Source organism: Lytechinus variegatus, chromosome 15 (genome assembly GCF_018143015.1).
Source record: "Lytechinus variegatus isolate NC3 chromosome 15, Lvar_3.0, whole genome shotgun sequence".
Lineage (NCBI taxonomy): Eukaryota > Metazoa > Echinodermata > Echinoidea > Temnopleuroida > Toxopneustidae > Lytechinus > Lytechinus variegatus.
This window is the reverse complement of record NC_054754.1, coordinates 3697647-3830596: the sequence shown is the minus strand read 5'-3', so window position 1 is coordinate 3830596 and position 132950 is coordinate 3697647. Positions and strand designations below refer to the sequence as shown.

Here is a 132950-nt window from a genome sequence, read left to right as displayed (position 1 = left end):
ATCTTTAATAAACTAAACATTGCAACCACTTGTGTTCGTTTCATTTTTATTTGCATTTATCATGTCATTAGTGAGACCACCACATATCGACCACCTCTTTTGGAACCGACCACCTTGCGCGCATTAAAATCATTGCGAATTACAAACGATACGCGCGGGAGAGTTAGTAGGGACATACCGTGTTTACACGCTGCATCGGCTTTTGTTCTGAACCGCGAGCCGATATTGGATGCACCTTTAAAGGTAAAGTCCACCTCAGAAAAATGTTGATTTGAATCAATAAAGAAAAATCAAACAAGCACAATGCTGAAAATTTCATCAAAATCGGATGTAAAATAAGAAAGTTATGACATTTTAAAGTTTCGCTTATTTTCAACAAAATAGTTATATGAACGAGCCAGTTACATCCAAATGAGAGAGTCGATGATGTCACTCACTCACTATTTCTTTTGTTTTTTATTGTTTGAATTATACAATATTTCATTTTTTACGAATTTGACAATAGGGACCTCCTTGACTGAAGCACAAAATGTTAAAATAATGGAATTCCACGTGTTCAGGGAGGAGTGAAACTTCATTTCACATGACAATGACGAGAAAATCAAAATATTTCATATTTCATATAATAAAATACAAAAGAAATAGTGAGTGATGTCATCAACTCTCTCATTTGGATGTAACTGGCTCGTTCATATAACTATTTTGTTGAAAATAAGTGAAATTTTAAAATGCCATAACTTTCTTATTTTACATCCGTTTTTGATGAAATTTTCAGTGTTATGCTTGTTGAATTTTTCTCTTTTTATTCAAATTTTGTTGGGGTGGACTTGTCCTTTAAACACCCGTAATAGTGTCCATAGGAACGGTAAGAATCGATTTTACGATAGAAAAAGGAAGGGGAAAGGTAAAAATTTAGTACAATTTATCAAAATTGTTTTGACTAGCACCGAACCCAACCGAAAAACAATTGTTCATATAAATCGGATAGGAAACGGCTTTAGAAAAAATATTCGTCGTCAATCGTCGATTCATGTGCCGGAGCTCGCAGTGGAAGTAGTGAGGCGATCATTTAGCATGTTGACATCATAAAACTGATTTGGAAGAGTCAAAATATTTCGCAACCGCGACAAGAATCGTCCGTAAATTTAGTGTATCGCGGGTGGTCGGTTTCAAAAGAAGGGTGCAAATGAGCAAATGTACAGCGATCGTATTGATTGTTCGCCGATATATACGCGAATTGGATCGGAGTCGCCGATCGAAGCATGGGAATCTGATCTGCTCAATTTTTTGCGCAAATGAGACGAAAATGAAGTAAAACTGATAAATATTTTCACAATACGATGCTTTGAAATTAGGTGGTCGATATGGGGTAATTCCAACCATACTTCATTTATGCCCTTATAATACATGTGTTAAATCGACCATTTACAATGCTGTTTGGGGGATTCTTTTCTCGAGGGTCAAGCATAACTAAAAAAAAATCACTTTCTAAAATTTGAAACTTACTTTTGTACAGCATGCAGGTCAGTTTACACTGGGGCTAATGTTCAAGATCTAGGCACATGATTATACCTTAGAGCTATTACAAAATATTATTACGAAGAAATTCACGTCTTGTTTGATAGGTAAAAACGTTTCAAAATTATACAACGTTGTTTACTAAAATGAACCAGAGTTGTTTCACAGTCTAAACAACCATGCACATAGGCAGATCCAGGGGGGCGAGGGGCCCGCCCCCCCCCCCTATAATAGCGGAACAAAAAAAGAAAAAAAAGGGGAAAAGAAAGGAAAAAAAGAAGAGAGAAGAGAGGAGAAAAGAAGAAAGACAAACATAAGAGGAGGAAGATGAGTGAATAAAATAAGATTAGGGGAAGACTTGGAAAATATTTTTGTTTAATCTTTCATGTCGGAATATAAAATTTTCGCTCGCGCTTCGATTTCGCATTTCCTTTTAGGTGATATCTTGCTCGATATGGAGCTTCAAATATTATATTTTGAAGTTAATATACAAAACATATTTTAGCTGGGAAATTGAACTTTCATTATCTTGTTTGATTTACAAATTGATTTTCAAAAGGTGTAAAAAAATTCTGTTTTATGGTCTGAATATTAACAATTTCTGCTTGCGCTGCGCGGTCGCAAAATTAGATCTGCCAGGTAACTAATTATTTTCCTGTATTCCATAAAGTTCTCAAAATTTCCCTATTCAGGTCAGATTGTCAAAACGTATCAGCTAGCGCTGCACGCTCGCATTTTAATTAGTGAGTTATGTATATCTCAATATCAATTCTAAAACAAACTAATTAAAATCACCATTAAATTTCGGCTCGCGATTTCCGCTCGCATTGATAAATATTAACTCATGCATCTTATGCATAATTTCAAAGTGCTTTAAAAGTCCAGTTTTTAGGCCATAATATTAACAGATTTCGCGCTCTCATATGCTTAGGAAGAGAAATAGGAAGATAGTCATCATTTTCTTATGATGACATAATGTCCTTAAGGCTTATACATGTAGAATGTCCTGGTCCTATGTCAAAACTCAAAGTAATAATAATAAAAAATATCAGCTCTTTTTTAACTGTGATCCTTTTTCACCTCACAATTCTTCCACAAAGTGCTTGCAATACAGAGCTCAAATTGACATTTTTTTTTCAGATCGGAATATCATATATTTTTAGCTCGCGCTTTGCTTAGAATGTCCATTATTTAGGTAGAAATGTCTAATAATTTTCAGCTCGCGCTCGCAAATATTTGAATGTTGAAATATGTAACGTCTTCATGGCTAAGTGCAAGCAGTCCATAACAGGTACGTTTTCGATCAGTTCAAAATGTATATAAAAATGTTCTGCTCCTGCTCTGCGCTAGCATTGTTAATGTAAGGAAGATCCCCACTTACTCATCCTTTTCATGATTAACAAAACTTGAATAGAGTGTCTCGTTCAGTAGTTCTAAATCTCGAAATTTCCTGCTCAAGCTTCGCGCTCGCATCAATCGTTTAGTTATATACCTATTCTGTTAAGTTGCAAAAAGTACTTCGAATTTTCATTCCTTAGGTAAAAATGTCAAAAAAATCAGCTCGCGCTTCGCGCTTGCATTATTCGATTTCTTAAAAATATGTAACGTCTTCATGACTAACTGCAAGCAAGTCTCTAACAATACCTTTTCCATGAGTTCATTTTTGCTCGCGCTTCACGTTCGTAGTAATTATTTACTTGCATACATATCTTTTTTTCAGGATGACAAACATTGCCCCAAATGTTTAAAAATTTAGGAAAAAGTACATAAGACAGTGTTGTAGTCAAGGCTCAAACCTCCAAGGCCAATGCCAAGGCTTTAATACCCAAGGCCAAGGCTTCAATACCTAAAGGCCCTATCTCACCAACGGAGACGTCGCCGCGACAGTCTCCAACTTATCAGTCGCTGCAGTCGCGGAGACGTCTCGGAGACAAAAATGGCTTGCGCTCTCACCAAGGAGACGTCTCGATGGAACGTTTGAAAGATCATACACCTGACTTGGAGCAGGAGGAGGAATATCAGCACGCGTTCAGTCACGTGGTTTCTGAAGTTTGTCAAACAGTGTGAAGAAGTGTCGCGGAGACGTCTCCGCAATGTATTATAATTTTTTTTTGGTCTCCAGCAGGTCTTCGCGATGTCTCTAAGACGTCTCTGAGACATCGCGGAGACATCGCGGCGACTTCTCAGCAGTCGCGGATATCATTAGTCTCCGAGACGTCGCAGCAACTGATGGAGACTTCTCGGAGAAGTCGCGGAGACTAGAAACAGTCTCCAAAAATATTAAACATGTTTAATCTTCTTGCGACTCCTCGGAGACTGTAATTTTCATGAGACGTCTCAGAGATGTCGCGGAGCGTCTCTGCAACTAGCAAAATTTGTAGTCGCGAACTAGTTTCGAGCCCAGTGAGATACCCCCTTTAGGCCGAGGCCAAGGCCAAAGCCTGAAAACATCAAGGCCAAGGCATTTCAATCTTTCATTATATGGAACAATGAGACAACAATGCTTAGGCAGCAGACATGACACACTAGACAAAATGTATAAAAGGTGTGAGCGAGCAAAAATTTTGACCCTTGTACATGTAAAAGAAAAATATTTTATAATAGACAATAATATTGAAATAATGATATAGTTACTTTTATAGCTTTGTAGTTAGTACCTTCGTACATTAAATACATTATTTTTCTAGGCGATGCACATTGCCATGATTGCATTGGCAACTGATCCTGGCAACGATCTTCTCAACGTATGTCTTTCTTCACTGCCTGTGACAGGGGAGGCAGAATGTACTTTTGTGGGGGGGGGGGTCAAAGCCAAAAAATGCACTTATAAGTCAAAGTGAGCATTTTGGTGCAAACAGAAATTTTCAAAATGATTATCAACTGCGTGAAGAAGTTGTGTGTTTTGTAGAAATTCAGCTCAGCAAAGTCTTTTTTAAGTGATTTCTAATTGATAAGACAGAGAAAGCGTAGGGAGCAAGCGGTGTTGAAAGAAAAAAATCAATGCTGAAGTTGTAAAACTCGATTTTTGGCCAATTATGGTGCTAATCGCTGTTAATATGGCATCCTTGCGTGGTATTGCCAGCACGAATCACGAACTCAAACTTCTGAAGCTATTTTTGTAATCTTGAAAAAGATGTCCATCTTACTAAAGAATTAACGCGAAGCGCGAGCTGAAATTTTTACTGACCAGAAAAAGAAGCAGTTCTAGACTGCATTCGGTGACTCATTATAGGATACATAACTCACCAATCAAATAATGCGAGCGCAAAGCGCGAGCTCAAAATTTGTGATATTCCAACCTGAAAACTGGACATTCTAAGCACTTTTTTGTGTAAATGAATGAGAGCCTTAACAATAATTTATACGAGTACGATCGAAACTTTGGTGATTTTGGAACCTAAAATGTATTGTTTTAATACTATAAAAAGATATTTCTTTTTGAAAAAGGGCATTTTTAATTTGGAAAAAAGGGCATTTTCAAATTTTGGAAAACCGGCATTTTTTCCTACAGATAATTGTTCGGGGGGGGGGGCAAGAGAGCACAAAGTGCAAGTTGAAATTTACAAATGCTGACCTGAAAATTAGTCTTTTTTAGGACTCTTGTTAGTTTTCAAGTTTTATTCTGCTTACAACCACTTTTAACTTTCAATTCTCATTTCTTTTATCTTCTCCAATCATGTTACCTCAAAAACCGAAATAAAGAATACCAACAAAATAAAGGTATATTCAAACAGGGCGCACTCCATACCATTAGTTGGGGGAGGGTAAGTCCTAATTATTTCATGTAACAATTAAGTAGAATTCTCTATTAAACCACACTGACACAAAAACAGATATTTTGTTTGTTTTCTTGAAACTGTAGTCAAATGAAATTCACTGTCGAACCATAATGATTAAAAATAAGTAACCCTTTTTTAACTTAGTCAATCTGAGGCACTATAGACCCATAACAAAATATAAACAATTTAATTAGATGTACTGCCTAATTATTAACATATTAACCGATTTTGCAGTATATTTTGCCTAACCAGCCTCCCCCTTCTCCTTTTTATCTCTATTCCCATTTCTTTTTCTCGCCTGTTTAATAAATATCAGACCCCCCCCCCAAAAAAAAAAAGGGGGGAAAGGATTTAAATGTGATTTCTCATATAACATATCACAATATATCACAAAATTAGCTTTTCTAATAGTGAAGGGTGAAAAATTGTGCTCAATTGCTCGCTTCAATCACTAAACTTTTTGGGGCAGAAATTTTGCCCTGACATGCTTGGCCCCTCGAAATTTGTGGCTCATCATGCCATTGACATAGCCCATTTGGATATGACAAAATTAAAGATTGTGTTCAAGTTTACCAAATCTTTTCAGAATATCATTAACCCTTAATTGCTATGGTAATGTTGCAATTTTGCACATTCGTACAATTAAATTCGATAATCGTAATAATAATAGTTTTTCCCTTAACTTTATACTGGAGAAGTTTACTAATGGCTATAGTTCTTGATTAATTCCTACACAATAATTATCAGTACAAATGGTACAAATATGAACTCTAATTTCAAAGAAAATTTGATCAATACAATCGTCATTATTATACCCCAAGAATTAATTCAGCATGCAAAGAGTTAAGACTTAAAACATTCTTGTTGGTCAAAGAATATAATACAAGGAAAACCCTAATGGAATATAAATCAACCTTGTTATCATGGACCTATCCACGGAGGATTATCTATTGTTACTGGGGGTGCTGTGACAATGCTCAGCATCCCCAGTAACTAACAATAGAATAATCCTCCGTGGATAGGTTCATGCTTGTTATCATTCTTAGAGGAGCTATTTCTAAAGTATGAAAATTGTTGTCAAAATTGCAGTCAGATTTGTCAGAATTATTCCTTTCATAAAATCACTATAATCCTTATCATAATCATTAGTATCCTTATTATTGATATTGTCATTATCATCATTAGTCATGATTACAACATATTGCCAATAAATAATGTTAATTTTCATTACTTATCTTTGATACATGTGATGATAATTCTTGATAATGATGATAATTGCCACTGATGTCACTGCTATACACTTGCTCCTGCTGCTGCTACTGCTTACTGGTAGTATTTAGTGTCATTAGATATACAGAACAATTAAAACATTTATAATTACTTATATAAATACAAATGAAAATACAAAATACAATATGCCTTGAAAATGCCTTGAAATTTCAAGGCTCAAAATTCTCAAGGCCAAGGCTTTGGAAAAAGTAGGTCTTAAGGCCTTAAAAGCCGAGCATCAAGGCACTACAACACTGACATAAGATTTCCCCAAAAAATAGCTGGCGCTTTGCGCTCACATTAAATAAATAAGGATTATGGTATACATTAATGTTTATTCATAAGAATAAATCTAAGAAGTGACTATTAGGACTACCCCTTCAAAGAAACCAAAAATCCCGGCAAAAATCATATTCGAGAGGCCGATTGAGGAAAATACGGCTGAAAAAAAATTCTGCCCCCCCCCACCCCTATTGGCGAAAGCTGGATCCGCCCCTGCATGCATAATTTATTGGGAAATAAGTATGAAAAGTTCATCTCTGTTGTTTAAGATTCTACATACTAGTACTTCTTTAAACTGCTTAAAGGTCAAGTCCATCCGAGAAAAATGTTGATTCGAATAAATTGAGAAAATCAAACTAGCATAACACTGAAAATTTCATCAAATTCGGTTGTAGAAGAATAAAGTTAGGACATTTTAAAGTTTCGCTGATTTTTTTACAAAACAGTGATATCCACAACTCAGTGACATGCAACTGAGATAGTCAATGGGGTCTCTCACTCTTTCTATTGCTTTTTTATTGTTTGAATTATACAATATTTCATTTTTTACAGATTTGGCAATAAGGACCAACTTTAGTATTAAACAATACTAATCATGCTAATTCCACATGTTCAGGGAGGAAGCAATCGTTGTTTTTTTACAATGTGGAGAAAATTGAAATATTTCATAAAATATGTCATATTATAAAATACAAAAGAAATAGTGAGTGGATGACGTCATCAGTCTCCTTATTTGCATATCGAACATGATATGCATATAACTGTTTTGTGAAATTAAGAGAAACTTTCAAATGTCATAACTTTCTTATAATACACTCGATTTTGATGAAATTTTCAGTGTTATGCTTGTTCGATTACTTAAAATCTACCAAAATCCGCATACGGAAAAGTGGTCATTATTTTCAAGATGGCGTCCATTCACTAAAATGGATATAGCTCACTCATTATCTACACTGGAATCCTATTTTGGTTCATATTCCATGGTCCAATGGGTAACCGAATTTATTTATACAAGTTAGAGTGAATATTAGCACTACAGAGTACCAGAAAAATCCAAGATGGCGCCCGAAATGGCTAAAAAAATCCACAATTCATCTATTACTTACTTAAGTGGTTTTAATTCGGTTTCCATTCGATTGTTTTAATGGTGGAGTAGTACATCAAAGAAAGGTTACAAGGACAGCCAGTGATGTGTCCAAAAATCCAAGATGGCTTCCAAGAATCGAATTTGAAATGGCTGTTAATACTTCAATGGACATAGCTCATATCACATCCACCTGAGAGATATGATTTTGGTGTCTAGACCATGGTTTCAATGGTCAAATAATATATTGGGACAAGTTAAGAGGACAGTCAGTGGCCGGTATGTTAAAAAAATCCAAGATGGCTTGAAAAAATGGAGTAAAAAAATCTGTCGCAACTTAAAAAAAAAACATTGTTTGGTCAATACTCGGGAACATGATTTTTTTTGTGCCTATACCCTGGTTAAATGGGTCGAATAATAAATTGGGATAAGTTACAAGGACGATTGGTGGTCAAGTATGTCCAAAAGTCCACGGTGGCTTAAAAAATAGTATCAATTAGCCGCGATGGTATTCTAAAAATCGACATAGTTCATGTTATACAGTGCGTATCAATACAAAGTTTACACTTAGAAAAAATCCTGTAAAATTATACATTTGTAATATCCTGACGATTTTTCCATATTTTAACTTAAGTACAGATCCATTCAAGCAAATGACGATATAACTGTCGAAAAATATTTCCGCTTGAGTGAGCACCACTTACTTTTGAAAAGTTAGTGAAAAATGATTTGCGCAGAATTTTGAAATAGTTATGCGAATAAAAGTAGACCTTAATCATAAAGAACACGTGGAATTTAGCTAGTAAAATTGATTTAAAGATATTTTATACCTTTTTAAACTTGTTTCCTTGCCCCAAAACACTTAGAAGAGTGCATTGCGCTCCACCCCACTCTCCCACACACCAAGGCCATCATGACGATGTTTGCTTTACACTGAGCTGTGATTTACATCATGGCTTAGGCTTGATTTTCATTTTGTTAATCATTGTCAAGCTTGGCAAGTGTGGAGAAACAAGTATTAAATGAAAAAATGAAATGTAAGCCCACTTTAAATGATAAAAACTTAGTGAAAATTGCTCGAGATGTTTGATATAAACTTTTGTTCAGATTCAGTTATGTCCCCAGATCCAGTTGGCACAAAAAGGGTAAAGGTTGCGCTTACCAAGTATTGAAATTTTAATTTGGGTGGCAAACATTGTTACAAAATGCTTGAATGTATCTGTTTTATTTCGATTGACTAAAAGTGCAAGGAAAATGTATGAGAAATGTTTTCCAGGGTAATTTTTATTTCGCCCTTTCCCCTTGACAAACCGTGAAAACAGGCATTTCTGCGCAAACAGATTTCTGCGAGCTTTACAAAAAGGGACAGTGCCCATTCAAGTGTAAGCTTTTGTAAAAATTTTACTTCCATTTGATAGATGAGACCCAAACCCAAGATTATAATTATGTGAAAAAATTACCCACATGTTGTATATTTTTTAATTTCCATGGCTTTTTCAAAGTGTAACCTTTTTTTGATACGCACTGTATTCATCAAAGGCACATGATTTTGTTGCCTATAACATGGTTTTAAAAGGCTGAAATTAGTTACAAGGACAGACAGTGGTCCAGTATGTCGAAAATCTAAGAAAGTTCCAGAAATCGGAGTCTAAAATGACTGCTGTTACTATAAAAATGGACATAGTTCATTGAAAATCCACCAAAGAGATATGATTTCGGTGTACAAGCTAAATCCTCAGTAATAGCTCTGATCCATCCAAGCAGTCCTGAAAATATAGGTACACCCACAGATAAAAGTGAGTCATGTGACTCATTTATGTATAATATTTGTGAGTCAGGCGAAACTTGACTCACTAACAAAATTAAATGAGTCTTAGTTGACTCATCTGTAATTAACAAGTGAGTCAATAACGAAATGACTCACTTGCAGAATGCTCCGACTGACTCACATAGTTGTAAAAAATGAGTCAAGATCGGCGATTGACTCATTTACAAAAAAAATGAGTCAAGAATAAAGCCGTGCGCGCATGCGCTACTTGCACGCTATGACGTCAACCATCGCGCGAACATTCCATAGTTGCCAGAGTTGGCATAATTATGCTTTTTGGCATAATTTGGACCGCTTCAGCATCTGGCATTATGCTTGGCATAATTTGACAAAATTAAGCATAATTTTAGCATAATTTGGACTTTTTTGGTGAAACCATGTGGGGGCACGTGCCCCCCCCCCCCAATCGGCTGGCCAAAAAAAAAAAAAACGGGGAAAAGGAGAAAAAGAGGGAAAAAGGAAGAGAAACGTAGTGGGGGAAAGAAGAAATTGTTTATCATAGTATTATATTATGTTATGTAACATAAGAAGCATTTTTTCACAACTTTACTTTTTTGCTTCATTGTGTCTTCATTGTTCCTGGCGCTCACTTTTTAACGAGATATATAAAACTGCTGTACTAAAGCCTCCCGTTTTCAAATCAATGTACAACAAAATAATACATTTCCTCTCAATTAGAGTTATTATTGTTTTAAGTAGTAATATATTCTTTTTTATGACTACTGAAAGTTATTGCCCTATTTTAAGGTCTTAATATAAAACATTTCCTGTCCGTGCTAACGTTCGCATTAGTGGATTGGTGAGATTTCTGCTCTTCATGAACTCCTAAAATCAGTCCTTAAATGTCGATTTTTCTGATCTGAATATCAAAAAATTTTAGCTCGCGCTTCGCGCTCGCAGTATTTCATTAGTGAGATGCGTATGATAATCATGATTACAATGACTTCAAAAAGTGCTCCATGTGTTTAGATATAATTCTAACAAAATCAGCAAGCGCTTGGCACTTGCATTAGATTACTATGGTGAGATATGTATACTCTGACTAAATGGATTCGTAACTATAGTCCTTAAAATATCCATGTTTGGGGTCAATATATACAAAAATTATTTGGTTAGTCAAATACGTAGGGTCTTAGAGAATTCCTACAAACAACCCTTAGAATGCCCCTCTTCAGGTCTATATTTCCTAAATTTTCAGCTCGCACTTTCGCGCTTGCAGTATTTGATTAGTAAGATACGTATGATAATCATGATTACATGACTACAAAAGGTGCTTCATGACTGTGTTAAGTCCTACATGTAAATGTAATTCTAACAATTTAAATCAACAAAGGATGGCACTATAGCATTAGATGACTATGGTGAGATATACTCTTAATGGATTCTAAAATATAATCCTTAAAATTTCCTTGTTTAGGGTCAGTATATACAAAAATTTTAGCTCGCGCTTCGCGTTCGCATTGTTTGTTTAACGAGACAGTTAAGTATCATGATTACAAAACAATTCGCTTATAATGTCAATTTTTAGCCCTCAATATCAAAAATTTTCAGCTCACGCTCGCATTATTTAATCAGTGAGATACATATTCGTTTGATGGCACTGCATGTCCTTAAAATATCTCTATTAGGTCAGTATACCTGACAACTGAGCGCGCTTCGCGCGCTCCCTAAGTGACCCGAAATTTTTGCTGGTGCCCCCCCCCCAATGCCGTGACCCACGGTACGCCACTGGCAAGTCTAATTATCTGTTTTTAGAATTGATGTTCGAAATTTGTTTAAACTTTTTTTTCCAGATGTCTTGTTAAACCTTAAACTTGAATGTTGTAGGTGTTTTCAGATGCCTTGATATACCTTATAAACTTGAATGGTTTAGGTACATGTGTCATCAGATGCCTTGGACCTTTGACTTGACTTCTGTGTTTTCACTTTCCACATGCCTTTTTATACATTAAACTTGAAACTCGTGTGTTCAGATACCTTGATATACCGGGTACATACATGAAACTTGCTGCTGTCTTTCCACTTGTCTTTTTTATACATTACACTTGAATTTTACTATGAGATGCCTTGCCATACCTCAAACTTGATGACTTGTTATACCTCAAACTTTACTTTTGTAGTTATTTTCATATGCTTTGCAAACTTTGACAACTAACAAATATACATGCCTTGTTATACCTTATTAAGTAACTGCATAGCCTTACAACCAATTCTATTCAAAACCAAAAAGAGGTACTCCCTCCCGTTAGTGTGCGAATTGCAGAATCTAGCTTAAATGTCGGTCAATTCCCATGTAAAATGTATGCAGTTGGCACTCCTGTTTTCATGAAGTAAGACTGTTATCTGCTTCTGAATTTTGGTAGCTATGTAATTGTTATACATGTTGGTAGATGCATTGTTATGCTTGTATATAGATTTGATATTAAGTCATGAGTTTAAAGGTCAGAAGTCTGAGGTATTTCATTTTGTGCATGCACACATTATAGATTATATCAAAATACTTATGTTGACTCAGGGTCTCTGTGAAAATACCTCACAAACTCAAGCTGCAGATGCCAATAATTATACCAGACATCTATATGCGTCATTTTGTGTTGTTCTTTCTCTGGTTGTAATTCAGTTGTGCATAGCGCATGACAGATGTTGATTCATGATGTCATAATCGCAGTTAAAGAACAAATGGGTTGAGAAAAAAATATACCATTTTTAAATTTTATTTTAAGCAGTCACAAAATTTGAGACAGAAATATTCAATAATGTTGTTAATCGTCTTTTATAGATTTGAAGCAATTCCTGCAGCATCATACAGAAAAAAAGATATAACATGAATTTTACATGCTTACGACAAGAAAGTTTCCCCCTCGGTTACTATGTCAACCAAGTATTCCCATGCAGGATCTAAAAAACTTATTTTGAATATAGAACTATACCCCTTTTCAGCAAGCTTGACTATTTTGTTTATTAAAGATTAGAATAAAGACAGGCAGGGTGTGAGTGGCGATGCAAGGCTGGATGCATTTTGTGTGTGGGGGGGGGGGGGGGCTCAGGCCAATATTTTTTTTTTTTTAAGTCTTCACAATCTGGACAAGATACATACAGGTTTTCATACCCCCCGCCCCTTCTTTCAGGCTTCTCCCAGTGCATGAGAACCGTGCAAGTCATTGCATTTTTGCATCTACTTAGAAAATTGATAATTGTAATTAAATTGTCAATTTTTTTTATTATTTTTTTATATTTGATTTTATAATTTTCAAAAAAAAATCAAATTTTATTTTTCAATTTTTTGTTTTTCTAAGTTTTTATTTTATTTATATAGACATATTTATTTATTTCATTTGATTTCAAAAAATTGTTAAGTCATCTCACCCATTTTTGCATAAATTTTAGCGTAATTTAGTATTTTTTGCTGCTCCATGTTGTTATTTCATTTGGCATAATTTTAGCATAATTTTGCGGTCCTCCCTAGCATAATTTCATTTTGAGCGCTGGCCACACTGGAACATTCCCGTTTGACGTCGCCATTGCTGAATTGGATCAAGAGAATACTGTGAGTAAAATCGTTTTAATCCTGCAGTTTTGAGAATAATTTTGTTCATTTCACCTGTAGGCCGCTGAGAAATTAATTTGCTGAAGATCGCGAGAATGAGAGGAAATTTGGTGGACAAGAATAATTGATTCTCAATTTAGGTGATGATTTGTGGAACTTTGAGAGGATTACGTGCGGGATTTCGTGCACCAGACGGATGCGTGTATGTGTGTGTGCTATATGGCTGTACTTGTAGGGCTGTAGTGTAGCTCCGCTGCGCGTCTGTTTAATTGAGTGTAGATATGTATTGTTGTGTGTTCGGACAGGTTGTGTGTCCGGACTTTAGCAAGTCAAAGAAATTTACAGGCGAAGTTTCATCAATTTTTAGTACAAAATGTAGGAAATATTATAGAGAATTACAAAATAGAAGATGATTACAACTATTGAATTCATATTTTTAGGGTAAGCTAATCAAAAGACAAAAAAGAAGGCTTCAAAAATATAAAATGTCCGGACACCTGACCCCCCGGGACCCTACATCCTACGAAACAGATTACCACATCTATGATGGGGGGACCTAAAGCTACGCACTTTGTTTACAAACGATAGAAACTATGCCAATTTTAATATTTGAACAAATTATCTGTCGCTAACTTGTGGCAAATATTCTAAAGATCATTAAGCAAGAACAAAATATCACAAAACTCACTAATACGAAAATCCCGCCGTGTTTTCCGAACACCTCTTGAATTCGCCGCCCGATTTTAGAAGGGGTCCTAAAGCTACGCACTCGATTTATCATGCAGAAAAATAGAATTTCCTGTGCCTCAATTTCTAAAATATGTTCATACTATTATAGGATAATATGAAATTAAAGAGAATATAGCTCAAAAATTCAAAACAGTTGTGGGTGTTCTCTGCATTTAGAGATTTACTGCAGCCTCTGTAGAAAAAATTGAATAGGAATCGTTCGTCACTCTGCAGTCACAATTCCACACAAAGTGCGCATTTGCCATTAAAAACTGCATGCGCGATGAGTGGTGCGTAGCTTTAGGACCCGCGCAGCTTTAGGACCCCCTACCATACAGTTAGGCCTATAATCTGGATCTGGATGTGTACGATGCAGGGGCCTCCTGGGCATGAACGCATCGGATGAGCCTGAGATCGGGTGAGCTTGAGGGAGGGCGAAGGGATGATTAGAAGGTCTTTTCGATGGCATTGAATGAGTTTGTCGATGGCGAGTTTATTCAATGTAAATCAGGTGGTTCCATATGATTGATGATGGTACCGGTACTGAGAAGAACAAGTTCCTGTATTTTTCAATTCTTGCTCTTATTGGATGATAGGTCTGGCACTTACTATTATTTGTCACTTGCCTATCGATATAATCTGAGTTCAAAATGACTCTCACATATCGATCCCTATGTTTTTTTTGTCAGGTAGATCAAATCTAGACCACTCATTCTATGAACAAGGTTATGATATAACCTTGTTCTCTGTTAGTGTTACTGCCCCCTGTGTGGTGAAATAAGGTTGGCAATGTTTGGCCTATTTTCTCCTTTTCTTTGGGACTAATGTTTAATTTTTTGACAATGTTAGGTTCCATTACAGCTATTTATCATACATGTAACTTGTCTCTTAATTAAATTTGATTCTTTAAATTAATTTTTCTTAATTAAAAATAGAGATTGAAAAACTACAATTGTCTTGCCTTTATTTTTCCACTAATAGAGGGCGTACACAAAAATATGCCCAAAATTTAAGTTTTCAAGTGCTCTGGTGAATACGAAAATTACCCCCAAGCTACTAATGAAAAATGAATTGCAACTGTACAGAAATTAGTATTATGGTCACAAAAGTGATATTTTAATGATTTTTTAAATTGTGTGCTGTGTACAGCATTGGCATTCCATATAGTCCTAGATTCCCCACAGGCAGGCATAATGAACCCTTGGGTGAGTCTAGACTACATGCATTTCCTTCTCACAGAAAAATGTAGAGGTGTACTGTAGGACCTATTCCTGGTCTACTGAGGTGTTTTTAATTTGATAAGTGCCCCTTTCCCAACAATAATTAAGATGAATATTTTTATTAGATAATGTTGAGATGTGAGCCCCCATCTTGAATGGATGTGGTGTTTGTTTTTATTAACTTGGAAATGCAGTCACTATCTGAAGCATATGTCACATTTATCCCATCAAAATAACATTAAGAATATTTCCAATTCATTTTTTTTCTTTTTTGCACATTTTATTTGTTTTTTATAATTTTATTATTATTTTTTTACAGGGCTACTGGAAGAAGTCACTTCGCAACAGATTCAGGAATTGCAGGAAATGTCATGAACGTGATAATCCATTAGGACAAATGGAAGCAAAGAAAGGGGACTACACCCAAACCAGACAAAGCTGCAGGCAAACACATGTATGGCATAAAGAAAGTACCTTCCTGCATCCCCAGAAAGTGAGGATGAAGAAACGATCAATGCTCACATCAAGATGCTTCAGAATGAATCCAGAAAAACAAGACAGGACAGCTTGATGATAGACAATCTACTAACTTATGCCCATAGGCACAAGGGTATCATCAACAGCAACTGGACTGAATCCTACTTGAAGGATATGTACCCTTACCTTTTCCATGAAGATGAGGTAAGTTCAAATCAGCGTTAATACAGATCAAGAAACTTCAAGAATCTATCATTAGATTAACGTGTAACAAGGGTCTATTCTTGCAATAAGCAAGTCCATGCTTAACCCTAAACAGGCCGGGGGGGGGGGGGGTTGAATGAACCCCCCCCCCGGCCACAGAACAGCCAAAAAAAACCCGGCCTAGTTAGGGTTAACTAGAATTGGAGCTATAAGTTTTATAGAAATGGGTATGTTCACATTTCTAGGATCATGCAATCACATTCTGTATTTTAACCTAGTTTATTAGTATCCATCTTTGAAATAATCAATAAATTGTGTGAAAACATAATATTTAGAAAGTTTGAAATTTTAATCTTTATCTGATCTCAATCATATCATGTCTGTTGATCGAGAAGAATCTAAAGGTCCTACCATTTCACACTCAATGCAGTAAGTAGCGTGTACAGGCTTAAAATTATGATAGTTAAAGGAGATCAAAATTTGCAAAGTACTAAAATTTACAAGAGCAAAATATTTACTCTTCGTTCTTAATTAATAGAATTTTTGTTCTTGCTGACAAGTAAGGGACAATTTCACTGAGCATCTCATATGCAAAAACTTATCTTTGTGAATGGGTTAAGTGATAGGCCCATTTCAAGAACTGTATGTAATTGTTCACCAATAAATTTCCATATGAATTCAATACATTGATTATTGTATATATAGAATGAAAGTGATTCCAACTCGTGGAGACAAAGAAAGACTGGAGTCAGTTGGGTCATTTTATCAAGAGTGTAGAGATTTGCACATAGTCTTCAAAATTATTCTTGATTGAGCCATTTTTTACACACCTATTCTTTTTCTTTTTTTTTCACGCAGAGAAACATAAGACTGCCCTGTTTAAATTCCCTCTTTATTCTTTTCATTTGATGTTGAAAGAGTTTGAGAGACTGTCAGAGGACCCAACTAAGCAGAAGTTGGAAGCAGGACATTTGAATATGCTGATCCATTACTAGAGATATGCAAGACTCCCAAGCAAGGTTTGGAGCTCAAACACCTGATCTTGGCTGCAGCAGCAGAAAATGAAGACACCAGGAAAAGTATGTTATTGAGATGTTTGATAAGGAGTGGGTTTGCAATAATTTTATTCTTGGGAGGAAAACTTTGAAAATGGTTAAAGAGTTACTTTACTTGCCCCCCCCCCCCCCCCGAGTTTTACCAGCCCCAAATCCATATACCCCATTTTAATTTCAAGAGAGAGAAAGACAATAATTACATGGCTCCAAAGTGTACTCTTCTATTTATACCTGATGTGCAATTCAAATGGTTAAAGAAGGATGACCCAGGCCAGTTGGTCAAAATGTATATTGTATACTGTATATTTTTAATATTTCTGAATGGACAACCACAAAAATACTGATATTCTGGAGTTCGATTTACATTGCTTGAGTTTAGTCTTCATTTTTTTTTCTTTGCAGTGATCAAATCATGTGGAGCACTTCTGTTGATTCCTACTATTTTTGGAGAGAAGGCATTGCTTTGTCAGCATAGCCAGGTAAGTTTGATGCTTAAAATTCATTTAAGGTTTATACAAATATCAGCAGAATTTTGAGTGAGTGAGTGAAGCTGTCGCAGGCAACTGACAGGCCATATGAGACCTGGCACCACAAAACTCTTAAAAAGTCAGAAGAAATAGATATTGGATTTAATCTCTCTTTTAACACAGGAAATTCTAATAAGTTTTGAAATGATGTATTACTCACTATCACAGTGAGATCCTAACCTTCGAAAGATTAAGAAAAGAACATTGCCTACCATAGAATTCTACTTATGAGAATAAGGGATTAGATTTTGCCCATTTGATTAAGTATTTTGATTGCTAACTTTTGTTTAGCATCAATGTAAAGAAGATTACACATCAGTATAATTTTCATGATAATTGATTTATTGAATCTCAAATTATCTCCAGAGTTGATTCATAAATTGAGAACATCCTCCTGAAGCCTATAAACCAATATCACACCAGGGTTTAATTCATAGGGGTTTAAAGTGAAGAGTAGGTCCTATATCTTATTTTCACCCCCCCCCCCAAAAAAAAAAAATATTAATTCATTGCTAATATTATTCTAATTGAAAGTTGCAATAATAGTACTTCAGATTTAAAAGGCACTTAGAAATTTTTGAAGTGGCTTAAGAAAAGTATAGGTGAATTCGACTTCACCTCACTGTAACTTGTGGCGGCCATAACTGGGGGGCTTCCAAAAAACAACAAAAGCACTTTCAATGGAGTATGTCATGAGCCAGGTGTGTTGCCATGTCAGTGTTTTTGTTGGGGTGGACTTGTCCTTTAATGAACTTTGACCATCAAAGTCAGCACTGCTGCTATATTGAAATGAGTAATGCAGGCGAGACTGCCAGAGGCGTTCCACTTGTATATAAATGATTTGATGGCTATACAAACTGTTCAACTTGATGTTTTGGTGTTTCCAAGAAAGTAGTACATTTCTCAACTCTGAGTCCAATTTATTCATTTCCATCCATGTAATTTGATAGAGCTTGGATGATAATTCATAGTGAACACTTACTCAACCATGGCTAAGAAATTCTCTATTACAGTTACAATTTTGTAAGTCTTGCGGTTCTTTAGGCTACAATTTGTAAAGTATCAAAGTAAATACTATGGTGTTTCATTTAATATCATACTAGTACATCTTGGACTACAGTACAGTTAGCAGTATATGTATTAGCATAACCTTGAAATTATCATTTTCACTAGGATCAACCAATTTGCCTTGTGTACATTACCAGAAATAAACTAATCAGCATTTCTCACTTATGTTTCCCTTTTTTAGGATAAAAAACGGACCAATCGCCAAAATCATCTACAAAAGTAAGCCCGACAGTGCAGGTCTGACTCTGAGCAGTGATCATGAAAAATTCACGGAAATTCTGCAATCATCCTATATTACAGCAGAGAATGAAGTCATTTATGAGAAAACCACCTACCTCATGTCAGCAGTCTCTCTGCTTATGTCGGCCCATTATGTATTCAACTGATCATACACCCCCAAGATGGGTAACACCCTCACATTCATTCAGAAGATTCTGATGAACATAGATTCCACATCTCAACCCTCATCCAAGGTCGTAAGAAGCCTGTATGACTTAAATGCTGTCCGAAATGCTGATGCCAGTAGTTCTTCAGTTTAATAGAAATTAATTACTTGGGTGATGCTACTGCAACACAGCTGATCACACTTTCTCTACGTGCAATCACCTTAGGTGTTGTATCTGTCTTTTATGTGCAAAATAGATTGAAATAGATACGACAGGTTGACCGTGAATTTAGACATCAAGTATGTGCATTATTTCGCTTTGCTTCAGTACAATTTCAGTGGCCCTTGAATTGGAAATCTTTTCATATCCCAAGAATTACATATAAATGCTTAATGAAATTTTTGTCACAGATAAAATAGGATTTTGCACACACAAAAAAGAAAAGATATTTGGACCCAAAATTTTTACAGATCAGATGGTCAACAATTTTTTTTTTTTTTTGGGGGGGAATTGAAGACTAAGCTATTCATATTCTACTTTTTGATTTTTGTACACATTTTGTTACTGTACATGTAAATAAGTTTAACACCACAAATTTGAAGAATTACAACATTTTAAAGGTTCTCTATGGAATTTTAGTTAGTTTGTAAGTTTCAAGCAACTTAGTATTTAATTCCAAGAATTATACAAAGGCACTTTTCAAGATTATGGCTTCCAACATCAGTACATGATGGAAACAATTCTCAATGTTTACATTTATTGAGATGGTAAGCACATGCAACTGATTTGAAACTAATTTTATAAATTTGACAAAGCAATGCCATTAATTTTAAGCCAATCTGCACACTTCCAAGCATGTCAAAGGTATTGCTTAATAGCCCAATCACCACAATTATCATTGCCTTTAAAAAAAATTGCACAAATATATTTAAATAGAAAAGGTCAGTATCTGCTTGAAGATACAGCTGCTATAGGAGGCAGATTTTGCGGAAAATACCAGGGCTTCACAGTGAGAGAATGGGGGATTCTGCGAAGTGCTTTAAGAATTAATTGAGAATCCAAATTGCACATTTTGAAATTGTCTTTTGTACTATTAGTAGTAAAATATTTTTGTGGGTTTTCCTACAGCAAAAATTGACATTTGGGGAATTCCCGTGTCATGCATGGGGATTCTTAAATTTAAATTGTGTTTGTACGTATGCTTAAGTTTGAAAAATTGACGTTTTGTGACAGCTTTATCTTTGTTTAGTCGGTTAAACCATGTTGCCAATCAGTTATAAAATCTATCACTCTCTCTTGATAGTTTTATTTTTTATTTGATGAGAGGTAGCAGTGCACTTATTTACATGTTTGGTGACTGGATTCTATGCTTGAGAATAGATTTTATTATAGAAAGAAATGCACAGCAACCATAATTATTTTTCAAGTAAACTCTTAAACATTTATCCCATGAAACACATTTCTGTCTGTTGTGGTTACATCACGGATGCATAATGGTCACTTTTGTTTTGGTAATATTGATGGTGACTCCGGAGATTTATTGTTGAGAGGAAATAAATCAGATGGCATGTACAATGCATTTATACATTCTAGTTCTTTTGCTTTAACTGATTGTGATGTGTCTGTTAAGTTAGCATTAGGCTATTGATCTGTTGGTTGTAGGTCCATCATAATCGGCACATCTAAAGCATGCAATGAGACTTCCTGATCCATTCAATTTTGCTGATGATCATGTTTACTTGGAAAATGTTATTAATCGTTTTTGGGAAAGCCCCTATGATGACAACAGACCATTTATTTTATTTGGCATCATTTTACACCCTTTTCTTTTGGTTTAATTATCACATATGTATTTGACTCATTTTCAGTTAAGTCGCCTTGACTCACTTCTTCATACATGAAGTGAGTCAAGAGGCTTGATCTACGAACAGAAGTAATGACTCGTTTAAGTAAAACCATCTGAGTCATGTGACTCACCTAGGCAAAAAGTGAGTCACCCTGACTCATCATTGATGAGTCACTGGTTTGTCCGTATAACGACACACTAGAAGGATCACATGAGTCACCGTGACTCATTCCAAACGAGTCTGAGTCTTACTGACTCACTTCAAACGAGTCAATGTGACTCATTTAAAGTGAGTCTTGCGATTATATGAGTCACCACGACTCATTAAAAATGAGTCTGCGTCTTAATGACTCACTTTAAATGAGTCAGGTGACTCATTTGAAGTGAGTCTTTAGATTATGTGAGTCACCATGACTCATTACAAATGAGTCTGCAAGGCAAAGATGAGTCACTATGATACATTAAAAATGAGTCTTCTATGATCAGACTCATCTTTAATGAGTCATGGTGACTCACATATTCGTAAGTGTTTCGCTATACGGACAAACTGGTGACTCGCCAAAGTGAGTCAAGGTGACTCACTTTTTTTTGTGGGTGTACCCTCTATATTGGATCGCGCTTTAGCGTTGGCTACTGGCAAATTGAGTATAATTCTTAAATTACAAATGTACAAGATCAAGATTGTTTTTTTTTATGTTCATCTTGTATTAAGGGGTTGGAATATATTCCGGGGGAGGGGGGTACTTCCATTGACGAGTGGATATACACGCGCGACCATGAGGTCTCGAAAAACACCCTATAAACAAGTATTTTCCATATTCTGAAAATGCCCCTCTTAACACGTATCGGCGTGTGATATCATATCCTTAACAACTTTAGTATTGGAAACAAAACGATACTCTTGGCGAGAATTCCATGAATTGAACCCCTAAACAAGTATAGTGATATTTTAATTGTTATGTCGCGGACGTTGGTTGACGGTTTTACCTCTACCTATAAGGTTATACATCATTTGGTTTAGTACGGTAATATAATTATAAGGTCCACCTCCGCGGCATGGGGAGGGCGGCACCAGCAAAATTATAGTGAGCGCGCGAAGCGCGCTCAATTGCCAGGTATACCGACCTAAGTAATAGTGACATTTCATGGACAGTGTCATTAAATGGATGTGTATCACACTGATCACATAATGCGAGCGCAAAGCGCTAGCTGAAAATTTTCCTTATATTCAGAACTAAAAATGGACATTATAAGCAAATTTTTCTAATCATGATACGTACATGTCTTGCAAAACAAACAATGCGAGTGAGAAGCACGAGTTGAAATTTTTGTATATATTAACCTCAAACAGGGACATTTTAAGGACAATATTTTTGGAATCTTTTAAGAGTATACATGCCTCACCATAGTCATCTAATGCGAGTGCGAAGTGTATGCTTATTTTGTTAGAATTACATCTTAACACATTAAGCACCTTTTTTAGTCATTGTAAATCATGATTATCATACGCATCTCACTAATCAAATAATTATTGCGAGCGGGAAGCGCGAGCTGGAAATTTACTTAATTCAGATCTGAAGAGGGGAATTCTAAAGATTGTTCATTGGAATTCTCGAAGACCATGCATATTTTGCTAACCACATGATGCGAGCGCGAAGCGCAAGCTGAATATATTTGATATTCAGATCAGAAAAAGTTACATTATAAGTTACAATATTTACACTTACTGAATATCTTTTTTTTCAAAAATTCAGCGCATGTCTTCTGTGGGTGAGTGAGGGTGTGAGTGTGTGCACGTGCGCGTGTGGAGGTGCCGCTGCCGAGTGGTCTAAGGCGCCTGGTTGTACATGGAAAGTCCGGGATTCGATCCCCAGCCGCGGCACCTATGCCCGTGAGCAAAGCAATTATTGTACAATTCTCTTTTAAGCTGCTTTCAAATAAATGGAAATGCTATATGCATTATAGGTACCTTGGTGTGCACTTGTTTAAAAAAGTATGTGTGTGTGTGAGTGAGGGGTGGTGTGAGGGTGTGTGTGATCAAGCTTTTATACGAACTGAGATTTTTTTATTCAGAAATATAATGTTTACAGCAATAGGTGGCGCTATACAATTTATGTGTCGTTACGTTCCCTAATTAACTTTGTCCACAGGTACTGGAATGATCACAGCGACTTCACATGACGAATTAACAATACAACGATTTGCTAATATATTTATTCAGAGAAAGAAGTTCGAGTTGTATTACATTGACGATAAGGTATTTTTTTTTGTTTTAATCTCAGTCAAAAAGGCATGAAAGTACTTTTACAAAACACATGAGCAAGCAGAGCAACAATAGACTTTCTTTATTCAGATATTCAATACAAACTGAAAAGAAAAACATTAGGCCAGAAGCTAAGAGTAGAATCAAGAACAATATATTTTTTTTTTTATCATGATCATAACATTTTTTAATGATTTTATAATTTGGGCCTATATGTAATTTGAAATTAGAATGAATGTGAAGTTACGAAAATTATTACTATTCATTTTTATTATCATTAATATCAATATTATTACGTATGATGATTATTGTTACTATATTATTACCAAATCAACAATAATAATAATATATTATTGTAGACAATGTATTGTTATTATCATTTTCACCATCATTATAATTAGGCCTATAATTATCATCCTTATAGTAGTATTATCATCATTATTATTACTATTATTATTGTTGTTGTTGATGATGTTTTTGTTTTGTTGTTGTTTTCACGGCCGTACACCGCATCATTTTTTCGGTTGGGGGGCGGGGGCAAAAAAAAGAGAAGTCTCAATAAAGAAAAAACTTAAATTGAGTTCAAAACAACCGATAACGAGAAGATAATTTCTATTACCCTCAATTATTTAGCGTTATACACGTTTACATGACATATGAATAAGAGATACGACATATTTATTTTGTAAAGGACAATTGAAAGTGATTGGTGTAATATCTTTTTCAAGAACACCGGATGTTTTTGAGTAATTGTTTAATAATAATAAAAATATTGATAATAATGGTGATAATGATGATGATAATGATAATAATAATAATAATAATGTACTTCTTATATAGCGCATTTCAAGGAGTCTCAATGCACTTAATAGAAATAAAATCATAAATTAGAACAGTTTGAAATTACTGAACTCTTAAATAATATACATCAGCATTTATCAATTATATATATGTATGGAATAATCTAATTGAATGCTGCATTAATAATGATATAATATTCCGCATTTATATAGCGCTTAATACATCGGAACGACGTCTTTAAGCGCTTTACAGACATATCATTGCCCCGGGTCAAACAATAAAAAAAAAAGAAGAAATATAGTGAGTGAGGGACATCATCGATTCTCTCATTTGCCTGTGGCTAAATTATTGTGCATATAACTCTTGTAAAAAATAAGCGAAACTTAAAATGTCATAACTTTTTTATTTCACATTTGATTTTGATGAAATTTTCAGAAAGGTAAGGGGACCACAGGGGCGGATCCAGCCTTCGCCAATTGGGGGGATTTTTTTTTTCAGCCATATGTTAATCCCTGATCGGCCGCTCATCGATGCTTTTTATTTGTTTCATTGAACGGATAGCCCTCATGGTCACTTCTTAGCTTTATTCTTATAAATCAACATAAATATATATATCATAATCCTTATTTATGCGAGCGCGAAGCGCGAGCAAATCATTTTTTGGGGAGGGGAATTTTATGAATTTTTCCTAACATTTGAACATTCTGGGCAATGTTTTTTATCCTGAAAAAGATGTGTATGCAACTAAATAATTACTACGAACGCGAAGTGCGAGCAGAAATGAACTGATGAAAAATGTATTTGTTATATACTGCTTGCAGTTAGCCATGAAGACGTTACATATATCAACAATCAATTAATGCAAGCGCGAAACGCTAGCTGATTTTTTTTTTATTTCTACCTAAAGAATGGAAATTTTAAGCACTTTTTGTAACTTAAACATAATAGGTATATAACTTAACAATTGATGCGATGCGCGAGCGGTAAGTTTTGAGATTTAGACCTAAAAACGGGACACTATTCTTGTTTTGTATATTATGAAAAGGATGAGTAATTGGGGATCTTCCGTACATTAATAATGCGAGTGCAAAGTGCAGCCAAATATTATACGTCTAATTTGAACTGATCGAAAAGGAACTTCTTTAGGACTGCCTTGCACGTAGCCATGAAGACGTTATAAAAATTTGGCATTTCTAAAAGAATCGAAAATGTTAATCAATTTTCGTAATCGTGAACAGTGTAGCTATATAACTAAATAATTGATGCAAGCGAAGCGCGAGCAGAAAAATTCTAGACCTAAAAACGGGACCCTATTCATGTTTTGTAAATCATGAAAAGGATGAGTAATAGGGATCTTTCTACATTAATAATGTGAGCACAAAGTTTTTGATATTGTGATCTGAAACTGGATAATGATTTAAGTATAGAGAACGAGTTGAATATCTGAATAAACATGCGCGTGTTTCAGATTTAGACCAAGAATATAGGCATTTTACATATCTTTTATCATGAAAAATCAGAGCGAGCGCGAAGCGCGAGCTTAAATGATATTCCGATCAGAAAAAAAGAGTCCATTTCAGCTATACATTTCAAGCACATAGGAAAATTGTGAGGGGGATATGGATAGCACTTAATAAAAAGCTGATATTTTTCATTATTATTTGAGTTTTGACATAGGACCGGGACATCCTTAGGACATGTCATATGAAAATAATGACTATCTTCCTATTCCTCTTGCTATATAAGCGCGAGATGAAACAAAAGGGTAATTTTAATCATTAAATCAATATCTTATTTATTAATGCCTAATGAGGGTGAGAAATCTGATGATTTTATGGCCTAAAAACTGCAAATTTCAAGCACTTTTGTAATCATGAATAGATGATGCATCAGTTATAATATTTTTTAACCATTAATGCGAGCGCAAATCGAGAGCCAAAATCTTTGATAAACAGTCATGAAAATCAATATTGAGACATAATTTGCCAATCAAAATGCGAGCGAGTAGCGCTATCTGATACTTTTTGACAATCAGGCTTGAAAAGGGATATTTTTCAAACTAAATGGAATACACGAAGATGATAGATACTTAATCATGTTAATAAATCGAAATTTGCGAGCGCTCAGCGCGAGCAGAAAATTTTCAGCTCATGAAGCTGTCATTTTTACAGAGCACTTTTTAAAAATCAGTTTGTAAATCAAACAAAATAATGTAAGTTCGATTTCCGAGGTGAAATGTGTAATGTATATTGACTTCCAAATTTGATATTTAAGCTCCTTATTGAACAATTATCTAACAGACAATGAGCGCGAAGCGCAACCGAGAATTTTATATGGTGACATAAAATATTCTTTTTGTAATCCAAGTCTTCCCCTTATCTTATTTTCTTCACTCTGGCAAATTTGACGAGCAAAAAGGAGAAAAGAAAAGGTTTTCATCCAAATGTAGGGTCATTTAGTCCAAAATACATGTACTTCGAATGTGAATGATGCATTTATTTCCATCATAAAAGACCAAAACTAGTAGGGGGACATTTGATATTGGTAGGGGGGACACGTCCCCCTGGGATTTCCGCCCCAGTCAATTACCACAGGGTCAATTACAATCCCAGGAAACTTTTAACTTGTCAAGATTGATGTAACTCTTGAAATTTTGGACAATGTTGACGCCCTCAACGTTCATTACATTTTGTTGACATTGCGTGAGTTGGTGTTGCGGACAGACGCCACCGAAGCTAGTGAACGCTATCATCGGCTCAAAAACTGATATATTTGTGAGTTCTCAAGACTTAAACTGAAAGAAAACCCTGCCTAACAATAGCTTAGAAATCTTTGATAACTGGAAGTGGTCTAAATCATTCATGATCACCGTAGTATCACTTCAAAGCTGTATTATTCGCGTCGGGTTTTGCGTCAGAACAGCTCCTGCCGGCTGCCACGGACTACGGAACGGTACGGTACACCGTACATATGCCAGGAGCGCGCCCCGCCAGGTCAGACCAGCTGCACAGCCAGGAGCTCCGGGCCGAGCTAGCCGCTAGTAGTATTTACTCCCTCTCTCTCTCTTGGACTCTGAGACTGAGTCTAACTAATCTATAGTCGTCTAAGGCGTGGAGGAAAGAGGAGCTCTGCCGATTCCTACAAATTACGCACAGAAGCGTTGCCGTTGCCGTTGGTAAGTAAATTAGTCAACACTCATCATCAGATTCAGAGTTCAGACATCCGACAATATAATAAATGATTAAATCAAGACTCTACATCTTTTTTCTTGGTCAGTTAGCTTAGCCTGGCCCACTCACACAACATCATGTTGAACATGCGAGGTTAGTAATACTAACCTCGCACAACGTATGTGATTTCATAGTGGACTTTGACGCTTTCATTCATCTCACGAATGTGAGGGAATGAAACACGCCAAAGTCCTTTCAATATTTCTCCACTATCTGACTATGACTCTTGCAATTGAACATTCATATTTTAAGTTCATTCTAAAAAGGAATTATTTATAAAACTGTTTTTATCGCTTACCTCCAAATGTCAACCATTCAATCCGTCCTTAGTTATCCTTGATACTGCGGTGGAAAGTACGCAAACAATCGAAAATCAATGTTTCCTATCGAACATTCTCGATTCAAGTTGTCAGCGCATAATAGGAAATTGTACCAAAAATCAACAGGTTGCATCTCATGTATATACTTATTGGTAAAGTACGCCATCTTTTGACAAGATGATGATGAAAGTGGATTGAACGAGCAAGAAAATAATGCTGATCGCCTAGAATGCATCTAGCTTGCAAAACTGTAAACAAAGGTACGGTATACCGTAAACAAACAGTAGGCACTTAAGAACCAAGTTTGAAAGGACACTCGTAAAATTACGTCACTCTCGCGATGAACAGACATTAGATCGTGGTCATGCGTGTTCAATACAAACTCTCTGCATGCATGCACTCAGTGTGTATTGAACACGCATGACCACGATCTAATGAATATTCATCGGCGAGAGTGAATAATTTTACAAGTATCCTTTCAAACTTGGTTCTTAAGTGCCTACCGGCTAGTGCTTGTGAATAATATCACGCACCCTCTTTAGGCAAAAATTGATATCCACGCTGATCCAGAGGCATCTACGTGAAGATCAGGAGAAAAATGCTTTTATTTTATTAAAAAAACAGCAAAGAGAAGTCAACAAACGATCCATATGGTTTGGTAAGTGTCATAGCACAATTAGAATCCGTAGCTATGATGTAAAGTCATAGTTATTTGAGCTAAAAAGGTGTGAAAGATTCGCGTGTACCAGGTGCATATGAATCCTTCACACACGAGACGATTTGAAACCATGGGTGAGCCTGGCCCTTGGTGGTCCGAGTGGTCCACAACAATTGCCTTTGGTCATGTTGGGGCCCACTCACACATGCATACGAGATAAGCTATATACTAACCTTGCACAACACATACATCAGTAGAGGCGCACGGCCAATATTGTATTGGAGAATGGAGACTGTCTCCAATGTTGGAGATTATCTCCAATATCAGAGACTTTTGTGAAGAATTTGGGTATCCAATTTCAGAGACGGTCTCCAGTTTTGGAGACCAATTTCCTTTGCTTACATTTGCAGCAAAAGGGTTACCTTGGCAGCAAATAAAAATGAGATAAGCAGATTCCTCATGAAAAATTACCCCTTTTCACCATCTACTTTAAAAATTCACAGTCTACTTTTGTTTTGATAAGGATTTTTGTTGTCAATCACACACAAAACATATGGGCTTCTGACCTCAGTGAGACAAAATTTTGGGTGGAAAAAATCATGCTTTTGTTGGTGTTGTTTCTTTTGTCCTTTTGCAAAGCAAGTCTCCAATTAGACCAAAAGCTTCAGTCTCTGTATTTTGGTTGTTCTGCTGAACTACGTTGGCTCCACTCACCATACATGGACTGAAGAGTTAGGGGCCCGTGGGCTACAGACAACGTATAGTGAACTTTTATAGATCGCGATTTAAAACTGTTTTTTTGAGCGAAAATTCTAATTTCATGTTTTCTATCATCAGGGAAATATAAATAACTTTTTTTTTGACCTGACAGTTTTTCTTGCAAGTTGCCATCTTGAATGACGTCATTATCGTTAATGTCTCGATATATCGCGATTATTATTATTTTTTGTTTATTTTTTTTTTTATAATATTTATTAATCATTCAGTTCAATACAAATCATCGTACAAATACTCCTGGTGTTAACATTTTTACAGTGGATAAATTCATTAACAAAAATTCACCACTTATAACCAATATAAATTTACAAAATCATACAATATAGAAAATTTATTACTCAATACTGATTAAACTGAATGAAATAATAAAAAAAAATGGAAAAGGTTTATAACTAGTATATTAAAACTAGTATCGTTTGTCGTAGTGTATCGTATTATTGTATTCGTATATTGCCTTGTAGGTGTGCTGGTGGAATGCAATATCGATATCACATTCGTAAATTGTTGACGCCCTCTCCGTTCGTTTGTAAATATTTCATAGTTTGGCTGCCATTTGGATCGATTTCGCTGTGCTTTTCCCAACTTAATTTTCATGCATTTTCATCTGCAGTGTATATCGTTTAAACTACTCTTACATGTATGTTATTTTTAATTTGTAGTTTATATATCCTTAGAGTTTAACCTCGATGTGTTATGTAGTCCCAAACTTTGGACTCTGGATTGACAAAAGTGCTGGTGTTATAACAAATGGGGAGCCCTCACGGACACTTTACCGTTTGTGAATGGGGATTACAGTAAAATGTCAGAAATTGTTGAATAAATCCCCAGAAATGACGGTTATTCCTGTCTAGTCTCCAATGTGGGAGATTGTCTCCCCTATTGGAGAGAGTCTCCCATATTGGCCGTGCGCCTCTACTGTACATGTGATGTCAATTTTCATAGTGCATTTTGACGTTTTCAATTGATCACATGAATGTGAGGGAATAAAACACGCCAAAAACTTCTACATCTACCGTACCGGTAGATGTATTCAGTACGTAATTTTCATCAATCAACTTAATTTTAAAACTATATTTGAAATTATTTATAAAAATGATTATTTAACGCTTCCCTCCAAATTTCGGCCAAGATACTCAGTAGAGGCGCACGGCCAATATGGGAGACTCTCACCAATAGGGGAGAAAATCTCCCATATTGGAGAGTTGCTTTGCAAAAGAACAAAAGAAACTACGTTACAAACGCGTGCGTCGGGTAACGTTGGCGAAGAACAATAGGAAACAAGATGGCGGCGTAAACATCGGGCAAGTCTCTTCCGTCTTTTTACAATATTTTTTCTTTTTTTTTTATGAATTATTGTTCAAAAATAACGAGAGTGTAGAAATGTCGGAAATGAAGTTTTATCCCATGTACATGATTTAGGGCTAGATCTTTTAGAAGGAGAGTAGAAATCTTTCAAGTTTTGGCTTCCTTCTTGTGGGTCAATGAGAACGAAGACCTGGCTTCGTATGAGAGTAACCTTACGTTAGTAAATGATTTTTACTCTCTAGAAGCCACCTGGCTATTCAGAAGCCCATTTGTTTTGTGTGTGGATGACAATAAAAATCCTTATTAAAACAAAAGTAGGCAGTGAATTTTTGAAGTAGACGGTGAAAAGGGGTAATTTTACATGAGGGATCTGCCTACATGTATAATATTTTTATTTGCCGCCAAGGTAGTCATTTTGCACCAAATGTAAACAAAGGAAATTGGTCTCCCAAACTGGAGACTGTCTCTGAAATTGGATACCAAAATTATTTACAAAAGTCTCTGATATTGGAGATAATCTCTCTTTTGGGAGATACATGTAGTCTCCCATATTGGCTGTGCGCCTCTACTTATACTCCATCGGAATACTGCGATGGAAATCGTGCAAACAACAATCGAAATGCGAATTTTTCCTATTGTGTGTGTGTATTTGAGTTTTGTCAGACGTGTATTAATCAGATTATTCACATCTGGGACCGACCTTTTAACGTCACCATCTGAAAGACGTGACCAGGGCTTGAACCTCTGCATCAATTTGTAACTTCCCCACAGCTTGGATTACAGGCGCACGCCACAACGCCCAGTAACGTAACAGTCTCGATTCAAGTCGTCGGCGCATAATAGGAAATTACAAGTAAAAAACAATCAACAGGTTGCATCTCATGTAACATTGTATATGGTACTTATAGTTATAGGTACGCCAACTTTTGACAAGATGACGAAGAAAGTGGACTGAACGAGCGAGAAAATAATGTTTAGCGCCTAGAATGCAGCTAGCAGTTCAAGCTTTAGAACCGTAAACAAACCAGCTTATAAATAATATCGCGCGCCCTCTTTAGGCCAAAATTTATTTCCTCGCTGATTGAAGGGCATCCATGTGAAGAACAAAGAACAAAAGAAACAACACCAACAAAAGCGTAATTTTTCCCACCTAAAATTTTTTCTCACTGAGGTCAGGAGCCCATTTGTTTTGTGTGTGGATGACAACAAAAATCCAAGTTTATCAAAACCAATGTGCTTTTATAGGCGATTGTGATCCTATAATGATTGGATCAATATTATGTGAACAAATCAAGGAGAGAATAAAAAGGAGAGGAAGAAGGAAGAGGAAAAGGATATCAGGGTAGGAATTATTTTTTTTAGGGGCTACTATTTTTTACATTGGGGCTACCACTGAATATCTTGGGGCTATTTCCTAATTCATGGGGCTACTTTTTTTTCATCGCATATCAGTAAACCTTTTGACATTCAGAGACTCACTGTGACGCCCAAAACTTAAAAGAACTCAGAACATTATTTCTTGTTTTTCTTGATGTTTTTGGTGCCCTCTGTAAAAGGGTCCTGAAGAGAGACGAACTTCTTCCGCCTGCCTGGCAGCCCCCGGTGGTGGGGGAATGTCCTACAGGCCTTACAATAAACAACAGTGATCCCACCAGCGTCGCCTTCAGCTTCACCCACTTCAGATTCGAGCCAGTCGAGGTCCCAAGACTTTATTGTCGATTGTCTCTGTACAGTTTGTTTCTTTTTCTGTTACTTTTTTGGCTTATCCTTCTCAACAGTATCTCGATTTGGAGAGGCTTCTTGCGCTGGCTCTGGCGGTTTGGCAGAGCCAGGTTGAACTCGAATTAGAAACTTATCCATCTCGCACTCTGATTCAACGATGTCGATAATCAGCGCTGTCACAATCACCAGCTGATCGCATACAATTCTGTGCATGCTTAGTACACATAATATACCGTATGACGCATGTGGTCTTGTTACCAGCTGTGCAGTCTAATCGTGCATGCGTACATGTACATAAGCCATGCGGCAAGTGCGTCAACAATTCTAAAAACCCATTGCTAAAGACTATGCATGCTCCATATCCCATATTGCATTGCGCATTTAAAATCGCGAAGCTTCCGGTGGTACGGAAGGCTCAGATATTGCATCAACCATTCTGGCAAGGGCGATATAAAAGATGAGCTTGCTCCGCCACAGGAGAATGTACATGTAATTATGTGAAGTAATTATACACTGTCAATGGTATTTTATTGGGGCGATTCTAACATAAATAGTCGCCCCAAAGCATTGGGTTTTGAGAATTTTTAGGGGCAATTTGGACTGTCATCGGGGCAAAATCGCCAGTCGCCCCCTTGTAATTCCTACCTGTTTTTTATATCTGTTTTTTTAGTACACGATTTTAGGCTGTCTATAATGTGCGATTGTTGTCTGACCATCCCAAAAAATCCCATTAAATTTCATTAATCCTGTGGAATTTTACGCCCAAATGAAAATTAACTTCTGACCGAAGGTAAGCGTTACTATCGACATCAATACCATCATGAGGGTATTCAATCTAAATCAAAGTCAAACACTTTTTCAGGTCATTAAAGCCTCTGAAATGTCCCAAATACATGTACGTAACATGTGCGAATTCTTGGACTTGCCCTTCTTCATATTACACATGGTGAACCATAAAACTTCTCCACGTTAGTAACAAAATTGTCTTCACCCTTTTGTTTTGTGATTGTCCTTGGTGACAAAGTACCTTTTAACAATGGTTTTTGTCTCACTTGCATAGCAGAGTGAGACTATAGGCGCTGCTTTTCCGACGGCGGCGTCAACACCAAATCTTAACCGAAGCTTACGTTTTTGAAATGACAGCATACCGGTAACTTAGAAAATATATGGACCGAGTTCATGAAACTTGGACATAAGACTAATCAAGTATACATGTAACTGAACATCCTGTGTGCATTTCAGGTCTCATGATCAAGGTCAAAGGTCAATGAACTTTGGCCATAATGGGGGTATCTGTTGAATTACCATCATAACTTTGAAAGTTTATGAATCTGATTCATGAAACTTGGACATAGGAGTAATCAAGTATCACTTAACATCCTATGCGAGTTTCAGGTCAGATGATTAAGGTCAAAGGTCATGTAAGGTCAATGAACTTTGGCCAAATTAGGGGAATTTGTTGAATTACCATCATAACTTTGAAAGTTTATTGGTCTAGTTCATAAAACTTGGACATAAGAGTATTAATCAAGAATCACTGAACATCCTGTACGAATTTCAGGTCACATGACCAAGGTCAAAGGTCAATGAACTTTAGCCATAATGGGGGTATCTGTTGAATTACCATCATAACTCTGGTCTAGTTCATAAAACTTGGACATAAGAGTCATCGAGTATCACTGGACAGGTCACATGGCGAAAGTCAAAGGTCATTTAATTTCGCCATTTTAGAGGTAATTATTTTAGATTACTGTCATAACTTTCAAAATATACATTGTAAAATATGGATATAGGGGTAGTCAAGTATCACTGACAAGTTTTAGGTGACATGATCAAGAGAAATTTATGAGAAACAATACTTTACATTCATATAATATGAGACAATCAAATGACTATCACTTACTTAAAAGTAAAACAGTATTTTCTAGCAAAACTGTATTTTTCACAGGACCAAAACTCTGGAATTCTCTGGACAGAGAAATGAAAGAGGCAGCTAGTCTTATACGATTTAAATTACTTCATCAAAAAATTTCTCCTGAATTCTTATTGATTCAATCTAATATTTGTGAACTTCATACTTATCCACGGTAGTATTGATTATTTTTTAAAGTCAATATTTAATTTTGTATATAGTGTAAATACAATGTACATTGTGTTACAGTGTTTATATCTACAGTGTATATGATTTTATAAAATTTTGCTGATTATTTTACTCTATTTGTATCATATTACCCTTGTATAAAGTTTTGATAGGGGGTCTACATTTTACAAGCTCTGCTTTTTAGTAGGCCCCTCCACTTTTTTAATTTCATTGCTACGTTTCAATCCTGCATATGTTATGCATTTTTTTTTTTTATTGTAAACATGATTACGAAATGTACTTTGATGATTGTGGAATATGAATATATCAATAAATAAATAAATAAATAAGGTCAGATATCAATGAATGTACATATAGTGTTGTATCATATGAATGGTGTTTTTGTGAATAATTATGTTATAGTAGTTTTCAAAGTCAGCACTGCTGCTATATTGAATCGCGTGATGCAGGTGAGACCGCCAGAGGCATTCCACTTGTTTTAGAATGAAGCCTTGAAATATAAAAGTGGGCAGTATACACATACATGTATATTCTCAGATAAAATTACAAGAAAATAATAATCATAATAATTCTACTCAGACAATACATCATTAAAATCAAATACTGGTAATGGTTTGCCCTTTGAAAAAGAAAAGAAAAAATCTTTGCTCTATTAAAGTTTTTAGAGCAAAGATGTGTATTTATGGCATGCAAGGAGGTATGGTTTGACAACTTTGACAAAGTGAATACTGCCAGCTGCACTGCGTATAAAAGCTGTGAAATGACTTGAGTCTTAACATGTACTAGGTACTCTCACCTTTAGTGCATGCATTTATTAATTCCCGGAGTGCCTGCATGTATGGCAGTGGTTGCTATGGAGATGGCAAGCATTTCATTAGCAAGCTGTGGATTGAGACAAGTTTTGCATGTGTCCCATTCCCTATAGTGTATACTGTACAGCAGTAGCGTTGATGTTGGGATCCATTTTTAGTGCAGATTTGATATTTTGAGTTCGATGTGTAGATGGGCAGCAATGAATATAAAAGTACATACAAGCTTGATATAATTTATGGTTTTTCTGTTTTTCTTTTCATTCAAATAATTTTTTGTGGTTATTTATTTGTTTTCTTATTCGGTTTGCCTTTTTCCCCATTTACAATCCTTTACCTACGGTACCTGTACTTTCAATTTCTCTTGCAGTAAAAATATGGCAATGGCAACCAGAAATTTGAATAGCACTCTTGTAGATTTTTTTTGCAAAATTTGTGAAAATAGAGGTACATGTACATTTAGTGGTCAGCTTTTTCATGTATGTATGCATGTTCAAGTTGAATCCTGGAATGAGTGTCAAAAGAAAGTTGGCAACTTGGGAGGGGGGGGGGGTACTCGAATTATAACGTGATACCTTTGTACTAGTTACTTTGTACCATGCCGACTTGAAAATAGGGGGGGGGGGGCCTCTGGAACAAAACCTTGGTCCGGAATGGCTCTTGGATCAACAATTGCTATAAAAAATGCAGTGCTCTGGAAAGGACCACATAAAAAAAATGGGGGTCTCTGGAACTCATTAGATCGTACATATGTAGGCCAATCCCCATGGTTGGCAAAGAGACTGCTCAGGAGAAGAATGGACACTTGGACGATTTTTAGAAATGTTCATGCAGGGTACATGGGGACTGGCATTAAAAGATAAATTCCAATTCTGGTAACGATCTCAAAAATTACTTTTTTCAGAATCTAATATAATGACCACCCAAGTGTCTGTGCCAAAGGATTCTGGAAGAAATTGTGTAATTGCTGAGAAATAAGCAAAATAAGCGCTGATTCGGTCACTTCCGTTGGGTCTTTATTCCAGCAATAATAATACACTGTCCCACGTGTGCCTATCTGTGTTGTAGACCTTCAGCGTGAACATTTTTCAGCGTAGATTTCAAGATTTCACAAAGTTCAGTTTATGCAACTGTACCAGATGTAGATCCTCGATGATATACTGACAATTAAAGCCTGGTTTTTGTAGGTCCATGGTTTTACAGACTTTCTCATGAAATTAGTGTTTACTGCAACTACTATTTCTCTTTAATTTGTTGGCATGGGTTTACATTAAGTGCAAATCATAGGAGGAAAGTTGGAGCCTTTGATATTTCTGGGCCCTGTTGTACAAAGAGTACGATTGATCCAATCATTCGCAACTATGGACGGCCAGCAATGTCAACATCTATTATGCATGTTTGTTCAAAATATTTTCTATTATATAATTTATATTCATGCATTCATTTTTTTCTTGAAAATTCACTGCGCTTCTCTTTACAAAAAAGGACATTGTGCAAATTTTTAGGAGAAGAAATTATAACACTGAATACAGATCAATCGTAACTCTTTTTACAACAGGGCCCTGAGATACATTTGGGCAAGTCCAAGAATTCGCGCGCGTTACGTATGGGACATTTCAGAGGCTTTAATGACCTGAAAAATAGTGTTAAATGACTTTGATTAGATTGAATACCCTCATGATGGTAGACATCTAGGAGAAGAATAATCATGCAAAAAATTGTGACATATGATCTTGATCTTGACCTTTTAGAGCGAAAAGATGCGCCGTTACGTATGGGACGCAGAGAAAAGACAATTTTTAATACATTAGTTTCAAATTGAGAATTCTCTGAAAGTATTTCACTTGACAACTTGAAACTTAGTGTGATAGAAGTCTCAATACTATAGTATATTTATGGCAAGTTTCATGTCATAAGCCAAATCCCTCTAATTACAGACTCTAATTAAACAAATTAATGACATGTTACGTATGGGACAGTTACGTATGGGACAATTTGTCCCCATAGAGAACGTACACAATTTTCCCCATAATTCAAAAAATTGAAATAATTTAAAATATGGAAATAACAAAAGAGTTTCTTTCTTTTTAAATGTTCTACTGAGACATATTTGATATCACTGAAGGGGAAATTAGCCATTTCAACCTTTTTATTCCTTGTTTTTCATGGTTTTATGAATTTCTTATGTATTTCTATTGTTTTTATTTTTTCATATTTTTCCATTTTCACATTTTTTGGGCTTCATTTGTATTCATTAATCAGTATTCATAACAAATCAGTGTTTAAAAACTAAAGAAAAGGTAAATAATCATTTTTAGAGCACTCTTCAAATTTGTTTTTCTCCATTCACTTTGTACACAAATCTCCCCATTGACATTGTGTGTAAATGTCCCATACGTAACATGATGTCCCATACGTAACAATTTTTTAATTAACTTTTAATTAAAAAGTAAACTCCATTTTTGAAACTTTTTGTGGTATAACATTTTCATACTTAATAAATTAGAACTTCCCAGAGATGCAACAATACAAGTATTGTATTATGAGAAATAACTTAAAAAAACATCCTCAAAATGTTACGTATGGGACATTCCATCCTTGGACAAGACCTAATTTGCATAATTAATTAGATGACACCACTTTTTTCTGCCAAAAGTAATAAGATGTAAGGGGGTCCATGTCCCACCTATGACTGAATCTCAGAAGTTTTGTTTTCATTTTCTATGAATTTTTATAATTGTCCCATACGTAACGCCCATTTTACTGATTATGCAAATTAGGTGCCCCAAATTAGCATAAATATGCATATTATCAAATTTTTCTTTATGAAATTTTAAAATTCCACATTTGGGCTTTCTTACCCCACCAAAGATAACTTCTTAAATTAAAGATTAAATTTTGCCTTCCAGGGTGACCTTTTCTTGGACTTGCCCATTTGTTTCTATTTTACGTAAGCATTTTTTTATGAGGAAAAAATGGGTTTACATTAAGTGCAAATCATAGGAGGAAAGTTAGAGCCTTTGATATTTCTGGGCCCTGTTGTACAAAGAGTACGATTGATCCAATCATTCGCAACTATGGACGGCCAGCAATGTCAACATCTATTATGCATGTTTGTTCAAAATATTTTCTATTATATAATTTATATTCATGCATTCATTGTTTTCTTGAAAATTCACTGCACTTAATTCTCTTTACAAAAAAGGACATTGTGCAAATTTTTAGGAGAAGAAATTATAACACTGAATACCGATCAATCGTAACTTTTTTTACAACAGGGCCCTGAGATACATTTGTTTCTATTTTACGTAAGCATTTTTTTATGAGGAAAAAATGGGTTTACATTAAGTGCAAATCATAGGAGGAAAGTTAGAGCCTTTGATATTTCTGGGCCCTGTTGTACAAAGAGTACGATTGATCCAATCATTCGCAACTATGGACGGCCAGCAATGTCAACATCTATTATGCATGTTTGTTCAAAATATTTTCTATTATATAATTTATATTCATGCATTCATTGTTTTCTTGAAAATTCACTGCACTTAATTCTCTTTACAAAAAAGGACATTGTGCAAATTTTTTGTAGAAGAAATTATAACACTGAATACCGATCAATCGTAACTCTTTTTACAACAGGGCCCTGAGATACATTTGTTTCTATTTTTCGTAAGCATTTTTTTATGAGGAAAATGTCAAAATCGCTCCCATCAACCCTTTACCTTCCCCTCATATGTTTTATACACAACCCAAAGTGACTCATTAGGTGGTTTCAAACCGCCTCGATCATAAGAATCTCCATTAAATTACGAGAACCTTTTTAGGCTAAAAAATACCCATTAATTATTCCTGCATTCACACCGCCCCGAAACATACTCTTCGGGATAAATTCCTGAAGTTAGGAGCATGCGCAGTAGGGTCTGATAAGCAGGCAAGACGCGATATTAAAAACCACTAGCTCAGCAGCCACCCAAAGCACCCGCGCCCAACTACACGCTAGGCTAAAAGTTCCCATAAATTGCTTTCACATTGCCAAAATACATGTACCTGTGACCTTGGAAAAATCCCCGCGAAAGTTCTTGTAATTTTGCCAAGTACCTACTATTTAGCTGGTATTTTCTTTTGGGGATATTACGTGTAATTTGCTTTCACATTGCCAATATTACCTGGTATTTTCTGATTGGGTAAATTTCCTGATCAGAAAATACATGTACCTGGAACTAATGAACTTTGAGGCGGTCTGAAACCACCTACATGTATACTGTACATGGAGACATACCTAACACTGTTGGGCACCCTTCCCCAGCATTTCATTATGCACTCATTATTCCAGTCTAAGTAGTCTTCCACAGGTCTGTAATGTATTTGATGTACATGGGGGGGGGGGAGGAGTCACCTTTTGTAAAATCCCTGTCTACATTGTGGATGAAAAATATTTTTAATTAATTTTAATTCATTACTTACACTTCTTCAAAGGGTCATCAAATAATGGTACTCGGTTCTTTTCACGAAGTCAAGCATTTTGATATAAATTGCACAATGCAATATGTTTGGGGTCTGCTTTTTCAGCTACATGTATTGAAAGCAATAGGTTTTTTTTTCTCCTATACAGATATCTTCAGTGTGACACTTCACTTAGTTACAAGTGAGCGGTTGGCCATCGATGAGGGAGTTCTGAAAATTATCATCAGAAAAGTTTTGTAACCATGGCTGACTTTGAGCAACCTAGTGGTAAGTAAACTTTTCTATTTCTAGTTGATCCACATAAAAAAGCAGTAAACGGTATCAGGGCTTGAAATAACCAAAGGCCACTCAAGGTCATGGACTCGGATGCCTTCAGAATGGCCTTGATGGCCTTTCAAACATGTAAACTTATGGTGAAAATAAGTATCTTATTGGCTGAATTCTTTGTCCCCCTGTGATAATCCAGTGTATGTGTCCCATTAGGGCTGTCTGTACCAGCCCGAGTTTTAAAATTAGCGCTCTATTTCTGATCCGGAAAATTATCCTGATCTGAACAATCTCAAGGTTATTTGTAATGGAGACACAATTATCGTGCTAATTCGTAGGATTAATCTCAAGATTTTGCAAAATGGCACGCTATTTTACAATTTATCCCGCTAATTTGCAGGTGCAGACACACTCGGGATTATTTCTTCACAGCGTCAGACCATAATAATCGGTGCCTCACTCGAGTAGGAATCACTCTTCTTGCGATGGTGGAGACTGGGTTTCTTCAATCTCGAGATTAATCACAAAGAGGGCTGATCGGGCTAAATTCTCAAGATTGAGCAAACTCAGGCTGGTGCAGCACCGCCTATTGGAAAGTAAAGCGCGTCCCCCCAAAAATGTTCCTCTGACAGAGGGTCGAATTATTTCTAAATGTGGTAGTACATGTATTCACAATTAAATGTACAGGAGTATAAAGCTCATTTCATAATCTAACTTCTATGAAAATTTAATTGGTCTCGCTTCAGCGGTTTTAAATATACACTTTGCATAACAGTGGTGCATTTTAGCCCATTCCAAGTTTGCAACATACAGGATCTGAGCATTGACACTTCCCTAATCCTATCCAGACTCTTCAAATCATAAACTTGGGCATGTTCAGTGGGACAAGAAACTTCAAAAATGAAGTTTGATGATTAAAATGATTTTAAAGGGGAATCAGTGCACCAACTTGAAAGAAATTGTGAATGATGGATGAGTATTGGGGAATCCACAAGCTACACTTTGCGTAGGGGAACTTTACCTGTGATTTTTTTTTACATTTTCATTTAATAAAAGGGTACATTGAATTAACTTAACCTCAGTAATTAAGTAAAAAGAAGGTAATGAAAACAGGAATGCAATATTCTTTGAATTAAGCATGAAACAGACATGAGCTGTTGTCTCCATCATTGTTCATCTCTCATCATCAAACATTAAAGGACAATTAAACCCCCCAAAAAGTTGATTCCAACAAGCATAACACTGAAACTTTCATCAAAATCGGATGGAAAATAAGAAAGTTATGACATTTTAAAATTTCGCTTAATTTCACAAAACAGTTATATTCACATCCTTGTTGGTATGCAAATGAGGAGACTGATGACATGATTGACATCACTCACTCACTATTTCTTTTGTGTTCATCAATTTCAATTCTATATCCTCAATTTTATGTCACCAATATAATTCACTACAGTGTCAACTGGGCTGAAATTGAAATTGTGTTAAATTTCGTTGCGAGATGCCGGATGAGCTCCACATCATTAGGTGGTTTCAAACTGCCTCGATCATAAGAATCCCTGTTAAATTACGAGAACATTTTTTGTCTCACCTGCTAAGCAGAGTGAGACTATAGGCGCCGCTTTTCCGACGGCGGCGGCGGCGGCGTCAACATCAAATCTTAACCTGAGGTTAAGTTTTTGAAATGACATCATAACGTAGAAAGTATATGGACCTAGTTCATGAAACTTGGCCATAAGGTTAATCAAGTATTACTGAACATCCTATTAGAGTTTCATGTCACATGACCAAGGTCATTTAGGGTCAATGAACTTAGACCATGTTGGAGGAATCAACATCGAAATCTTAACCTGAGGTTAAGTTTTTGAAATGTCATCATAACTTAGAAAATATATGGACCTAGTTCATGAAACTTGGACATAAGGTTAATCAAGTATCACTGAACATCCTGCATGAGTTTCACGTCACATGACCAATGTCAAAGGTCATTTAGGGTCAATGAACTTTGGCCGAATTGGGGATATCTGTTGAATTCCCATCATAACTTTGAAAGTTTATGGATCTGATTCATGAAACTTGGACATAATAGTAACCAAGCATCACTGAATATTTTGTGCAAGTTTCAGATTTAAGGTCAAAGGTCATTTAGGGTCAATGAACTTTGGCCGAATTGTGGGTATCTGTTGAATTACCATCATAACTTTGAAAGTTTATTGATCTAGTTCATTAAACTTGGACATTAAAGTAATCAAGTATCACTGAACATCCTGTGCGCGTTTCAGGTCACATGACCAAGGTCAAAGGTCAATGAACTTTGGCCGAATTGGGTTATCTGTTGAATTACCATCATAACTTTGAAAGTTTATGGATCTGATTCATGAAACTTGTACATAAGAGTAATCAAGTATCACTGAACATCCTGTGCGAGTTTCAGGTCACATGATCAAGGTCAAAGGTCATGTAAGGTCAATGAACTTTGGCCATGTTGGGTTTTTTTGTTGAATAACCATCATATCTCTGTAAGTTTATTGGTCTAGTTCATAAAAAGTGGACATAAGAGTAACCATGTATCACTAAACATCTTGTGCGAGTTAGAGTAGTTTTCAAAGTCAGCACTGCTGCTATATTGAACTGCGTGATGCAGGTGAGACGGCCAGAGGCATTCCACTTGTTAGGCTAAAAAAATAACCATTAATTATTCCTGCATTTAGTTAAGTGATTACTTGAAAACCAACTTGCAAAACAAGGTCCCATTCCATACCTGTATGTTACTTGAAATTTCTTTGATCAGAATTGACACTGGTCATAGGCGGTGACAAATTATCTATAGCCCATAAAATGCTTTGACATTTTCTGTAATCACTAAATCAATCTCATCAGGGATGTAGTGAGGCTGGCCTCACCTCATTTTGCCGGCCTTGGCCTTGGTCCGAGTCATGTGTACAAACTCTTTGCTACATGTAGTACATGTAGGTCCATGCTCTATGGGAAAAGTTTTTCTCCAGCGGCCTTGTGTCATCCCTGATGTCATTATACTAGTACAATGTAGATTCTTACACTTTATACAGACATGTATTTGTATAGTTAAACTGTAATGTTATACATCTAGCATACAGAAAGTGAAAAGAAAGTGGAATTGGAGTACCGGTAGTCTGAAAATACATCATGTAAGCACAACAACTTGAACAATATGCGAAACTGGGAATGGGTTTTATACATTTGATTATCAGGGAATTTTTAAACTTCATCAGAGAAAGATCAGGGAATTCTGTTTACTTGAAAAGCTTGGAACCCTGAGATTGCTTCAGCTTGCAACAACCCCTCCTGTATTTTTTTTTTCTTTCCCTGTCTCCCTGTAGAGCTTGCTCACGAGGATCCTGCGATGTATTCCGAGCTGAGCAATTTCAATATTGAGAAGCGAATAGGAAAGGGACAGTTCAGCGAGGTATACCGGGCCAGATGCCTCGTCAACGACAAGGTCATGGCACTTAAAAAAGTCCAGGTAAGAATGGTGATTACATTTTCAGGTAAGGCCTCAGAACCCTGCTCTGTCTGAATGATATGATACTTGAAGGATATCTGTCAGGGATTAACAAAGAGTTGTGATTGCTCCGATCAATCGCATCTCTGGATGGCCAGCAATGTCAACATGTATTAATACCATATGCATGTTCAAAATATTTTCTAGCTATGATGACTATTCATGGATTAATTGTTTTCTTGAAATAAACACTGTGCTTCTCTTTGTTTACAATGGACATTGAGCAAATTTCCTAAATGATACTGATGGATTTCCATAGGGTTACGATTGATTGGATCAATTTTAAGTTCTCAGGGGCCCAGGTATTGAATTGCAATTTGCTCCATACGACTGCTACACAAAATTTCCTGGGGCAGCCTTTTTTTGTTTCATGACAGTTGCTCCTGCGACAATTGCTCCGCTCTAAATTCCACACACCGATCAAATGACCGACTTTAACCCTGGGTTTAACACTACACCCTACCCTAAACCTAGCACATAGCCTTATTGCAACCTTAACCTTAGCCTATCCGATATGCGTCGGGCTAGTGGGCAAACTACTAACGGGCAAGGGGGCAGCCCGAGCAAATTTGTCACCCACTTTTTTTACACAGGACTGTGCAGAACAGACTAGAAATCTTTTCTCTAAGTTTCAACTGGAAATGCTTAGAGATCTACCCTCTGTCTTTCAATTCACATGGACCTTTGTCCGGGCAGAATACTTTGGATGGTGGATAAGTGCACTATCCACACCAAATGTACACATTTGATTTTGAAACTTCTTGAGAACTTTTGTAATGTTGCTTTAACTTCAATCCTCTAAATGTATTTACAGAGTGCAGAAATTGTCCCCAAAATACCCTCACTTCTGCCAAGTTATTGAATAGGAATATTCCAATTTTAGGGTATTTAAAAGAAAATTGCCATTTTACGCCGTGTCTCCCTCTCTGTGGTGTTCATATATTCTGGAAATCGGTGTAATTTGTTCTTATCTTTTGGCTATGCTGTGTCTTGTTTTTTCTGCCCTTTTTTGATACAGCAGTGTTCTAGTTTAAAATAACTTGCAATTTATCTTTTATTCACAGATATTTGAAATGATGGATGCAAAAGCCAGGCATGACTGTATAAAGGAAATTGATTTATTGAAGGTAATTGAGAGTGCTCTCCTATAAAAAGCTTGCTTGAAAAATTGAAACGATAATAGCATTTAATTTTTTTATCAGAAGTCTCTATGCAGCATAGATACAGTGGCCCGTATTCTGAAGTCAAGTTTAACTTAGACCAAGGTCTAACTCTGTACTAAAATTATGGGGAGCCAAAATTAAGATATTTTTTATATTGTATATTTCATATGTTTTCTATTTTGTTTTCTTTTGTTTTCACAATGAAGAAAAATACTTCAGTTATCATTCTCACAATTATGAACAATTTCAGATGTCATATGAGTTAAAGAATGGAATGTGTGCTGTTAGGGATTCGTGCCCCAATTAGCTCTCCATAGTTAAACCAGGGTTTCAGTTAAACCCGACTTCAGAATACGGGCACCTGTCTTTAAACAGAGCGGCTGTTACGCGCACTCTGTTTCAAGGAATAAATTCCTACCACAAATAAATTCACCTCATATTTGTTGAGTGCAGTGTTAATAAAGTGGGTTAATTTCCATTTTTAGATCATGGATTTGATAAGATAGCGCATGTCCATACATATCAAGGACTTTGTAGCACTAGAAGATTTTCAACCAATTTACTATAAAATCACATTGGCCATTGAGAATAATTGTTGCATATGAGCGTTTTGTTCGCAGTACTGATCAGGAACCGATTAAAATGGTCCTTTCAAATTTGCATTCCATCTCAAAGCTTTGTGTTGACAATGTACCAGGCCCATGGTGAACGTGGGAACATGTCTGTTGCTAGTAAATTAAGTCTTAAAGGTCAAGTCCACCTCACAAAAGTGTTGATTTGATTCAATATAGAAAAGTCAGACCAGCACAATGCTGAAAATTTCATCAAAATCGGATGTAAAATAAGAAAATTATGACATTTAAAAGTTTCGCTTATTCTTAACAGAATTGTTACACGTATGTGAACGAGCCAGTTACATCCAAATGAGAGAGTCGATGATGTCACTCACTCACTATTTCTTTTGTTTTTTATTGTTTTAATTATACAATATTTAATTTTTTAAGAATTTGACAATTAGGACCTTCTTGCTTGAAGCACAAAATGTTAAAATAATTGAATTCCACGTGTTCAGGGAGGAATGAAACTTCATTTCACATGACAATAATGAGAAAATAAAAATATTTCTAGTTCATATAATAAAATACACAAAAAATAGTGAGTGAGTGATGTCATCAGTTCCTCATTTGCATACCGACAGAGATGTGCCTAACTGTTTTGTGTAATGAAGCCAAACTTTAAAATGCTATAACTTTCTTATTTTGCATCCGATTTTGATGAAATTTTATGCTTGTTGAATTTTTTTCTTTTTATTCAAATCAAGTTTTTGTTAGGGTGGACTTGTCCTTTAACCCTATCTAGGCTGGGGTATTTTGGGAGTTCATATGGCCGGGGGGGGGGGTCCTCCCAGGCCCCCCTTAAGATCTCAGCCGTGGACCGCGCGATCGCGCTGAAAATTGGCACGCGGGTTGCCTGGGACATAATCTACAAGATTGTATAGTGATTTATTTCATGCGAATTGCTATTAAGTGATTATGCTAATTTATGCGTAATTAGTATGCGAAATCATACTTTTTCCTCTAACTCCCTAAATAAAGCTCTAAATGTACTAATTTTTGGTATAGAAACTCTTTGTGGTGTTCTTAGCAAGTGTACGTAAAAAAAATTGCGATATCAAATCTTTTTCTTATGTATTATATTGTTTATGTATGTATGTTGTATGTTTATGTATTTCTATGTTTTTCATTGTTTTTTCAATGAAATTTGTTGGGGACTCTTCTGAGATCATAAAAAGCATAAAATAAATACTTTAGACCAGCAAAACTATAAATTCATGAATTTTGGTTGATAACACAATTTGCATTGACTTTGTACATGAAATCACGTTTTTGAGCAATTTTTGGTCTGACATGCGCTTACATAATGTTGCGTAATTTCGGAACCACGTACCCGGGTGACGCAAAATTGGTCTCAAAAGATGGCAAGACTTGAAAGTAAAAAGTCAGCAAGCGGCGTGGTTAAGAAATTTCGCGCTGCGAAAATATTGCGCGATTCGTTGAGGGGGGGGCCTCGGAGGCCCCCCCCCCCCCCCCGGCCTAGATAGGGTTAACAAAAACAATTTTGTTGTTTTTTAAACAAAGCGCAGCTTGTTTCATGCTAGACAGTGTTATTGATATGAGAATGAAACCGTTGCTGTTACAGATATATTTTTGTTTTTTTTTTTCATCTTTTATTCCTTTAGTCTTTAAACCACGATCATGTGATCAAATATTTGGCATCATTTATTGAAAACAACGAGCTGAACATTGTACTAGAGTTGGCAGATGCAGGGGACTTATCGAGGATGATCAAGGTAAAATGGATGATGAAAATTAGCGCTAAAATTTTGTTGTTGTTGTAGTTGTTTTTTTTACAAATCAGTGCTACATTGTATATTTCGTACTTGTGTAAAGTCAAACAAACTTTCAACTGACCGTTTTGGTTGGGACCAGGGGCCGGTTTCATAAAGAGTTGCAACTGTTGTAACTTTGCCATTATGGAAACTACATTTACCATGGCAACAGGGCTCAGCAGCCAATCAAAATCAAGGTTACCATCATGGTAGTTGCCATAATGGCAAAGTTACAACAGTTGTAACTCTTTATGAAACGGGGCCCAGGTTCGATTTTGTCATAGCTGGTGTACTGAAATTAAAGGAGAATGAAACCTTTGGAACAAGATCGCTTGTGTGAAAACAGAAAAATCAAAGATTCAGATCAACGAAAGTTTGAGAAAATTTCGGACAAATAATGAGAAAGTTATGAGCATTTGAATATTGCAATCAATAATGCTATGGAGATCCTCACATTGGCAATGCGACAAAGATGTGTGATGTCACTTGTGAACAACTCTCCCCATTACTTTAGTATATATTTCACTAGAATTGCCTCTTTTATCACATCTATCCATAAATCATGTGTTCTGTCTACATGAGGGCATGTAATACATATTTTTTAAGAATACATCATGGATAAAGAGTTTGTATCATCATAAGAAAAAGCAAAAAGAGACATTTTGAGGGTATTTTATAGTCAACCAAAGGGAAAGTTGTTCATCAGTGATATCTTGTTGCATTGCCAATGTGAGGATCTCCATAGCATTAGTGATTGCAATATTCAAATGCTCATAACTTTCTCATTATTTGTCCGATTTTTCTCAAACTTTCTTTATTCTTATTCTTTGATTTTTCAGTTTCTACACAAGCCTATTTGTTCCAAAGGTTTCATTCCCCTTTAATTTCGTGTAAATTCTAGGCTGTTGCTATTCATTATAAGATTTGAACATTGCAAACCCACCATAGATGCATTTTACATGTATATCTGCTTCAAATTACTTGGTTTTCTGCATCAAGTTCTAAATTTATCTGATGTTTCAAATTGGCTTTATGTTTTATATACCGGGTAATGAAACATGAATACTTACATGTATGTGTGATTTTATATTTTTTGGTGTCAACTGTTTCCATGCAAGTTTTCCATCAAAAAGCCATTTTGAAGTACATCAATACATGTGAAATTGAAGTTGTATTTCTTATCACCATTTTTCTCTCTTATTTTCTCCTATCCTCTTGGGTGAGTAAGAAATTGCAAAATGCCACTTTTCCAAAAGAACTAAATTGTCTTGACAAAACTGTCTTCATGTCCCACTTTTTTATTAAGAAATCAATATCCTGTTGTTGTTTTCTAAATTGAATTATTAGAATTTCCGAGAAGATCTTATTAAAAGCATAGTCATGCCTTGATCCCGGGTTACTAGCTATCCGGGGATTTCGGTCGATGTCACACTTGAATGCCAAAGTGCATGACATCACGCATTTGCAGTGGGGACTTCCCCTTTGTTTGAACTTTGCAAGGAAGGAATTCATTGGAAATACCCCATCCCAAGTGGCTCTCGCTCCCTCATCTGGGGAAACCTTTTGACAAGGCACTTCACGGTATTTTCCAAATCAATTAGAGGCTGAAATACATGTGGATTACGTGTAGCTGTCGACTATTAGGTCTAGAGAGCCGAATGATGTTTCACAAATAAACCAAGTAGTTCTAATAAGTTCACTTCATTTCAGATTTGCCATGTAATGTACATACATGCATGTATGCGTCCAATAAATGCCAAATATCTATTCTAAATTACCAATGGCTATTTTGAATAAGAATTAGAACATTACAGAAAGGGGCCCTAGATTCAAATTTAAATCATAATGGCTGGAAAAAATGCCATCTTCAAATTCTTAGGGGTAAAGCATGTATTCGATGAAAAGTATGCTTAAATATTTGATGATATTTGGGTATACACTGTAGTTCAGATTAGTGACCCATTATCAAATATTGAGATGGGTCTTATAAGTTGAGATTTTTTCATTGTGCACCTACCTAGTTTGAATGTTTCTATTGTCAAGCATCTTTCATATGAAGGGTTATAGAAAATGCTCAAGTTCCTAACTCGTAATGGTTTAAAAAACAGAATGGGGGAGGGGTGTCTTTATAGCACATCAGACCTCTCTCATGTCATGTGTACCAAAGAAATGTTGGTGATTTTTTACCTGATTGCTAAGAAAGCATGAAGCAACCAGATTGCTTAAGGTCCTCTCCAAAGGACCTGGTACTGAGGATTAATGCCTTTCACCAAAGGGCATTAGCGCACCAAGTGGGATTCGAACCGGGGTCACCGGAATACGAATCCCCCGCTCCACCGACTGAGCTATCGCGCCTCCTCTGAAAGTTGCGTGAGACTTCAAAGAAAAACGTCCTTAAATATTGTGAAGCTGTCTTTTGGAGTTTCAGAAATATCGCCCAAAGTTAATTTTAATTTAACAAATTAACTTTATGTTCGATAATTTGAAAAAAAATTGTGCATTTTATTTCTATTGTAATCCTTTATGTTTGGATTTGAAATCAATAAAAATAAACAAACTTGTGTAATCTACAAACGGGAGGGGGGGGGTCCATGATGGCCTCCTCAGTCCCTCAACGCTTTGCGCAATATTTCTGAAACGCAAAAAGACAGCTTCACAAAATTTAAGGACGTTTTTCTTTGAAGTCTCGCGCAACTTTTAAGACCAAATCTGCGACATATGGGTTTACATATAGCATCCACAATGCCACGTGACTTTTTACAAGACAATGTCGTACAGAAAATGACTCATTTTTATACTGTGTGTACAAAGTCTATTGGAGATGAAATTCATAAAAGGGTGATTATTTGTTCATTGGTATATTGTCTCACCTGCGAAGCAAAGTGAGACTATAGGCGCCACTTTTCCGACGGCGGCGGCGGCGGCGTCAACATCAAATCTTAACCTGAGGTTAAGTTTTTGAAATGACATCATAACTTAGAAAGTATATGGACCTAGTTCATGAAACTTGGCCATAAGGTTAATCAAGTATTACTGAACATCCTATTAGAGTTTCATGTCACATGACCAAGGTCAAAGGTCATTTAGGGTCAATGAACTTAGACCATGTTGGAGGAATCAACATCGAAATCTTAACCTGTGGTTAAGTTTTTGAAATGTCATCATAACTTAGAAAATATATGGACCTAGTTCATGAAACTTGGACATAAGGTTAATCAAGTATCACTGAACATCCTGCATGAGTTTCACGTCACATGACCAAGGTCAAAGGTCATTTAGGGTCAATGAACTTTGGCCGAATTGGGGATATCTGTTGAATTCCCATCATAACTTTGAAAGTTTATGGATCTGATTCATGAAACTTGGACATAATAGTAATCAAGCATCACTGAAAATTTTGTGCAAGTTTCAGGTCTCATGATTAAGGTCAAAGGTCATTTAGGGTCAATGAACTTTGGCCGAATCAGGGGTATCTGTTGAATTACCATCATAACTTTGATAGTTTATTGGTCTAGTTCATTAAACTTGGACATTAGAGTAATCAAGTATCACTGAACATCCTGTGCACGTTTCAGGTCACATGACCAAGGTCAAAGGTCAATGAACTTTGGCCGAATTGGGTGTATCTGTTGAATTACCATCATAACTTTGAAAGTTTATGGATCTGATTCATGAAACTTGTACATAAGAGTAATCAAGTATCACTGAATATCCTGTTTGAGTTTCAGGTCACATGATCAAGGTCAAAGGTCATGTAAGGTCAATGAACTTTGGCCATGTTGGGGTTTTTTGGTGAATCTCTGTAAGTTTATTGGTCTAGTTCATAAAAAGTGGACATAAGAGTAACCATGTATCACTGAACATCTTGTGCGAGTTAGAGTAGTATTCAAAGTCAGCACTGCTGCTATATTGAACCGCGTGATGCAGGTGAGACGGCCAGAGGCATTCCACTTGTTTGTATATTGGTCTGCTTTATTAATTTAGGGTGTAATTTAGTTGTTAAATGGTCTGTAATTATTTCCATTGGAAAAAAACAATGAAAACTAAAAGATGAAAAAAAAACACAGAAATATATAAGAAATTCTTAAAACAAAGAAATACACAAAGAAAAAATTGACTTTCACTATTTTTCTTTGTGGAAACTTTTAAATTAGATTACAAACATGACATCTGGAAAAAGAAAAGAAAATTCGAAATAAAATTGGGTGTTTAATTTTGAATAATGTTTTTCATGAATAAATTTGCATATTTTATTCATAATAATTCAAATAATTCTTTTCAGAATTTTTGTTTTTACTGGCTTGTAGATTATGTGGCAAAGAGCGTGCATGTCAAATTTCGGCACATTGGCGTGAATGGCAGCTGACATCAGAAGGGGGGAGGTCCTCAAGATATCTCAAATAGCCCAGTCCTTTTTATAGGGTTTAAACAGAACCCTTGTATTCAGGATTAGTTTTACAAGTCGCTGTTAAAAAGCATAGAGCTATAGCTCCATGTTAAAAAGCATCTTATAGAACTATTTCACATGCAGGGCCTTGCGTAACAGCTAGAGTGTACATGTATGTCTCAACAGGATATGTAAAGTCTTTCCTAATTTGATCGGACATGGAGATCAGTCAGAATCAAGTCTGTAATAGCTTACATGTGTATGGTGTGTTTATGCTTCCATTGCGAGGACAGAATCAGCGTTTTCAAACGTCGATTCAAAACGCCGATCGTAAACGTGGTTCTGGGAGTGCTGTTTATGCTTAACTTTTCAGAGGCGAAATCACGATCTCCAGCTGGCTTCGCAGGAAAGCGAGGTCAAATTGGGTGCCCGGGATTGGGCGCGCCTTTTTTTCGAGTTTTTTTTCCGAGTGTTGTTAAATAACGTAGAGATAACATGGAGCAATGCGACTGTATTTGCCCACGGATTTTCATCTCACCGGAAGCATGTACCAAATGACGTCATTTAGACACATTCACGATCGTGGTTCTGTTTAAACTTCCTCAGAATGCCTGATTCTGGTCAAACGACGTCTACAAACGCACCTTTTTGTGAGTTTACGATCGGCGTTTTGAAACAGCGTTTAAATGAAAGTAAGAATAGACGCAACCGTGTTTTGGACTAATCACGTTTGGAAACGCTGATTCTGGCCTGAAAAGTGGAAGCATAAACACGACCTTACATGTAGATGTGAAATTGCAATACGAGACAGGAGGAGATGGTGAGGGGGTCGTTAGGAGTTCAGTAGGATGAATGTTGTGACTCCAGAGTATTGTAGGAAATAAGAGGGATTAACTCTGGATGTGGGTCGTTCAGAGGCAACAAGTGTCGGTTCATGTAGAGGTCATGTATGTAGCAAAGAAGACTTCATCTGAAAGTGCTCTTCGATTGCTTTGGTTTGAATTACATTTGGTCAGAGCAGTGCAGGCCATGAACTTTATTTTTTCCTCAATGACCTGTTTCAGAGACACGGTATTAACACCTATTTTATCTGTCTAATTGATAAAGTCAACACTAAGTATGTCACAATAGGCGGTTTCAAACCGCCTCGATCACAAGAATCCTCGTTAAATTACGAGAACTTTTTAAGGCTAAAAAATACCCGTCCCGTTAATTATTCCTGCATTCACACCGCCCCGAAACACATCCTTCGGGATAAGTTCCCGAAGTTACGAGCATGCGCAGTATGGTCTGATAAGCAGGAAAGGCGCGAGATTCAAAATCACTAGCCCAGCAGCCACCCACGCCGCCGCGCCCAACGACACGCTGGGCTAAAAGTTCCCGTAATTTGCTTTCACATCGCCAAAATACCTGCGACCTTGGAAAAATCCCCACGAAAGTTCTCGTAATCTCGCCAAGTACCCACTATTTAGCGGGTATTTTCTTTCGGGGAAATTACGCGTAGTTTGCTTTCACATTACCAGAATACCTGGTATTTTCTGATCGGGGTAAATTTCCCGATCAGAGAATACCTGGAACTGGCGAACTTCGAGGCGGTCTGAAACCACCTAATGACTCTGCCTGGGTTAAGCTGTATGATGAGAAACCATTAATATTCATAAACCCATTTTCTGCAAAATTTGTATTTTTCCTAATGTGCCTCTGTAATTCCTCTGTAATGGAAAAAACCCCAAATAGTTCACCTTTTCCCTAGGGAACTATACAGTACATGATGTGGACAAGGAAATAAATCATTTCACGAGAAATGCATTTCCAAGTAAAACTATTTTTCTCTGTGCACATATATGTAGAATGCTTTCAATGCAACAATCTTTAATATTAAGACAAGGGATACAATGCAACATGGAGCATTTATGTTTTTTCCCCTCTATGATGCAGCATTTCAAGAAACAAAAGAGATTGATTCCAGAGAGGACCATATGGAAGTACTTTGTACAGCTTTGCAGTGCTCTAGAACACATGCATACGAGGAGAGTTATGCACAGAGGTACAGTATCCCACATGATCTACGTCCTTTGTAAATTCGTATGTGTACCTATTTTTAAAGAAAGAGTTTTAACAATGGTTAATCTGAAATTTAACAATTTTTAAACCTGTTTCAATAAAAAAAAATAAAGGGGAAGGTATAGACTGATATTAAAATGAAGTGGTAAGGGACTGTGGTATAATAATAATAATAATGATGATGATAACGGTATATTTAGCCAGGGTAGCCAGTTCAGTTCCGAAAACCTCTCCCAGCAGGCCCTGCTATTATTATTACCTGGCTAAGCTAGGCTACCTATTCGGTGCACACAGCTTTTTGAGGAATTGCTTCCTGCCAGGTTCCCATTTACCTCACCTGGGTCAAGTGCAGCACACTGTGGATGCATTCCTTGCTGAAGGAATCACGCCATGGCTGGGATTTGAACCCATGACCTTCTTTCAAAGTCCACTGTGCCATGAGGCTCCATGGAAGTGAAACAAATTGAAAATGATCCGAGAAATAGTTTAACATGAATGTGGCTTACTTTCTGTTTAGTGTTTCATAAAGCTGTTCTAAGTTATGAGCGACTTTAGAAACAACTGGTGACCCTTTCTTCAGAACAAAATCATTACCAAGGAAAATATTGGCCCATTGCATAAAAGTTGATAACTTTGCCATCCAATGGTAACGAATGATGGTAACGCTGATCAAGAGCCAATCAAAATCAAGGCTTCCATGCAAGTTACCATTGCATGGTAAAGTTACCTTAATGGTAACTTTGCCATGCAACAGGGCCCAGGGGACCGTTTCATAAAGCTTTTAAGTTAAGAGTGACTTTAAGAACGACTGGTGATCCATTCTTGTGGTAAATGGTATATTCATTGGCGATGGTTAAGCGCATAAGAAAAGATCCCCAGTCGTTCTTAAAGTCGCTCTTACGAACAGCTTTATGAAACACCCACCAGGTGTACTATTGTATGTACATGTATATCATTTTACCCCAAGAAAGGTTCACCAGTCGCTTGGTAGCTTACAGACAGCTTTATGAAATGCACACCTGGCTACTGTCAAGGCTTTGATTTCTTGGGATATTCCAAAATTTTGTTTTTCAGTAAATAACTTAGCCCCACCAGTCCTGAGGATCATTTCTTGGTGTTTTCCACTGACCAATTTGCTCAGAGCTAATGAAATGCAAGGATTTCACAAGCTTTAAAAGTCACCGACAACATTATGTACTTGTTTTTTGTGAAATAGGCTTAATCCCTTTGTTAGAATGGAAGAGGGACATGGACCATTCTAAAATGTTCAATATCATTTCATTTATTTTGTTTGTTACATGTACTTCTATTTTGATGCAAATAATTACCATAACATCCTTGCGATAGTGGCGATAAAAAATTTCAAAATGGAGGATATTCTTCATTTCTTCACTACACAGACATCAAGCCTGCTAACGTTTTCATCACCGCCGATGGCAAGGTTAAGTTAGGTGACCTTGGATTGGGGCGTTTCTTCAGCTCCAAAACCACCGCAGCACATTCCTTGGTGGGTACACCGTACTACATGTCACCAGAACGCATTCATGAGACCGGGTACAACTTCAAATCAGATATCTGGTCGCTTGGCTGCTTGTTATACGAGGTGAGATACTCTTGATTTTCTATTCTTTATTAGAGTATAAAATTGTCATCATCAGGGGAAGTGAAAGTTTTTTTTTTTTTTTAAGTGGGGGAAAGGGGGAGGGGTAAGTTAGAAAAACTCATTTTGTCTTGAAGGGGGAAAAAATGAATATTAGGGTTGTATAGCCAGAAAATTGAGAAATCCTGCTTGGAAAATTTCGTACAATCCCTCTTGGTTTATTAAAGCCTTAAAATTTTAGTATCATGTATTAAAAGTTTTGATTTGAATATGACATTTATTTCTTAACCCTTATTAAACTGAATTAAAACAATAAAATACATAGGCCCGTATTCTGAAGTCGGGTTTAACTTAAACTCAGGTTTAAAGTTGTGGTTTATGTATGGACAGCCAAGTGTTACATAATCACTAACAGTAGAGATATCATATTTCAGCTCATTCGGCTCTCAAATCATTCATAATTGTGTAGGAAGTATAAATAGATGATTGTCTTCACCATCGATGAATCAGGAAAGAACACAGTAAACATAAGAAACATACAACTTCATAAAATTTTGATACTTTTGCCCTCCCATACATAAACCACAACTTTAAACCTAAGTTTAAGTTAAACCCGACTTCAGAATACGGGCCTTAAGAAATTAATTACATTTTTGCAATTTTTGTCTCACCTGCGAAGCAGAGTGAGACTATAGGCGCCGCTTTTCCGACGGCGGCGGCGGCGTCAACATCAAATCTTAACCTGAGGTTAAGTTTTTGAAATGACGTCATAACTTAGAAAGTATATGGACCTAGTTAATAAAACTTGGCCATAAGGTTAATCAAGTATTACTGAACATCCTATTAGAGTTTCATGTCACATGACCAAGGTCAAAGGTCATTTAGGGTCAATGAACTTAGACCATGTTGGAGGGATCAACATCGAAATCTTAACCTGAGGTTAAGTTTTTGAAATGTCATCATAACTTAGAAAATATATGGACCTAGTTCATGAAACTTGGACATAAGGTTAATCAAGTATCACTGAACATCCTGCATGAGTTTCACGTCACATGTCCAAGGTCAAAGGTCATTTAGGGTCAATGAACTTTGGCCGAATTGCGGATATCTGTTGAATTCCCATCATAACTTTGAAAGTTTATGGATCTGATTCATGAAACTTGGACATAATAGTAATCAAGCATCACTGAACATTTTGTGCAAGTTTCAGGTCTCATGATTAAGGTCAAAGGTCATTTAGGGTCAATGAACTTTGGCCGAATTGGGGGTATCTGTTGAATTACCATCATAACTTTGAAAGTTTATTGGTCTAGTTCATTAAACTTGGATATTATAGTAATCAAGTATCTCTGAACATCCTGTGCGCATTTCAGGTCACATGACCAAGGTCAAAGGTCAATGAACTTTGGCCGAACTGGGTGTATCTGTTGAATTACCATCATAACTTTGAAAGTTTATGGATCTGATTCATGAAACTTGTACATAAGAGTAATCAAGTATCACTGAACATCCTGTGCGAGTTTCAGGTCACATGATCAAGGTCACAGGTCATGTAAGGTCAATGAACTTTGGCCATGTTGGGGTTTTTTGTTGAATAACCATCATATCTCTGTAAGTTTATTGGTCTAGTTCATAAAAAGTGGACATAAGAGTAACCATGTATCACTGAACATCTTGTGCGAGTTAGAGTAGTATTCAAAGTCAGCACTGCTGCTATATTGAACCGCGTGGTGCAGGTGAGACGGCCAGAGGCATTCCACTTGTTTGTAATAATTGTTACTCCAATGTAATAATTGATACTCCAACCAAAAATTAGCATTCTACTAGCTTTATAAATTGTGTTAAAGGCAAAAACATACACAAAAAACTAAATTTAGGGCAAATTTCATACGCTTACCTGCATAATTAATTAATTAAAAATATAAAGAATTAATTTTTGAAATGTTTTACCATACAGTCTTGTAGTTTGCATCCAGCTCTATGCGCCTGCAAATTTTTTGCAGCGATCGCGTGATCAGCGGTAGAGATCTGAGGGGGGTCAATTTTACCCCCCCCCCCCCCCAGTATATACTGGTCTGAAATAGCCCAGTAAAGATAGGGTTAAACTTGCTAGTTTTCTTACTTTGATGACAGTGAATATATCCGCTTGTCACTAGTAACCAAGATTGTCTTCTTGCACTCTTCCATGAATTGTGATGTACATGTATATGAAACTAATGAAGTATACATAGTTATGAAAGCCTTCTTGCACTCTTCCATGAATTGTGATACATGTACATGGAAACTAATGAAGTACATGTACGCAAAATTAATTAGATTGATATATGGAAGTTCAAGAGGACATTTCCTGTACTGATTGTTTATAGATATAAGCAGCATTCAATTTGATATGAGATTTTAGTTAAAATGCATACTGTGTTTCATATATGGATGTGTTTTATATTATATTGGAATTGCAATTTCTTTGATACAAAGCATGTACATATAGGCCATATTTTTGCCCTCTTGCCTCAAAATTCTTCCACTACATACAATGCATTCACATTATTCCCCAGGCAGTTGGGGAGTCATTTAGCAATTGCTTCTTTAAAGGACAAGCCCACCCCATCAAAAAGTTTTCATAGAACAATTATATGAACAACTCAGTGATATGCAAATGCGAGAGTCGATGATGTCCCTTACTCATTATTTCCTTGGTTTTTTTATATTTTAAAGATACAGTATTTCAATTTTTACAGATTTGACAATAAGGATCCCTTCTTTGAACCACAAAATGTTAAAACAATGATAATTACACGTATTTAGGGAGGAATAAAACTTTGTTTCATACATGTATGACAATGAGGAAAAAATTAGAATATTTCATGTAATGAAATAGAGAAGAAATACCGGTAGTCAGTAGATGTTGTCATCAGTCTCCTCATTTGCATACTGATCCGGATGTGAATATAACTATGTTGTGAAATTTAGCAAAACTTTAAAATGTCATAACTTTCTCAGGTTACATCCGATTTTGATGAATTTTTCACTGTCATGCATGGTGGAGTTTTCTCACTATATTCAAACTATCTCTTTGTCAGGGTGGACTTGTCCTTTAATTAGAAATAATACTGTACGCTTCCATCAACTGATCCCCCAGGCCTTCAGGGGAATCAGTTTAGAGATTGCTTTTTTAAGTATTATAATATGCCACACTTCAATCAACTGACCTCATTCCACTGGGGCAATCATTAGAAAGTTTGATAATGTGAATCTGCAATGGGTGCTCTTTCTCTACCTATTCAATTTATACAGCTGCGCTATCGATAGCGCACCAAGACCTGAATCCCCTCTGAATTTTGCCACCTAACTCCTTAATCTTGGATTAGATGGCAATCTCCTCAAGCGTTCAAATGATAAGATTGAGGGGAATCTTCCCAGCCTTTAAAACACCTCCACATGTGATCATACATACATGTAGGTCATGCACCCCCCCCCCCACCCTCCCCTTCCATTCTTACCCTCAATTCAGTTCAATGCAATTCAATAGTGATATTTATTTCACAAATGCACTGCATACATACATAGCCAGTTGGCTGAGATTTGGCATGCTCGCATGAATTCTCAAACATATTACATTTCAGATTAATAGGAGACGGGAGAACACTGCAGGGCATATACACGTACATGTGTATTCATGTACTTACAAAATTCTGAGGAAAATAGACATAATGGCCCGTATTCTGAAGTCGGGTTTAACTTAAACTCAGGTTTAAGTATGGAGAGTCAATTGTTACATAATCACTAACAGTAGAGATATCATATTTCAGCCCTGGGGGGGCCACTTCCATTCACGAGTGGATACCATGCGCGACCATGGGATCTCGAAAAGCACCCTAAACACGTAATTTCCATATTCTGAAAATGCATCCCTTAACAAGTATTGGCGTGTGAAACCCTACCCTTAACAAGTATTGGAAACAAAACGATACTCTTGGCAAATATTCCCTGAAATGAACCCCTAAACAAGTACAGGAATGTTTTATTGTTACGGGTCCTTTGGTTGTCGGCTTTACCTTATTTGGTTTAGTACGACCCCACCTTCTACACCTCGCGCAAATAGGACTCTAAACACGTAGTGTTGGGGCAAAAAGGACATCCTTTATAAAACATTTTAATTTTGTTTTATCATCCCCGCAAATTCGACCCTAAACACGTAATTTTCCTAGCGAAATAGATACCCTTTTTTCATTATTTTTGTGTTTTTGACACCCTTTTCACGTTACGTACGTAACGTGCCCTATCGTGAAAAGGACATCCTTTTTACGTGTTTTTTTGGTCGCGCATGGTATCCACTCGTCAATGTAAGTGGCCCCCCCGGGATTTCAGCTCATATGGCTCGCAAATCATTCATACATGTTATTGTCGAGTAAGTATGAATAGATGATTGTCTTCACCATCGATGAATCAGGAAAGAGCACAGCAAACATAAGAAACATAAAACTCAATAAAGATTTTGAACCTTTTGGCTTCCCATAATTTAGCACAGAGTTAGACCACGGCCTAAGTTAAACCTGACTTTAAAATACGGGCCAATGACTTTGAAAAATCCCAAACTAATTATTAATCAAAATTGCATAGAATATTACCAAGTGAACCCTAAAATTAATAAGACATTGAGCTAGAAATTCATACTTGGTGAAAGTGCGTGGATTACAATTTAAAGCAAAGTTTAGTGGAATATTTTTTTTATGTATTGCATGTAAAGGGCATATTGAGAATAATTTGTACTAAAAACTAATTATAAATCATTGCAAATTTTTAAAGATTTATCAGGTATTGTACTCTGTACTATTGAACGAAGAGGAAGTGGTCCAGGTGCGGTACTTCCTATTTTAATCCCAAATTTAGAAACTTAGCAAGCAAACAACAACAAGGGTCCCGTTTTACAAAGAATTGTGATTGATCCAACTAACCTCAACCATATGGAGATCCATCAATGTCATAATTATTCCTACTGGAAATTTGAATAATATCCTTGTATACGTGTAAACGATACATGTACATGTATTGTAGCACACTGAATTGTCAAGACAATGATGAATGTACTCCTACAAAATATGTAACAGTACCACATATACACTGTATATCTAGGAATTATTTTGAACAAACTTGCATTTTGGTGGTAGAAGTTGGCATTCGTGGCTTTCCATAAATGTAGTTGCAATCGACTGCATCGATCACAACTCTTAGTGTTGGGGTCCAGTTGTCCAGGCTTGGCAGAAACAGAAAACTAATAACAGGACACCTTTAGACATTTTCATGAAGTCATTATACAGGTTTACAAAAATTAGAATTCTTATTTATTCTTACAATAGCACTGTGAAACTTCATGTAATAAATTTTCTGGCATGCCGTGCTCGAAAATGCTCACTGATGCTCTTTAAAGAAAGCGATGTTTTATTGTACAAATTTGCATTGTAATGTTTGTGACTATCTACAATTTTTAGTACTGTGCCATATGTACACCCCAAACCTGGAATTCTTGCCTTTGAAATTCTTAAACACCCTTGACCATTTTGTTTTCTTCCCCTCACCTATTACACCCCCCACCCCCTCACTACCCCTTGGCTTGTCTGCACGTTGATTAGATGGCAGCCTTACAGTCCCCCTTCTATGGCGACAAGATGAACCTTTATGCACTTTGCAAGAAGATTGATAACTGCGATTACCCACCCCTTCCCGCTGATCATTACTCCGAGGAGGTAGGGTGGAGTGTTTTTTTTAGTTGCCACGGTTACTGGCATTCTGTCGTGAAGCAGTATCGGTTTGTTGTGTTGTACTATGTAGAATAACCAGAGTGTGACCATCTTGTGTAATATTAACATATCACTAATGAAATGTATTTATCTCTCCCTCTTTTCACATTCTCTCCTTTCATCATTTTGTGTGACCAAACACCCCTGTCTATATTTCATCTACTGTTACTATTTGTCTTTCTCTTTCTGTTTCTCTCTCTGTATTTTTCTGTTTCTCTCTCTTCTTATTTCGCTCCCCTCCCCTCTTTCTCTTTGTTTCTCTCTCTGTCTGTCTCTCTCTACCTCTGTTTCTCTGCCTTGCTTTCTCTACCTCTACTTCTGTCTTTGTGTGTCTTTCTCTCACATATTTGTGTGTGACCCCACCCCTGTTGCCGTCTTGTGTGCCGCACCATATTCACCTTATACCAACTCCCAAATTCACACGTGTGTGCAAAAATTTATTTACAACAAAAAAAAATAAAATGCCCTTCAAAATATTTGGATCTGGCATTTGAAAACTAACATTTGCAAACACACACTCAAAAAAATGTGATTGTATTCTCTCACGGTGCAATCGTGTAATGGTGGGATGTGTGTTGGGTGTACGGTGAACTGGTAGATGGCAGCATTACATTCACCGTTCTATGCGGAGGGTTTGGATTTGTACTCTCTTTGCCAGAAGATTGATAAATGCGAATACCCTGCCTTACCAGCCCACTACTCAAAACAGGTAAGTAATGGACATCCATATTCAATCCATGCTAGTAACAATGGTTCACTATACAGTGCGTCCCAGAATAAACGAAACCGAGATTTAGCGATCATTTATCATAACTTATTCATAAATAGAATAGACAAATGACCTACCAATTTAAAGCTTAGAATCTCCTCTTTCATTCGATATTACTTAGGTTATTTCTTATTCACGCATGAGTGAGCAAAAACAATTTGAAGAAAGGATACCAAAAACTCATTTGGCGGGGGGGTATCTGGGTTTCAAAAAGAAAACCACATTTCTGAAAAGTTCAATATCCGCTCTTTAATTTGGTACCTAAATTACAGAAAATTGTCAAGAAATAAAAAAGTTCTGGTCATTTGAAATAAGGCATGTATTTCCATAATTTCATGAGATGAACGTGTTTTCACCGGTTTCCCACAGAAGCTTTCGCATGGTGAACAAAAGATTTAATGCATGGCTGATCGTCAACAAAACAGAGTGTCGAGTGAGTTTGAAAGCCAGCCTGGAGAACCTCTTCATTTTATGAAATTATTGAAATTCAAGCCTTATTTCAAATGACCAGAACTTTGTTATTTCTTCACCATTTTCTGTAATTTAGCTATCAAATTAAAGAGGAGATATTGAACTTTTCGAAAATGTGGTTTTCTTTTTGAAACCCAGATACCCCCCGAAAAATGAATTTTTGATATCCTTTCTTCAAATTATATTTGCTCACTCATGCGTGAATGAAAAATAATCTAAGTAATATCAGATGGAAGAGGAGATTCTAAGCTTTAAATTGGTAGGTCATTTGTCTATTTTATGTATGATTAAGCAATGATAAATGATCGCTAAATCTCGGCTTCATTTTTTCTGGGACGCACTGTACATGTACCATCCTGAAGAAGAATAACAGTTTAGAAACATGTATCCAACTGACTAATTTTGGTTCTTGTTTATTATTTTTTTATTCAACAGAAGAAATACATAACACAAATCACAATTACGTACATGTCTGGCAATTGCTTTCTGTCAACTTTGCAAGGGAATCTAATAAAACATGAAAATAGTCGAGTATTGGATGACGGCTGAATACAGTTCAATACACACATAATTATTACTGCAAAGGTGTACAAGATAGCTACGTTCAAAATAGTGAAGGAAATTACGGAATCATTTTGAAATAAAAACTAAAATTTCACTAATATCCTTTACTACTGTACGTGTATATGAAACTTTAAATGTTGTTTTCAAACTAAATCTAAATCTAAATCGTCATCTCATTATGTCCGATTTGATAACAAATAATCTTTTCCTTTCATCCTGACCTTGTTTTGCATGTATGTAATTCTAATGTACACTTTATTTTATGAAGGCAGCTTGAAAAAAAGTCTGTGGTGCATCTTTTTTCAAGAATCCAACCCTAAAACCTATATTACGCATCTTCCACAGTACACTGTAGTTGTGAAGCAAGCCCCATTATTTGTTTGTGATATGACAAAATTTGGAAATTACATGTAGCCATGGAAGGATGCTTTCGAAATTCCTCTGAGAAAGACCCGGCTTTGAATTGAAATGTTGGAGACACGTACAGTTGAGGCCAAAAGTTTACATACACCCATATTTGTTCGCTTTCCAAACATTGCAAAATTTACTATATCTTCAGAAATATAAATAATACCATGACGAATTAGGTATCAAATCGAAGAGCATTTTAAGCTCTTTCACATTATTGGGATGCCATTTTGATTATACTATATTTCAGGTGGAATTTTCTTTAAATAAAAAAGTGATATTCGTGCAAAATGTATTCTATTGTTTGCTATTATATTTTCAAACATCGTTTCATAGAAATATGAAAATTTCAAATTTATGATACGTTTTATCATGATATATGTCACCACTGAACAAAAAGTGAAACAAAATATGTTTGTGTTGACAAGTAAGTAGCACAAATATGAAATGTTTTTGTCAAGTTTTTATTCTCAATTTGTATAAAATATGTAGATTTGGGGAAAAAAATTGAAACCTAAATATTTTTCAGCACCTGATGACAAAGCAATGTGATGAAAAGGCATGCCATACTCATTTGTTTGATATCAAATTCGTCATGATAGGACAACTATTTTATAAGATACAGTAAATTTTATGATGTTTGGCATGTGTCAACTTTTCTTTGAATTTCCTGGGTGTATGTAAACTTCTGGCCTCAACTGTATATGGTCATGCGTCATGAGCTCGCCCCCCAAAAAGGGTGGTGCTGTTACACATTTTCGCTTCGTGCTATAGTAATTCTTAATTATTTTCAAAACCATAGAGGCTATTCCAACAAATTTAGTATCATTTTAAAGCTGAATTAATAATGCAATAGCCTGGAAAGTTTCATTGCTGTAGACTTTATAGAACTTGAGTTATAGCTCTCAAAAGTCAGGACACCAGAGGTGATGAGGGGTGGTGCCGGAAGCGGCGCTCCCGGAAGCGGCGCCGCCTGTACAAAGTCAATGGGAAAACGCAATTTTTGGTGCAATTTTTGGGAAAGCATCAATATTTTTGTCAAAACTTGGCCTAAACCTACAAACTTGGTATCAAATTGAAGCTAACATACTCTACTTTACTGTCTAATGATTGAAAAGTATGTTTTTCCATGTCATAGACCTGTGTGATTAGGTTGAAACATAAAAATCTGATAAATTTGCAATGTCTTAATTTTGACATTTTTCCAGATTGACACATATTTGAATGACAGTTATTGTTAGCACTAAACTTGCATCAATTACAAAAAAAAACACTTCCTACAATTCAGAGGGGATGAAAATACTGCTCAGTATTAAGGCAAATCATCCAAATTATTAACTGACAAAGGTCAATGACCTTCAAACATCCAGAAAATGTGTTATGAATTTTAGAAAGTTTAGCATTATTGTCTTAAAAGCAGCAAGTTTATACATCTTCACTGATGTCTTATTACACATTTATGTATTCTTATTTCACTAAATACACACACTTACATTAAACAATTACATGTAGTGTCTGTGTGAAATGGTCAAATGGACATAACCTACCTCAAATGCTATCATACCAAAGGACTGCATACTATATTTTGGCTTTGAACTCATCAAAACCCGCCATGGCTTTAAACTATCAAACACAGAATATGTGGATATAATGCGTGCAATTGCACTTTAGAAACTTCATGAAGCTGCAGTAGTCTTACAAATTTATGTATGTTTTTACATACAGCATCTGCAAACTTGTTTCAGTCTTTACTCCTGAACCTATAGACATTGTCTCTTGCATGTCATCATCACTTGGCAGATCATTGTAATAAGAGCCTCGGTATTAAGCAAATTGTGTAACTTACATTTCAATTGTTACTTTTCCTTTGAATTGTTTATGTACCTACATGTACCTTCAATTCATTTTAAAATGTTAATAACTTATAAATTCTGATGTACAAGTCAAAGAAAACCCAACAAATGTTGGTATTGCAAGCATTATAACACCTGATATATAGTATATGATTCCTGAAACGCATGATTTTTTTGGGCTAAAGTCGGGGTCAATTTTCAGATCATTAATTGAACATGAACCCTACACAATTATATATTGTTAGAAAGGTCTGAATGTGTTCTGTCATAATATAGCATTATTTTTGTCATAGGGGTACTACACAAAATTTTATGACAAAAACCATGAGATTAAAAAAAATATCAGAATTTCCCTATTCAAGTCCATGTAAAACTGTTGCCTTACACCTAATGCTATTTTTGAGTGCAGATTTGGATTCCTTGTGCAATTTCCTTTCAGAAAATGTATACTTTTGCTATCATAGGGTGTATACTTTGTCAGATAAATGTTTTTAAAGTTGAAAGTGCGTCGCGAAAGCAAAAATCACCATGTAACGCAAAAGGGGGCGACCTCATGACGCATGACCATATGTATGTAAATCGTGGGTGCCTTCTTGCAAAGATTTGTGAGTGATCCAATCAACCTCGTCTATGTGGTTATCCATCAATATCTTAATTCTTCTTCCAGGAAATTTGCACAATATCCCTTTGTAAACAAAGAGGGACAGACTCAATCATCGAGAAAGAAATGAATATACATCATATGTACAAAACATTTTGAACAAAAAAAAAAGCATTTTATATGTTGATGATTCTGACTTTCCATAGTTGTGGTTCATCAGATCTATCACAATCATGAACCTTTCACATCCCATCTCCATCGTTGATTAAATACATTGTGAGAAAATTTAGAGATGCAAAGATGCTTGTGTGGATTCTTGCTGAAAGACCAGGCTCTGGGCCTCTGACTTTTGTCCTGGGAAGCGTTTCATGAAAGGACTTGTCGGACGTTTTATCCGACAAGTATCAGTTTATCCGACAGTTACCATAGGAACAGTGCCTCTCAGCCAATCAGAATCAAGGAAAGATGTCAGATCTGACAACTTGTTGGATGAAATTATTGATGAAACGCTCCCCTGGTGTCAAACAAACTTTTATTTCAACATTGAACAAATATCTGTTTAATTATTACACCGCAACTTATTTGAGTGTAATGTAAACTTCAATTAACTTTTATTTGTTTTTTTTTATTATAAAGTAGACAAAGTGGAAACTAGACCATATAGGCATAAGACTAAATAAGATTTTGACCAAGTGATAGGAATAGACCAAATGGTGATTAGATCAAAATGACAGTAAACTAAGTGGGTTTAGCCATGATTGGGTTAAATGAATTATAGCATTGGCTATTGGAAATAGTGGATGCAAGTTGGAAATCCTTCGATTTATTATCTAGATTTCAAATCTAACATGCTCAGTCCTGTCTCATACATGTACGCAATATGATGTAATTATTAATTTATATATTAATTATTATTTTGATGTAAACAATTTGTTGTAATTATATAGGTTTATTTCCAATTCAGCTAATGCCAATTCGTCCAATTGCCGTCTCGTCCAATATAATAACAACAATAATGATAATAATATAATAATAATATATAATAATAATAATATAGGGTATTTATATTGCGCACAATATATATTTGGTCTACCATCAGTTCATCCACTATCCAAATGGTCTAGCTGCCAATTTGTCCCCTCACCATTCGTCTAATACCCAGTTGGTCCAATAGCCATTTAGTCCATATACCATTTGATCTTTTGGACAAAGTGTTAGTGCAAATGAATAAAAATGAAATGGATATTTGTAAGACCAACTGGTTATGAGACGAAATGGTCATAGACAAAATGGTGATTAGACGAAGTGGTGATTGGACCAATCCGACCAAATGGTTGTGAGACGAAGTGTTGATGGATGATATGGCATTAGACTCAGTGAAAGTAGACCATGTGGTGAGTGGATGAGTTGGCAGTAGACAAATTGGATATTTACCATGTTATTTGCTTTTTTTTTACCTTTTCTCTATACCATATCAGCTCTGTAATTTGGTTGCAATGTGCATTCACCCCAACCCACACCAAAGGCCCGACATCTCTGCAATCCTGGAACTGGCTACCAAAATGCATCTGCAGAGTGTACAGTCAAGTTAGTTCTCCTGTGTAGTCCCATTCCTATCTTTCCATGTCCCTAAAAAATAGAACTCAACAAGGGTACACCGAGTTGAACTTAACATCCCTTTGTGTACTTTGTCGAGTATAGAGGTGAGTGTATATTTTGTGTACAGGGTGTAGTTGATGGATCACGGCCCCACACTCCACCCAGGCCCGGTAACATGAAACTGCTATAATTGATCGTAAGGCTGGTTTCTACAATGAACTGGATAAATCATGGTGTATGATCGATCATAAAATCAGCCTACAATCCTTCCCAAAGCTTTATGTTTGAGGGCCCTGAAAGACGGAGGGACGGCTCTCCTCTATGTAGCGGCAGGACTAGGCTGAGAAACTGAGTCATAAGATGCGATCAGACTGGCCACTAGCAGGAATGGTTCACGGCTCAGTCTTTAAACCATAAATCATCTTTAACATTGTTATAAAGGCATTCTGTCTCCTTCAGAAACGGTTTTGTAGAATTACTCTTCAAACTGACTGCTAGCGATCACTAAAGGAAAATAATACATGTAGGAAGAGAAAAAATGAAATAAAAATTAGGAAAAACTATTTTCAGTGCAGTTGATTGCTTTTCCTGAATAAAACTTCCTAAGCTGAGACTAATCCTTGAACGCTCTCTGAATTGGCAATGGAATGATAACAATCGCCATTTAAAAATGCATATTGGCAATAATGAGATATGCCCATTTTCATTTATATTGTGTTATATTATGGGCCTTCCATTTGGAGTAGTAGGTCTGTGGTTATATATATCCATACTTTATATGAAAAATTATGTAAAAGGGTTAATAAAATTATGATGATTGCCAATTTGGGGAGTCCAAACAGATAAAATTAAAGCGAAAAACAAAAGGTTTACCTGTAAACCAGCCACACAGAAATGTTGTTAGCGCTAAATCACTAACAATAGGCCACATGATCACATCTTGTGGACTGTGATGTCATAACGTTGGTCCAAGATGATGATAACACATTGTTGTGTCATTAGGCACTGACGTGGCATTACCGGTTGTACATGTAACAGGACCTCTGTTATGACATTTTTTATAACAAATTTTTGTGCAGGAGGTACTGATGGTTAAAGAGACTATAGCCTGGTCATTAGGATAGTACGCACTTTTGGGTGTAATGTTTTTTTGTTGGATTTGATGCCAGTCTACTACCATTCCCATTATTGCTCCACTAAACACAGAACATCTTTGTAAATGCATTGTACTACTGTAGCTCAAAGTATATGTAAATACACGAAGTAAAAACATTGTTATCACTTTGACTTTAAACTTAAAGGGGAATGACACATTGGAACAAGTGGGCTTGTGTGGAAAGAGAATAATCAAAGAATCAGATCAAAGAAATTTGAGAAAAATTGGTCAAATATTGAGAAAGTTGTGAGCATTTGAATATTGCGACCTCTTATGCTATGGAGATCCTTCCATTGGCAATGCGACAAATATGTGTGATGTCACATGTGAACAACTTTCCCTGTGAGGGACTATACAATACCCCTTAAATGTCCTTTATTTGCTCTCTCTTATAGTGATACAAACTCTTTATCCATATTCTTTAAAAATCTGTTTTACATGCCCTCTTACAGAAAGAATACATGATCTACTGATAGATGTGATAAAAGAGGCAGTTTAAGTGAAATATGTAGAAAAGTAATATGAAAGTTTTTCACAAGTGACTTTACACATCTTTGTCGCATTGCCAAAGTGAGGAACTCTCTCATTATTTGTCTGATTTTTCTCAAACTTTCCTTGATCTGTTTCTTTGATTTTTCTTTTTTTAACACAGGCTATCTTGTTTCAAAGGTTTCATTTTCCTTTATTGCTGTTATATACAGATTAGCGAGATGGCTCAGAGAGTAAAGTTCCTGATTATTTGTCTTTTTTCCTCATTGATAGCTATCAGCAAGAAAAGTTGATGTTTCCGTCCAGGTTGTGAGTGGTATTAGTAGGGGCAGTTTCTAGACAAGACTGGATGGATATTTATCTTTCTTTCAGCACTGATCCCAATGGTGATACTTGTATAACTTGATATTTTTATTTTTTTGTGAACACTACTACTAAAATGAATATTATATGATAGCATTATTTTCTTGACACTTGTGAAGCAACAAGAAATAAAGGTGGGTGTTTCAAAAGCTGTTTATGTGGAATGTTGTTAGAAAGACTGCCCAGTAACCAGTCAGCCTTGTTTCAATTTTCAAATATGCGATTGATCTCAAATGTTTGTGTTACTTGGTATTGATATTATAATCAGGACCTTGTCAGACAAAGAGTTGTGATTGATCGTATCAATCTCCATTGAAATCCATCAAAGTCATGATTCTTCCTCTAGGAATTGTACATAAATGAAGTGTTACTTTGGAAGCAGAGAGAAATTGTCCTGACTATGATGCATGCATTGCAATACCTTACATATATCCTCATGTTGGCGCAAGAAAGTCCTTAGCAAAACATTTTGATTTTCCACGCAACACATTGGTGCAAAAACATCTTTACTCGTGCTGCTAAGGGCATTTTTGCATGCATAGGATGTGCGGCGAAAGTGCGGTGTTAAGGGCATTCTTGCACCGACACAATGATATTGACATGCAGAAAACTCTTTAAACAAACACATGCATTGTACATTTTGGCGTTGATGGATGCCATACATGTAGTTATGACATTTATGATTGATCGGATCAATCGCAAGTCTTTGAGAGATGGAGCACAGGGGCCCGTCTTACAAAGAATTACGATTGAACCAATCAATCGTATCTCTATGGAAATCCATCAGTGTCATAATTTTTTCAAAAGGACATTTGGAAAATGTCCTTTGACAACAAAGGAGAACACACCAAATCTTCAAGAAATCGATTACGGTAATTTATGAATCTAGAAAAAAAAATTGAACAAACATGCAATTATATGTTGACTTTGTTGGCTTTCCATAGTTGCAATTGATTGGATCAATGGCAACTCTTTGTAAGATGGGGCCAAGGTTTATAATTTGCAGTTATACTGTGTGAATAAATTGTGTGCATAATGATTTCCTGAACTGTAATGAAATACTCAGAATATGTGATTTCCTTTCCACCTGTAAAAGCTGTGTGTGTGTTATTTTTTCCATAATAAGAAATATTTATGTTCTAATCTATTTCAATAAATTTGTCTGCTGCCATGAAGAAGTGCACGAATGCCTCAATTAAGCCGAGGACCAAAGGCTTAAGGTCTTTTCCGAGGGACCTGGTGTATGCCTTTTTAATAATAGAAGTGCATTAACGCACCAAGAATGGAATTGAACTCGGGGTCACTGAAATCCAGAACCCGGCTCTACCGAGTCAACGATCATGTCTGTTTCGCGAAACACTCGCTAGTTCCCCTTTTATTGTCTTTGGCCAACTGCATTCCATGATATGTATATTTAGTGGATGTTTTATGTACTTTTTAAAGTGCTTTGACTCAGAAGTGACCTTCAAGAAAAATATTTAGTCACTGTGTGTCTTTTCTTTTTTGATTGACAGAAATTGCTTCTACTTGTGTGTAATTTCATGAAAGCCTTTGTGATATCGATTTTGATATACATGTAGCTGTACAAAACAGGACGATAACTAGAAAGTGTCTATGATTCAATATGCCAGTTAATGAATGTGCATTTTGTGATATCCTAGATGGGTCTTTTGTGCCTAAAGGTGATATTTCATTTCAAATACTTTATTGTTTACATCAAGGGTGTTGTGATCTGTTTTATTCACAAAAATATGAAGATTTATTGAAGCCATTTATAATTATATTGAATATATTGGAAACTTCTTTGTAATATCCAATGTGTACAAGTATGTTCTGGAACTTCAGTTTACATGCATTTCAGTTCAAGAACATATACATGTATACGGTGACAAGATAAATGTAACTTTTACATAATTGACAAGTGGAACAACTTTTGTTTTTGGTCATACTGTATTTTCGTTTTGGTCTTATAACTGTCCATATGTTAGTGTCCTAAATATGCTAAATTGTGATGAATTTTTGTATGGTGTAAGAGTATTTTCTATTTTGTCAGATTCCATTGTAGCTGTCGAGATTATATATTGAAAAGATATATTGTGAATAATACAGACAGAGAAAGGAAAAGATATTTTTGTAAATACACGCAAGATACATGTTTGACAGTGTCTAGCAAATATTGACAGATGTGTTTGAGGTACGGAGAGAGAGATTAGTATTAAAATGAACTACATTTATTGATGTTTTGACTGCACTGAAAATGATTCTATAATTGTCTTGTATTGCTAAACTTTAACCTTATATGACCAATCAATTCCTGGTGGATTTTTTCTGTAGAATTATTTTTCATCGATTTGTATTGGTCTGTTTGAGTGTATTTATTAGCGAGTTTAATTTCTGTTCACAATAACACAAATTACATCTAAGGGTGTGTTTATGCTTCCATTGCGAGGGCAGAATCAGCTATTTCAAACGTTGATTCAAAACGCCAATCGTAAACGTAGTTCTGGGAGTGCTGTTTATGATTAACTTTTCAGAGCAAATCATGATCTCCAGCTGGCTTCGCATCGTAAAGCGAGGTCAAATTGGGCGCGCCTTTTTTCGAAAGCTTTTTTCCGATTGTTGTTATGTGGAGATAAGCATGGAGCAATACGACTGTATTGCCCGCGGATTTTCATCTCATCGGAAGCATGTACCAAATGACGTCATTTAAACACGTTTAAGATCGTGGTTCTGTTTATACTTCCCCAGAAAGCCTGATTCTGGTCAAACGACGTTTACAAACGCACCTTTTTGTGAGTTTACGATCGGCGTTTTGAAACAGCGTTTAAATGAAAGTAAGCATGGACGCAACCGTATTTTGGACTAACCACGTTTGGAAACGCGGATTCTGGCCTGAAAAGTGGAAGCATAAACACGGCCTAATGATACACAATTTTACACATTATCCTTTCATAAAGTTTCTTTCTGCATATAATGTATTTCCTATTTTTGTATAAATAGATGTATACATGTACTAGTATGAATTTAATAATTATTCCATGTAAATTGCATTGCCTGGCATGGACACAACCTTTCCCTTTTCTGTAAGTAATACATGGGCATTACATGTAAGTAGAGTACTGTGGATTACCTACTCTTAGATATTTTGTATCCGATCAATAACAGTGCTTGTTTATTTTTTTTTCCTTATTTTCTCTTTTTTTAGGGGAGGGGAACCCCAAAAAGTCCTTGGTGGGTCACAGACTTTGGATTCCTTTTCAATAAATCTAAGATGCTTGGTGACCTTTTGAGATAAGATATTATTTCTGTTTGTAAATAATGTAAGATTCATGTTTAAAATGTTATTCAGGGTCCTTTTTTTCATAAGACTTGTTGTAATGCTCAATTTTATACCCAGTTCACTCTTAGCCAATCAAATCAAATGATTCAAAGCTAATAATTGCAAATTTGGTTTTATAAATGTGAAAGGGCCCAGTTTTCATTTCTTCGAGTGATAAGAGTGGCATGGTTCCTCCCCCCCCCCTCCTCTGCATAATAAGAGGACCACGTTTACAATCTATGGCCATGTCTTACAAAGAGATACGATTGATCCGATCAATCTCAAGTATCTGGAAATCCATCCATGTCATAATCTTTTCTTCAGGAAATTTGCTCAATGTCCTTGGTAAACAAAGAGAAGCACACTGAATTTTCAAGAAAAGGATGAGTGCATGAAAGTGTAGCAAGTCGAGAAAATGTTTTGAACAAACATGCTCTTTAATAGATGTTGATGTTCCTAGCTTTCCATAGTTGCGATTGATCAGATCAATCGCAACTCTTTGTAAGATCGTGGCCAGATCTGTCATAGAATTGAAAATCTTGAAGAAAGCTGTTCTGAATTGTTCAAATCGTGAAGATCGAGGGCGGACAAAATAAGGGGAAAAAACTACTTTCACTTGGACAAATCAAAGCATTAATAAATTCTATGATTATTTAAAGGGGAAGTTTACCCTGAAGAGAAGCTTTTTTGTAAAAATAGCAGAAAAAAATATTGGTGAAGTTTTGAGGAAAATCCATTAAAGATTAAGAAAGTTATTAGAATTTCAAGTTTTGGATCTGTGACATCATAAACGAGCAGCTGCCCCATACATGTATGTTATGTAATATGAATGTAGAATGCATGAATTTCAACTTATTTATGGTTCATGATGACTTATTTTTGTTTTCTTTTTAGATACGGGCGTGAAATGGCTTGAAGGCACAGTAAAAACCGCTCTCAGGTTTCTGAGAAAATGACATTTCATTGATTTATTACCATATAATATGTAAAAAACTGCTCGCGTATGACGTCACAAATCAAATAATTCAAATTCTAATAACTATTGTTATTCTTTGATGGATTTTTATCAAACCTTCGGCAATAAGTTTTCATTATTTTTTCTGCTATTTTTACAATAAACATTTTGCCAGGGGGAACTTCCCCTTTAAACACCTTACTGCATTTGGTGTTGGCCAGATACAATGTTCATGCTCAGTACACTTGTGCTATTATGTAGTCATTAATGAATTCACGCATTCAATATGTGTGTGTTTGCAGTTGTTAATTACTTAAAAGTCACACATACATGTAACTGTTTGTTAAGCATCCTTCTGATCATCTGATGTTCAGTTAATTGGTTGTTAAGCATTTATAAGTTAGGCTTTTTGTGTCCATGAAAGCCATACTATTACAAAGTAGATATAGGCATGTTTTTGTTGATGTTCCTGACATTCCTACTTTGTGAATACTGTTTGGGAATTAAATAAATGTACACTGCAAATACTCCGGTGTTGATTTAACACCAGCCCGGAATCTATATATGTCCACACCAGAGAAGTGTTAAACAACACCAGTTTCGTTTTGGTCGAAAACCAGATAGGTGTTTATACAACACCAATTAGTAGTAAAACAGCATCGGTTTGATTCCAAACTGGTGTTGTTTCAATACATCTCTGGTGTGGACATATATAGATTCCGGGCAGATGTTAAATCAACACTGAAGTTTTTGCAGTGTATAAGCAAGCAATAGGTGTTAAGTGCTCCATCACTGTCACCGTCACATTAGCAATTCCCAAACAGTTTAAATTGTCCTCATTTTATAGCCATATTAACCAAAATGTCTGCAGAAGTTTCGGATGATTGCTGCAAATTTTAAGACCCTTGAAAGACCTCTTAAACTTTCTAATGGCATATCCAGTAACCAGTTGCCCATTCAATGGTACACGTCAGTAGGACCATACCCTGGCTTCATATCCAGTTGTTTTTAGGCGCTTAGTGCATTAAAGGAAATAATTCTTCCTGGTACCATTTCACCTCACCCAGGTGGATCAATTATTGCCGAGGGAAAGTGTGTCATGGCTGGGGTTTGAACCCATGACCCTTTGTTTCAAAGGCTAAAGTTGGCTTCGTGTAGGACCACCCAACCAAAAGACCAGTATTCACCTCCTGAAGCCTCCCCCTTCCCCCGCCTTTGACCTTTACTAAAGGTCATTCTATACCACCCCCACCCCGATCAAACACTTTTTCCATAGCTGGATATGTCATTAAATGTTCAACCTAAACATTGACAGAAATCATAAAATATTCACATTTTATATTGGGTGTATTTTGCTTTAATAAGGGTGTATAAGTTATCAAAGATTACAAATTATTCGTTGGATCATCCATGTGAACATATACCTTGTGTGAAGTGTTTTTCCTCTAATTTTTCATTTGTTTGGTAGTGATGTGATACATGATTTATCGTGACATGTCGACTGATCATTCTTCGTTTGGTGTGCATTAAAACTTTGTTTATATTATATTAATAAAAGTGTATCTTTGGGACTTCTTTATGTATGTTTTTTAAGTCGATCCTGATGAAGATGGTTTTGTTCTCTAATATTAATATGCATTCATCAATTTGTAATGTTATGTTTTGTAAGAGCTTCCCATTTACATTCCAATATCACAAACTATTTTTCTGTAGCCCTAACAAGGGTCTGAGGAACGGTTTTGAAATGGGGGGGGGGGCTGACCATGAAAAAGTCACAATCCTATGGCTTTTATTTTTGTCTCGCCCACCAGAGGTGAAGGCGGGACTTAGGGATCCAAATGTCGTCCGTCGTCCGTCCGTCACAAATCTAATGACACATAACTCCACAACCGTAAGGGGCTTTTCAACCAAACTTGGATGGTAGATGGACTTGGGGGACCTGCATGTTATGCTGCAGTTTTAGGTCACATGGTAAGCTCAAAGGTCATTTTCAGGTCAACGTTAAAGTTTACATGCAAGACTCTCTTATGACACCTAACTCCGCAACTGTAGGTCACTTTTCAACCAAACTTGGATGGTAGATGGACTTAGGGGACCTGCATGATATGCTGAAGTCGGAGTCTTATGGTAAGGTCAAAGGTCATTTTCAGGTCAACGTTAAAGTTTACATTCAAGACTCTCTTATGCCACCTAACTCCGCAACCGTAAGTCGCTTTTCAACCAAACTTGGGTGGTGGATGGACTTGGGGGACCTGCATGTTATGCTGCAGTTGGAGGTCACATGGTAAGGTCAAAGGTCATTTTCAGGTCAACCATACCTAACTCTGCAACCATAAGGTGCTTTTCAACCAAACTTGGATGGTAGATGGACTTGGGGGACCTGCATGTTATGCTGCAGTCGGAGGTCACATGATAAGGTCAAAGGTCATTTTCAGGTCAACATTAAAGTTTACGTGCAAGGCTCTTAAGGCAAGTGTTATTCCATCCCAGTCATATTACAATGAAGTTCTGATACAATTCTGTTGCATGCCCTCGCGAATCACGATATTTCTGGTTATTTTATACGTGGGCGAGACACAAAATTGCTTTTGCCTTGTTTGTAATGGTTGTGGAAAAAATGAGGGTTAAAGCCTAACCCCGTCTTGTTCTACGGCCCCTGCTATTTTTTTTTTTTTTTTTGAAACATGTGTTATTTTGGTTATCTATAATGACAAGGGGATAGTCCACACAATTTGAGCCCATCATTGACATTCTGTTTCATGTTTCAAAGCGATACATGACTTGCCATATAGCTAACTGTTCTAGAAACAATCGGGGTCTTCTTACAGTTCTGAATAGGCTATAGCTCCTTGCTGTTTTTTCCAAGCGTGTATCGACAGTTTCGGGCAATCCTGACCAAGTTGGCAAACGCCCTCTTCGGCAACGAAAGTATAACAGGAGCAACGTTGATCAGCAAAGCAGAACTGGCTGCATTCGATGAGGGATGAATCCAGGTGCGATGACAGAACATAGCCATCGGTTAGGGCAACGTTCCGGGCAAGTAGTTGGAATTTTTTGTAGCCCTTGTGACCCCCATTGTGACCTGGGTAATTTCAACATAAATGAGACAAAACAATTCTTAGTGAGACATGTGTATGGATGAATTTGCCTAAGTCAACTGTGGGACTGGAGAAATCTTTTGAATAGGGAGAAGATGTAAACTCGAGCGATTATTAAACATAAAGAAGGACGCCTTCAGATTTCTTGTGAGATTTAGTCCTGGAGACAGATAAAGCATAAGTAATAGTGCACTGCCCTGAATGTTATATTTATTTTTTATTCAAGCATTGTCCTATCAACCCCTAACTGAGGAATAGATTACAAGAAGACATACCACCTGTAATCTCATCAAGTCAACTTAGTGAGGAAAGAAGGGCAGGAATACGCTTCCCTGGATCTAGTGAAGCCCACCTATTGAGGAATAGATTACAAGAAGACATACCACCCGGAATCTCGTCGATTCAGCTAGTAAAGAAGCAAGGACAGGAGCATGCCTCTCTGGATCTAGTCAAGTCCACCTACTGACTGAGGAATAGATCGGCGCTTCTCAACAGGTGGACCGCGAGAAGCTCCAGAGAAGTAAAGGAAATAGGGGCGAAATAGTATATTTAACATGTTCTATTTAATGTCCGAAAATGCTGTTTGATCGGTCTCGGTGAGTCAAACAAAGCTAAAGGCACGCCTACATGCAGGCAGCATGTTGTGATATACATACACATTGTAAGTTGATTTCGATCTAACTCTGATGTGATCATCAGGCCTCATGTGCATGCATAGTTAATTATCGCCCATACGCCGGACCTTTGCAAATGCATTTATTTCTCAAACTGATTGCTTCGAATGTGCTTAGAGCTTTATGTTCAAATATCCGAAACAAACTTTCATCAAAATGGACCGTGTTTTGAAGCGAAAGGGTGAGGGAGGAAACAAATGTACCAATGAAAAGTCTCAGAAGGTAACTAAGAAAATATGACCCTGAATATATAAAAATCAAACTGATATCATAACTGATAACTAATATTTAGTGACTAAGAAAAAAAAAGAGAAAAGAAAAGGATGAAATATGATATTTTTTAACATTGTGTCAAAATCTATCACAAACTTGAATTTTTGTAAGTAAAATGTCGAAATTTGAGCTTGCTCGCCATGCTCGCTCGCAACATTTCATTGATTGCACAAGATACACCATAATCAAGCTCCATCAAAATTTTGGCTCATTGCTCCACTGCAGCAGAAGATCATAAAGTTACGCATTAATATGCTCTTTATAATCATTGTCGAGACAATCTCCGAGTCGAGACAAGTATTGTCATATCGTTTAAAAAAACGTTTGGTAGGTGGGCCTCGGAAAAAAAATCTGAGAGTCAAAGAGGTCCTCGAGTAAAAAAAGGGTTGAGAAGCACTGTGACAAGAAGACATACCAACCGGAATCTCATCAAGTTAACTGAGTGAGAAAAGAAGGACAGGAATATGCCTCGGCCCCTCGATCTGGTCAAGTCCACCTATTGAGGAATAGATTCCATTACATGAAGACATACCAACCGGAATCTCATCAAGTAAACTAAGTGAGAAAAGAAGGACAGGAATATGCCTCGGTCCCTGGATCTGGTCAAGTCCACCTATTGAGGAATAGATTCCATTACATGAAGACATACCAACCGGAATCTCATCAAGTAAACTAAGTGAGAAAAGAAGGACAGGAATATGCCTCGGTCCCTGGATCTGGTCAAGTCCACCTATTGAGGAATAGATTCCATTACATGAAGGCATACCAACCGGGATCTCATCAAGTCAACTTAGTGAGGAAGGAAGGACAGGAATGTGCCTCCCTGGATCTAGTGAAGCCCACCTATTTAGGAATAGATTACAAGAAGACATACCAACCGGGATCTCATCAAGTCAACTTAGTGAGGAAGCAAGGACAGGAACTTGTACTCTTTGGATCTGTTGACGTAGTGAGGAAGTGGGTATTAAAGGACATGTCTCTCGGGATCTAGCCGAGTCGACAAAGTGAAGGAAGAGAAAGCAAGAAGACAACCGTCTCGTCAAGTGTCAGGACTAGAAGATTAATTTATATCGTCAATTTCATTTTTATGTGCTACTGTATGGCCTAGATTTAATTCATTTTGTCTTAGTCCACTGCACCTTTAAGAATTGAGAGGGATCAATGGTAGATCAATAACGTCAATATTATCAAAGTCATCAACATCAATTCATCATAGTCAACATCATCATCACCATTATCCGCATTATCATCATCACCACCATCATCGTCGCCACCATCATTTGCCATCATCGTGACCAAATAACAATATTTTTGAAAGGGGTGATCGGTACTTACTTTCTTTCTCACAGATGTACCTGTGAGTATGGCCATCGGAACAGTCATCATCCAACCACTGATAAGACTTTCTTGGATCTAGATTGAAACACATTCCGTTATGCTTGAAAGTGTCCTTATGATCGGCAAAGTTGGAGTAAGTCAGGCCAGAGCCATCCAACCAGGTGACTGGGGACAATCCGATCCAATAATCCTTGTCTGCATGGAGTGGGATCTCCTTCAGAACTCTCTGCTCGTCTGCCGATCCGATGTAGACTAGGTGCATTCCTAGTTCCTCACATGCTGCTGCAGATGAGTCAAAGTCTGACTCGTTTCCTAAGTAATAGCACGACCCTTCCATCTTGATTTGAGTATTGTCGGCACAGGCTTTCAGCATTAATAAAACAATCATACGAAAATTCATTAATGAAATTCAAGCATTTTTTTCCAAAGAAATTGAACGTTTTTCTTTTATCTTTTTAGTTATTGACATGATTGAGATATTATTAAAAAGTTAACGTTAAACGTTTGAGACGTGATTTGTTTGGGGGGAGGGGTTTGGGGGGGGGGAGTGAGGAGAGAACTGCATTTTGCAGCACTCCATGGGCTGGATATGCTTTGATGGAATACACATAACTCCATATTCAGGTAAAGGCCTATATGTGTTTATTATGTTGAATTTTTTTCAGTCTCCATAATTTCGGAGTGCAGATGTGTCCATCGGGATTGGTGAGTGTGAATATACAGTGCGTATCAAAATAAAGTTTACACTTAGAAAAAAATCCTGTAAAATTATACATTTATAATATCCTGAAGATTTTTCAACATTGGTACTGATCCATTTAAGCAGACTACGATATAATTGTCGAAAAATATTTCCGCTTGAATGAGCACCACTTACTTATGACAATTTAGTAAAAAGTTATTTGCGCAGAGCTATGAAATAGTTATGCAATTAAAAAGTAGACCTTAATCATCAAGAACACATGGAATTTTGCTTGTAAAATTGATTTGAAGATATCTTACCTTTTTTAACTTGTTTCCTTGCCCAAAACACTTCGAAGAGTGCCATTGCGCCCCATCCCCCCCCCCCCTCACACCGAGGCCATCGTGACGATATTTGATTTACACTGAGCTGTGATTTACATGAAATGGCTTAGGCTTGATTTTCATTTTGTTAATCATTGTCAAGCTTGGGAAAAGTGTGGAGAAACAAATATTAAGTGAAAAATGAAATGTAAACCCACTTTGAATGACAAAAACTTAGTGAAAAAAATGCTGAAGATATCTGATATAAGCTTTTGTTCGGATTCAGTCATGTCCTCAGATCCAGCTGGCACAAATAGGGTAAAGATTGTCAAAATTGATACAAAATGCTTGAATGTATCCGTTTTATTTCAATTGACTAAATGTGCAAGGGAAATGTATGAGAAATGTTTCACAGGGTAAGTTTGATGTCGCCTTTTCCCCTTGACACAGCGTGAAAACGAGCATTTCTGCGCAAACAGATTTCTGCAAGCTTTACAAAAACGGACAGTGCTCACTCAAGTGTACCATTCCATCAAAACTTCTACTTTCATTGGATAGATGAGACCCAGACCCAAGCATATATGTGAAAAAATTACCCACTTGTATATTTTAGCTCATCTGGCCCGAAGGGCAAGATGAGCTTATGCCGTGGCGTGCCGTCCGTCGTCTGTCGTCCGTCCACAATTTCAAAATGCTAGGCCTACTACTTCGCCATTTCAAGTCCGATTTCAATTCTGTTTGCTTTATATGATAGCACTAGGTGGGGATTCAATAGTTCTACACACAATTTTGAAATTCATTAAATATGCTAATTTATGTGCATTTTTCAAAATTCACAAGAAATGCTTCTTCTTTATTTGTTGACCGATTTTGAATTTTTTGCTTCCATCTGGTAGAGCTTCATGAGGTTCACCAAACTTCTATACAGAATTTTGAAATTTTGACCAGAACAATTTTTATGCTAATTCATGCGAAATTCATTTATGCAAAGTTTTTAAAATTCACATAAAATGCTTCTTCTTTATTTGTTGACCGAATTTGATTTTTTTCTTCCATCTGGTAGAGCTTTATGAGGTTCACCAAACTTCTACACAGAATTTTGAAATTTTGACTAGAACAATTTTTATGCTAATTTATGCGAAATTAATTTATGCATATTTTTAAAAATTCACATAAAATGATTCTTCTTTATATATTGACCGATTTTAATTTTTTTTTCCTCCATCTGGAAGAGCTTCATGAGGTTCACCATTCTTCTACACAGAATTTTGAAATTTGATTAGAACAATTTTTATGCTAATTTATGCAAAATTAATTCATGTATATTTTTAAAAATTCACATAAAATGCTTCTTCTTTATATGTTGACCGATTTTGATTTTTTTTTCTTCCATCTGGTAGAGCTTCATGAGGTTCACCAAACTTCTTCACAGAATTTTGAAATTTTGACTAGAACAATTTTTTGCTAATTTATAGGAAATTAATTTATTCATATTTTAAAAATTCACATAAAATGCTTTTTCTTCCTTAATTGTTGACCGACTTTTACCTTTTTTTCTTCTTCCATTTTGTAGAACTTTATAAGGTTCACCAAACTTCTACACAGAATTACAAAGAAATGTTTTTTCTTCTTCATTTGTTGATCAATTTCAATTTTGTTTGCTTTATATGATAGCTCGAGGTGGTGATACAAAATTTCAACACAGAATTTTGAAATTCATTGAATATTCTAATTTATTCATATATTTTCAAAACTCACAAAAATTACTTATTTGTTTGTTGATTGACTTTGGTTATTTTTGTTCCATCTGAGAGCTACATGAGGTTCACCAAGGTTCTACACGGAGTTAAGAAATTTTGACTAGAAAATTATTTATGCTTAATTTATATGATTTTTTTTATAGATCAAAAAAAGGCTTCTATGTGGTTTCTTCATCAATTTCAATTCTATATCCTCAATGTATGTCACCAATATAATTCACTACAGTGTCAACTGGGCTGAAATTAAAATTGTGTTAAATTTCGTTGCGAGATGCCGGATGAGCTCCACATCATTGATGTGCTAGTTTAGTTTCCAGGGCTTTTTTAAAGTGTAAACTTTTTCTTTATACGCACTGTATAGGGTCATTTTTATAACACAAAAAGTAGTGTGTATGATTTCGATATCTTTGGGGGAAAAGTGTTATCTTACAGTAGGTCTACTGCAAGAGAACAGTCGTAATTACCTTCCATGTCCATTTCCTTTTCACAAATGAAATAGTACAACGTGGAACAGTTATCGTCATACCACGGATCCCCTTTAGACATTCGGAAACAGATTGCACCATTATTAAAAGTATAAATGTTATTCTCTCGAAAGTTATTGTAAGCCAAGTTTGTATGGTCCATCCAGGTGAATGGGGACAGACCTATCCAGTGCTTCTCGCTGGTATCTTTGAGGCTATTCTCCAGGAAGGTCTGTTCATCTTGGGATCCTATGTAGACGAGATGCATACCCAGATGCTTACAGGCGGATACTGATGAGGGGAAGCTTGTTTTCTCTCCTGAGAAGTAGTAACATGATCCGCCATTCTCGCTTTGACCAGATTCACAGGCTGTGCACTCGATCAAACGGTGAGACAGAGAAAAGGGATAGCAAGTAGGAAAAAGATATCGAGAAATTAGGAGGTGGGGTAAAAGAGGAGAAGAAGCATTTTATTTATTGAAGGTATTTCTTAAAGTCTTGCACTAATCTCTCTTTGTTATTATGAACTATTCAATTTCTTTTTTCTGTCTTTTACTTTGTAACTGTGAAAGATAGACCTTCGAGGAACACCGAAATGGATAAAACGTCACAACAAAACACGACACTCAGTGAAGAAAAAAACTTCTCTTAACAATTTTCTTGGCTTTTCTAACGATTTCATGTTGATGTTTGAATAAAAAAAACTTCAAACCTGAGTGAAACAATATTATGCTCTTGCAACATTTTCTCGTGTCTACACAGCGAAAACTGTGGTGATAACCGGCGTACATAGAGGACCACACCAGTTATTTTACACCGGTGTTAAATCGGTGGTGTTTTACACCTATAGGTGTTATTACAACACCTTTTGTTGTTACATTTACACTCTTTGGTGTAATTTTAACACCTCAGTTTTTACAGTGTAATATCTCGGATGCACGTACTGGATGGCATTGTGTTAGGATTGTGTTAGGATTGTAAGTCAATCATGTCAATATAGTTTTGGGTTCAGAATAATGTAAAGATACGGGTTACGGTTTATTTAGTTATGGAGGTTAGATTTTTATGTTTGGCGCAACGTATAATCGTATAACGTTTTCCATCAGATCATAATGTTAGCCGGAACAAATTGATGTCAGCGTGGAATCCAAACCAGTAATTTGAAAAATGATTTTTATCAAGAAAGGAAAATAGTGAAATGGAACAAAATCGCTTACCCGCAGCATAAATGGGATGAATAAGACAGTGTTGCAACAAGACTGCAAATATGGTGAGAATAAGAAAGGCCATCTGAAAAAAAAAGTAACGACCTGTTCAGGAACCATAATCATTATTTTAATTGGAATGTAACGTCAGCTCGTTAAACGACACATTATTAGTTAGATTAAATATAAAATCGTGCTCGTTCTTTGGCGTATAATAATTCACTGGGGCAAACATTAAAGGTGCGCCCTTCCCGTACCTACTATCTCTATTGATTCTCTATCTACTAATTATGGTGTCCAAGTAAGACGCGTGATGACTGTCGTCCGCTTTCTGGGAACGGAGATGAAGCGGGGGTGGCCACACCCTTTTGAGAAAACCGAGGAAGCTTTTCTCGAAAGGGTGGGTGGATGGGGGTCTAATTAACGCACATTTTTTAGACAACCACATATATTTTTACGAGAGGCTCTGCTGAGTAGTCTTGAAACATTTAATTGTTTATTTGTATGTCTGTGTGACTTTGTGTGAGGGTATACGGACGCCGATGAGGTGAACATGCGGGGGGTGTTATGGGTCCGAGCGTGTGTGAAACTGAGGGAGACAGAAAAGGGAAACATTTATTTTTGTTCATATTCATCAAAGCCTATCGGTGGTGCCATGCCGCGCAGGTATCGGCTGGGCTGCCGACTTACCGCACATGCAAACTATTGCTAATTGCAGCTATCGATGGATCAAAAGCCAATTGTATAATATACTATTTGCTTCATCATGCAAACGGATGTTATACCTTTACAAATATATAGCGTTTGAGAATTACTATTTAGAGGGCATATTTAAAGGACAATTCTCCCCCAACTAAAAGCTGATTTGAATAAAAAGATAAAAATTTAGCAAACATAACACTGACATTTTTTTTAATCAAAATCCGAGGTAAAGTTAGAGTTATGACAATTTCAAATATTGCTTAATTGCATTATACAGTGATATGCAAATCCTGGTCAGTATGCCAATGTTGGTACTGATCATGACATTACCCACCCACTATTGTTTTGTATATCATTATATGAAATATGAAATGTTTTATTCCTCCCTGAGCAATGTGAATTATAAAGTGCGTCCCAGAATAAACGAAACCGAGATTTAGCGACCATTTATCATAACTTAATCATAAATAGAATAGATAAATGACCTACCAATTTATAGCTTAGAATCTCCTCTTTCATTTGATATTACTTAGCTTATTTCTTATTCACGCATGAGTGAGCAAAAACAATTTGAAGAAAGGATACAAAAAACTCATTTAGCGAGGGGTATCTGGGTTTCAAAAAGAAAACCACATCTCTGAAAAGTTCAATATCTGCTCTTTAATTTGGTACCTCAATTACAAAAATGGTCAAGAAATAAAAAAGTTATGGTAATTTGAAATAAGGCTTGTATTTCCATAATTTCATGAGATAAACGTGTTTTCACCGGTTTCCCACAGAAGCTTTCGCATGGTGAACAAAAGATTTAATGCATGGCTGACCGTCAACAAAACGGAGTGTTGAGTGAGTTTGAAAGCCAGCATGGAGAACCTCTTCATTTTATGAAATTATTGAATTCAAGCCTTATTTCAAATGACCAGAACTTTGTTATTTCTTGACCGTTTTCTGTAATTTAGGTATCAAATTAAAGAGGAGATATTGAACTTTTCAAAAATGTGGTTTTCTTTTTGAAACCCAGATACCCCCGCCAAATGAGTTTTTGATATCCTTTTTTCAAATAGTATTTGCTCACTCATGCGTGAATGAGAAATAATCTCAGTAATATCAGATGAAAGAGGAGATTCTAAGCTTTGATTTGGTAGGTCATTTGTCTATTTTATTTATGATTAAGTAATGATAAATGATCGCTAAATCTCGGTTTCGTTTTTTCTGGGACGCACTGTATATCATTTTTCGAACAATCAATGTTACAGATCAGGTTGGTCTTTATTTTCAAATCTGCAAAAATTGAAATATTTTGTAACTCAAACAATTAAAACAGATTTTACTTCAGATTTTGATGAAATTTTCTCTGTTTTGCTTACTTGATTTTTTTTATCGAAATCAACACTTTCTATGGATGGACTAAAGACAAAAGGGGCAAATGATAACCAATGAAAATTAATTGTTGAATGTTTAGAACGGTATTTCATATAAATGCATGATTCTGAAGTAAATATACTGTTATTATATATAAGAAGAATTGTAAGAGAAATTACACAGAATATTCCAGAATGTCTCAGCTAAGCTTTTGCTATTCACACATATTGAATGAGGCAGAGCAATGTCTGGTATTTTTTTTTCGTAATCATGGTAATGTACAATGGTTTTGGCAGGCAATAGTGACTGTTTTGGGGAGTTCAATAGGACTAGCTATGTCGTTTACGTTGTTAATTTCACCGAGGTCATTCAAGGTTTCTAGAAGTGGACTGTTCAAGAATGTTCTTTTTAAACACAATGCTAGAAGCTTCCAGAACAGTGGATATTTATTATAGAAAAGCCGATAGTTTCTTCATATGGATATATCAGATCTCAGAGTTCTAGGCTAGACTTAATGTCAGAGCATAGTATATTTCACCTGGAATACAACATTTATCTCTGTTGATTTTGCACACCATCAATGAACTGTTTGTAATTATTTGAGAGAGGAATTCTAGATTCTCATGAAGTTCATCAACCTGTTCTATATAGCCAACATTTTTGCAACCCATGGATTACTGAACTCGACTCTTTAACATCATCAACTTCGTTTCCAGGGACTCAACTCGCTATAGCATAGTGACTCTAATTATCCATTGCTTTTCAACATCAATTTCATCATCGCCAGCATTGTGGATTCTAACTTAAGAAAATCCTTGCCAGCCAAATCGGATTATTTGGATTATCATACTTTGGGGATCATTCAGAACCGACCCTTCAAGATGTGTAAGATAATTCATAAGTCTGTTTTATTATATGATTACATGTTAATTTAAAAAAATAATCTAACTAGATATATATATATAGAGATTTATTCATTCCATCGTAATAATTTTTTCTAAACTTTCTGTGTTATTTGTTCGGTATTAGTCCAATATCGTAACAGTATATTTATTCCTTGTATTAAGATATAACCAAAACGAGACATTTACTTATTTTTAATTCTTTGGCACTAAATGAATAGAATACATACCTCGATTTTTTCTGGTTTTTCAGCTCACCGAACCTCACAAATAAACAGTCCTCTCACGTTGTTGATATAACGTCTGATTGCGCTGTGGAATATTATCATCCAAACATCGATCGTGATGAAAGTAGGAATAATTTAAATTCGATCGTGATTAGGTTCCAAGGCTGAAGAAGATGAATGATTCACGAATTCCCTTTTAACATGAATAATGACAAGGCTTTCTTTCACTTTCAAATCGGACCTATTTTTCTTTCTAATCCGAGATATACTACATCATATCAACAGAGATAACCCCTTTTGTTCAATATCTTTGTTTCCTGAACATGACCTGTAATCCAGGCTTGAGGAGGCATGACCTTCCTTTGATATTGGTTGCTTGACAGGGGTGCTGATTTCGAATCTGAATGATGCCACTCGTGTAACCTTGAGCATTTTCCGCAAATTGTTTTCTTTTAAACATTATCCACATCCCACAGTGTAAATACTTCTCTCTCAAAAACATCATCTTTTATCAAGGACCTGTTATTTGGAATTCAATCCCTTCTCATAACCAATTAAGCCCTTTGGTATCTGTCTTTAAAAAGAAATATAAAACATTTATATTATTATATTTATAAACTTCTGCCCCCCCCCCCTCTCTCTCTCTATCCCTCTCTCCATCTCATCTGATTTATCCTTTGATGTACTGTAGGTCGTTTTTTATTGTTGGGGGGGGGGATGTAATCATGATTTTATGTTTACTTTTTGTTATGAGATATCACAATGTATATTCCACTTCAGCCAGTTCCCTCATTTTCTTTAAATAATTTCATGTACATTTTTATTACAAACGTTGTGTTTCGTTGTCTGATTTGCGTACTTCATTTGATCTCTTTAGAAATACACGAAATCTGAAACGAAACAAATTGGTAATAATTTATGGCCGCCAAAATATGCAGATTCTCCAAGGAAATCACAAAACTGCACTCACATTGGCTCTAAAACATAATAATGTAATCGTTACGAAGAAGTAGAATGCTTACTGAAAATAAAAAAATATTTTTGACAAATTTTTAATTGTCAGGTATTCAAAATGGCCGCCAAAGACCCCTGTATGCTCTATTTTGTACTATTTTTTCTAACTTTATGTACAATTTATTTATGTTTCCTTTATTTTATACTTCAGAGTAGGCCTGTTCAGTTATGCGAAACTGCTTTCCAAAGGCGCCCTGCAGTTATAACAAATAACTCAACATCATAGCAATTCAATGGATGTAACGTGATTAAAAAAACAGAATACAATATTCATAGAGAGTGAATCAACAAGACTTTTAGTATCATGCAATCATTACATCAAGTTATTCAGTGTAATTACATGTAACAATCAGAATTTAAACGATTTACAGTATTTTTTTTTAGTGCATGGAGGGAGGGCATTTTTGTCTATTACAAAGGAGCGAAATAAACAAGACGGGCAGCAACATATTCAAAAGATTTTATTTTATAATCTGTCCTTGGGCAGGGTATATGAAGGGGACATTGTTCAGAATATCGTGTTTTATAAGTTGAATTACGTCGGCAGATAAGTGGTTCCGGATAGGCTGGTACTAAATCGTTTTGTATTTTGAAAGCAAAATTCACACAATATTGATCATTTGATACGTTCCTCCACTGTTTGCCATTTGAGTGAATGAGTGTAGTCGTAGACAACAATTCATGTTGGGGAGTAAGATAATACTTAAAAACTTTTTCGGGCATACTTATTCTGCAGTCTTTGTATCTTATTTTTGTTGGTTTTTGCCACAGCTTCCCCGAGATGTATTACAATAATCAATTTAAGGTAAAATCATGACAAAATATGTTTCTTAAGAATCCTAGGCGGAAGATTTGATTCTCTTTATACAACCTATCATACTAGATTATCTTAACACTGATATTACATGTTCTCCCCACGTCATATCAGAGTCAAGTGTTACACCCAAATATTTGATTATATTTACATTTTCTATGGGTTCATTTCTGTACTGAAGCATAATTTTTCAATTTTTTTCCTATGTCCAAAACCTTGACTTTTCTTATTCTTTGGATGCAAATGCATACCCTTAAGGTAAAGCCAGTTACAGATAACATCAAAATCACTTTGCAGTTTTTTTTTTAAACCTCCCTTGATAATACATCACGACGGAAAAGAAAAGTATCATCTTCATAAAGACACGTTTTGGAATTAACATTCAAATCATTGATAAAAATACAAAATATTAATGGACCCAATATGGATCCCGGTGGGACGCCTGATGTCATTTTTACACTTTCACTAATACAATTATTTACTACGACAAACTGTCTTCTGTCTTTTAAATGTGCTTTCATTCAATCATATTCGTTACCCTTAATTCCATAATACTTGTGTAATTGTGTGGTATAACATCAAACGCTTTAAGTATCAAGGAAAAATACCTCCTATCATTCGCCCCTGATCCATAGTCCGTAATTTTAGTTAGACATGTATTAGTATAATGCAAAGGTCTAAAAGAAGACTGGGAATTCGTTAGCAGTTTGTTTTCATTAACTTATACATAAAGTTGATTGTGGATTGCCCTTTCTTATATTTTAGACAAGGCAGGTAGAACAGATATCTGTCTAAAATTATCGACATCAGATCCTCTTTTTATTTGTTAAAGGACAAGTCCACCCCAACAAAAACTTGATTTGAATAAAAAGAGAAAAAATTCAACAAGCATAACACTGAAAATATCATCAAAATCGGATGTAAAATAAGAAAGTTATGGCATTTTAAAGTTTCACTTCATTTCACAAAACAGTTGTATGCACATCTCGTTCGGTAAGCAAATGAGGAACTGATGACATCACTCACTCATTATTTCTTTTGTATTTTATTACATATGAACTATTTTTATTTTCTCGTCATTGTCATGTGAAATGAAGTTTCATTCCTCCCTGAACACGTGGAATTCCATTATTTTAACATTTGTGCTTGAGGCATGGAGGTCCTAATCGTCAAATTCGTAAATATTGAAATATTGTATAATTCAAACAATAAAAACAAAAGAAATAGTGAGTGAGTGACATCATCGACTCTCTCTTTTTGATGTAACTGGCTCGTTCATATAAATATTTTGTTAAAATAAGCGAAACTTTGAAATGTCATAACTTATTTATTTTACATCCGATTTTGGTGAAATTTTCAACATTGTGCTTGTATGATTCTTCACTATTGATTCAAATCAACATTTTTCTGAGGTGGACTTGACCTTTACTGTGTTTAGATGTAATTCTAACAAAATCAGCAAGCGCTTGGCACTCGCGTTAGATGACTATGGTTAAATATGTATACTCTTAATGGTTTCCTAATATATAGCCCTTTAAATCTTCTTGTCTGGGGTCAATATATACAAAAATTCAGCTCGCGCTTCGCGCTCGCATTGTTTAGCTAGACAGTTACGTATCATGACTACAAAAATGTGATTATAATGTCCCTTTTTATGTCTGAATATAAAAATGTTCATCTCGCGCTCGCATTATTTGATTAGTGAGATATGTATCCGTTTAATGACATTTCTTTAAAATGTCTCTATTAGGTTAGTATACCTGGCAACTGAGCGCGCGACGAAGTGACTCAGATTTTTTGCTGGTGCACCCCCCCCATGCCGTGACCCACGGTACACCACTGAATTTCACGTATGTGGTCAGTTTGATTTCCAAACTTGAAAAAAAAGGATAATGCGAACGTAGAGATCTAGGCTTTCACTGAATATGATTCTATAATTACCAACTATTGCTTACCATGGTATTGTATTAACCAATTAATATTCTTGGCGGATTTGCTGACTAGAATAAATAGAGAAAAATCTAACTAGCGAAGTGATGAATATTTCATCAAAATCGGATGTAAAATAAGAAAGTTATGACATTTCAAAGGTCGCTTATTTTCTCACAAAACAGTGATTTGCACAACTCAGTGACATGCAAATGAGACAGTCGATGATGTCCATCACTCACTATTTCTTTTTGTTTTTTATTGTTTGAATTATACAATATTTCATTTTTTTTTATAGATTTGACAACAAGGACCAACTTGACTGAAACAAAACAATGCTAATGCCACATTCTCAGGGAGGAATTAATTGTTATTTCACTTGACAATGAGTAGGAAATTATTATATTTCATATAATAAAATATAAAAGAAATAGTGAGTGGATGACGTCATATCTCCTCCTCATTTGAATACCAGCCAGGATGTGCATAACTGTTTTGTGAAATAAAGCGAAACTTTAAAATGTCATAACTTTCTTATTTTACATCCGATTTTGATCAAATATTCAGTGTTATGCTTGTTGGATTTTCCTCTTTTTATTCAATTCAACATTTTGTTGGGGTGGACTTGTCCTTTAAGAATCATAAGTGCAATGCTCAGGCCGGTCTTCCTACTTCTGTTGACATTTGGTTTAGGTCAACCTTATTTTTCCTGGACTATCAAACCATGATTATATTTTGTTTTCAATGTGCAGTGCATCAAGTGCACCAAGTATTTTGGGGGCATAGAATTAAAATGACCATAAAAACGACAACACAAATTTGACATCCTTCGTCTTGTCAAAATATAATTAGAGTTTGCTATCTATCTAATTCATGTTCTAAAAAAGTTAGAACATGTGCTGGTATTTTGCCACTTTGATATGTTACAAGTAAGACAATTCTATTTCACTCTGATGAATATTATGGGGGTTTTTATAGACATCAACCTACATAGTACAAGTCGAAACAATATGGAATATAATCGCGTTTCAGGATGCAGTCATGTGCTACAAATGCAATCTTCTTCAATTAATTACATTTTCAAATGCAATTAATTACATTTTCAAATGCAATTTATTTTCCACAGGTTTTGGAACTTGTGCTGGCAATCTGTCACTCTGGTGTTCTACTTGCGTGACTCTATAGCACGAAACCTTTTATACCCTTATGAATATTAGGCAGAACTCTGTGATTAACGGCTGAGATGTTCCTTTGTCCATTTCCTGAAGGATGGAGTTGGACTCATTGACCAGGAGAGTTTCCACACTGTAATTGGGACGATATGTAGATTGAAAAGGATCAAATAAATTGTTCTCCGAAAAATACTCTGTAAGTCTAGAAAATTTTTTTTTCAAGAATCTGAATAAGAATGACACCTACATGAAACAAAGTTTATTTTCTATTGATTGATTTGATTTATTTCATTTCTTTTCTTTCCATTTTTTCACATACAAGTCAAAAATACATAAATACAATTACAAAAATGAACAAAAGTAACGACCTTACATTTGCAAAGATTGGGCAATTATACAAACAATATACTATTCTTATATCATCATTTTATAAAACTTAACATTCTTAAAACCATTGGGTGAAATGAAAAGAGAGACCAGCTTAGAAGCTTCGCTTGTTGGACGCTGATCTCTCGAATACGTAAATAATGTAAATAACGTAATATAATGTGAACTTGGAAAATGATCATTCGAATCAAGGGAACGTAAATAGTAGGAAAAATCGCTGAACATATGGAAAATAGATGCATGGTCATAGATGCAAAACAAACAAACAAAAACAGAACAATGGACAGGGGACAAGGAGAAAGAATAAGATTTAAAAAAAACGCTAAGGAAAAGACAAGGAAAAGGGAGTGGGGAAAAGGGGTCGGTGGGAGTATTGGAGTATTTAAGTTCTGTGCACAATTTGGGGAACTGGGGAGAATTTTATGAAAGGACTTGTCGGACGTTTTATCCGACAGGTCATGTTTTATCCGACAGTTGCCAAAATATAGTACTGCTCAGCCAACCAAAAATCAAGGGAAGTTGTCAGATCTTTATCAAAATTTGTTGATGAAGCGCTCCGATCCCCAAGACATGGATATCAGTTCACTGTGGTGGGACGGACGTAAACAAACACGGTGATTTTTATTGATGACGCAATAATCACTGGATAAACTTTTATAGGTAAATTGTGCGCGCGCATCATGATTGTAATGTCAGCGTATATACGTATACATACACGAAATGTTAAGTCAGATCAAAGAGACTACGTACAGAAGACCACGGACGTGCTGGAGATTAACAATTAATAATCTTGTCATAGAAAATTTGAAAACTACTTAAAATGGAATATCAACAAACAGAAACAATAATTAGAACTTCAAATGGTTCAGAAAATAATATTAAGGATGGAAAACCGGCAACTATATCTAATAATTGTATTAACTGGACTCTGTTTAAACATCTGATCCTGCTGGTTTTAATCGTTGCTATTAGGATTTGGCTCCAAACACCTTCAGGTAAATATTATGGAATTATGCTGCACCACTTTCGCCACCCCCAACCGCATACATTCGTAATTCCGAAGCTTCGTTAATCCGAAGGTTCGGTTATTCCGAAGGATCGTATTTCCGAAGGTTCGTAATTCTGAAGGTTCATTAATCCGAAAACGAAATAAGGTTCGTAATTCCGAAGGCTCGTCAATCCGAAAACGTAATGATTAACGAACCTTATTTCGTTTTCGGACTAACGAACCTTCGGAACAACAAACCCTATTTCGTTTTCGGAATAACGATCCTTCGGAACAACGAACATTATTTCGTTTTCGGATTATCGAACTTTCGGAATAACGCCACAAATTTTCGGATTAACAAACCCTTTTACGTTTTCGGATAAACGAACATCGAGGTATAGGCAATTTTTTACGTGTTTCGGAATTATGAACCTTCGGAATTACGAAGTGTAACCCCACCAACACTATATCGCATAATCATCAACATTCCGGCAGCAGCATGCCATGATCATCATTATCTTCGTCGTCACAATCATCCCTTTTCATCAACATCATCATCATCATTATCCTCACCATCATCATTATCATGCTTATAGTTATAGGGGAATCCAACCCAAATAACAAGTTGTTTTAATCGGAAGAAGAAAAATCAGACAAGTACATGGATAAAAGTTTTGACAAATTGGACGAATTAATATATGAGAAAGTTATGAATTTTTATAAGTTGTAAAATTGGTAATCGCTATACCCATGGAATCTTCAAATTGGCCAAATTTGTGATGTCATGATGATGATGTATTTGGCAAAGACTAGCTTCCATTTACTCCAATAATAGAATTGTTAAATTGTAGCTTTTTCAAAGGTTTTATTTCAAACTGTATTTTTTTTCATGGGGGGGGGGGCATTATGCTACATTGGTTATATTTGGATTATTGCCCCAGTAGAATAGGTACTTGGGAGAAAACCACAAATCATTTATAATTAAGCACATGGCCTATGGAAATATTGTCCTTTCCACTTGGCATTATCTATAACCAACTGCCAATTTGAAATCTACAGTTTTAGGGATCTCAATTGTAAAACTGTCTTTTTGATTGTGCGATATCTTTCAAAATTTCACCATAGTAACTTATTTTTCTCCTTTCCCACATAACATTTGATGACCAAGGTTCGATTCCCCTTTTAAGGGCCATATACTGAGTGATTAGTTCTGTTAGGAATACGTGTTTATATTATTCTGGCATTTTTATTATCATTGAGATAATGACTTTCTCTGCTATTATTCTATTTCCATATTTGAATAACAAACTAATTTGCAAGTATAATCATTTTCATATCAACAATAAGCAAACATTTTTCATCAATCATAGTGATAAAAAATACATTATTCTCGAATAGGCCTATAAATTATACTTGGGTATTTTTTCTATCGTCGAAACTTATATATGAATAAAAAAAAAATGGAGACCTATTCATAATTTATAAAAACCATCCATAAAAATGTTTATTTAGGCTAGTTTCGAATAATTATGTTAACAGTAACAATTTGCCGCAAAACTTATTTACAGCAATAATATTTCAGCCTCATTATTGAAAAAAAAGTTGTATTGCGGTTTCTCATATCGTTCACAGAAGACTCCGACGGAATTCGCAACTATGACGGAGTTCTGTGGGAGTTCTGTGGCTACGATCCCGTTGCGGGCACGCCCCGTGATTCATTGTTCCCCGTCTACCATCGCGAGAGCTCGACTGTCCCGCGAGGGGAGGCGAGGAGGACACGATTCAGGGAGAGGTTCAGCTTCCTTTGGCGAGAAGTCATTGGAGAACCCAATTCTTATCTCTGCCTTATTGCATCATATTATCTTTGACTGACTTGGGCATTGGCAGCGGAAGCCCAAAATTTTAGGAGGGGACAACCAAAAATTTTTTGACAAGCAAAAAAAAAAAAAGTTCTCAACCCCAAAAATTTTAGAGGGGACGTAGGGAAATGAATTGACAAGCAAAAAAAAAGGTCATCAACAACAAATTTAGGGGGACCGTCCTCCCTCCTCAAATTTATGGGGGGACACGTCCCCCCGTCCCGTCCCCCGCCTATGGACTTGGGTATACCCAATATATGCCGAGGATTTATGATGAATATAACGAAACCATATAACTTACACGTATGTGGTCAGCTTTATTTCCAAAAATGATCATGCGAACGTAGAGATTTGGGTTTTCACTGAATATGATTATGTAATTGTCAACAATTGCTTACCATGGTATTGTATTAACCAATTAATATTCTTGGCGGATTTTTCTAACGATTTTTTTTTATCACTTTGTATTGATCTGTTGGAGTGTATTTATTATCCAGTGTCATTTCTGTTCATGATAACACACAATTCAATAACACACGAGATAAATACATCATCGAAGGAAAGCCCAGGGGGACGTCCCCTCCCCCTTTTCGGAAAGGGGGGCACATAATCAAATCCCCCCCCCCCCCCACACACACACACACACACACACACACTATTTATGGAAGGAGAAAACTGAGAATAAGAGGGAAGAAAGACAAAAGAAAGAGAAGGTAAAAGAGAGGAGAAAACAGAAGAGGGGAAAAAAGAGAAGGAAGACGACGAGTGAATAAATTAAGGTGAGGGGAGGGGGTATTTTTAATGTCACTATAGATTACGCTCACGCTTCGTGCTCGTATTGCCTGTTCAATGAAATACTGTTTACATATCTTTCTTATAGGCTGATATGGAGCTTAAAATATCAAGTTTCGAAGTCAATATACAAAACATTTCTCGCACATCTAGCCTTCATTAGGCTCTATTTTGTTTGATTTACAATGATTGATTTTTAAAACAGTGTTCCGTAAAAGTCGGACTCCGTTTTATGGTTTTAATAATAACATGTTGAGCTTGCGCTGCGCGCCAGCATCAACAAAATTGTTTAGTAAGGAAGACAAGTCTACTCATCTTGTTTATGGTTACAAGAATGCTTAGAATGTCCAGTTTTCAGGTCGGAATATCAAGAATTTATAGCTCGCGCTTCGCGCTCGAATTATTCGATTGGTTAGATATTATCCTTTTCATGAGTCACTAAATGTAATCCTTAACAGGTCACTTTACTGGTCAGTATATTAAAAATTTCAGCTCGGGCTTCGCGCTCGCGTCTTCACATCTTTTCATGATTACGAAAACTGCTCAAAACCTCTAGTTTTCATGTCTTATTACATTGGCGCTTGCAACATTCTCAAGGATGCCTTTTTAACAGAAATTAGCGCCATGATTGACCAAAATTCAAGTTTTACAACTTCAGATTTGATTTTTTTTCCAAAAACCGCTCTCTCGCGGATGAGCCTATAAGTATATAAATTATCAATCGGAATTTACGTCAAAATGGCTTTGCTCAACCTAATTTACTACAAAACATACAATTACTTCACGTAGATGATAATCTTATGGTGAAAATATCTGTTTGCAAAAAAATGCCCATTTTGACATATAGGTGCCTTTTTTGGCTTTGCCCCCCCCAACGAAAATACGCCTCGCCGCCAATGAAATCATTCGGTACAAAATAATAAAATAAAATACGTACCTCAACTTATTGTCCGTTTTATTATCCCTCTAAACCTCATAAAAAAGTCCCTTCGCTCCGTCATGCACTCTAACTTTCGATTAGCTTGTGAAATATATCAGCCAAACATCAAACGTAATAAACGAATCAGAGCGCAAAAGCAATAGGAATAATTTCAATCCGATCGTAATTGCTTTCCAAGGCAGATGACACAATGAATGATTCATTGATTATTTTACATTATCATGACTATTATGGTTGAAAATGACTATGCTTTCCATCACTTTCACATCGGACTCATTCTTTTTTTATTTAATCGTATCCGATATAAATCTCATCACGTCAACAGAAATAAACCCCTTTTTACAACGTCTTTGTTTGCTAATCATGACCTACATTATATAAGCTAGTCTAGGGGCAAATCCACGATTTTCCAAGGGGAGGGGGGGGCAAATATATTTCCTCGCACTTAGAGCTCTTATTATTTCATTGCAGTGACATATGGTTGTTTTTCATGACTACTTAATGTTATTGTTCGTAGTTGCAAAAAGTGCTTAGAATGTCCAGTTTTGGGCTGCAAATTCAAAATTTTTCAGCTCACACTTTGCGCTTGCATAAAATGTTGAGATAGATGCCCATCCTGCTCTTTACTACAAAAAGTACTTGAAAGTACTTAAATTGAAATCCCAAAGTGCTTAAAAGTCTATGCTTTCTAGTCACATTTATTCTTTTCAAAAGTGGTATTACAACAGATATTTTTTCATGAACATATTATTTAAGTGGTCTTCGATTGCCTTTTTCCCCATGTGATTATGAAAAAAGATAATTCAACATGCATTTAAAGCACCTATGTGTGCCTTGAGGGGGGGGGGGCATTTTCCGTAAAGTTCACAGAGCCGCCAAAATATGGGCTTCATGCATCATTCCGTTTCCTGTTCAAAAGTGCACTTTGACTGGCCACAAGACCCACTGACCTAGAAACATCCGCGGCCTTCTTTGAGTTCTGAATAGGCGATGGCTCCTTGCTGTTTTTTCCAAGCATGTATCGACAATTTCGGGCAATCCTGACCAAGCTGACAAACGCCCTCTTCGGCGACGAAAGTATAACAGGAGCAACGTTGATCAGCAAGGCAGAACTGGCTGCATTCGATAAGGGATGAACCCGTGTATGATGACAGAACATAGCCAACGGTTAGGGCAACGTTCCGGGCAAGTGGTTGGAATTTTTTGTAGCCCTTGCGGCCACCGTCACGACCTGAAGGATTTCAACAAAGATGAAACAAAACAATTCCTAGTGAGTGATTCACATGGATGAATTTGCTTTTAATAGTCAAATCCTGGGAGACCGGAGAAATCTGCTGATTAGGCCCTGATAAGTGCAGAATTCGACTATTCGACTACTATAAAGAAGATGCAACTAAAAAAATGCATTTTGGTCTGAAAACGAAAATGTTTTAACTTGAGCTATTGTCTGACATATTGGTAGATCGCCTTCACATTTCTAGTGATATGTACTCCTCGAGAGAGATTTAGTATACGTAATAGTCACTTCAGTATTAGATTTTTTTTAATTCGTAAAATGCCTCATCAACCCTACCTGGAACTTGGTTAACTACTCTTCCTCTCAAGGTACCAAGAAATGGGATCACTTGCAGAAAGAGTTGCAAACAAATGCGCTTCCAAAAATTATATGCCACCTGAAACAGAACCAACTGAAAGCTCGCATTGGCAACATTTTTTTTAGCTGCAGTTCAATGGAACTCTATCTGCAACAGGCTATTTTTCCCTAAAATGTACGTAACCTGTCAGTGCATAACATTATTTTAGTATTTCCTTATTATCATTATGATTAGCATCACCATTGTCATATCATCATTATTACTATTATTATTTCTTGTATTATTATTAGTAGTAGTAGTAGTAATAGTAGTAGTAGTAGTAGTAGTAGTAGTAGTAGTAGTAGTAGTAGTAGTAGTAGTAGTAGTAGTAGTATTTACCTATGACCAGAGATTGACAGGTACCTGTTGCTGCTGCCTCTGTTGTAAGTGTCGCCGCTGTTTCCGGAATTGCATCAGTTGAAAGAAAGGAATGAGTTGACCCTTGCCCCGCCTCACTGGTTACTACAAATTGCGTTGAACTACTCTTGGTCGATCCGTTGGTGGAAGTTGGCACTCTTGATGACATTGTTTGGTGAGTTGTAGTAGTGTTTAGGGTAGTACTTGCAGGGGTACTGGTGGTTATTGGTGTTGTCTGCTGTGTAGAGGTTGACTGAATTTCTGTGGATGACAGAAAAAAATCATTTGAAAGTGTGGCAACATGCATTGATGAGATAGCAAGAAAACATGACTCAATAGTTCTCAAGGATGAGTAGATGACAAGGAAGACATCATTAGGTGAAGTCTTGTCAACCTGGTGAAGATGAGATGACAGTTGATTGATGTTACTGGATCTCGTCAAGTTGACCTAGTGAAGATGAGTCGACTTGACGGGGGAAGGGGATACGACACACCTCCTTGGATCTAGTCAAGTCTACCTATTGAGGACAAGATGACAAGAAGCCATGCATCCATGGATCTCATTAAGTCGACTTAGAAAGCAATGACACGAACATATGCCCTCTTGGATCACGTCAAGTCGATTTAGCGAGGAGATGACAAAAAGACACGCCTCCCGGAATCTCGTGATGTCAAGAGGAAGCAAGGACATGAACATCTCTCCCTGGATCTCGTGAAGTCAACTTAGTGAGGAAGGGGGGGGGGGGGAGTAAAAATACATTCCACGTAGAATCTCATGAAATCGACTTAGTGAGGAAGCAATTACAGGAACATACCTTCCTGGATTCTGGTGAAGTCGACTTGGTGAGGAAGAGATGAAAAGAAGACGTGCCATGGAGAAAGTGAGGAAACAAGGACAGGAACATGGCCTCCCTTGATCTAGTCAAGTCGACTTAGTAAGGGGGAGGTGGTGGGGGGGGGGGTAAAAGACATGTCTCCAAGAAGGTAGACGAGTCGATAACGCAAGGGTTTAGAGGGCAAGCAGACAATCCCATGGGTCTCGTTAGTTAACTTCGTGAGGACTAGAAGACAAAATCATCGATTTCCATTTTATTCATTAGAGTATGGCCTAGATTTTAATTGTTGTTTACAGTGCAACTTTAAGAGTAATGAGGGATCATGGATGCAAGAAAAACGTCGTCATAAAAATCATCATTGTCAACATCACTTTCCTTATCGATCATTATTTCCATTACCATTGTCCATCATCATCATCGTCATCATTTTCAGCATCAGCATTATTATCATCATCATCAATAGCAGCCTCATTTTCACAATCACCTTCATCATCATCACCATAATCATCGTCATTTCTATCACCATAACCGACACCATCACCACCACCGACCATCAGCATCACCTTCATCATCATCACGATCATCATCCTTCACCACCACCATGTCGATATTGTTGAAAGTGATGATCGGTTATTCACCTTCTTTCTCACAGATGTACCTGTGACTATGGCCATCGGAACAGTCATCATCCAACCATTGATAAGACTTTCCTGGATCTATATTGAAACACGTTCCGTTACGCTTGAAGGTGTCCTTATGATCGGCAAAGTTGGAGTAAGTCAGGCCCGAGCCATCCAACCAGGTGACTGGGGCCATTCCGATCCAATACTGGTTTCCAAGGGGTAGGTTCTCCTTCAGAAATTTCTGCTCGTCTGCCGATCCGATGTAGACTAGGTGCATTCCTAGTTCCTCACAGGCTGTCGCGGATGAGTCGAAGTCTGACTCGTTTCCTAAGAAGTAATAGCACGACCCTTCCATCTTGATTTGAGTATTCTCGGCACAGGCTTTAAGTATTAACAAAACAATCATAAGAAAATACATTATTGTAATTCAGGCATCTTTTTTTTAAGAAATTGAACATTTTCTTTTATTATTTTAGTTATTGACATGATTGAGACATTATTAAAAAGTCAACTGTGAACGTTTGAGACGTGATTTTTTTCTTCTTTATTCTTTTTTTTTTTTTGGGGGGGGTAATCTTAGGAGAGAACTGCATTATTTTTGCAGCACCCCATGGCCTGGATATGCTTTGACGGAATATTCATATCTGCGGCGTCAGTTAAAGGCCTATGTATTTATATGTTGGTTTTTGCAGTCGCCATAATAGAATTTCCTATATAGTGCAGAAGTGTCCATCGAGATTGGTGAGTGTGTGAATATAAGGGTCATTTTTATTACACGAGAGTAGTGTGGATATATGATTTCGATATCTTTGGGGGAAAAGTGTTATTTTGCAGTAGGTCTACTGCAAGATAACAGACAGATTTACCTTCACTGTCAGTTTCCTTTTCACAAATGAAAAAGTGCAAATGGGCGCAGTTTGTGTCAATCCATGAATCCCCTTTAGACATTCGGAAACAGATTGCACCATCATTAAAAGTATAAATGTTATTCTCTGGAAAGTTATTGTAGGTCAAGTGTGTATGGTCCATCCAGGTGAATGGGGACAGACCTATCCAGTGCTTCTCGCTGGTATCTTTGAGGCTATTCTCCAGGAAGGTCTGTTCATCTTGGGATCCTATGTAGACGAGATGCATACCCAGATGCTCACAGGCTGATACTGATGAGGAGAAGCTTGTTTTCTCTCCTGAGAAGTAGTAACATGATCCGCCATTCTCGCTTTGACCAGATTCACAGGCTGTGCACTCGATCAAATGGTGAGACAGAGAAAAGGGATAGCAAGTAGGAAAAAGATATCGAGAAATTAGGAGGTGGGGTAAAAGAGGAGAAGCATTTTATTTATTGAAGGTGTTTCTTAAAGTCTTGCACTAATCTCTCTCTGTTATTACGAGCTATTTAATTTCTTTTCACTGTCTTTTACTTTGTAACTGTGAAAGATAAACCTTCGAGGAACACCGAAATGTACATTTTTGATAAAACGTCACAACAAAACACGACACACAGTGAAGAAAAAAAATTCTCTTAACAATTTTCTTGGCTTTTCTAACGATTTCATGTTGATGTTTGAATGAAAAAAACTTCAAACCTGAGTGAAAAAATATTATGCTCTTGCAACATTTTCTCGTGTTTACACAGCGAAAACTGTGGTGTTAACCGGCGTACATAGAGGACCACACCAGTTATTTTACACCGGTGTTAAATTGGTGGTGTTTTACACCTATAGGTGTTATTACAACACCTTTGGTGTTATGTTTAATCTCTAGGGTGTAATTTTAACACCTCAGTTTTTACAGTGTAATATCTCGGATGCACGTACTATGGCATTGTGTTAGGATTGTAAGTCCATCATGTCAATATTGTTTTGGGTTCAGAATAATGTAAAGATACGGGTTACGGTTTATTTAGTTATGGAGGTTAGATTTTTATGTTTGGCGCAACGTATAATCGTATAACGTTTTCCATTAGATCATAATGTTATCCGGAACAAATTGATGTCAGCGTGGAATCCAAACCAGTAATTTGAAAAATGATTTTTATCAAGAAAGGAAAATAGTGAAATGGAACAAAATCGCTTACCCGCAGCATAAATGGGATGAATAAGACAGTGTTGCAACAAGACTGCAAATATGGTGAGAATAAGAAAGGCCATCTGAAAAAAAAAGTAACGACCTGTTCAGGAACCATAATCATTATTTTAATTGGAAAGTAACGTCAGCTCGTTAAACGACACATTATCAGTTAGAATAAATATAAAATCGTGCTCGTTCTTTAGCGTATAATAATTCACTGGGGCAAACATTAAAGGTGCGCCCTTCCCGTACCTATACTCTATTGATTCTCTATCTACTAATTATGGTGTCCAAGTAAGACGTGTGATGACTGTCGTCCGCTTTCTGGGAACGGGGATGAAGCGGGGGTGGCCACACCCTTTTGAGAAAACCGAGGAAGCTTTTCTCGAAAGGGTGGGTGGGGTCTAATTAACGCACATTTTCGAGACAACCACACAGATTTTTACGAGAGGCTCTGCTGAGTAGTCTTGTAACATTTAATTGTTTAATTGTATGTCTGTTTGACTTTGTGTGAGGGTGTACGGATGCCGATGAGGTGAACATGCGGGGGGGGGGGGGGCACTTCCATTCACGAGTGGATACCATGCGCGACCATGGGGTCTCGAAAAGCACCCTAAATACGTAATTTCCATATTCTGAAAATGCACCCCTTAACAAGTATTGGCGTGTGAAACCCTACCCTTAACAAGTATTGGAAACAAATTACGATACTCTTGGCAAATATTCCCTGAAATGAACCCCTAAACAAGTACAAGAATGTTTTATTGCTCCGCACGGGTCCTTCGGTCGTCGGCTTTACCTTCATGATTTGGTTAAGTACGACCCCACCTTCTACACCTCGCTCAAATAGGACTCTAAACACGTAGTGTTGGGGCAAAAGGACGTCCTTTATAAAACATTCTAATTTTGTTTTATCATCCCCTCAAATTCGACCCTAAACACGTAATTTTCCTAGCGAAATAGATACCCTATTTTCATTATTTTTGTATTTTTGACACCCTTATCACGTTACGTACGTAACGTGCCCTATCGTGAAAAGGACATCCTTTTTACGTGTTTTTTTGGTCGTGCATGGTATCCACTCGTCAAAGTAAGTGCCCGGGGGGGGGTTATGGGTCGGAGTTTGTGTGTAACTGAGGGAGAAAGAAAGGGGGAAACATTTTTTGTCCATTTTCATCTAAGCCTATATCGGCGGTGCCACGCCGCGCAGGTTTCGACTTGACTGCCAACTTGCTGCACATGCAAACTATTGCTACTTGCAGCTTTCGATTGAAAGCCACTTTTATATTATTAATTTGCTTCATCATACTTAAATGCAAACGGATGTTATACCTTTACAGATATATAGCGTTTGAGAATTACTATTTAGGGGGCACATTTAAAGGACAATTCTCCCCCAACAAAAACTTACTTGAATAAAAAGAGAAAAATTAACATAACACCGACATTTTTTATCAAAATCCGAGGTAAAGTTAGAGTTATGACAATCAATGGTACAGTCAGGTTGGTCTTTATTTTCAAATCTGCAAAAATTGAAATATTGTGTAACTCAAACAATTAAAACAGATTTTACTTCAGATTCTGATGAAATTTTCCTTGTTTTGCTTACTTGATTTTTTTATCGAAATCAACACTTTCTATGGATGGACTAAAGACAAAAAGGGGCACATGATAACCAAGAAAATGAATTGTTGAATGTTTAGAACGGTATTTCACTATATAAATGCATGGTTCTGAAATAAATATACTGTTATCATATATAAGAATTGTAAGAGAAATTACACAGAATATTCCAGAATGTCTCAGCTAAGCTTTTGCTATTCACACATATTGAATGAGGCAGAGCAATGTCTGGTATTTTTTTGTGTAATGTACAATTGGTTTGGCAGACAATAGAGATTGTTTGGGGAAGTTAAATGGGACTAGCTATGTTGTTTACGTTGTTGATTTCACGGAGGTCATTCAAGGTTTCTAGAAGTGGACTGTTCAAGAATGTTCTTTTTAAACACAATGCTAGAAGCTTCCAGAACAGTGGATATTTATTATAGAAAAGCCGATAGTTTCTTCATATGGATTTATCAGATCTCAGAGTTCTAGGCTAGACTTAATGTCAGAGCATAGTATATTTCACCTGGAATACAACATTTATCTCTGTTGATTTTGCACACCATCAATGAACTGTTTGTAATTATTTGAGAGAGGAATTCTAGATTCTCATGAAGTTCATCAACCTGTTCTATATAGCCAACATTTTTGCAACCCATGGATTACTGAACTCGACTCTTTAACATCATCAACTTCGTTTCCAGGGACTCAACTCGCTATAGCATAGTGACTCTAATTATCCATTGCTTTTCAACATCAATTTCATCATCGCCAGCATAGTGGATTCTAACTTAAGAAAATCCTTGCCAGCCAAATCGGATTATTTGGATTATCATACTTTGGGGATCATTCAGAACCGACCCTTCAAGATGTGTAAGATAATTCATAAGTCTGTTTTATTATATGATTACATGTTAATTTAAAAAAATAATCTAACTAGATATATATATATATATATATATATATATATATATATATATATATATATATATATATATATATATATATGTATATATATATATATAGATTTATTCGTTCCATCGTAATATTTTTTTCTAAACTTTCTGTGTTATTTGTTCGGTATTAGTCCAATATCGTAACAGTATATTTATTCCTTGTATTAAGATATAACCAAAACGAGACATTTACTTATTTTTAATTCTTTGGCACTAAATGAATAGAATACATACCTCGATTTTTTTCTGGTTTTTCAGCTCACCGAACCTTACAAATAAACAGTCCTCTCACGTTGTTGATATAACGTCTGATTGCGCTGTGGAATATTATCATCCAAACATCGATCGTGATAAAAGTAGGAATAATTTAAATTCGATCGTGATTAGGTTCCAAGGCTGAAGAAGATGAATGATTCACGAATTCCCTTTTAACATGAATAATGACAAGGCTTTCTTTCACTTTCAAATCGGACCTATTTTTCTTTCTAATCCGAGATATACTACATCATATCAACAGAGATAACCCCTTTTGTTCAATATCTTTGTTTCCTGAACATGACCTGTAATCCAGGCTTGAGGAGGCATGACCTTCCTTTGATATTGGTTGCTTGACAGGGGTGCTGATTTCGAATCTGAATGATGCCACTCGTGTAACCTTGAGCATTTTCCGCAAATTGTTTTCTTTTAAACATTATCCACATCCCACAGTGTAAATACTTCTCTCTCAAAAACATCATATTTTATCAAGGACCTGTTATTTTGAATTCAATCCCTTCTCATAACCAATAAGCCTTTGGTATCTGCTTTTAAAAGGAAATATAAAACATAATTATATAGGCATAGACTTTTTTTCTGGCCCTCTCTCTCTCTCTCTCTCTCCCATCTCATCTGGTTTAGCCTTTGCTGTACTGTAGGTCGCTTTTTATTGCGGGGGGGGGGGGGGCTGTAATCATGATTTTATGTTCACTTTTTTGTTATGAGTTGGCCTATCACAGGGTATTTTCCACTTTAGCCAGTTCCCTCATTTTCTTTAAATCATTTCATGTAAATTTTTATTACAAGCGTTGTGTTTCGTTGTTTGTTTTACGTATTTAATTTGATCTCTTGAGAAATACACGAAATCTCTTAACATCGAAGCTTCGAATTAGTCCAAATCATAATGAGTAATTCCTCAGACATGCCACTTCATAATTCACGCGACTGACTAACTCACTTATAGGCTTGAAACAAAACAAATTGGTAATATGGCCGCCAAAATATGCAAATTCTCCATGGAAATCACAAAACTGCACTCACATTTGCTATAAAACATATATGTAATCGTGACGAAGAAGTAGAATGCTTACTGAAAATGAAAAATATTTTTGACAAATTTTTAATTTCCAGATCAATGGCCGCCTAAGACCCCTGTATGCTCTATTATGTATAGTATAAGCACTAATATGCAAGTGATTGTAATTTATGAGTGAGGTAATGTCTGAAAACATGATTGCTAACGAAATAAACAATTTCTTATGTCATGTGTGTTATAAATGCTGTATTTCGATATTAGAATGGCCGCCATATGCCCTGACAATATTATATAATATGGGAATGGGGAGAAAAGAAATCACAAGAATGATCACTAAAATGCATATTATTGTGACCAACGAATGGAATACTGATTTTAAAACACTATTGTTAACGAAATGCATTTCGTATGTCATGTGTGTGATTAATGCCCGAAAAGAAAGGCAAATGTACAATTTATTATTCATTGGTTTTATTTATTTAATACTGCAGGGTTAGCCTCTTCAGTTATGCTAAACTGCTTTCAAAAGGCGCCCTGCAGTTATCAAATAACTCAACATCATAGCAATTGATTGTATGTAACATAATTAAAGGTCAAGTCCACCTCAGAAAAATGTTGATGTTGATTTCAATCAATAGAGAAAAATCAGACAAGCAAAATGCTAAAAATTTCATCAAAATTGGATGTAAAATAAGAAAGTTATGACATTGCAAAGTTTCGCTTATTTTCAACAAAATAGTTATATGAACGAGCCAGTTACATCCAAATGAGAGAGTCGATGATGTCACTCACTCACTATTTCTTTTGTTTTTTATTGTTTGAACTATACCATGTATACAATATTTCAATTTTTACGAATTTGACGATGAGGACCTCCTTGCCTCAAGCACAAAATGTTAAAATAATGGAATTCCACGTGTTCAGCGAAGAATGAAACTTCATTTCATATGACAATGATGAGAAAATAAAAACATTTCATATTTAACTTTTTTTTTTTTTTTTTTTTTCATGAAAAATATAAGTATTATTATAATAATTACAAAGTCATATCTACGTTACATAGGTTTTCTTACATGAATCTTAACAAGCTCTTGGGCAGTTCATCTCTTTTTTTGGTCTTTTTACTAGCAATGTTGTACATTTCTATCCGTTTTTTAATTTCTTTTATAAATACATGTTTCAAAACAAAATTTCTTTTTTCGATTCCTGATTTGTTTCTATCCAAAATAACTTTATATATTGACCAAAATGCAATAGTTACAAAGGTATTTGTTTTACTATCACTTTCAACTTTAAGTAACTGCTTGATGTTTACTTCTACTTTTACATTGTAAACTTCTCGCAAAATAATTTTGATATATTTGAAAAAGGATTTATTTACTTCACAGTCAATAAAAGCATGTATAATATCTTCTTTAACCTTGCATGTTGGACACAAATCATCTGTTGCGAAATTCCATTTGAACAGGTTACTTCTTACTGGTAAGAGATTATATAATAACTTAAGATTGAATTCTCGTAATTTATTTTCTCTAACTTGAATAAGATTATTTTTAAATACATTTGCCCAATTTACATTAATATCAAGTTTGTTCTCCCAATGTAAACAGCATTTATTGGTGAAAGTATTTTTTGAGGGAAACAGGTTATATATAGTATTACTACTCAGATCACTGATGCATTTCAAACTTTTTCCAATCATTACCTGGGGAGCAATAAAACCATGAGGTCGGATAGTGATGCCACTATTATCGCTCAAGCTTTTTATCCAAATTGCTGGTATTGCCTTTTTTAATTTTGTATAGTCGAAAATAACAGTATTTTTACTTCTTTTTATATCGATCTTTCTCTGAATGTTTTCCATTGGTATGTAACCATTTCTCCCAATAATATCTGTTAAGTAAACTATACCACTTCTATACCAGTCTTTATAAAATAATATTATATGTTTATTATGCCAAAGTATTTGATTTCGAATATCATTACAGTTAGGGTTAGACATACACACATCTTTCAATGTGGTAACAGTTCTAAAAATTTCCCAGGCCTCCAATATTTCTTTGTAAAAAGTTGGTATTTTCCTTTCGTTTATAATTTTTAGTGTTTTAATATTGAAATTACAATTTAAAAGGAACGAGATACCTCCTAGGAGGTCAAACCAATATGAACACATTTTTTTCCATATTTCTGTTTTGTCATTCAAAAACCTTCCTAACCATTTTAACCGAAAGCTTAACATTTGATGGTAAACATCAGTCATTTTTATTCCACCATTTATATAATTTTCTGTTAAAGTACATCTTTTAATTTTTTCTACTTTTCTGTTCCAAATGAATCTATACACTATATTATTTAACATTTTCAGGAATTTCGTTGGAATGGAGTCAACAATGCTCAAATGTATTATTTGACTCAGTGCTAAACATTTAAGAATAGTTACCCGACCAAAAATAGTTAAGTTTCGTTTTGACCAGCTTTCAAGAGTCTTTTTCAATTTAGTTAATTTTTCTTCCCACTCTAAGTTTAGCGATTTGTCATTATCAGAATGAATATAATGACCTAAGTATTTTACAGGTTTTACAGTCCAAGATAAATTGTATTTTTTAATATCATATTTCTTACTTGTATCTCCTAACCATATCAATGCTGTTTTTTCTTTATTAATCTTTGGTCCTGCTATTCTACCAAAGTTTTTTAATTCATTTAATATTTTTCTTAACGATTTTTCATCTTGAACAAAAAACAGAGTATCGTCAGCATATTGTAAGAGTTTAAGTTGAACGTCATGTTCTGTAATTTCAATAGGTTTAATCTTTTTGTTTTCTCTTATACTAATTGCTAAAAATTCGGCAGCGATGATAAACAAAAGGGCTGATAATGGACATCCTTGTCTTATACCTCTTCCAATATTAAAACTTGTTGAGATCCAACCGTTTACCAAAACAGAGCTTGAAATGTCTTTATAAAGAACTGAAATCCATTTACGGAATGATTCACCAAAATTGAATTTTTCCAAACACACGTTTAAAAATTCTATATTCAAAACATCGAAAGCTTTCGTGAAGTCTGCTAACATAATGGCACCTGTTTTACAATGCTTATTGAAAAAACCGATAACATCTTTTGTTAACCTTACATTACAAGCTGAGAGACGTCCCTTTATATACCCAGTTTGATTTTCATGAATAATTTCGTCAACAACTTTATGGACTCTGGCAGCTAGGACAGCTGCTATTATTTTGTAATCACAGTTCAGCAGTGTAATAGGTCTCCAATTCTTAAGTTCTTTACAGTCACCTTTTTTGAATAATAAAGTGATAAGACCTTTTCGCTGGGTATCTGACATAATTCCTGACATGTAACATTCATTCAGACTTTCTACAAGAAGGTCTTTCAACAAAAGCCAAAACGTTTGATAAAATTCAATCGAAAGTCCGTCTGATCCAGGGGCCTTATTTTTTTGCATTGCAAATATAGCACGTTTACATTCTTCATGTGTTAACAATCCTTCGCACATCTGTTTACTTTCGTTTGTTAATTGATGCACAGTTTTAGATGATACATAATTTTTCATACAAATAATGTCATTTTCTTCACACGTTTCTTTTCTATACAATTCTGAATAAAAATTTACAACCTCTTCTAAAATATCTTCATTTTTTGTTATAACTTTCTGGTCCTTTTCACGTTTCATTTGTGAAATTTCTTTTTTCTTAGCATTATTTCTTTCTAACCCAAGAAAGTATTTGTTACTTCTTTCTCCTTCTTCCATCCATCTTACTCGAGCCCTAATACCAGCTCCTTTACAATCATGTTTATACATTTTCTCTAATTTATCTTTTACATCAATATAGTTTTTATGCACATTTTCATCATCAACATTAACATCCATTTGTTTACTTAACTCACACAGGTCATTTTCTAATGATAACTTTATGTTTTTTCTCTGAGATGATTTTTCTCGACAATATTTTTGTGTGAATTCCTTTACTCTAATTTTAAAAAGTTCCCATTTTACAGCTGCTGGTAAACTCTTTTGAGAGAACGACTGAAAAATATCAATTATTTTGTTTTGATAATCATGATCTTTTAAGACATCAGTGTTAATTTTCCAATATCCTGGACCTTTCTTATTTTTAGCGGTACATATTTTAATTGAAATTGCGTTATGATCCGCTCGTATTGCAGGACGAATATCAGAATATAAAGTTTTGTTTTTAATATTTTTTGTTACGAGCCAAAAATCTAACCTTGAAGCTCTTTTTAGATGTCTGTTTCTCCAAGTAAACTGTTTGGTATTTGGATGCATCACTCTCCACATATCAAAGAGAGAGTGTTTCTTAATTATCTTTTTAAGGTTCGTAGATTTCTTATAATATAGAGTTTTCATACCTTGTACATCTTTACTCATGTCTAATACACAATTCCAGTCACCTCCTAGAATTAAATCACATTCTTTAAGTGTCGAATACTTTTCATTCAATTGACAATCTAATTTACCAAAAAACACTTCTCTCTGCTGTCTTTGAGTTGGAGCATATACATTTACTAACATTACATCAATATCATTTACTTTTGCGTGCAATATTAACAATTGCCCATTCATTCGAGTTTTAATAACAATATTTTGTACATTTAGTCTGTCATTAAAGAAAATAGAAACACCTCGAGAGTGATTGCTTCCATGATCGAAAAAACATGGCCCACGCCATTCGCTTCTTATGATATTTTCAATGTCTGATGACCAATATGTTTCTTGTAAAAATAAAACATCCACTTTTTGGTTCTTGACCCACTGAAAGATTTGATTTCTTTTTTCCTTATTTCTTAATCCTCTCACATTTAAACTTAGAATGTGACAATTTGTCATGAAGTTGAAATGATTGGGGGAAAAAGTAGTTTAACAACAAAAAAAAAGAAACAAAACAAAGTGTTTATTTCATATTTAACTTAATAAAATACAAAAGAAATAGGGAGTGAGTGATGTCATCAACTCTCTCATTTGGATGTAACTGGCTCGTTCATATAACTATTTTGTTGAAAATAAGCGAAACTTTAAAATGCCATATCTTTCTTATTTTACATCCGATTTTGATGAAATTTTCAGTGTTATGCTTGTTGAATTTTTCTCTTTTTATTCAAATCAAGTTTTTGTTGGGGTGGACTTGTCCTTTGAGTAAAACAGAATCAGAGTCAATATACAGAGTGAATCAACAAGAACCATGGAATCATTACATCAAGTTATTCAGTGTAATTACATGTAACAATCAGAATTTAAATGATTTACAGTATTTTTTAATGCATGGAGGGACGCGCATTTTTGTCTATTACAAAAGAGCGAATAGTGAATTAAACAAGACGGGCAGCAACATATTCAAAAGATTTTATTTTATAATCCGTACTTGGGCAGGGTATTTGAAGGGGACATTGTTCAGAATATTGTGTTTTATAGGTTACATTAAGTTTGCAGATAAGTTGTTCCAGAGATCTAGAGGCTGGTGCTAAATCGCTTATTCGCTTTGTATTTTGAAAGCAAGATTCGCACAATATTGATATTTGATACGTTCCTCCACTGTTTGCCACTAATTTTGAGTGTAGTCGTAGACAGCAATTTATGTTAGGGAGTAAGATAGTCCTTCTTCAAAATTATTCGGGCATACTTATTCAGCAGATTTTGTATATTATTTTGTTGATTTTTGGCACAGCTTCCCCAAGATATACAACAATAATCAATGTAAGGTAAAATCATGACAAAATATGTTTCTTAAGAATCCTAGGCGGAAGATTTGATTCTCTTTATACAACCTATCATACTAGATATCTTAACACTGATATTACATGTTCTCCCCACGTCATATCAGAGTCAAGTGTTACACCCAAGTATTTGATTACATTTACATTTTCTATGGGTTCATTTCTGTACTAAAGCATCATTTCTCAATTTTTTTCCTATGACCAAAACCTTGACTTTTCTTATTCTTTGGATGCAAATGCATACCTTTAAGGTAAAGCCAGTTACAGATAACATCAAATTCACTTTGCAGTTTTTTTTATACCTCCCTTGATAATACATCACGACGGAAAAGAAAAGTATCATCTTCATAAAGACACGTTTTGGAATTAACATTCAAATCATTGATAAAAATACAAAAGATTAATGGACCCAATATGGATCCCTGTGGGACGCCTGATGTCATTTTTACACTTTCACCAATACAATTATTTACTACGACAAACTGTCTCCTGTCTTTTAAATATGCTTTCATTCAATTCGTTACCCTTAATTCCATAATACTTGTGTAATTGTGTGGAACATCAAACGCTTTACGTATCAATGACAACTCTGATCATTCCCCCCTGATCCATTTTATCAAACATGTAGTCCGTAATTTTAGTTAAACATGTACATGTAGTAGTAGAATGCAAAGGTCTAAAGAAGACTAGGAATTCGTTAGCAGTTTGTTTTCATTCAAGTATACACAAAGTTGATTGCGGATTGCTCTTTCTAATATTTTAGACAAGGCAGGTAAAACAGATATCGGTCTAAAATTATCGACATCAGATCCTCTTTTTATTTGTTAAAGGACAAGTCCACCCCAACAAAAACTTGATTTGAATAAAAAGAGAAAAATTCAACAAGCATAACACTGAAAATATCAAAATCGGATGTAAAATAAGAAAGTTATGGCATTTTAAAGTTTCACTTCATTTCACAAAACAGTTATATGCACATCTCATTCGGTATGCAAATGAGGAACTGATGACATCACTCACTCATTATTTCTTTTGTATTTTATTACATATGAAATATTTCTATTTTCTCGTCATTGTCATGTGAAATGAAGTTTCATTCCTCCCTGAACACGTGGAATTCCATCATTTTAACATTTGTGCTTCAGGCATGGAGGTCCTAATCGTCAAATTCGTAAAAATTGAAATATTGTATAATTGAAACAATGAAAACTAAAGAAATAGTAAGTGAGTGACAACATCGACTCTCTCATTTTGATGTAACTGACTCGTTCATATAAATATTTTGTTTAAATAATAAGCGAAACTTTGAAATGTCATAACTTACTTATTTTACATCCGATTTTGGTGAAATTTTCAACATTGTGCTTGTCTGATTCTTCTCTATTGATTCAAATCAACATTTTTCTGAGGTGGACTTGACCTTTAAAGGTCTAGCCCCCCCCCCCCGAAAATGCTGACTAGAATAAATAGAGAAAAATCTAACTAGCGTAGTGATTAGGACTAGTGATGAAAATTTCATCAAAATCGGATGTAAAATAAGAAAGTTATGACATTTCAAAGGTCGCTTATTTTCTCACAAAACAGTGATTTGCACAACTCAGTGACATGCAAATGAGACAGTCGATGATGTCTATCACTCACTATTTCTTTTTGTTTTTTTTTTATTGTTTGAATTATACAATATTTCATTTTTTTAAATAGATTTGACAACAAGGACCAACTTGACTGAAACAAAACAATGCTTCTGCCACATTCTCAGGGAGGAATTAATTGTTATTTCACTTGACAATGAGTAGGAAATTATTATATTTCATATAATAAAATACAAAAGAAATAGTGAGTGGATGACGTCATATCTCCTCCTCATTTGAATACCAGCCAGGATGTGCATAACTGTTATGTGAAATAAAGCGAAACTTTAAAATGTCATAACTTTCTTATTTTACATCCGATTTTGATCAAATATTCAGTGTTATGCTTGTTGGATTTTTCTCTTTTTATTCAATTCAACATTTTGTTGGGGTGGACTTGTCCTTTAAGAATCATAAGTGCAATGCTCAGGCCGATCTTCCTACTTCTGTTGACATTTGGTCAACCTTATTTTTCCTGGACTATCAAACCATGAATATATTTTGTTTTCAATGTGTAGTGCATCAAGTGCATGCACCAAGTATTTTGGGGGCATAGAATTAAAATGACCATACACACGACAACACAAATTTGACATCCTTCGTCTTGTCAAAATATAATTAGATTTTGCTATCTATCTAATTTATGTTCTAAAAAAAGTTAGAACATGTGCTGGTATTTTGCCACTTTGATATGTTACAAGTAAGACAATTCTATTTCACTCTGATGAATATTATGGGGTTTTTTTTATAGACATCAACCTACATAGTACAAGTCGAAACAATATGGAATATAATCGCGTTTCGGGATGCAGTCATGTGCTACAAATGCAATCTTCTTCAATTAATTACATTTTCAAATGCAATTTATTTTCCACAGGTTTTGGAACTTGTGCTGGCAATCTGCCACTCTGGTGTTCTACTTGCGTGACTCTATAGCACGAAACCTTTTATACCCTGATGAATATTAGGCAGAACTCTGTGATTAACGGCTGAGATGTTCCTTTGTCCATTTCCTGAAGGATGGAGTTGGACACATTGACCAGGGACCTGTTGCTTAAAACTTTTTACCTGAGAAAACTCTGGTAAAAACTGAAAACTAAGGTTAGTCTGATTTCTGCCCTTGACTTTAACACATGGCAAAAACTCCGGTAAAAACAACCTGAGTTTTCTCAGGTAAAAAGTTTTATGCAATGGGTCCCAGGAGAGTTTCCACACTGTAATTGGGACGATATGCAGATTGAAAAGGATCAAATAAATTGTTCTCCGAAAAATACTCTGTAAGTCTAGAAAAAAAAACTTTCAAGAATCTGAATAAGAATGACAACTACATGAAACAAAGTTTATTTTCTATTGATTGATTTGATTTATTTCATTTCATTTCTTTCCATTTTTCACATACAAGTCAAAAATACATAAATACAATTACAAAAATGAACAAAAGTAACGACCTTACATTTGCAAAGATTGGGCAATTATACAAACAAAATACTATTCTTATATCATCATTTTATAAAACTTAACATTCTTAAAACCATTGGGTGAAATGAAAAGAGAGACCAGCTTAGAAGCTTGGCTTGTTGGACGCTGATCTCTCGAATACGTAAATAATGTAAATAACGTAATATAATGTGAACTTGGAAAATGATCATTCGAATCAAGGGAACGTAAATAGTAGGAAAAATCGCTGAACATATGGAAAATAGATGCATGGTCATAGATGCAAAACAAACAAACAAAACAACAACAAAAAAAACAGAACAATGGACAGGGGACAAGGAGAAAGAATAAGATTTAAAAAAACGCTAAGGAAAAGACAAGGAAAAGGGAGTGGGGAAAAGGGGTCGGTGGGAGTATTGGAGTATTTAAGTTCTGTGCAAAATTTGGGGAACTGGGGAGAATTTTATGAAAGGACTTGTCGGACGTTTTATCCGACAGGTCATGTTTTATCCGACAGATGCCATAATAATAGTACTGCTCAGCCAACCAAAAATCAAGGGAAGTTGTCAGATCTTTATCAAAATTTGTTGATGAAGCGCTCCGATCCCCAAGACAAGGATATCAGTTTACTGTGGTGGGACGGACGTAAACAAACACGGTGATTTTTATTGATGACGCAATAATCACTGGATAAACTTTTATAGGTAAATTGTGCGCGCGCATCATGATTGTAATGTCAGCGTATATACATACACGAAATGTTAAGTCAGATCAAAGAGACTACGTACAGAAGACCACGGACGTGCTGGAGATTAACAATTAATAATCTTGTCATAGAAAATTTGAAAACTACTTAAAATGGAATATCAACAAACAGAAACAATAATTAGAACTTCAAATGGTTCAGAAAATAATATTAAGGATGGAAAACCGGCAACTATATCTAATAATTGTATTAACTGGACTCTGTTTAAACATCTGATCCTGCTGGTTTCAATCGTTGCTATTGGGATTTGGCTCCAAACACCTTCAGGTAAATATTATGGGATTATGCTGCACCACTTTCGCCACCCCCAACCGCATACATTCGTAATTCCGAAGCTTCGTTAATCCGAAGGTTCGGTTATTCCGAAGGACCGTATTTCCGAAGATTCGTAATTCCGAAGGTTCGTTAATCTGAAAACGAAATAAGGTTCGTAATTCCGAAGGTTCGTCAATCCGAAAAGGAAATGAGGTTCGTAATTCCGATGATTCGTTAGTCTGAAAACGTAATGTTTAACGAACCTTATTTCGTTTTCGGTTTATAACGAACCTTCGGAACAACGAACCTTATTTCGAGTCGGATTATCGAACCTTCGGAATAACGCCACAAATGTTCGGATTAACGAACCCTTTTACGTTTTCGGATTAACGAACATCGAGGTATAGGCAATTTACGTGTTTCGGAATTACGATCCTTCGGAATAAAGAACCTTCGGAATTAAGAAGTGTAACCCCACCAACATTATATTGCATAATCATCATCATTCCGGCATCATCATCATGATCATCATCAGCAGCAAGCAGCATCCCATAATCATCATTATCTTCGTCGTCATAATCATCACTTTTCATCATCAACATCATCATTATCATCAACATCATTATCCTCATCATTATCATGCCTATAGGGGAATCCAACCCAAATAACAAGTTGTTTTAATCGGAAGAAGAAATATCAGACAAGTACATGGATAAAAGTTTCGACAAATTGGACAAATTAATATATGAGAAAGTTATGAATTTTTATAAGTTGTAAAATTGGTAATCGCTATATGCTCATGGAATCTTCAAATTGGCCACATTTGTGATGTCATGATGATGTATTTGGCAAGGACTACTCTTCTACTCAAGTAATAGCAATGTTAAATTGTAGCATTTTCAAAGGTTTTATTTCAAACTGTATTGTTTTTTTCATTGGGGTACACGACATTATGCTACATTGGTTATATTTGGATTATTGCCCCAGTAGAATAGGTACTTGGGAGAAAACCACAAATCATTCATAATTATTCCTATGGAAATTTTGTCCTTTCCACTTGGCATAATCTATAGCAAGCTGCCAATTTGAAATTTACAGTTTTAGGGATCTCAATTGTAAAACTTTCTTATTGATTGTGCGATATCTTTCAAAATTTCACCATAGTAACTTATTTTTCTCCTTTCCCACACAACATTTGATGACCAAGGTTCGATTCCCCTTTTAAGGGCCATATACTGAGTGATTAGTTCTGTTAGAAATACGTGTTTATATTATTCTGGCATTTTTATAATCATTGAGATAATGACTTTCTCTGATATTATTCTATTTCCATATTTGAATAACAAACTAATTTGCAAGTATAATCATTTTTCATATCAACAATAAGCAAACATTTTTCATCAATCATAGTGATAAAAAATACATTATTCTCGAATAGGCCTATAAATTATACTTGGGTATTTTTTCTATCGTCGAAACTTATATATGAATAAAAAAAATGGAGACCTATTCATAATTTATAAAAACCATCCATAAAAATGTTTATTTAGGCTAGTTTCGAATAAATATGTTAACAGTAACAATTTGCCGCAAAACTTATTTACAGCAATAATATTTCAGCCTCATGATTGAAAAAAAAGTTGTATTGCGGTTTCTCATATCGTTCACAGAAGACTCCAACGGAATTCGCAACTATGACGGAGTTCTTTGGGAGTTCTGTGGCTACGATCCCGTTGCGGGCACGCCCCGTGATTCATTGTTCCCCGTCTACCATCGCGAGAGCTCGACTGTCCCGCGAGGGGAGGCGAGGAGGACACGATTCAGGGACAGGTTCAGCTTCCTTTGGCGAGAAGTCATTGGAGCACCCAATTCTTATCTCTGCCTTATTGCTTCATATTATCTTTGACTGACTTCTCTGCATTCTAAAAGAGGTATACCCAAGATAATGATGTATGGATTTATGCCGAGGATTTATGATGAATATAACGGAACTATAACTTTCACGAATGTGGCCAGCTTAATATACAAACTTGAAAAAAAAGGATAATGCGAACGTAGAGGTTAGGCTTTCACTGAATATGATTCTATCGTTGTCAGCTATTGCTTACCATCATGACCATGGTATCGTATTAACCAATTAATTCTTAGTGGATTTTTCTAACGATTTTTTATCGATTTGTATTGATCTGTTGGAGTGTACTTATTATCCAGTTTATAATTTCTGTTCATGATAACACACAAGACAAATACATCTTCAACGGAAAGCCAAGTGGGACCCCCCCCCCCCCCCCCCCCCCCACTCTTTTCGGAACTTGGGGCACAATATCAAGTTTCTCCCGCCCCCCACTATTTATGGAAGGAGAAAAGGGAGAATAAGAGGGAAGAAAGACAGAAGAAAGAGAAGGTAAAAAGAGGAGAAACAGAAGAGGGCCGAAAAAACGGTTACACTTCGTAATTCCGAAGGTTCGTAATCCCGAAGGTTCTTTATTCCGAAGGTTCGTAATTCCAAAACACGTAAATTGCCTATACCTCGATGTTCGTTAATCCGAAAACGTAAAAGGGTTCATAATCCGAACATTTGTGGCGTTATTCCGAAGGTTCGATAATCCGAAAAGGAAATAAGGTTCGTTGTTCCGAAGGTTCGTTAATCTGGAAACAAAATAAGGTTCGTTGTTCCGAAGGTTCGTTAGTCCGAAAACAAAATAAGGTTCGTTAATCATTACGTTTTCAGACTAACGAATCTTCGGAATTACAAACCTCATTTCGTTTTCGGATTAACGAATCTTCGGAATTACGAACCTCACTTTGTTTGCGGACTAACGAACCTTCGGAATTACGAACCTCGTTTCGTTTTCGGACTTACGAACCTTCGGAAATACGAACCTTGGAATATCCGAACCTTCGGAATAACGAAGCTTCGGAATTACGCATGCGGAAAAAACAGAGGAGGAAGACGAGTTAATAAAATAAGGTGAGGGGAGAATATATTTCATGTCACTATCGATTTTCGCATTGCCTGTTCTATGAAATATACATATCTTGCTCATAGGCTGATATGGAGCTTAAAATATCAAGTTTCGAAGTCAATATTCAAAACATTTCTTGCACATCTAGCTTTCATTAGGCCCTATTTTGTTTGATTTACAATGATTGAATTTTAAAAGAGTGTTCTGTAGAATGTCGGACTCCGTTTTACGGTTAGCATGTTCAGCTTGCGCTGCGCGCCAGTGTCAATAAAAATTGTTTAGTAAGGTAGTCTACTAATCTTGTTTATGGTTACAACACTCTAAAAAACGAAGAGCTAATTTAGCTCTTAAATGGCGTGTATAGTGACTGCACTTCGAAGTGCTGATTTGTCTAGTTCAAATTTCAACCAGAAAAATCAGCACTCTGAAGTGCAGTCACTATAAACGCTCTTTAAGAGCTAAATTAGCACTTCATTTTTTAGAGTGAAGAATGCTTAGAATCATATGTCCAGTTTTTAGGTTGGAATACCAAGAATTTTCAGCTCACGCTTTGCGCTCGCATTATTCGATTGGTAAGATATGTATCATGTTCATGAGTCACTAAATGTAATCCTTAACAGGTCACTTTTCTGGTCAGTATATTAAAAATTTCAGCCCGGGCTTCGCGCTCGCGTCTTTAGTAAAATATCTCTACACATCTTTTCAGGATTACAAAAACTGCTCAAAATGTCTAATTTTCATGTCTTATTACATGAAATGTCCAAAAGTTTGAGCTCGAGATTGGCGCTTGCAACATTTCGCAAGGATGTCCTTTTAACAGAAATTAGTGTCATAAAATAATTGACCAAAATTTAAGTTTTACAACTTTGATTTGATTTTTTTTTTCCAAAAACCGCTCGCTCGCGGATGAGCCTAACTATATATTTTATCAATCGGAATTTACGTCAAAATGGCTTTGCTCATTCATTCATTTATTGATTCCACTTTTAAAACAAATATCATAATATACGTAACAAATGTTTCATAAACATAGTGTAAGTGTAATTAAGTATCTAACATAAGTTTTTTATTATTATTATTTTATTCGGCATTTCAACAAAAAAAAGTTTACAATCAATTTACAGGAGAAAATACGATTACAGAGTGGAAAGGGATGTTTGCAGAACAAGTCCAGGTTGCCTGGAAAAGGAAAAAGTTAAATAAATAACTGTAGCCCGCAGGCTATCCTTCCCGACCTGGACCTGTATGTAAACACCCCAAGAATAAAAACATGTATATAGATTATTATATTAATACTAGCAATAATTCATATAGAAAAAGCATATTGAAATGGATATGTATAAGAACAATGCAATATAGTGTGATTGAAACGTAATTAAATAAGTTTTTTAAGCAAAAGGTATACTACAAAATGTAAAATAAGTGAGGAGCCTATAAATAAAAAGCAGAGCTTGTAGAAAATTAGGCTCCCAATGGGGAAAAAATATAAGTTGTTACTTTGAGCGAACAAAATTGGAAACGGAATACATATTTATTACATAGATTGTTTTACACAAAATATATCGAAAGGCATCAAGTTACCAGAAAATGATGAAATAGAAAAAAACGAATAGAAATAAAAATAGCAAAATAAAATAAAATTGGAAAACGACCAAAAAGACGGAGGGGGAGGGGGGGGGGGCTCAAGGGATATAAGAGTATAAGAAAGAAAGAATAGACAAAAATAATTATAATTGTTATTTGCAGTCATCAGTATGATCCAGCATTGTACCTCTCCAAGAGGTATAACTTAAGCTTGCATTTGAAAGAATTGAGAGATGGGCTATCAACCAGTTCGTTATTTAGGCTGTTCCAGAATTTGGGTCCTGTTGTAGTAAAAGTGCTATTAGCAAAAACGGTTCGGGTTTGTGGGAGGTGGTAATGATTAGCTTGTCTAGTTGAATGGGAATGTAAAATGAAATTTGGTTGAAATAATGGCGCAAAGGCATCTGGTAAATTGTCTAAACTTAATTTACTACAAAACATACAACTACTTCACGTATATAGATGATAAACTCATGATGAAAATATCTGTCTGCGAGAATGCCCATTTTGACATATATAGGTGCCCTTTTATGGCTTTGCCCCCCTCTCCCACGAAAATACGCCTCGCCGCCCCTGCCTTGATATAAGCAAAACGAGACATTTAAAATTAAATTATTCGGTACAAAATAATAAAATAAAATACATACCTCAACTTATTGTCCGTTTTATTATCCCTCTAAACCTCACATAAAGTCCCTTCGGTCCGTCACTCTAATTTCTAATTAGCTTGTGAAATATATTAGCCAAACATCGAACGTAATAAACGAATCAGAGCACAAAAGTAATAGGAATAATTTCAATCCGATCGTAATTGCTTTCCAAGGCAAATGTCACTATGAATGATTCATTAATTATTATGGTTGAAAATGACAATGCTTTCCATCACTTTCACATCGGACTCATTCTTTTTGTATTTAATCGTATCCGATATAAATCTCATCACGTCAACAGAAATAAACCCCTTTTTACAACGTCTTTGTTTGCTAATCATGACCTACATTATATAAGCTAGTCTAGGGGCAAATCCACGATTTTCCAAGGGGGGGGGGGCAAATATATTTCCTCGCACTTAGAGCTCTTATTATTTCATTGCAGTGACATATGGTTGTTTTTCATGACTACTTAATGTTATTGTTCGTAGTTGCAAAAAGTGCTTAGAATGTCCAGTTTTGGGCTGCAAATTCAAAATTTTTCAGCTCACACTTTGCGCTTGCATAAAATGTTGAGATAGATGCCCATCCTGCTCTTTACTACAAAAAGTACTTGAAAGTACTTAAATTGAAATCCCAAAGTGCTTAAAAGTCTATGCTTTTTAGTCACAAAAGTGGTATTACAACAGATATTTTTCATGAACATGTTATTTAAGTGGTCTTCGATTGCCTTTTTTCCCATGTGATTATGAAAAAATAATAATTCAACATGCATCTAAAGCACCTACGTGTGCCTTGAGGGGGGGGGGCATTTTCCGTAAAGTTCACAGAGCCGCCAAAATATGGGCTCATGTATCATTCCGTTTCCTGTTCAAAAGTGCAGTTTGACTGGCCACAAGACCCACTGACCTAGAAACATCCGCGGCCTTCTTTGAGTTCTGAATAGGCGATGGCTCCTTGCTGTTTTTTCCAAGCATGTATCGACAACTTCGGGCAATCCTGACCAAGCTGACAAACGCCCTCTTCGGCGACGAAAGTATAACAGGAGCAACGTTGATCAGCAAGGCAGAACTGGCTGCATTCGATAAGGGATGAACCCGTGTACGATGACAGAACATAGCCAACGGTTAGGGCAACGTTCCGGGCAAGTGGTTGGAATGTTTTGTAGCCCTTGCGGTCACCATCACGACCTGAAGGATTTCAACAAAGATGAGACAAAACAATTCCTAGTGAGTGATTCACATGGATGAATTTGCCTTTAATAGTCAAATCCTGTGAGACCGGAGAAATCTGTTGATTAGGGCAGAATTCGACGACTATAAAGAAGATGCAACTATAAAACTTGCATTTTGGTCTGAAAACGAAAATGTTTTAACTTGAGCGATTATCTGTCATATTGGTAGGTCGCCTTCAGATTTCCAGTGATATGTACTCCTCGAGACAGATACTTAATAGTCACTTCAGTATTATATTTTCTTAATTCGAAAAATGCCCCATCAACCCTACAAGTACCTGAAAACGGTTAACTACTCTCCCTCTCAAGGTACCAAGAAATGGGATCACTTGCAGAAAGAGTCGCAAACAAATGCGCTTCCAAAAAAATGTGTGCCACCCGACCAACTGAATTGCAACCTTTTTTGCAGTTCAATGGAACTCTATTTGCATCAGGCTATTTTTCCCTAAAATGTACCTAAACTGTCAGAGCATAACAGTAGTTTATTATTGTCATTACGATTAGCATCATCATTGTCATTATCATTATTATTACTATTACTATTTCTTTTATTATTAGTCGTTACCTCTGACCAGAGATTGACAGGTAGCCGTTGCTGCTGTCTCTGTTGTGAATGTCGCCGCTGTTTCCGGAATTGCATCAGTTGAAAGAAAGGAATGAGTTGACCCTTGCCCCGCCTCACTGGTTTCTATAAATTGCATTGAACTACTCGTGGTCGACCCGGTGGTGGAACTTGACACTCTTGATGACATTGTTTGGTGAGTTGTAGTATTGGTTAGGGCAGTACTTGCAGGGGTGCACATGGTGGTGGTTATTGGTGTTGATTGCTGAGTAGAGGTTGACTGAATTTCTGTGGATTTGAAAGTGTGGCAACATGCATGGATGAGATAGCAAGAAAACATGACTCAATAGTTCTCAAGGATGAGTAGATGACAAGGAAGACATCATTAGGTGAAGTCTTGTCAACCTGGTGAAGATGAGATGACAGAAGACTGATGATTCTGATCTCGTCAAACTGATCTCGCCAAGTTGATCTAAAGAAGATAAGTCGACTTGACGGAGTAGGGGATAAGACACACCTCCTTGGATCTAGTCAAGTCTACCTATTGAGGACAAGATGACAAGAAGCCATGCATCCATGGATCTCATTAAGTCGACTTAGAAAGCAATGACAGGCACATAAATATGCCTTCTTGGATCTCGTCAAGTCGATTTAGCGAGAAAGAGATGACAAAAAGACATGCCTACCGGAATCTCGTGATGTCAAGAGGAAGCAAGGACATGAGCATCTCTCCCTGGATCTAGTGAAGTCAACTTAGTGAGGAAGGGGGGGATACATTCCACGTGGAATCTCATGAAATCGACTTAGTGAGGAAGCAATTACAGGAACATACCTCCCTTTATTCTGGTAAAGTCGACTAGGTGAGGAAGAGATGTAAAGAAGACATGCCATGGGGAAAGTGAGGAAACAAGGACAGGATCATGGCCTCCCTTGATCTAGTCAAGTCGACTTAGTAAGGGGGAGGTGGTGGGGGGGGGGTAAAAGACATGTCTCCAAGAAGGTAGACGAGTCGATAACGCAAGGGTTTAGAGGGCAAGCAGACAATCCCATGGGTCTCGTTAGTTAACTTCGTAAGGACTAGAAGACAAAATCATCGATTTCCATTTTATTCATTAGAGTATGGCCTAGATTTTAATTGTTGTTTACAGTGCAACTTTAAGAGTAATGAGGGATCATGGATGCAAGAAAAACGTCGTCATAAAAATCATCATTGTCAACATCACTTTCCTTATCGAGCATTATTTCCATTACCATTGTCCATCATCATCATCGTCATCATTTTCAGCATCAGCATTATCATCATCATCATCATCATCAATAGCAGCCTTATTATCACAATCACCTTCATCATCATCACCATCATCATCATCAATAGCAGCCTTATTATCACAATCACCTTCATCATCATCACCATCATCATCATCAATAGCAGCCTTATTATCACAATCACCTTCATCATCATCACCATCATCATCGTCATTTCTATCACCATAACCGACACCATCACCACCACCGACCATCAGCATCACCTTCATCATCATCATCACGATCATCATCCTTCACCACCACCATGTCGATATTGTTGAAAGTGATGATCGGTTATTCACCTTCTTTCTCACAGATGTACCTGTGACTATGGCCATCGGAACAGTCATCATCCAACCATTGATAAGACTTTCCTGGAGCTAGATTGAAACACATTCCGTTACGCTTGAAAGTGTTCGTATGATTGGCAAAGTTGGAGTAAGTCAGCCCCGAGCCATCCAACCAGGTGACTGGGGCCATTCCGATCCAATAATCCTGGTTTTCAAGGGGTAGGTTCTCCTTCAGAAATTTCTGCTCGTCTGCCGATCCGATGTAAACTAGGTGCATTCCTAGTTCCTCACAGGCTGCTGCGGATGAGTCGAAGTCTAACTCGTTTCCTAAGAAGTAATAGCACGACCCTTCCATCTTGATTTGAGTATTGTCAGCACAGGCTTTCAGTATTAATTTAAAAAAATCATTAAAAAAATTATTATTGAAATTCAAGAGAAATTGAACTTTTTTACTCTTATCATTTTAGTTATTGACACGAATGAGACATTATTAAAGAGTTAACATTGAATGTTTGAGACGTGATTTTTGTTTTATTTATCTTTTTTAGGGGGTGTAGTCTGAGGAGAGAACTGCATTTTACAGCACCCTTTGTTTGGCCTGGATATTATTTGATGGAATATACTCCACATTCAATTAAAGGCCTATGTGCTTATATGTTGGTTTTTTATTTCAGTATCCATGAATTTCCGAGTGCAGTGTCCATCGAGATTGGTGAGCGTGTGAATATATAGGGTAATTTTTATTACACAAAAAGAGTAGTGTGGATATATGATTTCGATATCTTTGAGGGCAAATTGTTGTCTTACAGTAGGTCTAATGCAAGATAACAGACAGATTTACCTTCACTGTCAGTTTCCTTTTCACAAATGAAAAAGTGCAAATGGGCGCAGTTATTGTCAAGCCATGAATCCCCTTTAGACATTCGGAAACAGATTGCACCATTATTAAAAGTATGAATGTTATTCTCTGGAAAGTTATTGTAAGCCAAGTTTGTATGGTTCATCCAGGTGAATGGGGACAGACCTATCCAGTGCTTCTCGCTGGTATCTTGGACATGTGTGAGGCTATTCTCCAGGAAGGTCTGCTCATCTTGGGATCCTATGTAGACGAGATGCATACCCAGATGCTCACAGGCTGATACTGATGAGGGGAAGCTTTTTTTCTCTCCTGAGAAGTAGTAACATGATCCGCCATTCTCGCTTTGACCAGATTCACAAGCTACCGTCGATCGAACGGTGGGGCAAAGAAGAGAGATAGCAAGGAGGAAAGCGATATCGAGACATTAGGAGGTGGGGTATAGGAGGAGAAGAAGCATTTTATTTATCGTTAACACCTGGAATGTATTAATCTCTATATCTCTAGCTATTGAATTTACTTTCATTGTCTTTTACTTTGTAACTGTCCAAAATAGGCCTTAAAGGTACACCTGAAGGTACATTGAAAGTTGTAACAAAAAACAGGACACACAACATGCACAATGAAGAAAATTTATTTTTCTTCAAGTGAATGATAGTCTTGCATTAATCTCTCTATCTCTAGCTATTGAATTTACTTTCATTGTCTTTTACTTTGTAACTGTCCAAAATAGGCCTTAAAGGTACACCTGAAGGTACATTTTAATAGAAAGTTGTAACAAAAAACAGGACACACAACATGCACAATGAAGAAAATCTATTTTTCTTAACAAACTTCTTGGTTTTTTTTACAACTTAATTTTGATGTTAAAAAAAGACATCAAGTCTTTCTGGCACGACATAAGCTCCGGCGACATTTGCACTGGTCTTAATATCTGGAATGCCATTGGGTTAGAGTTAAACAGCAAAAACTGTGGTGTTAACCGGTGTACATAGAGGACCACACCAGTTATTTTACACCTGTGTTAAATTGGTGGTGTTAGTTTTACACATATAGGTGTTATTACAACACCTTTTGTTGTTACATTTACACTATTTGGTGTTACGTTTAACCTCTAGGGTGTAATTTTAATACCTCCGGGTGTGGTCCTCTATTAACACCAATTGGTGTCAGTTTTAACACCGCAGTTTTTACAGTGTAGGATTGTAATAAAGCTTGAAATTGAGCATAATTTATAAGGAGTAGGATTGATTAAGGTAGCTTTCCATGCAGTGGTAACTTCCATGGAATCCTTGATGATAACTGGCTCTTATTCATTGTTAACATGGTAGTTACGATTGGAGCATTGTCAACGTTACCATAGCAATAATTTACTTAAAGGTATTGTTTAACTTTGTGAGCAGCCGATTTAAAAAATTCTCAAACCAAAACGAAACATGTGTACAAGTCCATGTATTAGAACTAATAAACCCTGAAAACAACCATTATTGAGAATGAAAAGCTGAAACTACAAGGCAAACCCCGATTTTGTAAATAGGCGTCTTATAGACGCCTAAATAGTACACATAAGTGTATGGGATGAAATTAAAATGGTGTTTCCGGTCACTTTATACTTCAACTTTTTAAGCACTAAATAATTATTTTCGAACGCAATTTTTTCTGGGCTTCATTTTGTAACATATCACAGACACAGATGACAAGTGTGACCTTCTAGCTCAGATTTTTTAAAAGTCAAACCAATGTTAACCAATCACTTTAACGTATTAATTGAAAAAAAAATGTTAAAGAAAGGTACAAAAGACACTTACCCTCAGCATAAACATGACAAATAAGACAATGATGGAACAAGACTGTGAATATGGTGAGAATACAAAACGCCATCTAAAAAGAAAATAACGACATGTTCATGGAGCACGTGTCAACATCTAGCTGATAACATTATTATTTATTGGTAAAAACAATGTTATCAATTATAAAGTAATCAGAATTGAGATAAAAATATGTTCATTTAGTGACGAAGGTATTATTTAAACTGGGGCAAACATTTAAGTTGCACCCTTCTACCCCCACCCCCTTCTCAACTACTGTACGTATTTCAATTGTGGTATTAGCAAGGGTGAACAAATATTGTTCAACCCCCTAAAGCATTTAATTGATAAATGAAATACTGTTTTGAATGCTCCAAATGTAGATTGGGCCAAGATACATTGAGATATGTTTAGTACTATCTATTCAAATCTTGTTTATAAGCATAATGTTCGATATCAATTTGCAGTATAAATTATAGGCCTACGGTGTCAACAAAATTTCGAATTCTGATTTTTGTTCATTAGCCAATAACCCTGCCGAAACCTTGGGACATTTTATGATTTCCCGAACACTCAAGGATGTATGGATGTACATTATTTTATTTTAGAAGATAAAGTTATTTTAAGTAATTTTTATTTTGTTTAGGCCGAGTGGTCTAAGTTCTGACTGGAGATTGGGGGTTCGATTCCCGGTACGGCACTTGATGCCCTTGAGCCAAGTTGAGCGAGGTCCACAATGCTGTTTTACCGTACAACAAATAAATGAAAATGCTAAATGTTTGATTCCATGTTGATGTTAACATGGTTAACATGGTTAAGGTGCATGAAAATAAAAGAAATCGCTCAGAAACTCACTCGTCACAACGAAAAAAGAACAGTGACTTTCAATATTGTGTCATTTTGCAACTTTTGAATTTTGACCTTGCCCCCACATCTCAAGGCACTGCAAGTCCATGTGAACCATAATTATATAATGTAGGATATCATTTTAAAGAGAAATAAATGATCTGTTTATTGCAATCAATCATCTATTCATATTCACTAAAACCGAGGAGAAATTATCGATCATTTTTTTAGTAGTTTATTTTATGAATACCAATGTGTGGACTTGTTTTTCGTAATTATTTATTTATTTGGATTTTATGGAAATATATGAGTCCATTTTAATTTAATTCCTTTATACGCCAAATGTTATATATTTATAAACAAATCCATAAATACACGATTACTAAATGGTTTATGTTAAATCATATACTGCCGTTCTGTTAATCATTACATTTATCTTAAGAATAATAGAAAATTTGTATCATTAGATGCATAAATATAATTTTGCTGTAGATATATTATTTTGATTATGCTGTATTCAACCCATACATTTGTGTCTTAATGTTTATGTTGTGAATACAATAACAGTATTTTATGTTATGCTATGTTTTAAAATGTCGAAACATATTTCTAAATATATATGATTTGATTTTTTTTTTAAATGTGCGAACCCGCTACCAAGCAGGGAAGTTCAATCAAAATGTTATCGGTAAAACAAAATTTCTTACGCATCATTTTCACATGTATATTAATCACAAGAAATAATCTAAAGGCATACAGAGATAATTAAAATAAATGATCTGTATTAGTTTTCAAGATTAGGAATAAAAATCAACGAGCCCATTAACGAAACTGGTTCCCAAAAAGTCTTTGATATAAGCAAAACGAGCCATTTATGATTGAATTCTTCGGTACAAAATGATTGAAATACATACCTCGACTTTCTGTTTTATCAGCTTACTGAACCTCACAAATAGTCCTCTCAAACTGTCAGTCTAATGTCTGATTATATTGTGATATATATACGCCAAACATCATGATCATCGAACGTAATGAACGAGAATCAGAGCATAAAACCGATAGGATTCATTTCAATCCGATTGTAATTGCTTTCCAAGGCAGAAAGCACTATAAATTATTCATTCTTTCTTTCATAATATTATGGGTGAAAACGACAATGCTTTCCATCACTTTCAAATCGGACCCATTCTTTTTTTTTAAATCGTATCCAAGATAAATCTCTCCTCACGTCAACAGAGACGGGTCCTTTTGTTCAAATCCTTTGTTTCCTAATCATGACCTATATTTATATGTTACTATGATATCAATCATAATATTGTATTTGTTATCACTGTCAAAAACCAGGAGCCTGTTTCATGAAGAACTTTCAACTGTTGTAACTGTGCCATTATGACAACTACCATGGTAACAGGGCTCAGCAGCCAATCAGAATCAAGGTTACCATGGTAGTTGCCATTATGGCAAAGTTACAACAGTTGCAAGTCCTTTATGAAACGGGTCCCCGGGTCTTTTGTAAGCTAATCCAGCTAGTACGAGTTCCACTACTCGGAGTATGGCTCTGAAAACATATTTATGGGTTTTTTTCAATTAACAGTGCATGCTGCATCGATCATCTACCGGTCCAGGGGCGGATCCAGGATTTTCCAGAGACGGGGGGGGGGGCCAAAATATTTCCTCGCACTTCAAGCTTTTATTAATTTATGTGGTGCTTCTTTTCATGACTACTTAAAGGGATTGCCCTCTTTACGGTGTGAATATTAAGTATTTCCAGTCCGTACATACGTTCGCATTAGTGGATTGGTGAGATGTGTCTGCCCTTCATGAATTCATAAGTAGAGTCCTTAATAATTTCACTTTTTCTGGTCTGAATATAAAAAAGTTGAGCTCGCGCTTTGCGCTCTCATAATTTGGTTAGTGAAATACGTGTGGTCGTAATGAATTCCTTTAAACAAACTTTAGAATGCCCATCCTCAGGTCTGAATATCAAAAACGTTCAGCTCGCAATATTTAATTAGTGAGTTACGTGTTTGTTCATGATTACAACGAGTGCTCCATGTTTTTACGTGTAATTCTATAAAAAAAAATTAAAAAGCACGCGCTACGCGCTCGCATTATAGGACTACCGTGAGATAATTATGTATGCTCTTTTGATGATTTATGTTCATTGTACAGTAAAAAAATAAGAAGAAACATTATGATCATATTTATTTTTCATGTGATAAGATAAAGACTATATGGAAAGTGTATGTGGGAACATGCTTTTACTCCTAAATTGCAAATGTAGATTTAGGTGTTCACGTTGGCGTGGAAGGTTCAACTGGAGGAGAGGCTCAGTTATTATATCATATAATGATCCTATAAGGTATAAATTATGATTTAAAAAATAGTAGAAACACAAAAGATTCGCCAATCCTTAACCAGATCAAGAAGAGAATACAAGATTAGAAGAAAGAAAACTAACTGAACAGAGCTCGGTTTACAATTACATGTACTAACAAACCATTTCAGAAAATGGGACAGGTTTATTTTCTAGGGTGCTCAGGCAAAGTCAGTTCAAGTATACAGTGATTAAACACACTAAATGTGAGGGAGCTGGTCTGGTCCCTAGATGCATGGGCGGAAATCACAGGGGGGGAACGCGTCCCCCCTACTCAAAATAGTAGGGGGAAACAATATCAAATGTCCCCCTGCTATTTGGGGTCTTTGGTGATGCTGAGAAATATATCACTCAAAATGTAAATAAAACGTGCGTTTTCAGACGAGATGACCTTTTTTTTTTGCTTGTCAAATATATTTTCGTCGAAATGACCTTAAATTTTAGGTAATAGCCTTTTTTTTTGCTTGTCAAATTTTCCAGACCCTTGTCCCCCCTACCTTTCGGGAGAGACTTCCGCCCCTGCCTAGATGCACCCTTTTGGGGGTCCATTGTCGCTCCTTCTGGAGTGAAAACGTCTTTTTAAAAAGGCCGGGGCTGAAGATTGGAAAAATCATTGATGACGTAATAATCACCGGGTGAACTTTGAAGGTAAATTATGCGCGCGCATCAAAATCGTCACCATTGTCATGTAAACGCTTGCTTATTTTGGATGTTAATGTTAATTCAGAGAGATTACGTGCATGCGGACGATTATGATTCCAATCATGTTTATAAATTTGTGCCATTATAAATAAATAAACGATACGAAAAGGGCAAATTTAGTTAAGATGGAATATCAACAAACGGAAATAATAATCAAAACTTCAAATGGTACAGAAAAGAATACCAGAGATGGAAAACCGGAACCTATATCTAAGAATTGTATAAACTGGACTCTGTTTAAACATCTGCTCCTGCTGGTTTCAATCGTTGCTATTGGGATTTGGCTACAAACACCTCCAGGTAAATAGCAATAATGGTTATGGGATCATAATACTACCACTTAATTTCACCACCACCACCACCGCATAATCATGATCATTCCATCAGCAACAGCATAGGCATCCCATGTTAGTCGTCGTCGTCGTCGTCATCATCATCATTATCATCACTACACTCTAAAAAATTATGGTGATATGATGAAGACGATGATGTTGATAGTGATGACGGTGCATAATACACTCTAAGAAAATGAAGTGCTAATTCAGCTCTTAAAGAGCGCGTATAGTGACTGCACTTGGGAGTGCTGATTTTTCTCGTTCAAATTAGAACTAGACAAATCAGCACTCCGAAGTGCAGTCACTATACACGCTCTTTAAGAGCTGAATTAGCACATCATTTTTTAGAGTGTATTATGCACCGTCATCACTATCAACATCATCGTCTTCATCATATCACCATAATCATCATCTGTTCATCTCATCATCATCTCATCACCTTCAATCATCATCATTATTATCCTCATCATCCTCCTCCTCCTCATCATCATCATCACCAATCACGCTTAAGGCCCCATTGGGGAAATCTGGGGCAACCGATATTGATTTGATTCATTTCTGCATTTCATCAACAAAATAATTCAAGCTAGTCTAATCATTTTTTCAATACAGCAATAAGCGAACATTTGTCATCATAGTAATACAAATACATCACATTATTTTCAAAATAAGCCATAATACTTGGGTATTTTAATCTTTATCATTAAAATATTATGAACGAAATTGGGGAACCTGTTCATATAAAAATCATTGATAGAAATGTCTAATTAGGCCTACTTCAGAAAAAAATATATTAACAGTAATGATTTACATCGAAACTTATTTACAGCAATAATAATTCAGCCTCATGATTGAAAAAAATTGTATTGGGATTTCTCATCTCATTCACAGAAGACTCCAACGGAATTCGCAACTACGACGGAGTTCTATGGGAGTTCTGTGGCTACGACCCCGTTGCGGGCACGCCCCGTGATTCATTGTTCCCCGTCTACCATCGCGAGAGCTCGACTGTCCCGCGAGGGGAGGCGAGGAGGACACGATTCAGAGAGAGGTTCAGCTTCCTTTGGCGAGAAGTCATTGGAGCACCCAATTCTTATCTCTGCCTTATTGCTTCATATTATCTTTGACTGACTTCTATGCATTCTAAAAGAGGTATACGATATTCTGATTTTATACACAAGATAATGATGTATGGATTTATATATGCTTCATTACACAGGGGAGGAAATCTCAGTCTCCAAAAATGTAGGGGGGACAAGGGGCTGGAAAAACGGTCATTTCGACGAAAATAAATTTGACAAGAAAAAAAAAAGGTTAACATCCTAAAAGCAAGGTCATCTTGTCTTAAATGCATGTTTTATTTCGATTTTGAATGATGAATTTCTTTCCATCATAAAAGACCAAAAATAGTAGCGAGGACATTTGATATTGTGTCCCCCTACTATTTTGAGTAGGGGGGGGCACGTCCCCCTGTGATTTCCGCCCATGCTTCATTCACGGAACCAAATAATTTTCATGAACAGTTGTGCTCAAATGCAAGTGAACCCCACCACAAAATGCACTCCTTCATATTGAATATCGAATGTAGACAACGACACTACAATGTTCGGTAAGCCCATGCAGAGAAACGGCCGTTACCATGGTTACTGAATGTAATATTTTATCACCTGACTTCATAATTGAATGTCTATAAACCATGACCAAACCTCAACATTCTAAACTATGTTCATTTTCTGGAGGAGTTTACTCACCTTAATTCGAGCACCACTGCATGTGCCCAGCTTAATTCCATGAATACTTGTAAAGTAAGGATAATGCGAATGTAATGAATTGGGCTCTTTGGAAGGCAAATCCGCCCAACCCCCACTTTACCTTGTTATATCAATTATTTACAAATGTTAATGATATAGCATGCATTGTTTTTAAAGGGGAAGTTCACCCTGACAAAAAGTTTATTGTAAAATACAGCAGAAAAAATAATGAAAAATATTGCCGAAGGTTTGAGAAAAATTCATCAAATAATTAAAAAGTTATTAGAATTTCAATGATTTGATTTGTGACGTCATATGCGAGCAGCATTCCTACATAGTGAATGGTTAAAAATCATTGAAATGTCATTTTCTCACAAAACTGAGAATGGTTTTCACTGTACCTTTTGTATATCAATAGACAAATCATTTCCCACCCGATCATGAAGAGAAAACAAAATTAAGTCATCAGGAACCATACAAAATTTGAAATTCATGCATTTTATATTAGATAACAAATTGGGAAGCTGCTCGTTTATGACGTCACAAATC

General features: G+C 35.9%; 3 protein-coding genes, 1 long non-coding RNA gene and 1 pseudogene across 6 annotated transcripts; 2 read left to right on the top strand and 3 right to left on the bottom strand.

Moving 5' to 3' along the window:
• The first annotated feature begins 15581 nt into the window (after positions 1 to 15581).
• LOC121428756 lies at positions 15582 to 20552 on the top strand. The gene is made up of 4 exons (XR_005971832.1): positions 15582 to 15937; positions 16856 to 17016; positions 17395 to 17471; positions 18769 to 20552. It is a non-coding gene; the product is annotated as an uncharacterized LOC121428756 (long non-coding RNA).
• Positions 20553 to 26623: 6071 nt separating this feature from the next.
• Positions 26624 to 68074, top strand: LOC121428817 (serine/threonine-protein kinase Nek7-like). Of its 3 annotated transcripts, none has more exons than XM_041625666.1 (9): positions 26624 to 27058; positions 39415 to 39533; positions 42893 to 43035; positions 44139 to 44201; positions 46477 to 46587; positions 52952 to 53060; positions 54478 to 54680; positions 61074 to 61184; positions 66620 to 68074. In XM_041625666.1, the coding sequence occupies exons 2-9, from the start codon at positions 39509 to 39511 to the stop codon at positions 66731 to 66733; spliced, it is 879 nt and encodes a 292-aa protein (XP_041481600.1). In that variant the 5' UTR covers positions 26624 to 27058; positions 39415 to 39508; the 3' UTR covers positions 66734 to 68074. The 3 variants fall into 3 exon arrangements, with proteins under 3 accessions (XP_041481600.1, XP_041481598.1, XP_041481599.1); XM_041625664.1 differs by lacking the exon at positions 61074 to 61184 and adding an exon at positions 60308 to 60421 and having other exon boundaries at positions 26627 to 27058; XM_041625665.1 differs by lacking the exons at positions 26624 to 27058; positions 61074 to 61184 and adding exons at positions 28692 to 28702; positions 60308 to 60421.
• A 7749-nt stretch (positions 68075 to 75823) lies between these two features.
• LOC121428975 lies at positions 75824 to 78769 on the bottom strand (annotated as a pseudogene).
• Positions 78770 to 96475: 17706 nt separating this feature from the next.
• LOC121428973 (macrophage mannose receptor 1-like) lies at positions 96476 to 109703 on the bottom strand. The gene is made up of 5 exons (XM_041625868.1): positions 109685 to 109703; positions 100240 to 100608; positions 99389 to 99754; positions 97897 to 98175; positions 96476 to 97154 (listed from the first exon to the last, which is right to left on the bottom strand). Exons 1-5 carry the CDS (start codon positions 109701 to 109703, stop codon positions 96874 to 96876), a joined length of 1314 nt encoding a protein of 437 aa, XP_041481802.1. The 3' UTR covers positions 96476 to 96873.
• Positions 109704 to 121134: 11431 nt separating this feature from the next.
• Positions 121135 to 124102, bottom strand: LOC121429105. The gene is made up of 3 exons (XM_041626007.1): positions 123739 to 124102; positions 122135 to 122419; positions 121135 to 121525 (listed from the first exon to the last, which is right to left on the bottom strand). The coding sequence occupies exons 1-3, from the start codon at positions 124079 to 124081 to the stop codon at positions 121245 to 121247; spliced, it is 909 nt and encodes a 302-aa protein (XP_041481941.1). The 5' UTR covers positions 124082 to 124102; the 3' UTR covers positions 121135 to 121244.
• Positions 124103 to 132950: the final 8848 nt, after the last annotated feature.

Coding starts and splice junctions, on each gene's coding strand:
- LOC121428973 (XM_041625868.1), bottom strand. Junction 98,176..99,388: donor GTACATCTGTGAGAAAGAAG/GTGAATAACCGA, acceptor TGTCATCCACAG/AAATTCAGTCAACCTCTACA. Junction 97,155..97,896: donor CTGTCAATCTCTGGTCATAG/GTAAATACTACT, acceptor GAAATCCTTCAG/GTCGTGACGGTGGCCGCAAG.
- LOC121428817 (XM_041625664.1), top strand. CDS start 39,509: ATGGCTGACTTTGAGCAACCTAGTG. Junction 39,534..42,892: donor TGACTTTGAGCAACCTAGTG/GTAAGTAAACTT, acceptor GTCTCCCTGTAG/AGCTTGCTCACGAGGATCCT. Junction 46,588..52,951: donor ACTTATCGAGGATGATCAAG/GTAAAATGGATG, acceptor TCTATGATGCAG/CATTTCAAGAAACAAAAGAG.
- LOC121429105 (XM_041626007.1), bottom strand. CDS start 124,081: ATGGAAGGGTCGTGCTATTACTTCTTAGGAAACGAGTTAGACTTCGAC. Junction 122,420..123,738: donor GTACATCTGTGAGAAAGAAG/GTGAATAACCGA, acceptor TCAAATCCACAG/AAATTCAGTCAACCTCTACT. Junction 121,526..122,134: donor CTGTCAATCTCTGGTCAGAG/GTAACGACTAAT, acceptor GAAATCCTTCAG/GTCGTGATGGTGACCGCAAG.